We start from the raw sequence: 126757 nt of genomic DNA on the forward strand, positions 1-126757 counted from the left end.
AAACTTCCATTGACCACATTCCCAAGACTACTCCCAATCCATATCACATTCAGAAACCATTAGCACACAGACTCCTTATTCTGGAAATTGCAGCATTGTAAGCAGTGGTGGGATTCAAATTTTTTCACTACCAGTTCTGTGGGCTTGGCTTGGTTGGCATGCAGAGGAAGGATACTGTAAAATCTCCATTCCCTCCCCACTCCAGAGGAAGGTTATTGCAAAATCCCCATTTTCCCCCGATCACTTGGGGCTCGGGAGGCAGAGAATAGATGGAGGTGAGGCCAGCCAGAGGTGATATTTACTGGTTCTCCAAACTACTCAAAACTTCTGCTACAGAGTCCTCCAGAACCTGCTCAGAACCTGCTGAATACCACCCCTGGTTTGGACCATTTGCTGAGTTTGTTGAGTATTTCAAGCAAGGCTCATCATCAGTTATTGCTAGGAAAACCTACTGAGAGCCCAGAGCACAGCTGGTTAGACACAGCCTCTTTTGACTTATCTCTTAGCTTAAAGAAGAACTAGAGACTAGCATCTTTCAATGATTGGGGACTTCAGAGAATAAGTGTCCTTCTTTTCCTCTGTTATTGACAATCATGGACCGTGTTGTCTCTTTGTAAGTAACAAAGAATTCTGTTGACTGCATTTTTAATTGAGAGGAAGACTATTCCAGATCCCTAAAGAAAATACAAGCAGTTACTGTGCTCATATAAGTGGACATCAAATATATTTAATGGAGTTAGAAGCAGTTGTAAAAGAGTGCAGAGAAGAGCAACAAAGATGATTAGGGGACTGGAGGCTAAAATATATGAAGAACGGTTGCAGAAACTGGGTATGTCTAGTTTAATGAAAAGAAGGACTAGGGGAGACATGACAGCACTGTTCCAATATCTCTGGGGCCGCCACAAAGAAGAGTGAACCAAGCTATTGTCCAAAGCTCCTGAAGGCAGGACAAGAAGCAACGGGTTGAAACGAATTAAGGAGAGAAGTAACTTAGAACTGAGGAGAAATTTCCTGACAGTTACAGTAGAACAATTAATCAGTGGAATAACTTGCCTCCAGAAGTAGTGAATGCTGTAACACTGGAAGTTTTTAAGATGTTGGATAACCATTTGTCTGAAGTGGTGTAGGGTTTCCTGCCTAGACAGTGGGTTGGAGTAGAAAACCTCCAAGCTCCCTTCCAACTCTCCTATTCTATGTAAACTTGCAGGATGTAATAAAATCTTGTCAAATAAAGTGCAGTATGCGGTCCAGGATGTTCCTAAGAATTAAGGTTGATTCAAATGTACATAACAAATAAATGTTTACATAAGAGTTGGAAGAGAGCTTAGAGGTGTTCTACCCCAACCCCCTGCCTAGGCAGGAAACCCTACACCATTTCAGTCAAATGGTTATCCAACATCTTCTTTAAAACTTCCAGTGTTGGAGTGTTCTTGTTCTACCCTCAGGTGCCTTGGAGAATAGTTTGACTCCCTCTTCTTTGTGGCAACCCCTGAGATATTGGAAGACTGCTATCATGTCTCCCCTAGTCCTTCTTTTCATTAAACTAGACATACCCAGTTCCTGCAATGCTTCTTCATATGTTTTAGCCTCCAGTCCCCTAATCATCTTTGTTGCTCTTGTCTGTACTCTGTTACAACTGCTTATAACTGCATTAAATGTATTTGATGTCCATTTATATGATCACATAGTAACTACTTGGATTTTCGTTAGGGATCTGGAATAGTCTTCCTCTTAATTAAAAATGCAGTCAACAGAATTCTTTCTTACTTACAACACCATCCATGATTGTCAGTAACAGAGGGAAAGGAGGATCCTTATTCCCTAAAAAAGTCAAAAGTCCTCAATCATTGAAAGATGCTAGTCTCTAGTTCTTCTTGAGAGAGAAAAATGTGGGGGCACAAAACCTCAAGCATTACAAAGATTGATTCTCTCTTCTCTATCGTTTTGAATCAAGCCACAGAACCAAATTGTAATTCTAAAATGAGAAACTCTCAGCTGCTTATACGAACAAGCCTGATTCCACTAGGAAAATGTGTCCTTTTGTTAACTGATCTTAATGCCAGACCAACAATGAAGCCATAAACAATGTCCCAATAAAGAAATAAATATCCCTATCAGTTCTTGCCAATGCTCAGTAACTCTGAGATGCAATGTCAGTATGTCAGCATCGGTCTTAGATACAGATTTTTCACTCTTGGGGGAGAAAAAACAATTACTGCAAAGTCACAATGAGTTCTGCAATGTAACTAATCAGGGTACATTATGTTAAAAACCATGTGTTGCTTCCTTTTTATTGTATTGAAAATAGATATTTATTATATGTTTACATTGTTGGGCGTTTCTGACTAACTTCCTATTACTATTTACAGTGCACATTTAATAAACTGAAATAAAAGTTAAACTATCTTTTAATAAAATTGTCTACTTATGGGGAAATACAATGATTGATGTGACCCAACATAAACTGTTTTATTTAGCCAGCCTATATTTAGGAAGAATCTTTACTTAAGATAAGGATTATTTAACTATTGTTTTACTTTACAGCTGTTTTACATTACCTGAGTTCTGCCGAAATTTTTATCCTGCAGAGATAGGGAACAGCCCAGAAAAGAAAATGAAAATGAAAAACCCAGGGTTCTGATCTCCCATTTGGAAAAAGAATTTGCTTGTAGGGACTCATGTGAATAATTCACTTCAGAGCGTAATTTCAGTGTGATGTGTTGATACTTGCCATGTTAACATTTAACAATATCATCTAAACTTTGTTAAACAACTCAGAGATCATGGATTTATTTCAGAGGTCATCATAGAGGAATGGATTTGAAAGCCATGACTGTAAAGAAATTACTCTCTGGATCTAATCTAAAACAGTTAGCTTGGAAAGGTTAATTAAAAAAAGGTTGATAATACTCAGCCTTATAGCGTAATAGTTTAGACCACTGCAGGCCACTGTCTGTGGGGCTGCTTTTGAAAACTACACAGAAGCTTCACTTCATACAAAATGTCATGCTTGTATGGTTGGATGTTTGTAACCAGTTGAACCAGTGGAATGTCAGCCTTGGGAAAACTCCAGGCTAGCAATACCGAAGCTGAACACAGACACTATAGGGAAGCTGAACAAAATAGGTAATTTAGTACAGCCTTCAAACCCAAAGACATGGAGAAAGAGAGCAAAGACCCTCAATGAGGTTTCTTCCATAACAAAAGCATGCCTGTCTTAATTAAAATGGATGGAGCCTTACTGAAGACACAGCTCTGACCCCTGTTTTATTAGTAACACCAACAAAATCCAAACCTACTGTAACAGACCCCTTCCCATTGGGTTCACAACTCCTGGTGATCACAGAAAAGGAAGTGCAAAAGCTATTTCACAGACAAAAGCCAGGAAAAGATCCAGACCTAGACAAGATAACTCCTTCTTGCATAAAAGTCTGTGCTGACCAATTGGGCCACATCTTCACTCGAATCTTCAATAAATCGCTAGAGATTCTTGCTTCAAACACTCTACTACATCTTACAACATCCTGAATCTCCAAAGACCTATGCAAGTATCCTTTTTGTAGACTTCAGCTCCGTATTCAATACCACCATTCCAGATATTCTTCTAACCAAACTAAATCAGCTAGCTGTATCTGTTCACATTTGTAAATGGATCATAAGCTTCCTAACATTCAGAAAGCAGCACGTGAAGCTAGGCAAAATCACATCACATACCTGTACAATTAGCACAGGAGCCTCTCACGGCTGTGTGCTCTCTCCACTTGTCTTCTCTCTATACACCAATGATTGCATCTCAAAGGATCCCTCAGTTAAAATATTGAAGTTTGCAGAATATACAATGGTGATTGGTCTCATTCGAGACAATGATGAATCTGCATACAGACAACTAGCCTTGTGGTGCAACCAGAACAATCTTGAACTAAATACACTCCAAACAGTAGAAATGGTGGTAGATTTTAGGATGAACCATCCTACACTACCACCTCTTACAATATTAGAGAACATAATATCAACAGTAGAGACCTTCAGATTTCTAGGTTCTATCATATATGAAGACTTAAAATGGACACCTAACATCAAAAATGTCATGAAAAAAGCACAACAAAGAATGTTCTTTCTGCACCAACTCAGAAAGTTCAAACTTTCCAAAGAGCTGCTAATTCTGTTCTACAGAGGAATTATTGAGTCTGTCATCTGCACCTCTATAAGTGTCTGGTTTGGCTCTTCAACCAAACAAGTTAGACACAGAGTTCGATGGATAATTAGAACTGCAGAAAAAACAATTGCTACCAAGCTGCCTTCCATTGAAGACCTATATACTGCACAAGTCAAAGAGAGGGCTGTGAAAATAACTACAGACCCCTTACATCCTGGACTTAAATTGTTTCAACTTCTACCCTCAAACTGAACCCATAGGGCACTGCACACCAGAACAACTAGACACAAGGACATTTTTTTCCCCGAATGCCATCATTCTGCTAAGCAACTAATTCCCACAACACTGTCATATTACCTACTAAGACTGTATGACTGTTATTCTTATCTTCCTTCCTAGTACCTATCTCTTCTGACTTAGGACTATAACCACGTTGCTTGTATCTTTAAATTTTATAATGTTTTATTTGTTTCCTAGTATAATTTGATTGCTTATTAGAAACATGTGACTATTACTAAGTGTTGTATCTTATCATTCTTGATGAATATATTCTATTTTATTTTTCTTTATGTACACTGAGAGAATATGCACCAAAGAAAAATGCCTTGACCAATAAAGAATTCTGTTCTCTTCTGTTCTGTTCTATTCTATTCTATTCTATTCTATTCTATTCTATTCTTGTTGGAAACCATTCTTGGATCTCGTGAGTTTGGGGAAACAAGGTGCAATTCTGCTTGGTTGATTTATTGTGGATGTTTCACTACAACAAAGAGACATCTTCAGTGCTAGAAGTGAGTAGGGTTTGATTTTGTTTACATAACAGCTTTGATGGTGGGAGTGTAATTTTCTTCTTAGTGGGTTATTGACCAGGCTCTTTCTTATTGCTTAATTGTTTGTCTGAGTTGGTAGTTCCTTGATTAGGAGATGGTTTATGACTTCGTTGTTGGTCTGGTATTAATATCAGTTAACAAAAGGACACATTTTCCTAGTGGAATCAGGCTTGTGGTCATGTTGGGATAAGCAGCTGAGAGTTCCTCATTTTCAGAAGGTCAAGGGTCAGCTTTTCAGTTCCAGACCTCAGGAAAAGGCATCTTGCTTGACCTTTGATAAACTTTCAACTACCTTCAAGTAAAAGCTATGGACAGATCATTTCTGAAGAATTTCAGGGCAACACGTTCTTAAGTTATTTACATTTAGGGATTTTAGTTATATTTCAATGTATCCCAAACTGGGTTTGTGTCAACCTGTAAGCAACCAAGAACCTGATTAAGTTGCAATGTTGTACAAATCAAATCAATAAATATATAAACATAAAAATTCAGAGCCAATGAAAGGCATGGGATTGGAGGAGAGATGTTTTATGTAAGTGTTTAAAGAACAGAAAAGTAGTGATTTGGATAAGTGATGATTTGTAGGCTTTGTCTAAAATTTCTGAGGAAAACTTTTGTAGCTCATTATCCACATCTGATAAAAGCACATACATCATCAATTTTTGTTGGTTTTTAACTGGTACTGGCCCACCTATAATTTATTTCCTTTCTGTATTCTCTGAAGTGAAATGCAAGAACAAATAAACCCAAAGAAATACAAACATATTATTGTGGCCCAAAACATGGCTCAGTGAAAAAAAGGAATGACTTTGAAGATGCAACATAATTTTATTTGCAAGCAAGAAAGCAGTAATACAGAATTACAGTTTGCTTCTGTGACTTGATTCAAAATGATAGAGAAGAGATCATCAATCTTTGCAATGCTTGAGGTTTCTACCAACACATTTTTTTCTCTCCAATCTGAGCCCATTTCAAGACACACAGATGGGTGGGGGGATTACCTTGTACTACCACATTTTACACAAACATTTTACTCTTTCCTCAAGTTAATATTGGACTATAATTAACAGTCGTTGGAAATGTATAGCAAAAGCTTATTTCTAGCTGGCAAAACATGTATCAGCCATTAACAGCAGTAAAAACGCACATCATTGAGTGTTGTGTCATCACCATTGCCCTGATCTCCCTCCACCTTTGTTTGTATCCCACATATACCAGTCGAGGGGCAGCGAGGGCTCCATGGGCCAAAATCACCCCACTTCCGGCCATGGCCCGTCATGGCGTGACCATTACTGCAGGTGAACTGGATGTTGTTAGCTGCCGTATCATCACCACTTCCTTGAGGGCCTTCCACTCTCAGAGAAAAAGAAACCAGGTAGCCTGAGTTGCAGAACTGGGTGTGGGTCCAGTCTCCCCACCTGCCAATAAAAGATGGATACACATCTCTTTGGTTTGTTGATTAAGCTCTTGTCATCGGGCCTCAAGACTCAAACATTATGGCTTAAATCTGGGACTAGGAACCAGTTGAATTCTATGTCTGTGTATCAAAATTCATTATCTCTGGGACTATAATTGACTTTCAACTTAACTCGTTGGGCTGTTGTAGGGGGAAAAAACAAGGGAAGAGGATCTTGTGGCTGCTGCCATAAGCTTCTAGGGGAAAAAAAATAAAGAATACAAATTGCAGGCAGCTGGAAGGCAGCAGAAGTAGCATGCAGTACAGCACTCGAACCACTGCGCCACCAAGGGTCACTGAGTCAATAAAGGGGTGTTTGGGGCATGAATGAATGTCAGGAAAGAGCAATGAGCACGTCAAGAAAGACAAAAGGGTGGAGATACATTTGCTGTGGCGCACAAAATATTAGCAGCTGTTTTGGAACTTCTCAGGAATAAACAAGTCTCCATCCATGTCTCAGCTGCTAATTCAGAGACACCATTGCACAACAGTGCATGAAAATCAACTTTATTAATTCATTTATTTCCAGTGCATCCCCTTCTGAAATTAATAGCAGTACACTAACAATCAGTCATCTCCTCACAAGAAAATAATATAGGACAAGAAAGTCGGTTACTCACGGTCCAACTGTAGACTCAATTGTTTTGCCTTTGTCACAGTACAAACGGATTCCGTTCAGAGCTGTATGGTCACCCTTCCCTTGGTGTGCTACCTAAGAAAATAAGACGTTGATAAAGTTCCAGATCAGCCCTTGGTTTCGTTCAGCCTTCAGTTCTCGGAATTTCCAACATTTACCCATCAATATGGGAGAATCGGTGCCTCTCTTTGATTATAGAATCAAAAAAATGTTAAGCATCAACACACATCTTGTGGCCTTTCTTAAAACACAAAGTAAAAAACTGAAGAGTGAATTTCAAGGAAATAGAAAGAAGCAAAAGAGCATCTGAAAAATAAATTTTTACCTTCAGGGAGAAGCCATTTGTATAACCTCCAGGGCAAAACTCACTTGAGCCCCAGGAACCCCAGGGACCCCCATTTGGTACAGTGAGTACATATTGGTAACTTCGGGCTTCAGTATTCCCCAGGCAGCAGGAGATGGTCAGGAGAAGAGCAGTGGTGACAGAGAGATCCATGGAAGAGTAAACCAGTTGGCCTCTTGAAACAGAAATATCTTCAGAAATTGTGGCCCCCTAGAAACCAGGAGCCTTTTATAAGTATCTGCAGTACCACCCTCATGAAATCATGCTTTACCATTTATTTGTTGTGTAGATTTCAATCAGCCTTAATTCTTAGGAACTTACTGGACCGCATCCTGCACTTTCACTGGCAAAATTTCAGAAGTTGTTTGTCACTGCTTTCTTCTTCCTAGAACAGGACTAGAGTACAAACCAGTCTTAACCACTACACCGAATTGCCTGCCTCGCAGTCCTAGCAAAAACTTCACTTACTGTAAACATCAATGTCCCATGAAGTACTAAGTTTTAAAAAAGTAATCTTGCCACTTACTGACTTCAGAAATTACATCCTCTCTAATTAACACCTTAGCGGATTTCTGGGTAATACTCAGAAACCAGAAAGTCGGGTTAATGGTAAACTCAAATGCGTAAATTTCTGAATCTTGCAGAAACTTTAACTCCCATAAAATCAGTCTGAATTGCTGAGCTAATGCTGGGAAAGATATACTGAATTTTTTTTTGCATAATTTGTATAATTTATTACAAGCCAAAAATGCATTAATGGACACATTTCGATTTATCTCCCTTACTTTGCATAGAGTGGTAATTTCAGACACTAAAGGGAACAAAAACTGTGCCATTGAATGTAGTAGATTTTGATGTCAACTTTTAGATATCAACAGAATGCAACTTTAGCCCAGGCAAACAGGTGTGGTTGGGAGGGGAGGGAGCAGAGTGGGGGAGGAGAGTGATAATAGCATTCCAGTACAGGGCTCTGTTATACCAACGGTCGTGGGGAGGGGTGGGTGCGAGGACAGACTAAGAACCTGCAGCCGGTTGGGAGACCATGGTTGTTGGTTACACCCTGTCGCTTGTAACAACCCCCGCACGCTAGGTGGCCAGGATCTACAGAGCCAGGGCCTTAGGCTGATGTTATGCAATGCGAGGTCCGCTGTTAACAAGGCCCCCCTCATTAACGACCTGATTTTGGAGGGGGAGCCGGACCTCGCAGGAATAACAGAGACCTGGTTGGGCCACGAGGGAGGTGTACCCCTCGTGGACATGTGCCCACTAGGTTATCGAGCATTCCACCAGCCATGGGCCCAGGGTAGGGGCGGTGGGGTAGTGGTAATTATCCGGGAAAACTTGGAGCCGAGAGAGTTCACTGTGCCACAGACATCCGGGTGTGAATCCCTTGTTGTGAGATGGGGCCCAGGGAGACAGTTGGGCCTGCTGATTGTATACCTGGCTCCTCGCTATACATCATCGGCCCTGCCTGAGCTCCTCGAGCTGATCGCAACGATGGCAGTTGAGACCCCCAAACTTTTGGTCATGGGGGACTTCAACCTGCCATCAGTGGGAGAAGCATCTGAGGTGGTTCGGGAGTTCATGGCTTCCATGACAGCCATGGACCTGACTCAGTTAATTCAGGGTCCCACAGACGAGGGAGGCCACACACTGGATCTTGTTTTTGTCTCTGACCAGTGGACGAGTGATCTGGGAATAGGGGACATAGCTATTACTCCCCTGTCATGGTCAGACCACTCACTTCTCCGACTTGACTTCCCAGGTGCTACCCCCCACCGCAGGGAGGCGGAACCAGAATGTCCTAGATGGTTCCGCCCCAGGCGCCTGATGGAACCGGAAAGGTTCCAGACGGAGCTTGGGCCACCTCCTGTAGACCTGACCCGCCCCCGGATAGAGGACCTAGTAGCCGCCTGGAATAATGCGGCTGCCGGGGCCTTAGACCGGGTGGCGCCTTTGCGGCCTCTCCTGTGGCAACGAACCACCCTGCCCCTTGGTTTACCGAGGGTTCTTACCGGCCGCCTTGAAAGAGGCGGTTGTGAGACCCTTACTCAAGAAGCCTTCCCTGGACCCAACGGAGCTTGCCAATTACCGTCCTGTCTCCAACCTTCCTTTTTTAACGAAGGTTGTAGAGAGTGTGGTGGCCCAACAGTTCCCACATCACCTGGAGGAGAATGATTATCTAGACCCGCGCCAGTCCGGCTTCCGATCCAGGCACAGCACAGAGACGGCCTTGGTCGCGTTGGTTGATGATCTCTGGAGGGCCAGGGATAGGGGTTGTTCCTCTAACCTGATCCTATTAGATCTCTCAGTGGCTTTTGATACCATCGACCATGGTATCCTCCTGCACCGGCTGGAGGGGCTGGGGGTAAGGGGCACCGTTCTACGGTGGTTCTGCTCCTACCTCTCCGACAGGACGCAGCGTGTGTTGGCAGGGGAGCAGAGGTCGTCCCTGAGGCCTCTCATTTGTGGGGTGCCACAGGGGTCAGTCCTCTCGCCTCTCCTGTTCAACACATATATGAAACCGCTGGGTGAGGTCATCCGTGGTTTTGGGGTGGGATATCATCTGTACGCTGATGATACACAGCTGTACATCTCCACCCCAAACCACCCCAATGAGGCCGTTGAAATGATGTCCCGGTGTTTGGAAGCTGTACGGGTCTCGATGGGTGACAACCGACTCAAACTCAACCCCTCCAAGATGGAGTGGCTGTGGCTTCCGGCTCCCTGGTTCAACCAGCTAATTCCAACACTGGCCATTGGGGGCGAGCAACTAGCCCCCCTGGAATGGGCGCGCAATTTGGGCGTCCTCCTGGATGCCCGGCTGTCCATGGATGACCATGTGGCAGCCGTGGCGAGGGGGGCGTTCCACCAGGTTCGCCTGGTGCGCCAATTGCGCCCCCTATTGGACCGGGATGCCCTTCGCACAGTCACTCACGCGCTGGTGACGTCCTGCCTAGACTACTGTAATGCTCTCTACATGGGGCTTCCCTTGAGATGCACTCGAAGACTGCAGCTGGTCCAGAACGCGGCCGCGCGGGTGATTATGGGGAGTACGAGATACTCCCATATAACACCTCTCCTGCGCGAGCTGCACTGGCTCTATCGGGTGCGTTTCAAGGTATTGATTACCATCTTCAAAGCGCTCCATGGCACAGGACCTAGCTACATGCGGGATCGCATCCTGCCCCATACATCCCTACGACCAATTCGCTCTCACAGAGAGGGACTTCTCTGGGTGCCGTCCACTAAGCAGTGCCAAAGGGCGGCGCCCAGGAGTAGGGCCTTCTCTGTGATGGGCCCAGCCCTCTGGAATGACCTCCCCCCGGATATTAGGATTACCACCGACCTCCGCTCCTTCCGTTCAAAACTCAAGACCCACCTTTTTCAACTAGCAGGCCTGGCTCAACCATAGTTCCATTTTATTCCCCCTGGCAATTTTTAAACTTATAATCTCTATTGGGGTTTTAATTTAACTTATTTTAATATTTATATGTTATTATAATATTGTATTGTGTTTTATACCTCCTCTGTACAATGTGTACAATGTGTAATTTTTATAATATGTGTTTTATTTATTGTACGCCGCCCCGAGTCCCTTTGTGGAGAGGGAGCGGCTAACAAATTTAATAAAATAAATAAATAAATAAATTTAGAATGAAAGAGAAAAGCAGGTGGTCTTGAAAGAGTCCATTTACCAGTGGTGGGTTACAACCGGTACTCCCTGGTACAGGTGTACCAATGCCTGCCGGAAGCACCAGGTACCATTCCAGTATGGTGCTCCGGAGGGCCCGCCTGCCTGCTCACACTCCTTACCTGTATTTGAGCTCTTCAGCACTTCCGCTCTTCCAAGCAGCTGGAGCATCAGAGGCATTGCAGAGGCGTTGCAGAGGTGTTGCGGAGCATCACAGGAGGTAAGGATATGTGTGCACATGCTGCGCACTTTCATGTAATGGACGCCAGGCCCCGTTGCACCGTACCGGTTGCAGCGGGATCCGGAATCCACCACTGCCATTTACATATGTATTAAAACTGGAGGTTTTCCATTAGATCAGTGTTTCAAACTTGGCCATTTCAAATAGATGTACCCTGGCTGAGGAATTCTGGAAGTTGATTTCAACACAGCTTAAGGTTGCCAAGATGAAAAACATTGCATGTAGCATGTGTCATTCTACATGAGAACAAAGAAATACATCAATCCTTATCTTAAATAAGCACTTAATAGTTGAGTGGTTAAATCAACTGTTTATTCTAGTATGCCTGGTTGACTTTTCCCACAAGTAGACAAAGTGACAGTTGACTTTTCTCACAAATAGAGAATTTCCCCAATTATTTGGATATTAGAAAGAAACCAAGAGTGAGAAACCATTGATGGTAAAATCAAATTTGCTGACATTTTAGGGTTAGCTAGGTAGTGGCAGTCCAGTCAATGTGGTCAGTTGATGAGTAACTTGTGGAAAGCTAGAAAATTGAAGCTTCTAAATTGGGCCTCCTGCAGTACTTGCTGTACCCCTCTGCAGCCATGCAGTGCTCATTTCAAGTTTTGCATTCTGGGTCTTGTAGCTTCAACTTCTCCCAAGGTCCTATAAGCAATGCCCATGAGATTTTAGCCCACCCAAGGATGGTGGTTTTGTTCAAGAGAAGTTAAAAAGATTATAATCAAGTTTGACTCCCTCTTCTTTGTGACATCCCTGAGATATTGGAATACTGCTATCATGTCTCCCCTAGTCCTTCTTTTCATTAAACTAGACATACCCAGTTCCTGCAACTGTTCTTCATATGTTTTAGCCTCCAGTCCCCTAATCATCTTTGTTGCTCTTCTCTGCACTCTTTTACAACTGCTTATAACTCCATTAAATGTATTTGATGTCCATAGTAACTGCTTGGATCTTCTTTGGGGATCTGGAATAGTCTTCCTCTCAATTAACAGGCAGGCAACCAAATTCTTTCTTACTTGCAAGGAGACAACACCATCCATGATTGTTAGCAAAAGAGGGAAAGAAGGACACTTATTCCCTGAAGTCCCCAATCATTGAAAGATGCTAGTCTCTAGTTCTTCTTGAAACTAAGAAATAAGTCAAAAGAGGCTGTGTCTGACCAACTGTGCTCTGGGCTCTCAGTAAGCAATAACTGATGATGAGGCCTTGCTTGAAATACTCAAAAACTCAGCAAATGATCCAAACCAGAGGTGGTATTCAGCAGGTTCTGACCAGGTTCTGGAGAACTGGTAGTCGAAATTTTGAGTAGTTTAGAGAACCAGTAAATATCACCTCTGACTGGCCTCACCCACTGTTCCCTCTAAGGTGCGTGGCTGCGCAGCCGCACAGGTTGCAAGAAAACACCGCGCAGCAGTTTCCAACTGCCACGCAGTGCTTTCTGCTGTCACAGGTGCCGGAGGCTGGGGAGGTCCTTTGCAGACGGCTAGAACTGGCTGCCCGCAAAGGACCTCCCCTGACTTGTTTCGTTGAGCGTGGGGCAACTGACGCTAGTTCAGGAAAGCAAGCCCGGGGAAGTCCTTTGTAGGCAGCCAATCCTAGCTGCTTGCGCACGGCGCTGCAGCTAAAGTAAACTCCCAAAGCCCCTGCTGCTACCAGAATATCTGCTGCCGCCTCCTCCTACTCTAAAAGCACCACCAGATTTGCTGCCCAACGCTGCGGCAGAGATGAAGCCGCCAAAGCTCCTGCCGGCACCCCGCCCATGGTAGCGGAGCCTCCCCCTCTGTTTGGAGCACCTGAGCTGAGCCCCACGTAACCCCTGCCCCCTCCTCCTCTGCTGTGCTTTTGAGGAGCCATGAGGCCGCGGGAGCCAGTAGGAAGGCGGCAGAGGGGGTGGGAGCAGGGGAAAAAGGCCTCATGGCTTCTCAAAAGCATGGCGGAGGAGGAGAAGGCAGCAGGGGTAACGCGGTGCCCAGCTCAGGTGCTCCAAACAGAGGGGGATGCATCACCGCCGCTGCCACGGGTGGGGCACCAGCGGGAGCTTTGGTGGCTTCACTCCAAATGTGGTGGTGCTGTTGGAGGAGGAGGAGGAGGAGGAGGAGGAGGAGGAGGAGGAGGAGGAGGAGGAGGAGGAGGAGAAGGAGGCAGCTGTTATTCTGGTGGCGGCAGGGGCTCGTCGGCATCTTCAGCGCCAGCCCTGCCCCTGTGAAAAAAACCGAAGATAGAGCAGATCCACGCAGATGACGTCGCCGCAACATGACTGGAGGAGGAATTCTGGGAGTTGAAGTCCACAAGTCTTCAAGCTGTCAGGTTTGAAGACCCTGGGTTTTTTTTTCCTAAAGGGATAGGGGTGCAAGGGTCTTGTAACTTGACAGCTTTAAGACTTGCATGCTTCAATGCCAGAGTTTCTGATCCAATATTTTGGTTGCTAAGCAGGAGCGTTGTTAAGTGATACTATATAACACAATTAAGCGGGTACCTTGAATAAACATAACTTTGAGTTTCAAATAATACTGATTTTGTTGTTGTCTTAGGTGACACCTGTGAAAAAAATTTAGCTGCTGCTCAGGCATAAAAATGTGCCGCTCAAACACTATACTTTTCTGCTCACACTGAAAAAAAATTAGAGGGAACATCCCTTTGGTGTGTTGATTAAGCTCTTGGCATCAGGCCACAAGACTCAAGCATAATGGCTAAAATCTGGGACTAGGAACCAGTTGAATTCTATGTTTGAGTATCAAAATTATGTCTGGGATTATAATTGACTTTCAACTTAATTCATTGGGGTGTTTTAAGAAAAAAAATAAGGGAAGAGGATCTTGTGGCTCCTAGGGGGAAAAAAAGAATACATTTTAAAAATCCCAAATCTTCCATTGACTACATTTCCAGGATTACTCGCAGTCCATATCACATTCAGAAACCATTAGAGCACAGACTCCTTGTTCCAGAAATTGTAGTATTGTAAGTAGTGATGGGATTCAAATTTTCTTACTACCGGTTCTGTGGGCTTGGCTTGGTGGGCGTGGCATGGCTTGGTGGGCATGGCAGAGGAAGGATACTGTGAAATCTCCATTCCCTCCCCACTCCAAGGGAAGGTTATTGCAAAATCCCCATTTTGTCCTGATCAGTTGGGGCTTGGGAAGCAGAGAATAGATGGTGGTGAGGCCAGTCAGAGGTGATATTTACTGGTTCTCTGAACTACTCAAAACTTCCATTACCAGTTCTCCAGAACCTGGTCAGAACCTGCTGAATACCACCTCTGGTTTGGACCATTTGCTGAGTTTGTTGAGTATTTCAACCAAGGCCTCATCATTAGTTATTGCTAGGAAAACCTACTGAGAGCCCAGAGCACAGTTGGTCAGACACAGCCTCTTTTGACTTATTTCTTAGTTTCAAGAATAACTAGAGACTAGCATCTTTCAATGATTGGGGACTTCAGGGAATAAGTGTCCTTCTTTCCCTCTTTTGCTAACAATCATGGATGGTGTTGTCTCCTTGCAAGTAAGAAAGAATTTGGTTGCCTGCCTGTTAATTGAGAGGAAGACTATTCCAGATCCCCAAAGAAGATCCAAGCAGTTACTATGGACATCAAATACATTTAATGGAGTTATAAGCAGTTGTAAAAGAGTGCAGAGAAGAGCAACAAAGATGATTAGGGGACTGGAGGCTAAAACATATGAAGAACAGTTGCAGGAACTGGGTATGTCTAGTTTAATGAAAAGAAAGACTAGGGGAGACATGATAGCAGTATTCCAATATCTCAGGGATGTCACAAAGAAGAGGGAGTCAAACTTGATTATAATCTTTTTAACTTCTCTTGAACAAAACCACCATCCTTGGGTGGGCTAAAATCTCATGGGCATTGCTTATAGGACCTTGGGAGAAGTTGAAGCTACAAGACCCAGAATGCAAAACTTGAAATGAGCACTGCATGGCTGCAGAGGGGTACAGCAAGTACTGCAGGAGGCCCAATTTAGAAGCTTCAATTTTCTAGCTTTCCACAAGTTACTCATCAACTGACCACATTGACTGGACTGCCACTACCTAGCTAACCCTAAAATGTCAGCAAATTTGATTTTACCATCAATGGTTTCTCACTCTTGGTTTCTTTCTAATATCCAAATAATTGGGGAAATTCTCTATTTGTGAGAAAAGTCAACTGTCACTTTGTCTACTTGTGGGAAAAGTCAACCAGGCATACTAGAATAAACAGTTGATTTAACCACTCAACTATTAAGTGCTTATTTAAGATAAAGATTTTCTCAATAGTTGATGTGTTTCTTTGTTCTCATGTAGAATGATTCATGCTACATGCAATGTTTTCCATCTTGGCAACCTTAAGCTGTGTTGAAATCAACTTCCAGAATTCCTCAGCTAGGGTAAATCTATTTGAAATGGCCAAGTTTGAAACACTGATCTAATGGAAAACCTCCAGTTTTAATACATATGTAAATGGCAGTGGTGGATTCCGGATCCCGGTGCAACCGGTACGGTGCAACGGGGCCTGGCGTCCATTACATGAAAGTGCGCATCATGCGCACACATATCCTTACCTCCTGTGATGCTCTGCAACACCTCTGCGACGCCTCTGCAATGCCTCTGATGCTCCAGCTGCTTGGAGGAGCGGAAGTGCCGAAGAGCTCCAATACAGGTAAGGAGCGTGGGCAGACGGGCGGGCCCTCCGGAGCACCATATTTGAATAGTACCCAGTGCTTTTGGCAGGCATTGGTACAGCTGTACCAGGGCGTACCGGTTGTAACCACCACTGGTAAATGGACTCTTTCAAGACCACCTGCTTTTCTCTTTCATTCTAAAGTTACATTCTGTTGATATCTAAAAGTTGACATCAAAATCTACTACATTCAATGGCACAGTTTTTGTTCCCTTTAGTGTCTGAAATTACCACTCTATGCAAAGTAAGGGAGATAAATCAAAATGTGTCCATTAAAGCATTTTTGGCTTGTAATAAATTATACAAATTATGCAAAAAAAATTTCAGTATATCTTTCCCAGCATTAGCTCAGCAATTCAGACTGATTTTATGGGAGTTAAAGTTTCTGCAAGATTCATAAATTTACGCATTTGAGTTTACCATTAACCCGACTTTCTGGTTTCTGAGTATTACCCAGAAATCCGCTAAGGTGTTAATTAGAGAGGATGTAATTTCTGAAGTCAGTAAGTGGCAAGATTACTTTTTTTAAAACTTAGTATTTCATGGGACATTGATGTTTACAGTAAGTGAAGTTTTTGCTAGGACTGCGAGGCAGGCAATTCGGTGTAGTGGTTCAGACTGGTTTGTACTCTAGTCCTGTTCTAGGAAGAAGAAAGCAGTGACAAACAACTTCTGAAATTTTGCCAGTGAAAGTGCAGGATGCGGTCCAGGAAGTTCCTAAGAATTAAGGCTGATTGAAATCTACACAACAAATAAATGGTAAAGCATGATTTCATGAGGGTGGTACCGCAGATACTTATAAAAGACTCCTGGTTTCTAGGAGGCCACAAATTCTGAAGATATTTCTGTTTCAAGAGGCCAACTGGTTTACTCTTTCATGGATCTCTCTGTCACCACTGTTCTTCTCCTGACCATGTCCTGCTGCCTGGGGAATACTGAAGCCCGAAGTTACCAATATGTACTCACTGTACCAAATGGGGGTCCCTGGGGTTCCTGGGGCTCAAGTGAGTTTTGCCCTGGAGGTTATACAAATGGCTTCTCCCTGAAGGTAAAAATTTATTTTTCAGATGCTCTTTTACTTCTTTCTGTTTCCTTGAAATTCACTCTTCAGTTTTTCACTTTGTGTTTTAAGAAAGGCCACAATATGTGTGTTGATGCTTAACATTTTTTTGATTCTCTAATCAAAGAGAGGCACTGATTCTCCCATATTGATGGGTAAATGTTGGAAATTCCAAGAACTGAAGGCTGAACGAAACCAAGGGCTGATCTTGAACTTTATCAGAGTCTTATTTTCTTAGGTAGAACGACCCCAAGGGAAAGGTGACGATACAGCTCTGAATGGTATCCGTTTGTACTGTGACAAAGGCAAAACAATTGAGTCTACAGTTGGACCGTGAGTAACCGACTTTCTTGTCCTATATTATTTTCTTGTGATTGATTGTTAGTGTACTGCTGTTAATTTCAGAAGGGGATGCACTGGAAATAAATGAATCAATAAAGTTGATTCTCAGGCACTGTTGTGCAATGGTGTCTCTGAATTAGCAGCTGAGACATGGTTGGAGACTTGTTTATTCAAATGTATCTCCAACCTTTGGTCTTTCTTGACGTGCTCATTGCTCTTTCCTGACATTCATTCATGCCCCCAAAACCCCTTTATTGACTCAATGGTGGCGCAGTGGTTCGAGTGCTGTACTGTATGCTATTTCTGCTGCCTGCCAGCTGCCTGCAATTTGTATTCTTTATTTTTTTTCCCTAGGAGCTTATGGCAGCAGCCACAAGATCCTCTTCCCTTGTTTTCTTCCCCTACAACAGCCCAACGAGTTAAGCTGAAAGTCAATTATCATCCCAGAGATAATGAATTTTGATACTCAGACTGGTTCAACTGGTTCCTAGTCCCAGATTTTAGCCATAATGTTTGAGTCTTGAGGCCCGATGACAAGAGCTTAATCAACAAACCAAAGAGATGTGTATCCATCTTTTATTGGCAGGTGGGGAGACTGGACCCACACCCAGTTCTGCAACTCAGGCTACCTGGTTTCTTTTTCTCTGAGAGTGGAAGGCCCTCAAGGAGAGGGTGATGATACGGCAGCTAACAACATCCAGTTCACCTGCAGTAATGGTCAAGCCATGACGGGCCATGGCCTGAAGTGGGGTGATTTTGGCCCATGGAGCCATCGCTGCCCCTCAACTGGTATATGTGGGATACAAACAAAGGTGGAGGGAGGTCAGGGCAGGGGTGATGACACAACACTCAATGATGTGCGTTTTTACTGCTGTTAATGGCTGATACATGTTTTGTCACCTAGAAATATGCTTTTGCTTACATTTCCAAAAACTGTTAATTATAGTCCAATATTAACTTGAGGAGAGAGTATCTGCTTGTGCAAAATGTGGTAGTACAAGGTAATCCCCCCACCCCTCTGTGTGTCTTGAAATGGGCTCAGATTGGAGAGAAAAAAATGTGGGGGCAGAAACCTCATGCATTGCAAAGATTGATGATCTCCTCTCTTATTATTTTGAATCAAGTCACAGAAGCAAACTGTAATTCTGTATTACTGCTTTCTTGCTTGCAAATAAAATTATGTTGCATTTTCAAAGTCATTCCTTTTTTGGTCGACCCTAAGCCCCCTTACTTGTGGGGTGCCACAGGGGTCGGTCCTCTCGCCACTCCTGTTCAACACATACATGAAGCCGCTGGGTGAGATCATCCGTGGTTTCGGGGTGGGATATCATCTGTACGCTGATGATACTCAGCTGTACATTTCCACCCCGAACCACCCCAACGAGGCCGTCGAAGTGATGTCCCGGTGTGTGGAAGCAGTACGGGTCTGGATGGATGACAACCGACTCAGGCTCAACCCTTCCAAGACGGAGTGGCTGTGGGTTCCGGCTCCCCGGTTCAACCAGATAATTCCATCTCTGGCCATTGGGGGCATTCAACTCGCCCCCGTGGAGCGGGCGCGCAATTTGGGCGTCCTCCTGGATGCCAGGCTGTCCATGGATGATCATGTGACAGCCGTGGCCAGGGGGGCGTTCCACCAGATTCGCCTGGTGCGCCAATTGCGCCCCCTATTGGACCGGGACGCCCTACGCACAGTCACCCATGCGCTGCTGACGTCTCGCCTGGACTACTGTAACGCTCTCTACATGGGGCTTCCCTTGAAATGCACTCGGAGACTGCAGTTGGTCCAGAATGCGGCCGCGCGGGTGATTATGGGGAGTACTAAGTACTCCCATGTGACACCTCTCCTGCGCGAGCTGCACTGGCTTCCTGTGGTCTATCGAGTGCGTTTCAAGGTCTTGATTACGATCTTTAAAGCGCTCCATGGCTCAGGACCTAGTTACCTGCGGGATCGTATTCTGCCCCATACATCCCTACGACCCATCCGCTCAAACAGAGAGGGACTTCTCCAGGTGCCGTCCACCAGACAGTGCCATGGGGCGGCGCCTAGGAGCAGAGCCTTCTCTGTGGCGGGCCCAGCCCTGTGGAATGACCTCCCCCCGGATATTAGGACCACTACTGACCTCCGCTCCTTCCATGTCAAGCTCAAGACCCACCTTTTCCAAATAGCTGGCCTGGCTCAACCATAACTTCGTAACGCTCCTGATGGGTTTTTAATTTAGTAATTTTATTTAAGGGGATTTTAAATTGTGTTTTAATTGTCTTTCACCTATAAGTCAACTCTCCTCCATGCACATATGTATATGTCTCTGTTCTTTTTGTATATATGTTTGTCTTATGTGTATTTTTATCTGTTTTGATTGTATGCTGCCCCGAGTCCTTCGGGAGAGGGTTGCGGCTAATCAAATAAAATTATTATTATTAATAATTAATTATTTTCATTGAGCCATGTTTTGGGCCACGATAATACGTATGTATTTCTTTGGGTTTATTTGTTCTTGCATTTCACTATAGAGAATACAGAAATATTAAAGAAAATAAACTATAGGTGGGCCAGCACTAGTTAAAAACCAACAAAAATGGATGATGTATGTGTTTTTATCAGATGTGGATAATGAGCTACAAAAGTTTTCTTCTTAGACAAAGCCTACAAATCATCACTTATCCAAATTACTACTTTTCTGTTCTTCAAACACTTACATAAAAAGATCACTCCACCAATCCCATGCCTTTCATTGGCTCTGAATTTTTATGTTTATGTATTTATTGATTTGATTTGTACAACATTGCAACTTAATCAGGCTCTTGGTTGCTTACAAGTTGACACAAACCCAGTTTGGTATAAATTGAAATATAGCTAAAATCCTTAAACATAAATAACAAAAGAATGTGTTGCCCTGAAACTCTTCAGAAATGATCCATCCTACAGGCAGGCAAGATCCAGTGTGGGATATCAGTCTTCAATACAGCTCCCCTCTAGTTGTAGTCAATTTTCCCCAATCCAAGGAAGATCGTATAAAGACATTCCTCTAGGGTTCACCAGGGTTTTATAGTTCCAACCCAGAAGATTTTTCAAAAACAACAGTTCATTTGTAACGGCAGCAAAAATGGGGGAAAAAGCACCATTTTGGCTCAGCCCCCTCAGGGGATCGGAGAACAAGCATTCAAAAAGTTTCCATTCATAGTTTATTAGGTCAGTTCACTTTCTTTCTTTCGCAATTGTTCAAGAGAGTCATTACCCCATTGCTTGAAAGAAGTGAATATCAAAGAGTTTTTCCCCAATTCTCTCTCTCTGTGTCCCGGTGTTTGGAAGCCGTCGGGGTCTGGATATGGGACAACAGACTCAAACTCAACCCCTCCAAGACCGAGTGGCTGTGGCTACCGGCACCTCGGTTCAGCCAGCTGATTCCATCACTGGCCATAGGGGGCGAGCAATTGCCCCCTGTGGAACGGGCGCGCAATTTGGGCGTCCTCCTAGATGCCCAGCTGTCAATGGATGACCATGTGGCAGCCGTGGCAAGGGGGGCGTTCCACCAGGTTCGCCTGGTGCGCCAATTGCGCCCCCTTCTGGACCGGGATGCCCTACGCACGGTCACTTATGCACTGGTGACGTCTCGCCTGGACTACTGTAACGCTCTCTACATGGGGCTTCCCTTGGGACGCGCCCGAAGACTGAAGCTAGTCCAGAATGCAGCCGCGCGGGTAATCATGGGGAGTACCAGGTACTCCCACGTAACACCTCTCCTGCGCGAGCTGCACTGGCTGCCTGTGGTCTTTCGGGTGCGTTTCAAGGTTCTGGTTACCATCTTTAAAGCGCTCCATGGCATAGGGCCTAGCTACCTGCGGGATCGCATCCTCCCACACACATCCCTGCGACCAATTCGCTCTCACAGAGAGGGGCTTCTCCTGGTGCCGTCCACTAGGCAATGCCAACGGGCGACACCGAGGAGTAGGGCCTTCTCTGTGATGGGCCCAACCCTCTGGAATGACCTCCCCCCCGACATTAGAACCACTACTGACCTCCGCTCCTTTCGACAGAAATTGAAGACTCACCTGTTCCGACTGGCTGGTCTGGCATAATTACAACGTCTACCTCCTGGCATACACATTTTTATTGGTTTTTAGAGGGATTGTCTCTTTTAAATTTAATCTTACAAGATACTGGGATTTTAAATTTTGTATATTCTGATTTATTTACTTAGCCATACAGTTTGGCATATTTTTATCCTCCTCACATATACATATATATGTATCTATTTATTTAATAATTTTAATTTGTTGTATTTTGATACGGACTGTACACCGCCCTGAGTCCCTTTCAGGAGAGGGGGCGGTCTATAAGAGCTAATAAATAAATAAATAATAAATAAATCTCCTCCGAGAGTGAGATCGTTTAAAGCCGCTTTTCCGAGAGGGGGGGAAGAACCCCCCCTCTCCAATCTTAACACTTTGCTGAGATCAAAGAGTCTTAAGAAAGCTGCTAATCCTTGTTTACTTAATTGTTCAAAGAAGTAAGAAAAAACCTGGGGGGAATTCCCCCCTCACCACATTTCTGCTGTTGCCTTCACATGGAGCATTTTCTTCTGATCTCCTCAGGACGAAGGCGCGCATAGCAAGCGCACCCCCCAAAAGCCTCCCGGTGCCTAGGGCAAAGCTGGAAGCTCCCCTGCGGCTGCTGCCGCTCCAGGGGACTCCAGCAAGCCGCCCCCTTGGCAGGAGGCCCCTACAAGGCACCCCGTGCCCCCCGTAAGTCATGTTAACATTTTAAAATATCATCTAAACTTTGTTAAACAACTCAGAGATCATGGATTAATTTCAGAGTTTATCATGCTTAGAGGAATGGTTTTGAAACCCATGACTGTAATGAAATTACTCTCTGGATCTAATGTAAAAAGTTGATAATACTCAACCTTATAGCGTAATTGTTTAGACCACTGCAATTCAATGTATGTGGGGCTGCTTTTAAAAACCACACCAAAGCTTCACTTCATACAAAATGTCATGCTTGTATGGTTGGATGTTTGTAACCAGTTGAACCAGTGGAATGGCAGCCTTCGGAAAACTCCAGACTAGCAATACCGAAGCTGAACACAGACACCGTAGGGAAGCAGAACAAAATAGGTAACATAGTACAGCCTTCAAACCCAAAGACATGGAGAAAGACAGCAAAGACCCTCAACGAGGCTCCTTCCCTAACAAAGGCATGCCTGTCTTAACTAAAAACAATGAGATGGAGCCTTGCCGAAGACACAGCTCTGACCCATGGTTCCTTGTTGGAAACAATTCTCTGATCTCTTGAGTTTGAAGTAAGAAGCTGCAATTCTGATTGGTTGATTTCATTACCAACAAGGAGACATATTCAGTGTTACAAGGGTTTGATTCAGTGGTGGGTTTGATTCAGTGGTGGGTTTCTATTTTTTTACTACCAGTTCACTCATGCTCACACGCATGTCCGATGCTTCTACGCTTGCACAGAAGCATCTGTGTGGGTTGGCGGAGCCTCCCACCACCGGTACTACTGGTTTGCCCAAACCGGGAGCAACCCACCTCTAGTTTGATTTCTGTTTGCATACACTGCTTTGATGGTGGGAGTGTAGTTTTCTTCTTAGTGGTTTATTGACCAGGCTTTTGCTTACTGCTTGATTGTTTGTCTGAGTTGGTAGTTCCTTGATTGGGACATTGTTTATGACTTCGTTGTTGGTCTGGTATTAATATCAGTTAACAAAAGGAGACATTTTGTTAGGGTGTAACCAACAAGTTGGGTAGACAATATATTGCACAAGGCATGTTATGTATCTTTAAGAGAGTAGATCTGCTAATTAGTAGATTACAGCATTTAAATTGCAGCTGATGTTCTCTCTCTCTCTCTCTTGATTGATGTATGATAACTGCTGTCTAACTGTTACTACTGTTGCTACTACTTACTGTGTGTAAGTTATTTGCTACTTGTATCCAAGTTATCTTGGTAGTATTGGACTGTTTTTTCTGTGTATGACTTTTTGGCTGTGTTTATGGATTTTGCTATATTCTTCAAAAAGTAAAGTTTATTTTGTTACTTTACTATCCATTATTCAGTGTGGTTGCTTTATCTATCGCACGCTACGTATACTTTACAGGGTTGCTCTGTTATAACCTCGACCTGGGGTTCATTGCTAGTGCTTAATCGCACTAGTACCACTAACATTGGTTATGGGCCCAGACGCCCTGCCTTAATCATAATTTTTTTTTTATTATTTATTTTTATGCACCACTTTTTGGATAGTTTATTTTTGTGAATATGGCACAAGAACAGTCTGCTGCACTCTCCATGATTACCTGGTTTGATGGAACCAACTATGTTTCCTGGTCCTTGAAGTGTTCCCTACTTCTGCGTAGAGAAGGACTGTGGTCTGTGGTTCAGAACCCACCGGATGTTACAGGTTGGGATCCTGCTGATAATGAGGATGCGAAGAAGATTGCGCAGTTTAACAGGGACAATGAGAGAGCTCTCTGCATTATTGGACTAACACTGAATGACCAGCAACTGGTCCATATTTGTGGCGAAGAGTCTGCTGCTAGGTGTTGGAACACATTGCGGAGAATTTATGTTCGGGACAGTGTGGGTGCTCATATTCATCTCACACGGAAACTGTTTAGAGCCCGTTTGCAAAAAGGTGGTGATATGTTGGCTCATTTAGACTTCATGAAGAAAACTTTGCAGGATTTGCAAGAAAAAGAGTTAATTTTTTCTGAGCTTCAACAGGTGTATATTATTCTATCATCGCTTGATGAAAGCTACGACTCTTTTGTTTTCTCATTGGAAGTTCTTTCACGTGATGAACTGACATTATCTGAGGTTACCGGGAGATTGCTTGAAGAGTCCAGACGAAGAGAGGATAGAGTTCAGTTCAGAGACAATCAATCACAAGAAGAAACACAGTTTTCAACTGTAAATTTTGTTAAGAAATGTTATTCTTGTGGTGGTAAGGGGCATATTGCTAAGAACTGTAAAAATAGCAAGAAAAGGAGTGTTGCTAATAGTAAAAGAAAAAGCAACAATGTTACTGTAACTGTAGCTAAGGTTGATAAGGCTGTAAACCATAGTTTCTGGGTGGTTGACAGTGGCGCATCCCATTCTATAACTAAGGTTAAAGAAAGGTTTGTTACTATGAAGGCTAGCAAACAGCATATTTCCTTAGCAAATGGTTGGAAAATCAAGGCTTCAGGTGAAGGTACAGCTTATTGTCCATGTATTAATGAAAAAGTGGAAATGTTATATGTACCTAAAATGAAATTTAACCTATTATCTGTAAAAGACCTTGTGAAATGTGGGTTTACAGTAACATTTAAGAATGATAGATGTATTATTGAAAAGGAAGGTAATAGTGTTATTGCCAATTTGGAGAATAATTTATTTATTCTACATGAGAACTCTTTAAATATTGCGAGTTCTGAACCTGATTATAAGAATAAACAGCCCCATGATAACTGTATACATCTACTTCATAGACGTTTAGGCCATGTAAATTATAAAATGGTACGTCAAACTGTTATTCTATCTAATGGAATCAATTTGAAACCTTGTTCAAAATATCTTAACTGTAATGCCTGTAACCAGGCTAAAAGTAAGGTTACTCCTGCAAACCGGTTTCAAGGATTTAAGACATCTAAACCACTGGATGTAGTGTTTGCAGACCTAATTGGCCCTAAGAAACCTAGCTTAGGAGGTGCCTGCTATATACTCAGCATTATGGACCATTATTCTAGGTATGGTTTCTGTTATGTAATGAAATCAAAGGCAGAAACTTTCCAACATTTTACTAAATGGTTAAAGTTTGTTGAACGTAAGATGGATAAAAAAGTACTTTGCCTAGTCACTGATAATGGGTCTGAATTCACTAATCATAGGTTTACATCAATGTTGGAGAATGCTGGTATAGAACATAGGCGTTCTGCCCCCTACAGGCCAGAACATAATTCATTTATTGAAAGACGTGGTCAATCATTGCAGGCAATGACCAGAACTATGCTAGTTGATTCTGGTTTGTCAGAAAAGCTTTGGGGTGAGGCTATAATGTGTGCAAACCATATTCTGAACATAGTAGTTAACTCAACTACTGGTAAGATTCCTTATACTCTTTGGCATGGTAGGAAGCCTGATTTGAGTTATTTACACACATTTGGTGTCCCTGCTTGGGTGCATATTCCCTCACAGACTAGACGGAAGGATCAAAGCAGAGCTAGGAAAATGGTTTTTGTTGGGTACAATTCCAATCATAGATCGTTTAGGTTCTGGGAACCTGGAACTCGGAGAATTATGCACAGTGCTAGTGCTAAATTTTCAGAACATGTTGGTTGGGAGAAGCTAGAACAAGAGTTTCACAAGGTTTGTGATGATATAGATGTTGATCATTTGGTTAATCATGATACACCAAATGAGCAGTTAGAGAATCAGGATGGTCCATCTATTACTCTGAAAGGGGAGGAAGATGTAGATGTAGAATCTACTCGTGAGGTGGAACAGGATGATCCTGTAAGTCCTGTATTGCCTAGGAGGTCTACTAGGGACAGGCATCCACCCGACAGATACCAAGCCAGTGTAGTATTGCAAGTTAGCATAGAACCTTCTAGTTTTGCAGAGTTAAGGCTGTATCCTGAAAAGGAAAAGAAATTGTGGAAGACAGCTATGGAGAAGGAGTTGAAATCCTTACAGGAATTGAAAGTTTATGAAGAAGCTAGGCTCCCTTCAGGGGAGAGTGCAATTGGCTGTAGATGGGTGTTTAAAATTAAAAACGATGCTGCTGGCAATGCTATTTATAAGGCTCGTTTAGTTGCTCAAGGGTTTTCCCAAACTGAGAGGGATTACGATGAGGTTTTTGCTCCGAGCTTGAAAGCCTCTATGTTGAGGGCATCATTGGTGTGGGCTGCTAAATATCAGTGTAATGTTACCCATATTGATGTTGAAACAGCGTATCTGCATGCTCCATTGCAGCATACCATTTATATGAAGATGCCACCAGGTGTGGATTCTAATGGCCAGACTGGTTGTTGGAGACTTTAAAAAAGCCTTTATGGTTTAAAACAATCCGGTTTTGAGTGGAACAGATGCATAGTAAATGAATTAAAAGCTATGGGATTTATTCCAGGTTTGGCTGATCCTTGTTTGTTTAGACGGGTGAAAAATGGTTTGATCTCGTTGTTGCTTTTGTTCACGGACGATATAGCTATTATTACTAGGTCTGAACAGGAAGCTATTGACATTGTTTCACAATTAGAGAGTAAATTTAAAATCCGGAATTTGGGTGAAATTAAGCATTATCTGGGCTTAGACGTGGTTAGAACCAGTAAAGGTTTTAAGCTGTCACAGGCTAGTAAAATTAATCATTTGCTTAAGAAATATAGCATGGAGCTATGTAAGACTGCAAAGACACCAATGGCACTGGAGTTTAAACCTGAGGTAACTGAGGGTACTGGTTTTGATAAGGGAATCTATCAATCTTTGATAGGTAGCCTAATGTACCTAAGTAATTGGTCTAGACCAGATATATCATTTAGTGTGAACCAACTGGCTAGATTCAATGATAGTCCTTCAGAGAGGCATTGGCAAGCAGCAAAGCGTGTGCTGCGTTATTTGAAGAAAACTATCCATTATGCATTATATTTAGAACCGAATAGGGATTTAGTTTTGACTGTTTATGCTGATGCGAATTTTGCAGCTGCTATAGATAATAGGAAGTCAACTTCCGGTATAGCCTTTATGCTAGGTGGTGTACTGATTGGATGGAGGTTGATACGACAGAAACACATAAGCTTATCCACAATGGAAGCTGAGTTTTCATGTTTGTCGTTGACATGTACTGAGCTGATATATTATAAGCAGTTGCTTATAGATATGGGATTAAGTATCAATGAACCTTTTACTGTTTATGAAGATAATCAGGCAGCAATAAAAATGGCGACTAGTTTAGCTATTAAGACGAGATCGAAGTATACTGATTTGAGGTATCTTAATGTTCGACAAAGCATTAAGGATGGCCTGATAAAGTTGGAATATTGTTCAACTGAAGACAATTTAGCAGACAACTTCACTAAGGCACAAAGTTCAGTGAAACATACCTCATCATGTGAAGGTTATCATCTTACATTGTGAGTGGATATATTGATCTACCCAAAGGGGAGAATGTTAGGGTGTAACCAACAAGTTGGGTAGACAATATATTGCACAAGGCATGTTATGTATCTTTAAGAGAGTAGATCTGCTAATTAGTAGATTACAGCATTTAAATTGCAGCTGATGTTCTCTCTCTCTCTCTCTTGATTGATGTATGATAACTGCTGTCTAACTTTTACTACTGCTACTACTTACTGTGTGTAAGTTATTTGCTACTTGTATCCAAGTTATCTTGGTAGTATTGGACTGTTTTTTCTGTGTATGACTTTTTGGCTGTGTTTATGGATTTTGTTATATTCTTCAAAAAGTAAAGTTTATTTTGTTACTTTACTATCCATTATTCAGTGTGGTTGCTTTATCTATCGCACGCTGCGTATACTTTACAGGGTTGCTCTGTTATAACCTCGACCTGGGGTTCATTGCTAGTGCTTAATCGCACTAGTACCACTAACACATTTTCCTAGTGGAATCAGGCTTGTGGTCATGTTGGGATAAGCAGCTGAGAGTTCCTCATTTTAGAATTACAATTTGGTTCTGTGACTTGATTCAAATTGATAGAGAAGAGAGAATCAGTCTTTGCAATGCTTGAGGATTTGTGCCCCCCATATTTTTCTCTCTCCCATCTGAACCCATTTCAAGACACACATGGGGCGGTGATTACCTTGTACTACCACGTTTTACATGAACATACCGTGTCTTCTCAAGTTAATTTGGACTATAATTAACCGTCTTTGGAGATGTATAGCAAAAATGTATGTCTAGGTGACAAACCATGTACCTCATTGAGTGTTGTGTCATCAGTCTTGCCCTTGTTCTCCTCCACCTTTATATGTATTCCACATTTTAAATACGTGTGGTGGGTCTGGCATAGATTGGGGCAAGATGGTAATCATCAACGAACACATTTATTCAGTAACAGCAACATAACAGCAAAAGGAACTGATCAGAATCACAAGGCGTGAGCAGCGCAACCAATAGCAGCTACTTATATGCTCCTTATTAACCAACGAACTAACCAATTGGAATGTGTTTGAGCTTCCCGCACTTGCTGTGCGCTTTGACCTATCAGGAGAGACCATGCATGGCTAATTTCCTGAAACGCTGGACCAAACACCACATATACCAGTCAAGGGGCAGTGACTGCTCCATGGACCAAAATCACCCCTATCATGGCTTGACCATTACTGCAGGTGAACTGGATGTTGTTAGCTGCCATGTCATCACCAACCCTTTGAGGGAGTTTCACTCTCAGAGAAAAAGAAACCAGGTAACCTGAGTTGTAGAATTGGGTGGTGGTCCAGGTTCCCCACCTGCCAATAAAAGATGGATACACATCCCTTTGGTGTGTCATTAAGCTCTTGTCATCAGGCCACAAGACTCAAGCATAATGGCTAAAATCTGGGACTAGGAACCAGTTGAATTCTATGTTTGAGTATCAAAATTATGTCTGGGATTATAATTGACTTTCAACTTAATTCATTGGGCTGTTTTTTTATTTCGTCCTGTCCCTTTAAGATCGACTGGAACATTTGTTGAAACATTTCTTGAGACTGCTGTTCCCCCTTGGAGGCTTTTGGTTGTAAAAAGGTAGATAGTTGTGTTTGTTGTGGAACAGGACTTGAAACAGAAGAAGATGGAGCCGATGCTGGTTTAGGAATGGGGGCCTTTTTCGCAGGCATTGTGAAGTTCAGAGAACGTTTATAAGTCTAGACAGAAAAGATGGCTTCTACAGGAGCGCATTGTCAGGCGAGGTCTACAGGCAAGCAAGGTCCAGTGTGGGATATCAGTCTTCAATAAGGCTCCCCTCTAGTTGTAGTCAATTTTCCCCAATCCAATGAAGATTGTATAAAGAGATTCCTCTAGGGTTCACCAGAGTTTTATAATTCCAACCCAGAAGATTTTTCAAAGACAACAGTTCATTTGTAATGGCAGAAGAAACGGGGGAAGAAGCGCCCCCCAAAAGCCTCCAGGTGCCTAGGGCAAAGCTGGCAACCCCCCTGCGGCCGCCGCCGCTCCAGGGGGCTCCAGCAAGCCGCCCCCTCAGCAGGACACCCCTACAAGGCATCCTGTGCCCCCCCCATGAGTCAGGGGGGGCCCACCAGGACGGCGAGCGGCAGACGACATGTCCGTCGTCCACAGAAACCAGAAGTGGAATCCTGCTTGGTTGATTTATTGTGGATGTTTCATTACAACAAAGAGACATCTTCAGTGCTAGAAGTGAGGAGGGTTTGATTTCTGTTTACGTAACAGCTTTGATGGTGGGGGTGTAATTTTCTTCTTAGTGGTTTATTGACCAGGCTTTTGCTTACTGCTTGATTGTTTCTCTGAGTTGGAAATTCCTTGATTGGGACATTGTTTATGGCTTCATTGTTGGTCTGGTATTAATATCAGTTGAAAAAAGGACACATTTTCCCAGTGGAATTAGGCTTGTGGTCATGTTGGGATAAGCAGCTAGGAGTTCCTCATTTTCAGAAAGTCAAAGGATGGCTTTTCAGTTCCAGACCACAGGAAAAGGCATCTTGCTTGATAAACTTTCAGCTACCTTCAAGAAGAAGCTAAGGACGGATCATTTCTGAAGAGTTTCAGGGCAACACGTTCTTGAGTTATTTACTTTTAGGGATTTTAGTTATATTTCAATGTATCCCAAACTGGGTTTGTGTCAACTTGTAAGCAACCAAGAGCAAGCAAACATCTGTCCGGCCGCGCCCGGGAGCTGCGGAGGGCAGAGGCAGAAACAACATTTCTGCCTCCGCCCTCCGCAGCTCCCGGGTGCAGCCGGCGGATGTAGCCACAGCGACGCCGAGGCTGTCCAGGCGGATGAAAGAGCAAGCGAGGCAGCCTGATCTCTGGTCGCTCGCCCGCCGGACTGCCTCGGCGCCATTCTGGCTACCTCCGTCCGGGCATGCCCAGGAGCTGCGGAGGGCGGAGGCAGAAATGACGGCGCCCCCGGATGACGAAGGCACGAAAGCGCCTGGGGAACAACGAGAACCTTCCTGCCTCTGCTGGATTTCGCGCGCTCCTCGAGGAGCGTGCAAAGTCCAGCAGAGGCAGGAAGGTTCTCATCATTCCCCAGTTGCTTTCAAGGACTGTGGAGCGCGAGCCGGCAGAGCACGCTCAGGAAGGTGGGGAATGGGATCACGTGTGCTGGAGGCTGAGGCAGCCTGAGCCTCCAGCACACGTGGTCCCATTCCCCGCCTTCCTGATGACGTCACCAGCCTCACCAGCCACGAACCTCACTGCACATCACTGTGTTACAGGAATTGTTTTTTTTTCCAAAGAATGAGAAATATGTATTTAAGATTGATATAAACATACTGACATTGTGACTCAGAGTTACTGAGCATTGGCAGGAACTGATAGAGATATTTAGCAGAGGTGGGTTCCTACTGGTTCAGACCGGTTCAGAACTCAGTGAGTTCTGCAATGCAACTAACCAGGGAACATTATGTTAAAAACCATGTATTGCTTCCTTTTTATTGTATTGAACATAGATATTTATTATATGTTTACATTGTTGGGCGTATCTGACTAACTTCCTATAACTATTTACAGTGCACATTTAATAAACTGAAATAAAAGTTAAACTATCTTTTAATAAAATTGTCTACTTATGGGGAAATACAATGATTGAAGTGACCCAAAAAAATGTTTATTTAGCCAGCCTATATTTAGGAAGAATCTTTACTTAAGATAAGGATTATTTAACTATTGTTTTACTTTACAGCTGTTTACATTACCTGAGTTCTGCCGAAATTTTTATCCTGCAGAGATAAGGAACAGCCCAGAAAAGAAAATGAAAAACCCAGGGTTCTAAGGAATTTAATGTGTACCTCCCTGGGAACATTGTGTGTTCTAGCGTAGGCTGAGTTCACTCTATAGGCCAGGTCTATTTCCCACCCCATCTGTTGTTTCTCTTTCTGAATGTATTTAGCCAAAATGCTTGTCATGATGTCCCTTATGTTTTCATCATCTACCTCCATCACGTTTTGGAATCTAAGATAAAAAGACATTCTCTCAAACTCTATTTTCATCTGTTGGGTGTCAAGCTCTTTGTTTCCCTTCTGCACCCCTTCCACCCCCTCCCTCATCTCAGCCGCTCCACCCTCCAAAAGATCCAGTCTCTGTGAATTCTTATCACTTTTAGCCTGGTTCTCTTTAATTTCTTCTTTCATCTCCTTCAGTTGTTTCTTTATTTCCTCTTGTCCCTGGAGAAGTTGCTGGAACATTTGTTGGAACTCCATCTCCATTGATTTAGGTTGCATTAAAGCTGTTATCGCTGATTGTGTACTAGGACTGGAGGTTGCAGATGTCGGGGCAGAGGCAGCAAAGCCAGGCTTTCCAGGAGGTGGTTTTTTAGGTGACATTGTTTATAGGATGAAGAGTTCAGTCAGTATAGAGAATGATCAGTCAGAAAGGCAGAGCAGCCAGGAGAGTCCTGGAGACAGAAGGTCCAGGCAGAAGGGAATTTTTTCTGATCACCCTGGCAGTAGAGCAAAGTTTTTCACTCCAGGGAGTTCAAAAGAAATCAATCAACAAGAGATTTGTCTGAGTAGCACAGAGACAAAGACCGGAAGCCTGAAGTTTTGAAGGTGGAGTCAGATTTCACATTTCATAAAGACAACGGAAGTGTGCCATCTTGCCCTGCCAGCTTCGGGTTTAGAGGCAAAAAGTAAAGTTTTCAAAGTTCCCAAAGTTTCCAGATCATCATTGTATTATAGGTTTAAATCCGAAAATTCACTTAGTAGGGCGTGACATCATTGGTTGGCTCTCCCCCTCCTCCTTCCTCTGGGGCTAAGAGCAAAATTGTTTCCAGCCGCCTGTCCGAGGGGGGGGGAAATCCCCCTCCCTCCAGCTGCGCCTCTTCAAGTCAAGCCGAAGAAAAAAAAGTTTAAATAGCTGACATGTTCTTCAAATTAGTAAAGGGAATGGAGGAAGTTTATGCCTTACCGCACTGCAGCCGCTTCCTTAGGAAAAGTACAAGAGATGAAATACTGAGTGCACAAAGGGGGCAAGCTCTGACATACAAAGATAAGGAGATAACCATTCTGAAACAGATCCCCAAGAAAGTGAGAGAGAAAAGGAAAAATTATTTGCAATTAGCGAAGAAACTTTACCAGAAGGTGGTGTGGTTTAGTTGGTTGATGCCTGAAGGTATGTTAATATTCTGGGAGGATACAAGAGTTAGAATTAATACAACCATAGAGGCTCAGGCCTTTATGAAAAAAAACAAAGCACTCCTAGATAAACCAGATGATTTTACAACAGATACACAGGACACGGGAGGGGCCGGAGCTCTGTCGGCGGGGGGAGATGGGGCAATACCAGTTAGGTTCCAGTCGGAGCTTGGGCCGCTACCTGTAGCCCTGACCCGCGCTCGGTCGGAGGACCTAGTGGCCGCCTGGAATAGGGCGACGGCTGGGGCCTTGGACCAGGTTGCGCCTTTGCGACCTCTCCTACGGCAGCGACCCACCCGGGCTCCCTGGTATACCGAGGAGCTGAGGGTGATGAAGCGCCAGAGGAGACGTCTAGAGAGCAGGTGGAGGTCCTCACGCTCCGAGTCTGACCGAACACAGGTAAGAGCCTATTTACGGACTTACCTCGTGGCATTGAGAGCGGCCAAACGTAGACATTGTGCCGCTCTTATTGCGTCTGCGGATAACTGCCCTGCTGCCCTGTTTAGGGTCACCCGCTCCCTCTTGGTGCAAGAGACGCGGGGGGCACCCTTACAGGGTAGAGCAGAGAAGTTTGGAGAATATCTGCAGAACAAAGTCGCTCAGATCCGGAGCGGATGGGCCCCCTCCAGTGGTCTGGATGGGCCGTCAACAGTGAGTCTTGTGAGTCCACTCTGGGAGGAGTTTGACTCTGTTGCCCCCGAGGATTTAGACAGGTTGCGTGGAAGGCTGCGACCCACCACATGTTCATTGGACCCGTGTCCCTCCTGGCTGGTACTGGCATCCTGGGAGGTGACACGAGGCTGGCTTCTGGGCCTGGTGAATGCCTCGTTGGGTGAGGGATCCTTACCTACCGTCTTGAAAGAGGCGGTGGTGAGGCCCTTACTCAAGAGGCCTTCACTTGACCAAATGGAGCTAGCTAATTATCGTCCAGTCTCCAACCTCCCTTTTTTGGCAAAGGTTGTTGAGAATGTGGTGGCGCAGCAGTTTCCGCGTCACCTCGATGAATCCGATTACCTAGACCCACCCCAGTCCGGCTTCCGACCCGGGCACAGCACTGAGACAGTCTTGGTCGCGTTGGTTGATGATCTCTGGAGGGCCAGAGATAGAGGTTGTTCCTCTATCCTGGTCCTATTAGATCTCTCAGCGGCTTTTGATACCATCGACCATAGTATCCTTCTGCGCCGGCTGGAGGGGATGGGAGTCGGAGGCACCGTGTTATGGTGATTCGACTCTTACCTCTCCGGCCGGATGCAATATGTGTTGACAGGGGGGCAGAGATCAACCCCGAGGCCACTCTCTTGTGGGGTGCCGCAGGGGTCGGTTCTCTCGCCCCTTCTGTTCAATGCATACGTGAAGCCGCTGGGCGAGATCATCCGTGGTTTTGGGGTTGAATACCATCTGTACGCTGATGATACGCAGCTGTACATTTCAATCCCAAACCACCCCAACGAGGCTGTCGCAGTGATGTCCCGGTGTCTGGAAGCCGTCGGGGTCTGGATGGGGGACAACAGACTCAAACTCAACCCCTCCAAGACTGAGTGGCTGTGGCTTCCGGCACCTTGGTTCAGCCAGCTGACTCCATCGCTGGCCATAGGGGACGAGCTACTGCCCCCTGTGGAACGGGCGTGCAATTTGGGCGTCCTATTAGATGCCCGGCTGTCAATGGATGACCATGTGGCAGCCGTGGCAAGGGGGGCGTTCCACCAGGTTTGCCTGGTGCGCCAATTGCACCCCCTACTGGACCGGGATGCCCTACGCACAGTCACTCATGCGCTGGTGACGTCTCGCCTAGATTACTGTAATGCTCTCTACATGGGGCTTCCCTTGGGACGCGCCCGGAGACTGCAGCTAGTCCAGAACGCGGCCGTGCGGGTTATCATGGGGAGGTCTAGATACTCCCACGTAACACCGCTCCTGAGTGAGCTGCACTGGCTACCTGTGGTTTTTCGGGTGCATTTCAAGGTCCTGATTACTATCTTTAAAGCGTTCCATGGCTCAGGACCTAGTTACTTGCGGGATCGCATCCTCCCACATATATCCCTGCGGCCAATCCGCTCTCACAGAGAGGGCCTTCTCCAAGTGCCGTCCACTAGGCAATGCCAGCGGGCGCCGCCGAGGAGTAGAGCCTTCTCTGTGATGGGCCCAACCCTCTGGAATGACCTCCCCCCGACATTAGAACCACCTCGGACTTCCGCTCCTTCCGTCAAAAATTGAAGACTCACCTGTTCCGACTAGCTGGCCTGGCATGATTATAAATGTTACATCTATGAACTCCTGGTAGTATATTCTCATCTGGTTATTTTAAGGGTAATGTTTTAGTTTTAATTGTTTTTAGGGCTTTTAGCCTCATATTTATTCCTCTGTACAGGACGCTTAATTTTAACCTCCTCCACATACATACATATATTTATAGCCCTATTTATATTTGTATTTTATCTGTGATTTATTGTGGACTGTACACCGCCCCGAGTCCCTTTTTGGGAGAGGGGGCGGTTTAGAAATGTGAATAAATAATAATAATAATAAATAATAATACCGAGAAAGCTCAGATCACAAAAATGAGTAAGAAAATCCACCTGATATAAACTGATCGAAATTAATAACTGAAGTTATATGCTGACTATATGTTACTACTTAATAATGAAGTTTGTGTAAATGTATACTATGAGTATGGAGGGGGGGTGCACCTACCGCATTTCACAGCTGCCAAAATTTGTAACTTTTCCTTTACCTTTTTCCCTTGTAAAACACCAAAAAAACCAATAAAACTTTGTTTAAAAAACAAAAACAAAAAAAACCCAGGGTTCTGATCTCCCATTTGGAAAGAGAATTTGCTTGTAGGGACTCATGTGAATAATTCACTTCAGAGCGTAATTTCAGTGTGATGTGTTGATACTTGCCATGTTAACATTTAACAATATAATCTAAACTTTGTTAAGCAACTCAGAGATCATGGATTCATTTCAGAGTTCATCTTAGAGGAATGGATTTAAAAGCCATGACTGTAAAGAAATTGCTCCCTGGATCTAATCTAAAACAGTTAGCTTGGAAAGGTTAATAAAAAAAAGTTGATAATACTCAAATTTATAGCGTAATAGTTTAGACCACTGCAGTCCACTGTCTGTGGGGCTGCTTTTGAAAACTACACAGAAGCTTCACTTCATACAAAATGTCATGCTTGTATGGTTGGATGTTTGTAACCAGTTGAACCAGTGGAATGTCAGCCTTGGGAAAACTCCAGGCTAGCAATAGCCAAGCTGAACACTATAGGGAAGCTGAACAAAATAGGTAACGTAGTACAGCCTTCAAACCCAAAGACATGGAGAAAGAGAGCAAAGACCCTCAACGAGGGTTCTTCCATAACAAAAGCATGCCTGTCTTAATTAAAATGGATGGAGCCTTACTGAAGACACAGCTCTGACCCGTTTTCTTAGTAACACCAACAAAATCCAAACCCACTATAACAGACCCCATCCCATTGGGTTCACAACTCCTGGTGATCACAGAAAAGGAAGTGCAAGATCTATTTCACAGACAAAAGCCAGGAAAAGCTCCAGACCTAGACAAGATAACTCTGTCTGCATAAAAGTCTGTGCTGACCAATTGGCCCACATCTTCACCCAAATCTTCAATAAATCACTAGAGATATGCTATGCTCCTTCTTGCTTCAAACACTCTACTACATCTTACAACATCCTGAATGTCCAAGGACCTATGCAAGTATCCTTTTTGAAGACTTCAGTTCCGTATTCAATACCACCATTCCAGATATTCTTCTAACCAAACTAAAACAGCTAGCTGTATCTGTTCACATCCATGTTAAATGGATCATAAGCTTCCTAACATTCAGAAAGCAGCACGTGAAGCTAGGCAAAATCACATCACATACCTGTACAATTAGCACAGGAGCCTCTCACGGCTGTGTGCTCTCTCCACTTGTCTTCTCTCTATACACCAATGATTGCATCTCAAAGGATCCCTCTGCTAAAATATTGAAGTTTGCAGATGATACAACGGTGATTGGTCTCATTCGAGACCACGATGAATCTGCATACAGACAGGAGGTTGAACAACTAGCCTTGTGGTGCAACCAGAACAATCTTGAACTAAATACACTCAAAACAGTAGAAATGGTGGTAGATTTTAGGAGAACCTTCCTATACTATCACCTCTTACAATACTAGACAACACAGTATAAACAGTAGAGACCTTCAGGTTTCTAGGTTCTATCATATCTCAAGACTTAGAATGCACACCTAACATCAAAAATGTCATCAAAAAAGCACAACAAAGAATGTTCTTTCTGCACCAACTCAGAAAGTTCAAACTTTCCAAAGAGCTGCTCATTCTGTTCTACAGAGGAATTATTGAGTCTGTCATCTGCACCTCTGTAAGTGTCTGGTTCGGCTCTTCAACCAAACAAGACAGACACAGACTTCAATGGATAATTAGAACTGCAGAAAAAACAATTTTTTAAATTATTATTTTTTATTTATTTGATTTCTAGACCGCCCCCTCTCCCCGAAGGGACTCGGGGCGGTGTACAGGTACCGAATTAAAAAACCTTACAAATAATCATAAATATAATTAAAATTGCTACCAAGCTGCCTTCCATTGAAGACCTATATACTGCATGAGTCAAAAAGAGGGCTGTGAAAATAACTACAGACCCCTCACATCCTGGACATAAATTGTTTCAACTTCTACCCTCAAAACGAACCCATAGGGCACTGCACACCAGAACAACTAGACACAAGGACAGTTTTTTTCCCGAATGCCATCACTCTGCTAAACAACTAATTCCAACAACACTATCATATTACCTACTAAGACTATATGACTGTTATTCTTATCTTCCTTCCTAGTATCTATCTCTTCCGACTTAGGACTATAACCATCTTGCTTGTATCTTTGTAACCAACAAGGCCCCCCTCATTAATGAGTTGATCTCTGAGGGGGAGCTAGACCTTGCAGGGATAACGGAGACCTGGTTGGGCCACGAGGGTGGTTTACCCCTCGTGGAAATGTGCCCACCAGGCTTCCGTGCATTCCATCAGCCTCGGGCCCTGAGTAAGGGTGGTGGGGTGGCGGTAGTTATACGGGAAGGTCTAGAGCCGAGGGAGTTCACTGTTCCTCAGATATCCGGGTGTGAGTCCCTTGGTGTGAAATGGGGCCCAGGGAGGCAGTTGGGTTTGCTGATTGTATACTTGGCTCCTCGCTATACATCAGCAGCCCTGCCCGAGCTCCTCGAGCTGATCTCGGAGATGGCGGTTGAGATCCCCAGGCTTGTGGTTATGGGGGATTTCAACCTGCCGTCGACGGGAGCAGCGTCTGAGGTAGCTCGGGAGTTCATGGCTTCCATGACAGCCATGGGCCTGACCCAGTTAATTCAGGGCCCCACACACGAAGGAGGCCACACATTGGACCTTGTTTTTGTATCTGAGCAGTGGACGAGTGATCTGGGTAGAGGGGATTTTACTGTTACACCCCTGTAATGGTCAGATCACTCATGTCTCCGGCTTGACTTCCCTGGCGCTACCCCCCACCGCAAGGAGGCGGGACCAGACGGTCCACGCTGGTACCGCCCCAAGCACCTGATGGAGCCGGATAGGTTCCAGACGGAGCTTGGGCCATTACCTGTAGCCCTGACCCGCGCTCGGTCGGAGGACCTAGCGGCCGCCTGGAATAGGGCGGCGGCTGGGGCCTTGGACCGGGTTGCGCCTTTGCGACCTCTCCTGTGGCAGCGACCCACCCGGGCTCCTTGGTATACCGAGGAGCTGAGGGTGATGAAGCGCCACAGGAGACGTCTAGAGAGCAGGTGGAGGTCCTCACGCTCCGAATCTGATCGAACACAGGTAAGATCCTACTTGCGGACCTACCTTGTGCCATTAAGGGTGGCCAAACGTAGATATTGCGCCACCCTTATTGCATCCGCGGATAACCGCCCTGCCGCCCTGTTTAGGGTGACCCACTCCCTCTTGTCACAGAGGACACAGGGGGCACCCTTACAGGGCAGAGCAGAGGAATTTGGGGAATATCTGCAGGACAAAGTCGCTCAGATCCGGAGCGGATGGGCCCCACTCAGTGGACCAGACGGGCCGCCAACAGCGAGTCTTGTGAGACCATCCTGGGAGGAGTTTGATTCTGTTGCCCCCGAGGATTTAGATAGGTTGCGTGGACGGCTGCGACCCACCACATGTTTAATGGACCCGTGTCCCTCCTGGTTGGTACTGGCATCTTGGGAGGTGACCCGAGGCTGGCTTCTGGGCCTGGTGAATGCCTCATTGGGTGAGGGATCCTTACCAACCGCCTTGAAAGAGGCGGTGGTGAGGCCCTTGCTTAAGAGGCCTTCACTCGACCCAATGGAGCTAGCTAATTATCGTCCAGTCTCCAACCTTCCGTTTCTAGCGAAGGTTGTAGAGAATGTGGTGGCGCAGCAGTTTCCACGAAACCTTGACGAATCCGAGTATCTAGACTCATGCCAGTCCAGCTTCCGACCCGGGCACAGCACAGAGACAGCCTTGGTCGCGTTGGTTGATGATCTCTGGAGGGCCAGAGATAGAGGTTGTTCCTCTATCCTGGTCCTATTAGACCTCTCGGTGGCTTTTGATACCATCGACCATGGTATCCTATTGCGCCGGTTGGAGGGGATAGGAGTCGGAGGTACCGTTTTGCGGTGGTTTGGCTCCTACCTCTCCGACCGGAGGCAATGTGTGTTGACAGGGGGACAGAGGTCGACCCCGAGGCCACTCACTTGTGGACTGCCACAGGGGTCGTTCCTCTCGCCTCTCCTGTTCAACACATATGTGAAGCCGCTGGGTGAGATCATCCGTGGTTTTGGGGTTGAGTATCACCTCTACGCTGATGATACTCAGCTGTATATTTCAACTCGAAACCACCCCAACGAGGCTGTCGAAGTGATGTCCCGGTGTTTGGAGGCCGTCGGGGTCTGGATGGGGGACAACAGACTTAAACTCAACCCCTCCAAGACTGAGTGGCTGTGGCTACCGGCACCTCGGTTCAGCCAGCTGATCCCATCGCTGGCCATAGGGGGCGAACAATTGCCTCCTGTGGAACGGGCGCGCAATTTGGGCGTCCTCCTTGATGCCCGGCTGTCAATGGAGGACCATGTGGCAGCCGTGGCAAGGGGGGCGTTCCACCAGGTTTGCCTGGTGCGCCAATTGCGCCCCCTACTGGACCGGGATGCCCTACGCACGGTCACTCATGCGCTGGTGACGTCCCGCCTGGATTTCTGCAACGCTCTCTACATGGGGCTGCCCTTGGGACGCGCCCGGAGACTGCAGCTAGTTCAGAACGCAGCCGCGCGGGCTGTGATGGGGAGTACGAGGTACTCCCACGTAACACCTCTCCTGCGCGAGCTGCACTGGCTGCCTGTGGTTTTCCGGGTGCGTTTCAAGGTGCTGATTACCATCTTTTAAGCGCTCCATGGCACGGGACCTAGTTACCTGCGGGATCGCATCCTCCCACATACATCCCTGCGGCCAATACGCTCACACAGGGAGGGACTTCTCCTGGTGCCGTCCACTAGGCAATGCCAGCGGGCGACACCGAGGAGTAGGGCCTTCTCTGTGATGGGCCCAACCCTCTGGAATGACCTCCCCCCCGACATTAGAACCACTTCTGACCTCCGCTCCTTCCGGCAAAAACTGAAGACCCACCTGTTCCGACTGGCAGGCCTGGCATAATTCAACTGTCCCTCCTGGCAAATGTATTATATCTGGTTATTTTAGGGGTTTTTTAATTTACTGTATTTGTTTTTAGGGGTTTGAATTTATTTTATATCTGCTTTGTACAGTTCTTTTAACTACATTTTAACCTCCTCCATGTCAATTGTCAACTGTATATATTTAATTTAATTTTATTGTATCCTGTTATATTTTATATGAACTGTACACCGCCCCGAGTCCCTTGCGGGAGAGGGGGCGGTCTAGAAGCATTAAATATTATTATTATTATTATTATTATTATTATTATTATTATTATTATTATTATTATTATTATTATTATTATTATTATTATTTGTTTCCTAGTATAATTTCATTGCTTCTTGAGTAGTTTCCTAGTATTTGATTGTTTCCTGGTATAATTTGATTGCTTATTAGAAACATGTGACTATTACTAAGTTTTGTATCTTATGATTCTTGATGAATGTATTCTATTTTATTTTTCTTTATGTACACTGAGAGCATATGCACCAAAGAAAAATGCCTTGACCAATAAAGAATTCTGTTCTGTTCTGTTTTGTTCTATTCTATTCTTGTTGGAAACCATTCTCTGATCTCGAGTTTGAGGTAAGAAGCTGCAATTCTGCTTGGTTATTTTTTTGTGGATGTTTCATTACAACAAAGAGACATCTTCAGTGCTAGAAGTGAGTAGGGTTTGATTTTGTTTACCTAACAGCTTTGATGATGGGAATGTAGTTTTCTTCTTAGTTGTTTATTGACCAGGCTTCTTGAGTTATTTACATTTAGGGATTTTAGTTATATTTCAATTTATCCCAAACTGGGTTTGTGTCAACTTGTAAGCAACCAAGAGCCTGATTAAGTTGAAATGATGTACAAATCAAGTCAATAAATACATAAACATAAAAATTCAGAGCTAATGAAAGGCATGAGATTGGCGGAGAGATATTTTATGTAAGTGTTTAAAGAACAGAAAAGTAGTGATTTGATAAGTGATGATTTGTAGACTTTGTCTAAAAAGAAAACTTTTGTAGCTCATTATCCACATCTCATAAAAACACATACATCATCATTTTTTGTTGGTTTTTAACTGGTGCTGGTCCACCTATAGTTTATTTTCTTTCTGTATTCTCTGAAGTGAAATGCAAGAATAAATAAACCCAAAGAAATACATACCAGTGCCAGCGGGCGACGCCCAGGAGTAGGGCCTTCTCGGTGATGGGCCCGACCCTCTGGAATGACCTCCCCCCCGACATTAGAGTAATGACTGATCTCCGCTCCTTCCGTAAAAAATTTAAGACCCACCTGTTTAACTTAGCTGGCCTGGCCTAACTGTAGCTTTTGTGTCCCTCTAGCCTATATTTTAAATTTTAAATGCTTAGGGATAGATTTTTTAGGTTATTTTAATTGTTAACTGTAACTGTACAGCCTATCATATAATTTGTTTTAATGGGTATTTATAATTATCTAAGTTTGTATATTGTTTTATTGTGGTCTGTACACCGCCCCGAGTCCCTTTGGGGAGAGGGGGCGGTCTATAAATTTAATTAATTAATTAATTAATATGTATTATTGTAGCCCAAAACGTGGCTCAATGAAAAAAAGAAATGACTTTAAAGATGCAACTTAATTTTATTTGCAAGCGAGAAAGCAGTAATACAGAATTACAGTTTGCTTCTGTGACTTGATTCAAAATAATAAGAGAGGAGATCATCAATCTTTGCAATGCTTGAGGTTTCTGCCACCACATTTTTTTCTCTCAAACCCGAGCCCATTTCTACACCCAGAGTAGTGGGGGATTATAGAGTAGGGGGAATTACCTTGTACTACCACATTTCACACAAACATTTTAGTCTCTCCTCAAGTTAATATTGGACTATAATTAGCAGTCTTTGGAAATGTATAGCAAAAGCGTATTTCTAGGTGACAAAACATGTTTCAGCCATTAACAGCAGTAAAAACGCACGTCGTTGAGTGCTGTGTCATCACCATTGCCCAGTACTCCCTCCACCTTTGTTTGTATCCCACATATACCAGTCGAGGGGCAGCGACGGCTCCATCGGCCAAAATCACCCCAATTCTGGCCATAGCCCATCATGGCTTCACCATCACTGCAGGTGAACTGGATGTTGTTAGCTGCCGTATCATCACCAATTACTAGAGGGTCTTCCACTCTCAGAGAAAAAGAAACCAGGTAGCCTAACTTGCAGAACTGGGTCTGGGTCCAGTCTCCCCACCTGCCAATAAAAGATGGATACACATCTCTTTGGTTTGTTGATTAAGCTCTTGTCATCAGGCCTCAAGATTCAAACATTATGGCTAAAATCTGGGACTAGGAACCAGTTGAATTCTATGTCTGAGTATCAAAATTCATTATCTCTGGGACTATAATTGACTTTCAACTTAACTCGTTGGGCTGTTGTGGGGGGAAAAAACAAGGGAAGAGATCTTGTGGCTGCTGCCATAAGCTTCTAGGGAAAAAAATAAAGAATACAAATTGCAGGCAGCCGGCAGGCAGCAGAAGTAGCATACAGTGCAGCACTCGAACCACTGCGCCACCAAGGGTCACTGAGTCAATAAAGGGGTGTTTGGGGCATGAATGAATGTCAGGAAAGAGCAATGAGCACGTCAAGAAAGACCAAAGGTTGGAGATACATTTGAATAAACAAGTCTCCAACCATGTCTCAGGTGCTAATTCAGAGACCATTGCACAACAGGGCCTGAGAATCAACTTTATTAATTCATTTATTTCCAGTGCATCCCCTTCTGAAATTAATAGCAGTACACTAACAATCAATCACAAGAAAATAATATAGGACAAGAAAGTCGGTTACTCACCGTCCAACTGTAGACTCAATTGTTTTGCCTTTGTTACAGTACAAACGGATTCCATTCAGAGCTGTATCGTCACCATTCCCTTGGGGTCGTTCTACCTAAGAAAATAAGACTCTGATAAAGTTCCAGATCAGCCCTTGGTTTCGTTCAGCCTTCAGTTCTCGGAATTTCCAACATTTACCCATCAATATGGGAGAATCAGTGCCTCTCTTTGATTAGAGAATCAAAAAAATGTTAAGCATCAACACACATATTGTGGCCTTTCTTAAAACACAAAGTGAAAAACTGAAGAGTGAATTTCAAGCAAATAGAAAGAAATAGAAGACCATCTGAAAAATAAATTTTTACCTTAACGGAGAAACCATTTGCATAACCTCCAGGGCAAAACTCACTTGAGCCCCAGCCACCCCAGCGACCCCCATTTGGTGCAGTGAGTACATATTGGTAACTTCGGGCTTCAGTATTCCCCAGACAGCAGGAGATGGTCAGGAGAAGAGCAGTGGTGACAGAGAGATCCATGGAAGAGTAAACCAGTTGGCCTCTTGAAACAGAAATGTCTTCAGAAATTGCAGCATCCTAGAAACCAGGAATCTTTTATAAAGTATCTGCAGTACCGCCCTCATGAAATCATGTTTTACCATTTATTTGTTGTGTAGATTTCAATCAGCCTTAATTCTTAGGAACATCCTGGACCGCATACTGCACTTTATTTGGCAAGATTTAATTGCACCTTACACATTCATTGGCAAAATTTTAGAAGTTTACATAGAATAGGAGAGTTGGAAGGCACTTTGGAGGTCTTCTAGTCCAACCCCCTGCCTAGGCAGGAAACCCTACACTACTTCAGACAAATGGTTATCCAACATCGTCTTAAAAACTTCCAGTGTTGCACCATTCACAACTTCTGGAGGCAAGTTATTCTAATGATTGATTATTCTAACTGTCAGGAAATTTCTCCTCAGTTCTAAGTTGCTTCTCTCCTTGATAAGTTTCCACCTGTTGCTTCTTGTCCTGCCCTCAGGTGCTTTGCAGAATAGTTTGACTCCCTCTTCTTTGTGGCGGCCCCTGAGATATTGGAACACTGCTATCATGTCTCCCCTAGTCCTTCTTTTCATTAAACTAGATGTACCCAGTTCCTGCAACTGTTCCTCATATGTTTTAGCCTCCAGTCCCCTAATCATCTTTGCTGCTCTTCACTGCACTCTTTTACAACTGCTTATAACTCCATTAAATGTATTTGATGTCCATTTCTATGATCACATAGTAACTGCTTGGATCTTCTTTAGGGATCTGGAATAGTCTTCCTCCCAATTAACATGCAGGCAACCAAATTCTTTCTTACTTGCAAGGAGACAACACCATCCATGATTGTTAGCAAAAGAGGGAAAGAAGGACACTTATTCCCTGAAGTCCCCGATCATTGAAAGATGCTAGTCTCTAGTTCTTCTTGAAACTAAGAGATAAGTCAAAAGAGGATGTGTCTGACCAGCTGTGCTCTGGGCTGTCAGTAAGCAATAACTGATGATGAGGCCTTGCTTGAAATACTCAAAAACTCAGCAAATGATCCAAACCAGAGGTGGTATTCAGCAGGTTCTGACCAGGTTCTGGAGAACTGGTAGTGGAAATTTTGAGTAGTTTAGAGAACCAGTAAATATCACCTCTGACTGGCTCACCCACTGTTCCCTCTAAGGTGCGTGGCTGCGCAGCCGCACAGGTTGCAAGAAAACACCGCGCAGCAGTTTCCAACTGCCACGCAGTGCTTTCTGCTGTCACAGGTGCCGGAGGCTGGGGAGGTCCTTTGCAGACGGCTAGAACTGGCTGCCCGCAAAGGACCTCCCCTGACTTGTTTTGGTGAGCGTGGGGCAACTGACGCTAGTTCAGGAAAGCAAGCCCGGGGAGGTCCTTTGTGGGCAGCCATTCCTAGCTGCTTCCGCCCGGCGCTGCAGCTAAAGTAAACTCCCAAAGCCCCTGCCACTACCGGAATATCTGCTGCCACCTCCTCCTACTCTAAAAGCACCACCAGATTTGCTGCCCAACGCTGCGGCAGAGGTGAAGCCGCCAAAGCTCCCGCCGGCGCCCCGCCCGTGGTAGCGGCGCCTCCCCCTCTGTTCGGAGCACCTGAGCTGAGCCCCACGTTACCCCTGCCCCCTCCTCCTCTGCTGTGCTTTTGAGGAGCCATGAGGCCGCGGGAGCCAGTAGGAAGGCGGCGGAGGGGGCGGGAGCAGGGGAAAAAGTCCTCATGGCTTCTCAAAAGCACGGCGGAGGAGGAGAAGGCAGCAGGGGTAACGCGGTGCCCAGCTCAGGTGCTCCGAGTGGAGGGGGATGCGTCACTGCCGCTGCCACGGGCGGGGCGGGAGCTTTGGCGGCTTCACTCCAAATGTGGTGGTGCTGTTGGAGGAGGAGGAGGAGGAGGAGGAGGAGGAGGAGGAGGAGGAGGAGGAGGAGAAGAAGGAGGCAGCTGTTATTCTGGTGGCGGCAGGGGCTCGTCGGCATCTTCAGCGCCAGCCCTGCCCCATGTGAAAAAACCCGAAGATGGAGCAGATCCACGCAGATGACGTCGCCGCAACATGACTGGAGAAGGAATTCTGGGAGTTGAAGTCCACAAGTCTTCAAGCTGTCAGGTTTGAAGACCCTGGGTTTTTTTTTCCTAAAGGGATAGGGGTGCAAGGGTCTTGTAACTTGACAGCTTTAAGACTTGCATGCTTCAATGCCAGAGTTTCTGACCCAACATTTTGGTTGCTAAGTAGGAGCGTTGTTAAGTGATACTATATAACACAATTAAGCGGGTACCTTGAATAAACATAACTTGAGTTTCAAATAATACTGATTTTGTTTTTGTCTTAGGTGACACCTGTGAAAAAAATTTAGGTGCTGCTCAGGCACCTGCTCAAACACTATACTTTTCTGCTCACACTGAAAAAAAATTAGTGGGAACATTGGCCTCACCCCCATCTATTCTCTGCCTCCCGAGCCCCAAGTGATCAGGACAAAATGTGGATTTTGCAATAACCTTCCTCTGGAGTGGGGAGGGAATGGAGAATTTACAGTATCCTTCCTCTGCATGCCCACCAAGCCAAGCCCACAGAACTGGTAGTAAAAAAATTGAATCCCACCACTGCTTATAATACTGCAATTTCCGGAACAAGGAGTCTGTGCTCTAATGGTTTCTGAATGTGATATGAACTGCGAGTAATCTTGGATATGTAGTCAAGGGAAGATTTGGGATTTTAAAAATGTATTCTTTTTTTTCCCCTAGGAGCCACAAGATCCTCTTCCCTTATTTTTTTTTCTTACAACAGGCCAATGAATTAAGTTGAAAGTCAATTATAATCCCAGACATAATTTTGACACTCAAACATAGAATTCAACTGGTTCCTAGTTCCAGAGTTTAGCCATTATGCTTGAGTCTTGTGGCCTGATGACAAGAGCTTAATGACACACCAAAGGGATGTGTATCCATCTTTTATTGGCAGGTGGGGAACCTGGAAAACCACCCAATTCTACAACTCAGGTTACCTGGTTTCTTTTTCTCTGAGAGTGAAACTCCATCAAAGGGTTGGTGATGACATGGCAGCTAACAACAACCAGTTCACCTGCAGTAATGGTCAAGCCATGATAGGGGTGATTTTGGTCCATGGAGCAGTCACTGCCCCTTGACTGGTATATGTGGTGTTTGGTCCGGCATTTCAGGAAAGTAGCCATGCATGGTCTCTCCTGATAGGTCAAAGCGCACAGCAAGTGCGGGAAGCTCAAAAACACATTCCAATTGGTTAGTTGGTTGGTTAATAAGGAGCATATAAGTAGCTGCTATTGGTTGCGCTGCTCACGCCTTGTGATTCTGATCAGTTCCTTTTGCTGTTATGTTGCTGTTACTGAATAAATGTGTTCGTTGATGATTACCATCTCGCCCCAATCTATGCCAGACCCACCACACGTATTTAAAATGTGGAATACATATAAAGGTGGAGGAGAACAAGGGCAAGACTGATGACACAACACTCAATGAGGTACATGGTTTGTCACCTAGACATACATTTTTGCTATACATCTCCAAAGACGGTTAATTATAGTCCAAATTAACATGAGAAGAGAAGGTATGTTCATGTAAAATGTGGTAGTACAGGGTAATCACCGCCCCATGTGTGTCTTGAAATGGGTTCAGATGGGAGAGAGAAAAATGTGGGGGGCACAAAACCTCAAGCATTGCAAAGACTGATTCTCTCTTCTCTATCAATTTGAACCAAATTGATCAGAACCAAATTGATCAGAACCAAATTGTAATTCTAAAATGAGGAACTCTCAGCTGCTTATCCCAACATGACCACAAGCCTGATTCCACTAGGAAAATGTCTCCTTTTGTTAACTGATATTAATACCAGACCAACAACGAAGTCATAAACAATGTCCCAATCAAGGAACTACCAACTCAGACAAACAATCAAGCAGTAAGAAAACAATCTCCGCTCCTTCTGCCAGAAACTTAATACCCACCTATTCCAGCTAGCCAGCTTGGCATAATTCCACCTATCCCACCTCAGTTCTATTTCTAAATTTTTAAGATTGGTTTTAGGGTTTGTTTTTAATTTTTATAAATTGTACAGGGATTGTTTAATTTGATTTTTATCTATTTGTATGATTGTCTGTATGTTTTAAATTTATTCCTGTACACCGCCCCGAGTCCCTCCGGGGAGAGGGGGCGGTCTAGAAATTTAATAAATTAAATTAATTAAAAGTAAGCAAAAGCCTGGTCAATAAACCACTAAGAAGAAAACTACACTCCCACCATCAAAGCAGTGTATGTAAACAAAATCAAACCAGAGGTGGATTGCTCCCGGTTCGGCCCAGCTCTGGTGAACCGGTAGTTTATGGCAGCTGGAGACTCTGCCCACCCATCCAGACACTTCTGTGAATGCGCAGAAGGATCGCACATGCGTCCGTGCACAAGCGAACCGATAGCAAAAAAAAATGGGGACCCACCACTGAATCAAGCCCTACTCCCTTCTAGCACTGAAGCTGTCTCCTTGTTGGTAATGAAACATCTGCAATAAATCAACCAATCAGAATTGCAGCTTCTTACCTCAAACTCAAGAGATCAGAGAATTGTTTCCAACAAGGAACCATGGGTCAGAGCTGTGTCTCCAACAAGGCTCCATCCCATTGTTTTTAGTTTAGACAAGCATGCCTTTGTTAGGGAAGGAGCCTCGTTGAGGGTCTTTGCTCTCTTTCTCTGTGTGTCCTTAGGTTTGAAGGCTGTATTATATTACCTGTTTTCTCCAGCTTCCCTATGGTGTCTGTGTTCAGCTTCGGTATTGCTAGTCTGGAGTTTTCCGAAGGCTGCCATTCCACTGGTTCAACTGGTTACAAACATCCAACCATACAAGCATGACATTTTGTATGAAGTGAAGCTTTGGTGTGGTTTTTAAAAGCAGCCCACATACATTGAATTGCAGTGGTCTAAACAATTACACTATAAGGTTGAGTATTATCAACTTTTTACATTAGATCCAGAGAGTAATTTTTTTATAGTCATGGCTTTCAAAACCATTCCTCTAAGCATGATAAACTCTGAAATTAATCCATGATCTATGAATTGTTTAAGAAAGTTTATATGAGATTGTTAAATGTTAACCCAGTGCATATCGACACATCTCACTGAAATTACGCTCTGAAATAAAGCATTCACATAATTCTCTACAAGCAAATTCTTTCTCCAAAAGGAAGATCAGAACACTGTGGTTTTTTTTTTTTTTTAATTTTAATTTTCTTTTCCCGGCTGTTCTCTCTCTCTGCAGGACCAAAATTTTGGGAAAACTCAGGTAATGTAAACATCTGGAAAGTAAAAAAATAGCTAAATAATCCTTATCTTAAATAAAGATTCTTCCTAAAATTAGGCTGGCTAAATAAAACAGTTTATGTTGGGTTACATTAATCATTGGCTTTCCCCATATGTAGATGCTTCTATTAAAAGGTAATTTATGTTTTGTTTTATTTTTTAAAAATATGCACTGTTAATAGCGATAGGAAGCTAATCGGAATATCCAATAATGTGAACATATAATAAACATCCATGTTCAATACAATAAAAAGGAAATAACACATAGTATTTAACATAATACATCCTGGTTAGTTGTATTCAACAACTCATTGTGACTTTACAGGAATTGTTTTTTTCCCAAAGAATGAGAAATGTGTATTTAAGATTGATATAGACATACTGACATTGTGACTCAGAGTGAGACTGATAGAGATATTTATCAGAGGTGGGTTCCTACTGGTTCAGACCGGTTCAGAACTCAGTGAGTTCTGCAATGCAACTAACCAGGGTACATTATGTTAAAAACCATGTGTTGCTTCCTTTTTATTGTATTGAACATAGATATTTATTACATGTTTACATTATTGGGCATTTCTGGCTAACTTCTTATTACTATTCACAGTGCACATTTAATAAACTGAAATAAAAGATAAACTATCTTTTAATAAAATTGTCTACTTATGGGGAAATACAATGATTGATGTAACCCAACATAAACTGTTTTATTTAGCCAGCCTATATTTAGGAAGAATCTTTACTTAAGATAAGGATTATTTAGCTATTGTTTTACTTTCCAGTTGTTTACATTACCTGAGTTCTGCCGAAATTTTTATCCTGCAGAGACAGGGAACAGCCCAGAAAAGAAAATTAAAATTAAAATCCCACCGTGTTCTGATCTCCCATTTGGAAAAAGAATTTGCTTGTAGGGACTTTTGTGAATGCTTTATTTCAAAGTGTAATTTCAGTGTGATGTGTTGATTCTTGCCATGTTAACATTTTAAAATATCATCTAAACTTTGTTAAACAACTCAGAGATCATGAATTAATTTCAGAGTTCATCATGCTTAGAGGAGTGGATTTGAAAGCCATGACTATAAAGAAATTACTCTCTGGATCTAATGTAAAAAGTTGATAATACTCAGCCTTATAGCGTAATAGTTTAGACCACTGCAGTCCACTGTCTGTGGGGCTGCTTTTGAAAACTACACAGAAGCTTCACTTCATACAAAATGTCATGCTTGTATGGTTGGATGTTTGTAACCAGATGAACCAGTGGAATGTCAGCCTTGGGAAAACTCCAGACTAGCAATACCGAAGCTGAACACAGACACCGTAGGGAAGCTGAACAAAATAGGTAATATAGTACAGCCTTCAAACCCAAAGACATTAAGAAAGAGAGCAAAGACCCTCCACGAGGCTCCTTCCCTAACAAAGGCATGCTTGTCTTAACTAAAAACAATGGGATGGAGCCTTGTTGGAGACACAGCTCTGACCCATGGTTCCTTGTTGGAAACAATTCTCTGATCTCTTGAGTTTGAGGTAAGAAGCTGCAATTCTGATTGGTTGATTTCATTACCAACAAGGAGACATATTCACTTTTAGAAGGGAATAAGGTTTGATTCAGTGGTGGGTTTCTATTTTTTTACTACCAGTTCACTCATGCTCACACGCACGTGCGATGCTTCTATGCTTGCACAGAAGCATCTGCGTGGGTGGGCGGAGCCTCCCACCACAGCTACTACTGGTTTGCCCAAACCGGGAGCGACCCACCTCTAGTTTGATTTCTGTTTGCATACACTGCTTTGATGGTGGGAGTGTAGTTTTCTTCTTAGTGGTTTATTGACCAGGCTTTTGCTTACTGCTTGATTGTTTGTCTGAGTTGGTAGTTCCTTGATTGGGACATTGTTTGTGACTTCATTGTTAGTCTGGTATCAGTGACGTGCAGTCAGGTGAGGCAGGTGAGGCACAGCCTCACCACTCTCATCATGAAAAAAAAAGTAAAAGGAAAAAGCTGAGCTAGTTGCTGCCTCACCGTGGATGACTCTGCTTAACCTCACTGGTGCTCTCCCTCCCCAAGTGTAGTGACTTCCTCCCCAGGCCCCCATTCATTTCTCTCTCACACACACACAGTTGGATAAAACTATATAAAAATCTAGCCCAGCTTCACTGATTACAAGTTTGAAAAGGCAACGTGGCTCCAACTGCAATCAAACTACACTTGGGGAGGGAGAGCACAAGCGAGCACTGAGGAGACCACAGGAGGAGGCAGGAAGCCAGGCAAAGAGCCATGCTGTAGTACACACACTTCCCCCCAGCCTCTTTCTTTTGGAAGGCTCGGCTCAGCTCCCCTCCGGCTTCTCTGCCTCTCCTCTCACCCCAGCCTGCCAGCAGGAGGTGGTGGGTGGGCTTTATTGTGTTCCAGGCATTTCCCACCCAGACAGCAGGCTGCATTTGCAATGGTGGAGGTGTTTGGGAAAGGCAGCAGGGGAATGGGGGGGATGGCAGAGGAGCTGCTTTCAAGCCACTGGAAAAGATATCCAATCCAACTTTTGTGTGTGGGGGGGTTTGTTTGAGAGTGGGTGAGAGAGGGAAGGGGTAGGAGAGATAGTCCAATCCAACTTCTGTGTGTGTGTGTGTGTGTGTGTGTGTGTGTGTGTGTGTGTGTTTGAGAGAGGGGGAGGAAGGGAGAGAGGGAGGAAGGAGGGGAAGGAGAAGAAAAAGAAAAAGAAAGAAGGAGCAAAGGAGAAAAACAAATGCTGTCGCTTTAAATTGGAACTGAGCATGCCTGGCTGTGGAATTCTGGGAGTTGAAGTCCACAAGTCTAAAAATATTTGAAACCCAGCACTGTGTCAGTGCCTCACCAGTCATAAACCTCACCGCACGTCACTGTCTGGTATTAATGTCAGTTAACAAAAGGACACATTTTCCTAGTGGAATCAGGCTTGTTCGGATAAGCAGCTGAGAGTTTCTCATTTTAGAATTACAATTTGGTTCTGTGACTTGATTCAAAACGATAGAGAAGAGAGAATCAGTCTTTGCAATGCTTGAGGTTTTGTGCCCCCCACATTTTTCTCTCTCCAATCTGAACCCATTTCAAGACACACATGGGGGGGGGGTGATTATCTTGTACTACCACATTTTAAGTTTAAGTTTAAGTTTTATTTAATTTATAGACTACCCCCTCTCCCCGGAGGGACTCGGGGCGGTGTACAGACATCTCATTAAAAACCGTATACAAAAATAAATACCCTTAAATTCCCATAAAATTGAATTAAACAATAGGCTGTACAAAGTGATAAAAATTGAAAACAACCTAAGACCCACCCCTAAAAATTTAAAATACAGGCTTGAGGGACTAAGCTGGGATTAGGCCAGGCCGGCTAAATTGAACAGGTGGGTTTTAAGCTTCTTACGGAAGGAGCAGAGATCGGTGGTTTTTCTGATATCGGGGGGGAGGTCATTCCAGAGGGTCAGGCCCATCACAGAGAAGGCCCTGCTCCTGGGCGTCGCCCGCTGGCACTGCCTAGTGGACGGCACCCGGAGGAGTCCCTCTCTGTGCGAGCGGATCGGCCGAAGGGATGTATGGGGCAGGATGCGATCCCGCAAATATCTAGGTCCTGTTCCATGGAGCGCTTTAAAGATGATAATCAGCACCTTGAAATGCACCCGAAAAGCCACAGGTAGCCAGTGCAGCCGGCGCAGGAGAGGTGTCACGTGGGAGTACCTAGTGACTCCCACAATTGCCCGCGCGGCCGCATTCTGAAACAACTGCAGCCTTCGGGTGCATCTCAGTGGGAGCCCCATGTAGAGAGCATTACAGTAGTCCAATCGGGATGTCACAAGCGCATGGGTGACTGTGTGGAGGGCGTTCCGGTCCAATTGGGGATGCAATTGACGCACCAGGTGAACCTGGTGAAACGCCCCCCTTGCCACGGCCGTCACATGGTCATCCATTGACAGCCGGGCATCCAGGACGACGCCCATATTGCGTGCCCGATCCACGGGGGCCAGCTGTTCGCCCCCGATGGCCAGTGATGGAACCAACTGTTGAACCGGGGTGCCGGTAACCACAGCCACTCCATCTTGGACGGGTTGAGCTTGAGTCTGTTACTTCCCATCCAGATCCGTACGGCCTCCAGACACCGGGACATCACTTCGACGGCATCTCTGGGGTGGTTCGGGGTAGAGATGTACAGCTGAGTGTCATCAGCGTACAGGTGGTACTCGACCCCGAAACCATGAATGATCTCGCCCAGCGGCTTCATATATGTGTTGAACAGGAGAGGCGAGAGGACCGACCCCTGCGGCACCCCACAAGTGAGCGGCCTCAGGGTCGACCTCTGCCCCCCTGTCAACACACATTGTGCTCGGCCAGAGAGGTAGGAGGAGAACCACCGCAAAACGGTGCCCCTCACCCCCAACCCCACTAGACGATGCAGTTGGATACCATGGTCGATGGTATCAAAAGCCGCCGAGAGATCTAATAGGACCAAGATGGAGGAACAACCCCCATCTCTGGCCCTCCAGAGATCATCCACCAACGCGACCAAGGCCGTCTCCGTGCTGCGGCCGGGCCGGAAACCGGACTGGCGCTGGTCTAGATAATCAATTTCCTCCAAGTGGCGTGGGAACTGTTGTGCCACCACACTCTCTACAACCTTCGCTAGAAAGCAAAGGTTGGAGATGGGACGATAGTTGGTAACATAGCTGGGTCCAGGGAAGGCTTCTTGAGTAGGGGCCTCACCACCGCTTCTTTTAAGACGGCCGGCAAGAACCCCTCTCTCAAGGAAGCATTGACTAACTCCTGGAGCCAGCCTCGTGTGACCTCCCAGGATGCCAGTATAAGCCAGGAGGGACACGGGTCCAATAAACATGTAGTGGCTCGCAGTCGCTCACGCAACCTGTCCATATCGTCGGCAGTAACAGAGTCAAACTCCTCCCAGAATGGTGCCTCAAGATCCGACTCCGACGACCCTTCTAGGCCACTAAAGGGGACCCACTCGCTGCGAATCTGAGCAATTTTGTCCTGCAGATATTCCCCAAATTCCTCTGCTCTACCCTGCAAGGGGGTTTCCCGCGGCCTCTGTGAAAGGAGGGAGTGGGTCACCCTAAACAGGGCGGCAGGGCGGTTATCTGTGGATGCAACAAGAGCGGCACAGTATTGACGCTTGGCCACTCTTAATGCCACAAGGTAGGTCCGTAAATAGGTTCTCACCTGTGTTCGGTCAGATTCAGAGCATGACGATCTCCATCTGCTCTCTAGGCGTCTCTTGTGGTGCTTCATCACCCTCAGCTCCTCGGTAAACCAAGGGGCCTGGGTGGATCGCTGCCGCAGGAGAGGCCGCAAAGGCGCAACCCAGTCCAAGGCCCCAGCGGCCGCACTATTCCATGCTGTCACCAGGTCCTCCATCCGGGAGCGGGTCAGGGCTACAGGAAGTGGCCCAAGCTCCATCTGGAACCTATCAGGCGTCTGGGGCGAACCATCTAGGACATTCCGGTTCCGCCTCCCCGCGATGGGGAATAGCGGTTGGAAAGTCAAGCCGGAGAAGTGAGTGATCTGACCATGACAGGGGTGTAATGACTAAATCCCCTACTCCCAGATCACTCCTCCACTGGCCAGAGACAAAAATAAGGTCCAGTGTGTGACCTCCCTCGTGTGTGGGGCCCTGAATTACTTGGGTCAGGTCCATGGCTGTCATGGAAGCCATGAACTCCCGAGCTACCTCGGATGTTTCCCCTACCGATGGCAGGTTAAAGTCCCCCATGATCAATAGCCTGGGGGTCTCAACCGCCATCTCGGCGATCACCTCGAGGAGCTCGGGCAGGGCCGCTGATGCATAGCGAGGAGCCAAGTATACAATCAGCAAGCCCAACTGTCTCCCTGGGCCCCACGTCACGCATAGGGACTCACACCCGGTTATCTGTGGCACAGTGGACTATCTCGGCTCAAGGCCTTCCCTTACGATAACCGCTACCCCACCACCCCTACCCAGGGCCCGTGGCTGATGAAATGCACGGTAACCTGGCGGGCACCCCCCTCGTGGCCCAGCCAGGTCTCCGTTATCCCTGCCAGGTCCGGCTCCTACTCCGAGACCAAGTTGTTAATGAGGGGGGCCTTATTGACAACGGACCTGGCATTGCATAACATCAGTCTCAGGCCCTGGCTCTGTAGGTCCTGACCACCTAGATTGCGGGGGTTGGGACAAATGACCAGCCGTGTCCAACGACCACGGTCTCCCAACCGATTGTAGGATCTTTGTCTACCCTCGCACCTACCCCTCCCCACGACGGTTGAGATGGAAAGACCCTCTACTGGAATATCGTTACTCCTCCTCCCCTCAGTAAGTCCGCTCACTCCCTTGCCAACCCCACCTGTCGGCCTGGCCCTAGTCCCGCCCCAACCCTGACTAACCCCACCCCCCACCCTGGGACCCCCTAAAATATGAATAAAAAATTTAACTAAAAACCCCTTAAGATTTCGCTTCGTCCACCTCTCTGGATTAATAAATCCCTCATCAAGGTGGGCCCTCGAAAGGGCGGAGGGCCATACTTGCGAGAGGGGGGACTCCCGCAGTAGGATCAGGTCTGCCCTCGAGTATATGGTGGATCATGTTTCCGGCAGGGCCTCAATTCGATTTTGGGGATGCTACAGATGTTAAAGATGTTAAAATAATAAAAATTCACTAAATCCAGTAAGGGGCAGAAAGGCCAAAATCTTGGGTAAGGGTGGTGAGCTGGTCAGATAGTCAGCTGGTCAGCAGATGGCAAATGATAGTCAGATAGTCAGCAGATGGTAAATGATCAGCAGGAGGCAGGTGGTCAGCAGATGGTAGATGGTTTATATGAACATATACTTCTTCTCAAGTTAATATTGGACTACAATTAACACTCTTTGGACATGTATAGCAAAAATGTATTTCTAGGTGACAAAAGGTACGTCATTGAGTGTTGTGCCATCAGCCTTGCCCTGATTTTCCTCCACCTTTGTAAGTATCCCACATATACAGTCAAGGTGAAGCAACTGCTTCATGTGCCAAAATCACCCCCACTTGTCGGCATGGCCCATCATGGCTTGACCATCACTGCAGGGGAACTGGATGTTGTTAGCTGCCGTGTCATCACCATCTCTTTGAGAGAGTTTCACTCTCAGAGAAAAAGAAACCAAGTAGCCTGATATGCAAAACTGGGTGGTAGTCCAAGGTCCCCACCTGCCAATAAAAGATGGATGCACATCTCTTTGATGTGTTGATTAAGCTCTTGTCCTCAGGCCTCAAGACTCAAACATTATGGCTAAAATCTGGGACCAGGAACCAGTTGACCTCGATGTCTGAGTATCAAACTTCATTATCTCTGGGCCTGTAATTGACTTTCAACTTAACCTTTTGGGCTGTTATAGGGGAAAAAACAAGGAAAGAGGATCTTTTGGCTGCTGCCATAAGCTCCTAGGGAAAAAAAAGAAAGAATAAATTTTTAAAATCCCAAAACTTCCATTGACCACATTCCCAAGACTACTCCCAATCCATATCACATTCAGAAACCATTAGCACACAGACTCCTTATTCTGGAAATTGCAGCATTGTAAGCAGTGGTGGGATTCAAATTTTTTCACTACCAGTTCTGTGGGCTTGGCTTGGTGGGCATGCAGAGGAAGGATACTGTAAAATCACCATTCCCTCCCCACTCCAGAGGAAGGTTATTGCAAAATCCCCATTTTCCCCCGATCACTTGGGGCTCGGGAGGCAGAGAATAGATGGAGGTGAGGCCAGCCAGAGGTGATATTTACTGGTTCTCCAAACTACTCAAAACTTCTGCTACAGAGTCCTCCAGAACCTGCTCAGAACCTGCTGAATACCACCCCTGGTTTGGACCATTTGCTGAGTTTGTTGAGTATTTCAAGCAAGGCCTCATCATCAGTTATTGCTAGGAAAACCTACTGAGAGCCCAGAGCACAGCTGGTTAGACACAGCCTCTTTTGACTTATCTCTTAGTTTCAAGAAGAACTGGAGACTAGCATCTTTCAAGATTGGGGACTTCAGAGAATGAGTGTCCTTCATTTCCTCTGTTATTGACAATCATGGACGGTGTTGTCTCTTTGTAAGTAAGAAAGAATTCTGTTGACTGCATTTTTAATTGAGAGGAAGACTATTCCAGATCCCTAAAGAAAATACAAGCAGTTATTGTGCTCATATAAGTGGACATCAAATATATTTAATGGAGTTAGAAGCAGTTGTAAAAGAGTGCAGAGAAGAGCAACAAAGATGATTAGGGGACTGTAGGCTAAAACATATGAAGAACGGTTGCAGGAACTGGGTATGTCTAGTTTAATGAAAAGAAGGACTAGGGGAGACATGATAGCAGTCTTCCAATATCTCAGGGGCCGCCACAAAGAAGAGGGGGTCAAGCTATTGTCCAAAGCACCTGAGGTAGAACAAGAAGCAACGGGTGGAAGCGAATTAAGGAGAGAAGCAACTTAGAACTGAGGAGAAATTTCCTGACAGTTACAGTAGAACAATTAATAAGTGGAATAACTTGCCTCCAGAAGTAGTGAATGCTGCAACACTGGAAGTTTTTAAGATGTTGGATAACCATTTGTCTGAAGTGGTGTAGGGTTTCCTGCCTAGACAGGGGATTGGAGTAGAAGACCTCCAAGCTCCCTTCCAACTCTCTTATTCTATGTAAACTTCTGAAAGTTTGCCAATGAAAGTGCAGAATGCAATAATATCTTTTCAAATAAAGTGCAGGATGCGGTCAAGGATATTCCTAAGAATTAAGGCTGATTCAAATGTACATAACAAATAAACATTTACATAAGAGTTGGAAGAGAGCTTAGAGGTGTTCTAGTCCAACCCCTTGCCTAGGCAGGAAACCCTACACCATTTCAGTCAAATGGTTATCCAACATCTTCTTTAAAACTTCCAGTGTTGGAGTGTTCTTGTTCTACCCCCAGGTGCTTTGGAGAATAGTTTGACTTCCTCTTCTTTGTGGCAACCCCTGAGATATTGGAACACTGCTATCATGTCTCCCCTAGTCCTTCTTTTCATTAAACTAGACATACCCAGTTCCTGCAACCGTTCTTCATATGTTTTAGCCTCCAGTCCCCTAATCATCTTTGTTGCTCTTGTCTGTACTCTGTTACAACTGCTTCTAACTCCATTCAATGTATTTGATGTCCATTTGTATGATCACATAGTAATTACTTGGATTTTCGTTAGGGATCTGGAATAGTCTTCCTCTTAATTAAAAATCCAGTCAACAGAATTCTTTCTTACTTACAACACCGTCCATGATCATCAGTAACAGAGGGAAAGGAGGACCCTTATTCCCTAAAAAAGAACCTGCTGAATACCACCCCTGGTTTGGACCATTTGCTGAGTTTGTTGAGTATTTCAAGCAAGGCCTCATCATCAGTTATTGCTAGGAAAACCTACTGAGAGCCCAGAGCACAGCTGGTTAGACACAGCCTCTTTTGACTTATCTCTTAGTTTCAAGAAGAACTGGAGACTAGCATCTTTCAAGATTGGGGACTTCAGAGAATGAGTGTCCTTCATTTCCTCTGTTATTGACAATCATGGACGGTATTGTCTCTTTGTAAGTAAGAAAGAATTCTGTTGACTGCATTTTTAATTGAGAGGAAGACTATTCCAGATCCCTAAAGAAAATACAAGCAGTTATTGTGCTCATATAAGTGGACATCAAATATATTTAATGGAGTTATAAGCAGTTGTAAAATTCTTTCTTACTTACAACACCGTCCATGATTGTCAGTAACAGAGGGAAAGGAGGATCCTTATTCCCTAAAAAATCAAAAGTCCTCAATCATTGAAAATGCTAGTCTCTAGTTCTTCTTGAGAGAGAGAAATGTGGGGGCACAAAACCTCAAGCATTGCAAAGATTGATTCTCTCTTCTCTATCGTTTTGAATCAAGCCACAGAACCAAAATGTAATTCTAAAATGAGAAATTCTCAGCTGCTTATACGAACAAGCCTGATTCCACTAGGAAAATGTGTCCTTTTGTTAACTGATATTAATACCAGACCAACAATGAAGCCATAAACAATGTCCCAATAAAGAAATAAATATCCCTATCAGTTCTTGCCAATGCTCAGTAACTCTGAGATGCAATGTCAGTATGTCAGCATCGGTCTTAGATGCAGATTTTTCACTCTTGGGGGGAAAAAAAGAATTACTGCAAAGTCACAATGAGTTCTGCAATGTAACTAATCAGCGTACATTATGTTAAAAACCATGTGTTGCTTCCTTTTTATTGTATTGAACATAGATATTTATTATATGTTTACATTGTTGGGCATTTCTGACTAACTTCCTATTACTATTTACAGTGCACATTTAATAAACTGAAATAAAAGTTAAACTATCTTTTAATAAAATTGTCTACTTATGGGGAAATACAATGATTGATGTAACCCAACATAAACTGTTTGATTTAGCCAGCCTATATTTAGGAAGAATCTTTACTTAAGATAAGGATTCTTTAGCTATTGTTTTACTTTCCAGCTGTTTACATTACCTGAGTTCTGCCGAAATTTTTATCCTGCGGAGATAGGGAACAGCCCAGAAAAGAAAATGAAAATGAAAAACCCAGGGTTCTGATCTCCCATTTGGAAAAAGAATTTGCTTGTAGGGACTCATGTGAATACTTCACTTCAGAGCGTAATTTCAGTGTGATGTGTTGATTCTTGCCATGTTAACATTTAACAATATCATCTAAACTTTGTTAAACAATTCAGAGATCATGGATTCATTTCAGAGTTCATCTTAGAGGAATGTATTTGAAAGCCATGACTGTAAAGAAATTGCTCCCTGGATCTAATCTAAAACAGTTATCTTGGAAAGGTTAATAAAAAAAGGTTGATAATACTCAGCCTTATAACGTAATAGTTTAGACCACTGCAGTCCACTGTCTGTGGGGCTGCTTTTGAAAACTACACAGAAGCTTCACTTCATACAAAATGTCATGCTTGTATGGTTGGGTGTTTGTAACCAGTTGAACCAGTGGAATGTCAGCCTTGGGAAAACTCCAGACTAGCAATACCGAAGCTGAACACTATAGGGAAGCTGAACAAAATAGGTAACGTAGTACAGCCTTCAAACCCAAAGACATGGAGAAAGAGAGCAAAGACCCTCAACGAGGGTTCCTCCATAACAAAGGCATGCCTGTCTTAATTAAAATGGATGGAGCCTTACTGAAGACACAGCTCTGACCCGTTTTCTTAGTAACACCAACAAAATCCAAACCTACTATAACAGACCCCTTCCCATTGGGTTCACAACTCCTGGTGATCACAGAAAAGGAAGTGCAAAAGCTATTTCACAGACAAAAGCCAGGAAAAGATCCAGACCTAGACAAGATAACTCCTTCTTGCATAAAAGTCTGTGCTGACCAATTGGGCCACATCTTCACCCGAATCTTCAATAAATCACTAGAGATTCTTGCTTCAAACACTCTACTACATCTTACAACATCCTGAATCTCCAAAGACCTATGCAAGTATCCTTTTTGTAGACTTCAGCTCCGTATTCAATACCACCATTCCAGATATTCTTCTAACCAAACTAAATCAGCTAGCTGTATCTGTTCACACTTGTAAATGGATCATAAGCTTCCTAACATTCAGAAAGCAGCACGTGAAGCTAGGCAAAATCACATCACATACCTGTACTATTAGCACAGGAGCCTCTCACGGCTGTGTGCTCTCTCCACTTGTCTTCTCTCTATACACCAATGATTGCATCTCAAAGGATCCCTCTGTTAAAATATTGAGGTTTGCAGAATATACAATGGTGATTGGTCTCATTCGAGACAATGATGAATCTGCATACAGACAACTAGCCTTGTGGTGCAACCAGAACAATCTTGAACTAAATACACTCAAAACAGTAGAAATGGTGGTAGATTTTAGGATGAACCATCCTACACTACCACCTCTTACAATATTAGAGAACATAATATCAACAGTAGAGACCTTCAGGTTTCTAGGTTCTATCATATATGAAGACTTAAAATGGACACCTAACATCAAAAATGTCATCAAAAAAGCACAACAAAGAATGTTCTTTCTGCACCAACTCAGAAAGTTCAAACTTTCCAAAGAGCTGCTAATTCTGTTCTACAGAGGAATTATTGAGTCTGTCATCTGCACCTCTATAAGTGTCTGGTTTGGCTCTTCAACCAAACAAGTTAGACACAGAGTTCGATGGATAATTAGAACTGCAGAAAAAACAATTGCTACCAAGCTGCCTTCCATTGAAGACCTATATACTGCACGAGTCAAAGAGAGGGCTGTGAAAATAACTACAGACCCCTTACATCCTGGACTTAAATTGTTTCAACTTCTACCCTCAAACTGAACCCATAGGGCACTGCACACCAGAACAACTAGACACAAGGACATTTTTTTCCCGAATGCCATCACTCTGCTAAGCAAATAATTCCCACAACACTGTCATATTACCTACTAAGACTGTATGACTGTTATTCTTATCTTCCTTCCTAGTACCTATCTCTTCTGACTTAGGACTATAACCACGTTGCTTGTATCTTTAAATTTTATAATGTTTTATTTGTTTCCTAGTATAATTTGATTGCTTCTTGATTGATAGTTTCCTAGTATAATTTGATTGCTTATTAGAAACATGTGACTATTACTAAGTGTTGTATCTTATGATTCTTGATGAATATATTCTATTTTATTTTTCTTTATGTACACTGAGAGAATATGCATCAAAGAAAAATGCCTTGACCAATAAAGAATTATGTTCTCTTCTGTTCTGTTCTATTCTATTCTATTCTATTCTTGTTGGAAACCATTCTTGGATCTCGTGAGTTTGGGGAAACAAGCTGCAATTCTGCTTGGTTGATTTATTGTGGCTGTTTCATTACAACAAAGAGACATCTTCAGTGCTAGAAGTGAGTAGGGTTTGATTTTGTTTACATAACAGCTTTGATGGTGGGAGTGTAATTTTCTTCTTAGTGGGTTATTGACCAGGCTCTTGCTTATTGCTTATTTGTTTGTCTGAGTTGGTAGTTCCTTGATTGGGAGATGGTTTATGACTTCGTTGTTGGTCTGGTATTAATATCAGTTAACAAAAGGAGACATTTTCCTAGTGGAATCAGGCTTGTGGTCCTGTTGGGATAAGCAGCTGAGAGTTCCTCATTTTCAAAAGGTCAAGGGATTGCTTTTCAGTTCCAGACCTCAGGAAAAGGCATCTTGCTTGACCTTTGATAAACTTTCAGCTACCTTATTTATTTATTTATTCTTCGCATTTCTAGACCGCCCCCTCTCCCAAAAAAGGACTCGGGGCTTTTACCTTCAAGTAAAAGCTATGGACGGATCATTTCTGAAGAATTTCAGGGCAACACGTTCTTGAGTTATTTACATTTAGGGATTTTAGTTATATTTCAATGTATCCCAAACTGGGTTTGTGTCAACCTGTAAGCAACCAAGAACCTGATTAAGTTGCAATGTTGTACAAATCAAATCAATAAATATATAAACATAAAAATTCAGAGCCAATGAAAGGCATGGGAGTGGAGGAGAGATATTTTATGTCAGTGTTTAAAGAACAGAAAAGTAGTGATTTGGATAAGTGATGATTTGTAGGCTTTCTCTAAAATTTCTGAGGAAAACTTTTGTAGCTCATTATTCACATCTGATAAAAGCACATACATCATCAATTTTTGTTGGTTTTTAACTGGTGCTGGCCCACCTATAATTTATTTCCTTTCTGTATTCTCTGAAGTGAAATGCAAGAACAAATAAACCCAAAGAAATACATATGTATTATCGTTGCCCAAAACGTGGCTCAATGAAAAAAAGGAATGACTTTGAAGATGCAACATAATTTTATTTGCAAGCAAGAAAGCAGTAAGACAGAATTACAGTTTGCTTCTGTGACTTGATTCAAAATGATAGAGAAGAGATCATCAATCTTTGCAATGCTTGAGGTTTCTACCACCACATTTTTTTCTCTCCAATCTGAGCCCATTTCAAGACACACAGAGGGGTGGGGGGATTACCTTATACTACCACATTTTACACAAACATTTTAGTCTCTCCTCAAGTTAATATTGGACTATAATTAGCAGTCTTTGGAAATGTATAGCAAAAGCTTATTTCTAGCTGGCAAAACATGTATCAGCCATTAACAGCAGTAAAAACGCACATCATTATGTGTTGTGTCATCACCATTGCCCTGATCTCCCTCCACCTTTGTTTGTATCCCACATATACCAGTCGAGGGGCAGCGATGGCTCCATGGGCCAAAATCACCCCACTTCCGGCCATGGCCCGTCATGGCGTGACCATTACTGCAGGTGAACTGGATGTTGTTAGCTGCCGTATCATCACCACTTCCTTGAGGGCCTTCCACTCTCAGAGAAAAAGAAACCAGATAGCCTGAGTTGCAGAACTGGGTGTGGGTCCAGTCTCCCCACCTGCCAATAAAAGATGGATACACATCTCTTTGGTTTGTTGATTAAGCTCTTGTCATCAGGCCTCAAGACTCAAATATTATGGCTAAAATCTGGGACTAGGAACCAGTTAAACCAGTCTGAGTATCAAAATTCATTATCTCTGGGATGATAATTGACTTTCAACTTAACTCGTTGGGCTGTTGTAGGGGGAAAAAACAAGGGAAGAGGATCTTGTGGCTGCTGCCATAAGCTTCTAGGGAAAAAAATAGAGAATACAAATCGGAGGCAGCTGGCAGGCAGCAGAAGTAGCATGCAGTACAGCACTCGAACCACTGTGCCACCAAGGGTCACTGAGTCAATAAAGGGGTGTTTGCGGCATGAATAAATGTCAGGAAAGAGCAATGAGCACGTCAAGAAAGACAAAAGGGTGGAGATACATTTGCTGTGGCGCACAAAATATTAGCAGCTATTTTGGGACTTCTCCAGAAAAAACAAGTCTCCATCCATGTCTCAGCTGCTAATTCAGAGACACCATTGCACAACAGTGCATGAAAATCAACTTTATTAATTCATTTATTTCCAGTGCATCCCCTTCTGAAATTAATAGCAGTACACTAACAATCAGTCATCTCCTCAAAAGAAAATAATATTGGACAAGAAAGTTGGTTACTCACGGTCCAACTGTAGACTCAATTGTTTTGCCTTTGTCACAGTACAAACGGATTCCGTTCAGAGCTGTATGGTCACCGTTCCCTTGGTGTGCTACCTAAGAAAATAAGACGTTGATAAAGTTCCAGATCAGCCCTTGGTTTCGTTCAGCCTTCAGTTCTCGGAATTTCCAACATTTACCCATCAATATGGGAGAATCGGTGCCTCTCTTTGATTATAGAATCAAAAAAATGTTAAGCATCAACACACATCTTGTGGCCTTTCTTAAACACAAAGTAAAAAACTGAAGAGTGAATTTCAAGGAAATAGAAAGAAGTAAAAGAGCATCTGAAAAATAATTTTTTACCTTCAGGGACATTTGTATAACCTCCAGGGCAAAACTCACTTGAGCCCCAGGAACCCCAGGGACCCCCATTTGGTACAGTGAGTACATATTGGTAACTTCGGGCTTCAGTATTCCCCAGGCAACAGGAGATGGTCAGGAGAAGAACAGTGGTGACAGAGAGATCCATGAAAGAGTAAACCAGTTGGCCTCTTGAAACAGAAATGTCTTCAGAATTTGTGGCCTCCTAGAAAACTTTTATAAGTCTTTTATAAGTATCTGCAGTACCACCCTCATGAAATCATGTTTTACCATTTATTTGTTGTGTAGATTTCAATCAGCCTTAATTCTTAGGAACTTACTGGACTGCATCCTGCACTTTCACTGGCAAAATTTCAGAAGTTGTTTGTCACTGCTTTCTTCTTCCTAGAACAGGACTAGAGTACAAACCAGTCTTAACCACTACTCCGAATTGCCTGCCTCACAGTCCTAGCAAAAACTTCACTTACTGTAAACATCAATGTCCCATGAAGTACTAAGTTTTAAAAAAGTAATCTTGCCACTTACTGACTTCAGAAATTACATCCTCTCTAATTAACACCTTAGCGGATTTCTGGGTAATACTCAGAAACCAGAAAATCGGGTTAATGGTAAACTCAAATGCGTAAATTTCTGAATCTTGCAGAAACTTTAACTCCCATAAAATCAGTCTGAATTGCTGAGCTAATGCTGGGAAAGATATACTAATTTTTTTTTTTTTTGCATAATTTGTATAATTTATTACAAGCCAAAAATGCATTAATGGACACATTTCGATTTATCTCCCTTACTTTGCATAGAGTGGTAATTTCAGACACTAAAGGGAACAAAAACTGTGCCATTGAATGTAGTAGATTTTGATGTCAACTTTTAGATATCAACAGAATGCAACTTTAGCCCAGGCAAACAGGTGTGGTCGGGAGGGGAGGGAGCGGAGTGGGGGAGGAGAGTGATAATAGCATTCCAGTACAGGGCTCTGTTATACCAACGGTCGTGGGGAGGGGTGGGTGCGAGGACAGACTAAGAACCTGCAGCCGGTTGGGAGACCGTGGTTGTTGGTTACACCCGGTCACTTGTAACAACCCCTGTACGCTAGGTGGCCAGGATCTACAGAGCCAGGGCTTTAGGCTGATGTTATGCAATGCGAGGTCCGCTGTTAACAAGGCCCCCCTCATTAACGACCTGATTTTGGAAGGGGAGCCGGACCTCGCAGGAATAACAGAGACCTGGTTGGGCCACGAGGGAGGTGTACCCCTCGTGGACATGTGCCCACCAGGTTATCGAGGATTCCACCAGCCACGGGCCCAGGATAGGGGCGGTGGGGTAGCGGTAATTATCCGGGAAGACTTGGAGTCGAGAGAGTTCACTGTGCCACAGACATCCGGGTGTGAATCCCTTGTTGTGAGATGGGGCCCAGGGAGACAGTTGGGCCTGCTGATTGTATACCTGGCTCCTCGCTATACATCAGCGGCCCTGCCTGAGCTCCTCGAGCTGATCGCAACGATGGCAGTTGAGACCCCCAAACTTTTGGTCATGGGGGACTTCAACCTGCCATCGGTGGGAGAAGCATCTGAGGTGGTTCAGGAGTTCATGGCTTCCATGACAGCCATGGACCTGACTCAGTTAATTCAGGGTCCCACAGACGAGGGAGGCCACACACTGGATCTTGTTTTTGTCTCTGACCAGTGGACGAGTGATCTGGGAATAGGGGACATAGCTATTACTCCCCTGTCATGGTCAGACCACTCACTTCTCCGACTTGACTTCCCAGGTGCTACCCCCCGCCGCGGGGAGGCGGAACCAGAATGTCCTAGTTGGTTCCGCCCCAGGCGCCTGATGGAACCGGAAAGGTTCCAGACAGAGCTTGGGCCACCTCCTGTAGACCTGACCCGCCCCCAGATAGAGGACCTAGTAGCCGCCTGGAATAATGCGGCTGCCGGGGCCTTAGACCGGGTGGCGCCTTTGCGGCCTCTCCTGCGGCAACGAACCACCCTGGCCCCTTGGTTTACCGAGGGTTCTTACCGGCCACCTTGAAAGAGGCGGTTGTGAGACCCTTACTCAAGAAGCCTTCCCTGGACCCAACGGAGCTAGCCAATTACCGCCTGTCTCCAACCTTCCTTTTTTAACGAAGGTTGTAGAGAGTGTGGTGGCCCAACAGTTCCCACATCACCTGGAGGAGAATGATTATCTAGACCCGCGCCAGTCCGGCTTCCGATCCGGGCACAGCACAGAGACGGCCTTGGTCCGTCTATCTATCTATTGGTTGTTCCTCTATCCTGGTCCTATTAGATCTCTCAGTGGCTTTTGATACCATCGACCATGGTATCCTCCTGCACCGGCTGGAGGGGCTGGGGGTAAGGGGCACCGTTCTATGGTGGTTCTGCTCCTACCTCTCCGACCGGACGCAGCGTGTGTTGGCAGGGGATCAGAGGTCGTCCCTGAGGCCTCTCATTTGTGGGGTACCACAGGGGTCAGTCCTCTCGCCTCTCCTGTTCAACACATATATGAAACCGCTGGGTGAGATCATCCGTGGTTTTGGGGTGGGATATCATCTGTACGCTGATGATACACAGCTGTACATCTCCACCCCGAACCACCCCAATGAGGCCGTTGAAATGATGTCCCGGTGTTTGGAAGCTGTACGGGTCTGGATGGGTGACAACCGACTCAAACTCAACCCCTCCAAGACGGAGTGGCTGTGGCTTCCGGCTCCCCGGTTCAACCAGCTAATTCCAACACTGGCCATTGGGGGCGAGCAACTAGCCCCCATGGAACGGGCGCGCAATTTGGGCGTCCTCCTGGATGCCCGGCTGTCCATGGATGACCATGTGGCAGCCGTGGCGAGGGGGGCGTTCCACCAGGTTCGCCTGGTGCGCCAATTGCGCCCCCTATTGGACCGGGATGCCCTTCGCACAGTCACTCACGCGCTGGTGACGTCCTGCCTAGACTACTGTAATGCTCTCTACATGGGGCTTCCCTTGAGATGCACTCGAAGACTGCAGCTGGTCCAGAACGCGGCCGCGCGGGTGATTATGGGGAATACGAGATACTCCCATATAACACCTCTCCTGCGCGAGCTGCACTGGCTTCCTGTGGTCTATCAGGTGCGTTTCAAGGCATTGATTACCATCTTCAAAGCACTCCATGGCACAGGACCTAGCTACATGCGGGATTGCATCCTGCCCCATACATCCCTACGACCAATTCGCTCTCACAGAGAGGGACTTCTCCGGGTGCCGTCCACTAAGCAGTGCCAAAGGGCGGCGCCCAGGAGTAGGGCCTTCTCTGTGATGGGCCCAGCCCTCTGGAATGACCTCCCCCCGGATATTAGGATTACCACCGACCTCCGCTCCTTCCGTTCAAAACTCAAGACCCACCTTTTTCAACTAGCAGGCCTGGCTCAACCATAGTTCCATTTTATTCCCCCTGGCAATTTTTAAACTTATAATCTCTATTGGGGTTTTAATTTAACTTATTTTAATATTTATATGTTATTATAATATTGTATTATGTTTTATACCTCCTCTGTACAATGTGTACAATGTGTAATTTTTATAATATGTGTTTTATTTATTGTACGCCACCGAGAGTCCCTTTGTGGAGAGGGAGCGGCTAACAAATTTAATAAAATAAATAAATAAATAAATTTAGAATGAAAGAGAAAAGCAGGTGGTCTTGAAAGAGTCCATTTACCAGTGGTGGGTTACAACCGGTACGCCCTGGTACCGCTGTACCAATGCCTGCCAAAAGCACTGGGTACCATTCCAGTATGGTGCTCCGGAGGGCCCGCCTGCCTGCCCACGCTCCTTACCTGTATTGGAGCTCTTTGGCACTTCCGCTCCTCCAAGCAGCTGAAGCATCAGAGGCATTGCAGAGGCGTCGCAGAGGTGTTGCGGAGCATCACAGGAGGTAAGGATATGTGTGCACATGCTGCGCACTTTCATGTAATGGACGCCAGGCCCCGTTGCACAGTACCGGTTGCACCGGGATCCGGAATCCACCACTGCCATTTACATATGTATTAAAACTGGAGGTTTTCCATTAGATCAGTGTTTCAAACTTGGCCATTTCAAATAGATGTACCCTGGCTGAGGAATTCTGGAAGTTGATTTCAACACAGCTTAAGTTTGCCAAGATGAAAAACATTGCATGTAGCATGTGTCATTCTACATGAGAACAAAGAAATACATCAATCCTTATCTTAAATAAGCACTTAATAGTTGAGTGGTTAAATCAACTGTTTATTCTAGTATGCCTGGTTGACTTTTCCCACAAGTAGACAAAGTGACAGTTGACTTTTCTCACAAATAGAGAATTTCCCCAATTATTTGGATATTAGAAAGAAACCAAGAGTGAGAAACCATTGATGGTAAAATCAAATTTGCTGACATTTTAGGGTTAGCTAGGTAGTGGCAGTCCAGTCAATGTGGTCAGTTGATGAGTAACTTGTGGAAAGCTAGAAAATTGAAGCTTCTATATTGGGCTTCCTGTAGTATTTGCTGTATCCCTCTGCAGCCATGCAGTGCTCATTTCAAGTTTTGCATTCTGGGTCTTGTAGCTTCAACTTCTCCCAAGGTCCTATAAGCAATGCCCATGAGATTTTAGACCACCCAAGGATGGTGGTTTTGTTCAAGAGAAGTTAAAAAGATTATAATCAAGTTTGACTCCCTCTTCTTTGTGACATCCCTGAGATATTGGAATACTGCTATCATGTCTCCCCTAGTCCTTCTTTTCATTAAACTAGACATACCCAGTTCCTGCAACTGTTCTTCATATGTTTTAGCCTCCAGTCCCCTAATCATCTTTGTTGCTCTTCTCTGCACTCTTTTACAACTGCTTATAACTCCATTAAATGTATTTGATGTCCATAGTAACTGCTTGGATCTTCTTTGGGGATCTGGAATAGTCTTCCTCTCAATTAACAGGCAGGCAACCAAATTCTTTCTTACTTGCAAGGAAACAACACCATCCATGATTGTTAGCAAAAGAGGGAAAGAAGGACACTTATTCCCTGAAGTCCCTAATCATTGAAAGATGCTAGTCTCTAGTTCTTCTTGAAACTAAGAAATAAGTCAAAAGAGGCTGTGTCTGACCAACTGTGCTCTGGGCTCTCAGTAGGTTTTCCTAGCAATAACTAATGATGAGGCCTTGGTTGAAATACTCAACAAACTCAGCAAATGGTCCAAACCAGAGGTGGTATTCAGCAGGTTCTGACCAGGTTCTGGAGAACTGGTAATGGAAGTTTTGAGTAGTTCAGAGAACCAGTAAATATCACCTCTGACTGGCCTCACCACCATCTATTCTCTGCTTCCCAAGCCCCAACTGATCAGGACAAAATGGGGATTTTGCAATAACCTTCCCTTGGAGTGGGGAGGGAATGGAGATTTCACAGTATCCTTCCTCTGCCATGCCCACCAAGCCATGCCACGCCCACCAAGCCAAGCCCACAGAACTGGTAGTAAGAAAATTTGAATCCCATCACTACTTACAATACTACAATTTCTGGAACAAGGAGTTTGTGCTCTAATGATTTCTGAATGTGATATGGACTGCGAGTAATCCTGGAAATGTAGTCAACGGAAGATTTGGGATTTTAAAAATGTATTCTTTTTTTCCCCTAGGAGCCACAAGATCCTCTTCCCTTATTTTTTTTCTTAAAACAGCCCAATGAATTAAGTTGAAAGTCAATTATAATCCCAGACATAATTTTGATACTCAAACATAGAATTCAACTGGTTCCTAGTCCCAGATTTTAGCCATTATGCTTGAGTATTGTGGCCTGATGCCAAGAGCTTAATCAACACACCAAAGGGATGTGTATCCATCTTTTATTGGCAGGTGGGGACCTTGGACTACCACCCAATTCTACAACTCAGGTTACCTGGTTTATTTTTCTCTGAGAGTGAAACTCCCTCAAAGGGTTGGTGATGACATGGCAGCTAACCAAATCCAGTTCACCTGCAGTAATGGTCAAGCCATGATAGGGGTGATTTTGGCCCATGGAGCAGTCACTGCCCCTTGACTGGTATATGTGGTGTTTGGTCTGGCGTTTCAGGAACGTAGCCATGCATGGCCTCCCCTGTTTGGTCAAAGCGCGCAGCAAGTGCAGGAAGCTCGGCACATTCCAATTCGTCGCTTGGTTAACAGCTAGCATATAATTCGCTCTTATCGGTGGCGCTGTTCACACCTTGTGATTCTGATCAGTTCCTTTTGCTGTTATGTTGTTGTTACTGAATAAATGTGGTTGTTGATGATTACCATCTCGCCCCAGTCTATGCCAGACCCACCACACATACTTAAAATATGGAATACATATAAAGGTGGAGGAAAACAAGGGCAAGACTGATGACACAACACTCAATGAAGTACATGGTTTGTCACCTAGACATATATTTTTGCTATACATCTCCAAAGACTGTTAATTATAGTCCAATATTAACATGAGAAGAGAAGGTATGTTCATGTAAAATGTGGTAGTTCAAGGTAATCACCCTCCCCATGTGTGTCTTGAAAGGGGTTCCGATTGGAGAGAGAAAAATGTGGGGGGCACAAAACCTCAAGCATTGCAAAGACTGATTCTCTGTTCTCTATCATTTTGAATCAAGTCACAGAACCAAATTGTCAATCTAAAAGGAGGAACTCTCAGCTGCTTATCCCAACATGACCACAAGCCTAATTCCACTAGGAAAATGTGTCCTTTTGTTAACTGATATTAATACCAGACCAACAACCAAGTCATTGAAGCCAACAATGAAGCCATAAACAATGTCCCAATCAAGGAACTACCAACACAGACAAACAATCAAGCAGTAAGCAAAAGCCTGGTCAATAAACCACTAAGAAGAAAACTACACTCCCACCATCAAAGCAGTGTATGCAAACATAAATCAAACCAGAGGTGGATGGCTCCCGGTTCAGCCCAGATCTGGCGAACTGGTAGTAGTGGCAGCGGGAGGCTGTGCCCACCCACACAGACACTTCTGTATCACACATGCATGCGCGCACAAGCGAACCGGTAGTAAAAAAAATGGAGACCCACCAATGAATCAAACCCTACTCCCTTCTAGCACTGAAGATGTCTCCTTGTTGGTAATGAAACATCTGCAATAAATCAATCAATCAGACTTGCAGCTTCTTACCTCAAACTCAAGACATCAGAAAATTGTTTCCAACAAGAAAACATGGGTTAGAGCTGTGTGTTCAACAAGCCTCCATCCCATTTTTTTTAAGTTAAGACAGGCATACCTTTGTTAGGGAAAGAGCCTCGTTGAGGGTCTTTGCTCTCTTTCTTCATGTCTTTGGGTTTGAAGGCTGTACTATGTTACCTATTTTGTTCTGCTTCCCTACAGTGTCTGTGTTCAGCTTCGGTATTGCTAGTCTGGAGTTTTTCCAAGGCTGACATTCCACTGGTTCAACTGGTTTCAAACACCCAACCATACAAGTATGACATTTTATATGAAGTGAAGCTTCTGTGTGGTTTTTAAAAGTAGCCCCACAGACAATGAACTGCAGTGGTCTAAACAATTACGCTATAAGTTTGAGTATTATCAACTTTTTAGATTAGATCCAAAGAGTAATTTCATTACAGTCATGGCTTTCAAAACCATTCCTCTAAGCATGATGAACTTTGAAATTAATCCATGATATCTGAATTGTTTAAGAAAGTTTAGGTGATATTATTAAATGTTAACCCAGTGCATATCAACACATCACACTGAAATTATGCTCTGAAATAAAGCATTCAAATAAGTCTCTACAAGCAAATTCTTTTTCCAAATGGAAGATCAGAACACTGTGGGTTTTTTATTTAAATTTTAATTTTCTTTTCTGGGCTGATCTCTATCTCTGCAGGACAAAAATTTGGACAAAACTCAGGTAATGTAAACAGCTAGAACGTAAAACAGTAGATAAATAATCCTTATCTTAAATAAAGATTTTTCCCAAGTATAGACTGGTAAACTGTTGAGTCACATTAATCAGTGGCTTTCCCCACATGAAAACACTTTTATTTAAAGGTAATTTATGTTTTATTTCGGTTTTTAAATTCTATTCTATTCTTGTTGGAAAACATTCTCTGATCTCGTGAGTTTGAGATAAGAAGCTGCAATTCTGCTTGGTTGATTTTTTTTTTTATAAAAAGGTTTTATTGGTTTTTTCCAATATTTTGGGGGGAAGGATACATAAATGTGGAGAAAAATTTTGACAGCTACATCATACGGAAGGTGGTACTTCCCCAGAGTCTTACATCTCTCTCTTATTTTATACATATCAAAGTATCATTATTACATACATATTAGCAGTTTAGGTTTACTTCAAATTCTTTAACATCTTCAACCATACTTTATATCACTTCTAACCATTTCATTATATTAACAATTACACTATGTTTTTAAATCATTTCTGTGACCTAAGTCTCATTGCTGTCTCTTCTCCCCTGTCTGTTGGCTGAGCCATGGCTCCTCCCCCCTTCATGTCTTGTGCAGTGTCTCTTGTTTCATCTAGGAGGTTATTGTGTTTTTCCATGAAGGCTTCTGCCTCCACCACTGTATTAATTCTCACTCTACCCCCTCCCAGAAAATCAGCAAGCCTTCTGGAATTAACCACCAAAACCAGATATTTTTTTTCATATAATTCTTTAGTTAGAAAGAAGAATTTCTTCCTCTTATCTCTTATTCTTTTGGGTATCTGTTTCAGAATGGTTATTTCTTTGTCCTTATATCTTAAAGGTTCCCCCCTTTGAACTCCTAGAATTTCATCTCTTGTGGTCTTTCTAAAAAATTTAACATGAACTTCCCTTGGAACATTATGTGTTCTAGCATATGCTGAGTTAATTCTATATATCAGATCAATATCCCACCCTAGCTGTCGCTTATCTCTTTTAATATAATCTGCTAGCATTGTTGTCATAATCTCCCTTAAATCTTCACCCTCCATTTCAGGTATGTTTTGAAATCTAAGAAAGAGAGACATCCTTTGAAATTCCATTTTTTCCATATAATTCTCAATCCCAGTATTTTTTTTTGTAAAGCCTTCATCTCTTCTCCCACCCCCACAGCACCCTCCTCCAGAGCTTCTATTTTCTGGCTATTTTGTAAAGTCTGGTGTTTATTCTCTCTGAGTTCTTCCCTTAGGTCCGCCAGCTCTTTTTTTATTTCATCCTGTCCCTTTAAGATCGACTGGAACATTTGTTGAAACATTTCTTGAGACTGCTGTTCCCTCTCGGAGGCTTTTGGTTGTAAAAAGGTAGATAGTTGTGTATGTTGTGGAACAGGACTTGAAACAGAAGAAGATGGAGCCGATGCTGGTTTAGGAATGAGGGCCTTTTTCGCAGGCATTGTGAAGTTCAGAGAAAGTTTATAAGTCTAGACAGAAAAGATGGCATCTACAGGAGCGCGCTGTCAGGTGATGTCTACAGGCAAGCAAGGTCCAGTGTGGGATATCAGTCTTCAATAAGGCTCCCCTCCAGTTGTAGTCAATTTTCCCCAATCCAAGGAAGATTGTATAAAGAGATTCCTCTAGGGTTCACCAGGGTTTTATAGTTCCAACCCAGAAGATTTTTCAAAGACAACAGTTCATTTGTAATGGCAGCAGAAATGGAGGAAGAAGCACCATTTTGGCTCAGCCCCCTCAGGAGATCGGAGAACAATCATTCAAAACGTTTCCATTCATAGATTATTAGGTCAGTTCACTTTCTTTCTTTCGCAATTGTTCAAGAGAATTAGCCCATTGCTTGAAAGAAGTGAATATCAAAGAGTTTTTTTCCCAGTTCTCACTCTCTCCTCCGAAAGAGAGATCGTTTAAAGCCGCTTTTCCGAGAGTGGGGGGAAGAAACCCCCCCCCCTCTCCAATCTTAGCACTTTGCCGAGATCAAAGAGTCTTAAGAAAGCTGATAATCCTTGTTTACTTAGTTGTTCAAAAAAGTAAGAAAAAGACGCCGGGGGAATTCCCCCCTCACCGCATTTGCCTTCACATAGAGCATTTTCTTCCGATCTCCTCAGGATGAAGGCGCACATGGCAAGCGCAACCCTCAAAAGCCTCCCGGTGTCTAGGGCAAAGCTGGCAGCCCCCCTGTGGCTGCTGCCGCTCCAGGGGGCTCCAGCAAGCCGCCCCCTTGGCAGGATGCCCCTACAAGGCATCGTGTGCCCCCCCCCCATGAGTCAGGGGGGCCCACCAGGACAGCGAGCGGTGGAGAACATGTCTGTCGTCCACAGAAACCGGAAGTGGAATCCTGCTTGGTTGATTTATTGTGGATGTTTCATTACAACAAAGAGACATCTTCAGTGCTAGAAGTGAGGAGGGTTTGATTTCTGTTTACGTAACAGCTTTGATGGTGGGAGTATAATTTTCTTCTTAGTGGTTTATTGACCATGCTTTTGCTTACTGCTTGATTGTTTGTCTGAGTTGGTAGTTCCTTGATTGGGACATCGTTTATGGCTTCATTGTTGGTCTGGTATTAATATCAGTTGACAAAAGGACACATTTTCCTAGTGGAATTAGGCTTGTGGTCATGTTGGGATAAGCAGCTGAGAGTTCCTCATTTTCAAAAGGTCAAAGGATGGCTTTTCAGTTCCAGGCCACAGGAAAAGGCATCTTGCTTGACCTTGGATAAACTTTCAGCTACCTTCAAGAAGAAGCTAAGGACGGATCATTTCTGAAGAGTTTCAGGGCAACACGTTCTTGAGTTATTTATATTTAGGGATTTTAATTATATTTCAATGTATCCCAAACTGGGTTTGTGTCAACTTGTAAGCAACCAAGAGCCTGATTAAGTTGCAATGATGTACAAATCAAATCAATAAATACATAAACATAAAAATTCGGAGCCAATGAAAGGCATGGGAGTGGAGGAGAGATATTTTATGTCAGTGTTTAAAGAACAGAAAAGTAGTGATTTGGATATGTGATGATTTGTAGGCTTTGTCTAGGAAGAGAACTTTTATAACTCATTATCCACATATAATAAAAACACATACATCATCAAGTTTTGTTGGTTTTTAACTGGTGCTGGTCCACCTATAGTTTATTTTCTTTCTGTATTCTCTGAAGTGAAATGCAAGAATAAATAAACCCAAAGAAATACATACCAGTGCCAGCGGGCGACGCCCAGGAGTAGGGCCTTCTCGGTGATGGGCCCGACCCTCTGGAATGACCTCCCCCCCGACATTAGAGTAATGACTGATCTCCGCTCCTTCCGTAAAAAATTTAAGACCCACCTGTTTAACTTAGCTGGCCTGGCCTAACTGTAGCTTTTGTGTCCCTCTAGCCTATATTTTAAATTTTAAATGCTTAGGGATAGATTTTTTAGGTTATTTTAACTTTTAACTGTAACTGTACAGCCTATCATATAATTTGTTTTAATGGGTATTTATAATTATCTAAGTTTGTATATTGTTTTATTGTGGTCTGTACACCGCCCCGAGTCCCTTTGGGGAGAGGGGGCGGTCTATAAATTTAATTATTTAATTAATTAATTAATTAATTAATACATACGTATTATAGTGGCCCAAAAAGTGGTTCAATGAAAGAAAGAAATGACTTTGAAGATGCAACATAATTTTATTTGCAAGCAAGAAAGCAGTAAGACAGAATTACAGTTTGCTTCTGTGACTTGATTCAAAATAATAAGAGAGGAGATCATCAACCTTTGCAATGCATGACGTTTCTGCCACCACATTTTTTTCTCTCAAACCCGAGCCCATTTCTACACACAGAGTAGTGTGGGATTATAGAGTAGGGGGAATTACCTTGTACTACCACATTTCACACAAACATTTTAGTCTCTCCTCAAGTTAATATTGGACTATAATTAGCAGTCTTTGGAAATGTATAGCAAAAGCGTATTTCTAGGTGGCAAAACATGTTTCAGCCATTAACAGCAGTAAAAACGCACGTCGTTGAGTGCTGTGTCATCACCATTGCCCAGTACTCCCTCCACCTTTGTTTGTATCCCACATATACCAGTCGAGGGGCAGCGATGGCTCCATCGGCCAAAATCACCCCAATTCAGGCCATAGCCCATCATGGCTTCACCATCACTGCAGGAGAACTGGATGTTGTTAGCTGCCGTATGATCACCACTTCCTAGAGGGTCGTCCGCTCTCAGAGAAAAAGAAACCAGGTAGCCTGAGTTGCAGAACTGGGTCTGGGTCCAGTCTCCCCACCTGCCAATAAAAGATGGATACACATCTCTTTGGTTTGTTGATTAAGCTCTTGTCATCAGGCCTCAAGACTCAAACATTATGGCTTAAATCTGGGACTAGGAACCAGTTGAATTCTATGTCTGAGTATCAAAATTCATTATCTCTGGGACTATAATTGACTTTCAACTTAACTCGTTGGGCTGTTGTAGGGGGAAAAAACAAGGGAAGAGGATCTTGTGGCTGCTGCCATAAGCTTCTAGGGGAAAAAAAATAAAGAATACAAATTGCAGGCAGCTGGAAGGCAGCAGAAGTAGCATGCAGTACAGCACTTGAACCACTGCGCCACCAAGGGTCACTGAGTCAATAAAGGGGTGTTTGGGGCATGAATGAATGTCAGGAAAGAGCAATGAGCACGTCAAGAAAGACCAAAGGTTGGAGATACATTTGAATAAACAAGTCTCCAACCATGTCTCAGGTGCTAATTCAGAGACCATTGCACAACAGGGCCTGAGAATCAACTTTATTAATTCATTTATTTCCAGTGCATCCCCTTCTGAAATTAATAGCAGTACACTAACAATCAATCACAAGAAAATAATATAGGACAAGAAAGTCGGTTACTCACGGTCCAACTCTAGACTCAATTGTTTTGCCTTTGTTACAGTACAAACGGATTCCATTCAGACCTGTATCATCACCATACCCTTGGGGTCGTTCTACCTAAGAAAATAAGACTCTGATAAAGTTCCAGATCAGCCCTTGGTTTCGTACAGCCTTCAGTTCTCGAAATTTCCAACATTTACGCATCAATATGGAAGAATCAGTGCCTCTCTTTGATTATAGAATCAAAAAAATGTTAAGCATCAACACACATATTGTGGCCTTTCTTAAAACACAAAGTGAAAAACTGAAGAGTGAATTTCAAGCAAATAGAAAGAAATAGAAGACCATCTGAAAAATAAATTTTTACCTTCACGGAGAAACCTTTTGCATAACCTCCAGGGCAAAACTCACTTGAGCCCCAGTCACCCCGGTGACCCCCATTTGGTGCAGTGAGTACATATTGGTAACTTCGGGCTTCAGTATTCCCCAGACAGCAGGAGATGGTCAGGAGAAGAGCAGTGGTGACAGAGAGATCCATGGAAGAGTAAACCAGTCGGCCTCTTGAAACAGAAATGTCTTCAGAAATTGCAGCATCCTAGAAACCAGGAATCTTTTATAAAGTATCTGCAGTACCGCCCTCATGAAATCATGTTTTACCATTTATTTGTTGTGTAGATTTCAATCAGCCTTAATTCTTAGGAACATCCTGGACCGCATACTGCACTTTATTTGGCAAGATTTAATTGCACCTTACACATTCATTGGCAAAATTTTAGAAGTTTACATAGAATAGGAGAGTTGGAAGGCACTTTGGAGGTCTTCTAGTCCAACCCCCTGCCTAGGCAGGAAACCCTACACTACTTCAGACAAATGGTTATCCAACATCGTCTTAAAAACTTCCAGTGTTGCACCATTCACAACTTCTGGAGGCAAGTTATTCTAATGATTGATTATTCTAACTGTCAGGAAATTTCTCCTCAGTTCTAAGTTGCTTCTCTCCTTGATCAGTTTCCACCCATTGCTTCTTGTTCTACCCTCAGGTGCCTTGGAGAATAGTTTGACTCCCTCTTCTTTGTGGCGGCCCCTGAGATATTGGAACACTGCTATCATGTCTTCCCTAGTCCTTCTTTTCATTAAACTAGATGTACCCAGTTCCTGCAACTGTTCCTCATATGTTTTAGCCTCCAGTCCCCTAATCATCTTTGCTGCTCTTCACTGCACTCTTTTACAACTGCTTATAACTCCATTAAATGTATTTGATGTCCATTTCTATGATCACATAGTAACTGCTTGGATCTTCTTTAGGGATCTGGAATAGTCTTCCTCCCAATTAACATGCAGGCAACCAAATTCTTTCTTACTTGCAAGGAGACAACACCATCCATGATTGTTAGCAAAAGAGGGAAAGAAGGACACTTATTCCCTGAAGTCCCCAATCATTGAAAGATGCTAGCCTCTAGTTCTTCTTGAAACTAAGAGATAAGTCAAAAGAGGATGTGTCTGACCAGCTGTGCTCTGGGCTCTCAGTAAGCAATAACTGATGATGAGGCCTTGCTTGAAATACTCAAAAACTCAGCAAATGATCCAAACCAGAGGTGGTATTCAGCAGGTTCTGACCAGGTTCTGGAGAACTGGTAGTGGAAATTTTGAGTAGTTTAGAGAACCAGTAAATATCACCTCTGACTGGCTCACCCACTGTTCCCTCTAAGGTGCGTGGCTGCGCAGCCGCACAGGTTGCAAGAAAACACCGCGCAGCAGTTTCCAACTGCCACGCAGTGCTTTCTGCTGTCACAGGTGCCGGAGGCTGGGGAGGTCCTTTGCAGACGGCTAGAACTGGCTGCCCGCAAAGGACCTCCCCTGACTTGTTTTGGTGAGCGTGGGGCAACTGACGCTAGTTCAGGAAAGCAAGCCCGGGGAGGTCCTTTGTGGGCAGCCATTCCTAGCTGCTTCCGCCCGGCGCTGCAGCTAAAGTAAACTCCCAAAGCCCCTGCCACTACCGGAATATCTGCTGCCACCTCCTCCTACTCTAAAAGCACCACCAGATTTGCTGCCCAACGCTGCGGCAGAGGTGAAGCCGCCAAAGCTCCCGCCGGCGCCCCGCCCGTGGTAGCGGCGCCTCCCCCTCTGTTCGGAGCACCTGAGCTGAGCCCCACGTTACCCCTGCCCCCTCCTCCTCTGCTGTGCTTTTGAGGAGCCATGAGGCCGCGGGAGCCAGTAGGAAGGCGGCGGAGGGGGCGGGAGCAGGGGAAAAAGTCCTCATGGCTTCTCAAAAGCACGGCGGAGGAGGAGAAGGCAGCAGGGGTAACGCGGTGCCCAGCTCAGGTGCTCCGAGTGGAGGGGGATGCGTCACTGCCGCTGCCACGGGCGGGGCGGGAGCTTTGGCGGCTTCACTCCAAATGTGGTGGTGCTGTTGGAGGAGGAGGAGGAGGAGGAGGAGGAGGAGGAGGAGGAGGAGGAGGAGAAGGAGGCAGCTGTTATTCTGGTGGCGGCAGGGGCTCGTCGGCATCTTCAGCGCCAGCCCTGCCCCATGTGAAAAAACCCGAAGATGGAGCAGATCCACGCAGATGACGTCGCCGCAACATGACTGGAGAAGGAATTCTGGGAGTTGAAGTCCACAAGTCTTCAAGCTGTCAGGTTTGAAGACCCTGGGTTTTTTTTTCCTAAAGGGATAGGGGTGCAAGGGTCTTGTAACTTGACAGCTTTAAGACTTGCATGCTTCAATGCCAGAGTTTCTGACCCAACATTTTGGTTGCTAAGTAGGAGCGTTGTTAAGTGATACTATATAACACAATTAAGCGGGTACCTTGAATAAACATAACTTGAGTTTCAAATAATACTGATTTTGTTTTTGTCTTAGGTGACACCTGTGAAAAAAATTTAGGTGCTGCTCAGGCACCTGCTCAAACACTATACTTTTCTGCTCACACTGAAAAAAAATTAGTGGGAACATTGGCCTCACCCCCATCTATTCTCTGCCTCCCGAGCCCCAAGTGATCAGGACAAAATGTGGATTTTGCAATAACCTTCCTCTGGAGTGGGGAGGGAATGGAGAATTTACAGTATCCTTCCTCTGCATGCCCACCAAGCCAAGCCCACAGAACTGGTAGTAAAAAAAATTGAATCCCACCACTGCTTATAATACTGCAATTTCCGGAACAAGGAGTTTCTGAATGTGATATGAACTGCGAGTAATCTTGGATATGTAGTCAAGGGAAGATTTGGGATTTTAAAAATGTATTCTTTTTTTTCCCCTAGGAGCCACAAGATCCTCTTCCCTTATTTTTTTTTCTTACAACAGGCCAATGAATTAAGTTGAAAGTCAATTATAATCCCAGACATAATTTTGACACTCAAACATAGAATTCAACTGGTTCCTAGTTCCAGAGTTTAGCCATTATGCTTGAGTCTTGTGGCCTGATGACAAGAGCTTAATGACACACCAAAGGGATGTGTATCCATCTTTTATTGGCAGGTGGGGAACCTGGAAAACCACCCAATTCTACAACTCAGGTTACCTGGTTTCTTTTTCTCTGAGAGTGAAACTCCCTCAAAGGGTTGGTAATGACATGGCAGCTAACAACAACCAGTTCACCTGCAGTAATGGTCAAGCCATGATAGGGGTAATTTTGGTCCATGGAGCAGTCACTGCCCCTTGACTGGTATATGTGGTGTTTGGTCCGGCATTTCAGGAAAGTAGCCATGCATGGTCTCTCCTGATAGGTCAAAGTGCACAGCAAGTGCGGGAAGCTCAAAAACACATTCCAATTGGTTAGTTGGTTGGTTAATAAGGAGCATATAAGTAGCTGCTATTGGTTGCGCTGCTCACGCCTTGTGATTCTGATCAGTTCCTTTTGCTGTTATGTTGCTGTTACTGAATAAATGTGTTCGTTGATGATTACCATCTCGCCCCAATCTATGCCAGACCCACCACACGTATTTAAAATGTGGAATACATATAAAGGTGGAGGAGAACAAGGGCAAGACTGATGACACAACACTCAATGAGGTACATGGTTTGTCACCTAGACATACATTTTTGCTATACATCTCCAAAGACGGTTAATTATAGTCCAAATTAACATGAGAAGAGAAGGTATGTTCATGTAAAATGTGGTAGTACAAGGTAATCACCGCCCCATGTGTGTCTTGAAATGGGTTCAGATGGGAGAGAGAAAAATATGGGGGGCACAAAACCTCAAGCATTGCAAAGACTGATTCTCTCTTCTCTATCAATTTGAATCAAGTCACAGAACCAAATTGTAATTCTAAAATGAGGAACTCTCAGCTGCTTATCCCAACATGACCACAAGCCTGATTCCACTAGGAAAATGTCTCCTTTTGTTAACTGATATTAATACCAGACCAACAACGAAGTCATAAACAATGTCCCAATCAAGGAACTACCAACTCAGACAAACAATCAAGCAGTAAGAAAACAATCTCCGCTCCTTCCGCCAGAAACTTAAAACCCACCTATTCCAGCTAGCCAGCTTGGCATAATTCCACCTATCCCACCTCAGTTCTATTTCTAAATTTTTAAGATTGGTTTTAGGGTTTGTTTTTAATTTTTATAAATTGTACAGGGATTGTTTAATTTGATTTTTATCTATTTGTATGATTGTCTGTATGTTTTAAATTTATTCCTGTACACCGCCCCGAGTCCCTCCGGGGAGAGGGGGCGGTCTAGAAATTTAATAAATTAAATTAATTAAAAGTAAGCAAAAGCCTGGTCAATAAACCACTAAGAAGAAAACTACACTCCCACCATCAAAGCAGTGTATGTAAACAAAATCAAACCAGAGGTGGATTGCTCCCGGTTCGGCCCAGATCTGGTGAACCGGTAGTTTATGGCAGCTGGAGGCTCTGCCCACCCATCCAGACACTTCTGTGAATGCGCAGAAGTATCGCACATGCGTCCGTGCACAAGCGAACCGATAGCAAAAAAAATGGGGACCCACCACTAAATCAAGCCCTACTCCCTTCTAGCACTGAAGCTGTCTCCTTGTTGGTAATGAAACATCTGCAATAAATCAACCAATCAGAATTGCAGCTTCTTACCTCAAACTCAAGAGATCAGAGAATTGTTTCCAACAAGGAACCATGGGTCAGAGCTGTGTCTCCAACAAGGCTCCATCCCATTGTTTTTAGTTTAGACAAGCATGCCTTTGTTAGGGAAGGAGCCTCTTTGAGGGTCTTTGTTCTCTTTCTCTGTGTGTCCTTAGGTTTGAAGGCTGTATTATATTACCTGTTTTCTCCAGCTTCCCTATGGTGTCTGTGTTCAGCTTCGGTATTGCTAGTCTGGAGTTTTCCGAAGGCTGCCATTCCACTGGTTCAACTGGTTACAAACATCCAACCATACAAGCATGACATTTTGTATGAAGTGAAGCTTTGGTGTGGTTTTTAAAAGCAGCCCTACAGACAGTGGACTGCAGTGGTCTAAACAATTACACTATAAGGTTGAGTATTATCAACTTTTTACATTAGATCCAGAGAGTAGTTTTTTTATAGTCATGGCTTTCAAAACCATTCCTCTAAGCATGATGAACTCTGAAATTAATCCATGATCTATGAATTGTTTAAGAAAGTTTATATGAGATTGTTAAATGTTAACCCAGTGCATATCGACACATCTCACTGAAATTACGCTCTGAAATAAAGCATTCACATAATTCTCTACAAGCAAATTCTTTCTCCAAAAGGAAGATCAGAACACTGTGGTTTTTTTTTTTTTTAATTTTAATTTTCTTTTCCCGGCTGTTCTCTCTCTCTGCAGGACCAAAATTTTGGGAAAACTCAGGTAATGTAAACATCTGGAAAGTAAAAAAAATAGCTAAATAATCCTTATCTTAAATAAAGATTCTTCCTAAAATTAGGCTGGCTAAATAAAACAGTTTATGTTGGGTTACATTAATCATTGGCTTTCCCCATATGTAGATGCTTCTATTAAAAGGTAATTTATGTTTTATTTTATTTTTTTAAAATATGCACTGTTAATAGCGATAGGAAGCTAATCGGAATATCCAATAATGTGAACATATAATAAACATCCATGTTCAATACAATAAAAAGGAAAAAACACATAGTATTTAACATAATACATCCTGGTTAGTTGTATTCAACAACTCATTGTGACTTTACAGGAATTGTTTTTTCCCCAAAGAATGAGAAATGTGTATTTAAGATTGATATAGACATACTGACATTGTGACTCAGAGTGAGACTGATAGAGATATTTATCAGAGGTGGGTTCCTACTGGTTCAGACCGGTTCAGAACTCAGTGAGTTCTGCAATGCAACTAACCAGGGTACATTATGTTAAAAACCATGTGTTGCTTCCTTTTTATTGTATTGAACATAGATATTTATTACATGTTTACATTATTGGGCATTTCTGGCTACTTTCCTATTACTATTTACAGTGCACATTTAATAAACTGAAATAAAAGATAAACTATCTTTTAATAAAATTGTCTACTTATGGGGAAATACAATGATTGATGTAACCCAACATAAACTGTTTTATTTAGCCAGCCTATATTTAGGAAGAATCTTTACTTAAGATAAGGATTATTTAGCTATTGTTTTACTTTCCAGTTGTTTACATTACCTGAGTTCTGCCGAAATTTTTATCCTGCAGAGACAGGGAACAGCCCAGAAAAGAAAATTAAAATTAAAATCCCACCGTGTTCTGATCTCCCATTTGGAAAAAGAATTTGCTTGTAGGGACTTTTGTGAATGCTTTATTTCAAAGTGTAATTTCAGTGTGATGTGTTGATTCTTGCCATGTTAACATTTAAAAATATCATCTAAACTTTGTTAAACAACTCAGAGATCATGAATTAATTTCAGAGTTCATCATGCTTAGAGGAATGGATTTGAAAGCCATGACTGTAAAGAAATTACTCTCTGGATCTAATGTAAAAAGTTGATAATACTTAACCTTATAGCGTAATTGTTTAGACCACGGCTATTCAATGTATGTGGGGCTGCTTTTAAAAACCACACAGAAACTTCACTTAATACAAAATGTCATGCTTGTATGGTTGGATGTTTGTAACCAGTTGAACCAGTGGAACGTCAGCCTTGGGAAAACTCCAGACTAGCAATACCGAAGCTGAACACAGATACCGTAGGGAAGCTGAACAAAATAGGTAATATAATACAGCCTTCAAACCCAAAGACATTGAGAAAGAGAGCAAAGACCCTCAACAAGGCTCCTTCCCTAACAAAGGCATGCCTGTTTTAACTAAAAGCAATGGGATGGAGCCTTGTTGGAGACACAGCTCTGACCCATGGTTCCTTGTTGGAAACAATTCTCTGATCTCTTGAGTTTGAGGTAAGAAGCTGCAATTCTGATTGGTTGATTTCATTACCAACAAGGAGAGATATTCAGTTTTAGAAGGGAATCAGGTTTGATTCAGTGGTGAGTTTCTATTTTTTTACTACCATTTCACTCATGCTCACACGCATGTGCGATGCTTCTACGCTTGCACAGAAGCATCTGCGTGGGTGGGCGGAGCCTCCAGTCACAGCTAGTACTGTTTTACCCGATCCAGCCCAAACCGGGAGCAACCCACCTCTAGTTTGATTTCTGTTTGCATACACTGCTTTGATGGTGGGAGTGTAGTTTTCTTCTTAGTGGTTCATTGACCAGGCTTTTGCTTACTGCTTGATTGTTTGTCTAAGTTGGTAGTTCCCTGATTGGGACATTGTTTATGGCTTCATTGTTGATCTGGTATTAATATCAGTTAACAAAAGGACACATTTTCCTAGTGGAATCAGGCTTGTTCGGATAAGCAGCTGAGAGTTTCTCATTTTAGAATTACAATTTGGTTCTGTGACTTGATTCAAAACGATAGAGAAGAGAGAATCAGTCTTTGCAATGCTTGAGGTTTTGTGCCCCCCACATTTTTCTCTCTCCAATCTGAACCCATTTCAAGACACACATGGGGGGGGGGTGATTATCTTGTACTACCACATTTTATATGAACATGTACATCCCATTCTTCTCAAGTTAATATTGGACTATAATTAATAGTCTTTGGACATGTATAGCAAAAATGTATTTCTAGGTGACAAAAGGTACGTCATTGAGTGTTGTGCCATCAGCCTTGCCCTGATTTTCCTCCACCTTTGTAAGTACCCCACATATACAGTCAAGGTGAAGCAACTGCTTCATGTGCCAAAATCACTCCCACTTGTCGGCATGGCCCATCATGACTTGACCATCACTGCAAGGGAACTGGATGTTGTTAGCTGCCGTGTCATCACCATCTCTTTGAGAGAGTTTCACTCTCAGAGAAAAAGAAACCAAGTAGCCTGAAATGCAAAACTGGGTGGTAGTCCAAGGTCCCCACCTGCCAATAAAAGATGGATGCACATCTCCCTGATGTGTTGATTAAGCTCTTGTCCTCAGGCCTCAAGACTCAAACATTATGGCTAAAATCTGGGACCAGGAACCAGTTGACCTCTATGTCTGAGTATCAAACTTCATTATCTCTGGGCCTGTAATTGACTTTCAACTTAACCTTTTGGGCTGTTATAGGGAAAAAAAACAAGAGAAGAGGATCTTGTGGCTGCTGCCATAGGCTCCTAGGGGAAAAAAATAAAGAATACATTTTTAAAACCCGAAAACTTCCATTGACCACATTCCCAAGACTACTCCCAATCCATATCACATTCAGAAACCATTAGCACACAGACTCTTTATTCTGGAAATTGCAGCATTGTAAGCAGTGGTGGGATTCAAATTTTTTCACTACCAGTTCTGTGGGCTTCGCTTGGTGGGTAAGCAGAGGAAGGATACTGTAAAATCTCCATTCCCTCCCCACTCCAGAGGAAGGTTATTGCAAAATCCCCATTTTGTCCCGATCAGTTGGGGCTCGGGAGGCAGAGAATAGAAGCAACTTAGAACTGAGGAGAAATTTCCTGACAGTTACAGGAGAACAATTAATCAGTGGAATAACTTGCCTCCAGAAGTAGTGAATGCTGCAACACTGGAAGTTTTTAAGATGTTGGATAACCATTTGTCTGAAGTGGTGTAGGGATTCCTGCCTAGACAGGGGGTTGGAGTAGAAGACCTCCAAACTCCCTTCCAACTCTACTATTCTATGTAAACTTCTGAAAGTTTGCCAATGAAAGTGCAGGATGCAATAAAATCTTGTCAAATAAAGTGCAGCATGCGGTCCAGGATGTTCCAAAGAATTAAGGCTGATTCAAATGTACATAACAAATAAACGTTTACATAAGAGTTGGAAGGGACCTTAGAGGTGTTCTAGTCCAACCCCCTCCCTAGGCAGGAAACCCTACACCATTTCAGTCAAATGGTTATCCAACATCTTCGTTAAAACTTCCAGTTTTGGGGTGTTCTTGTTCTACCCCCAGGTGCTTTGGAGAATAGTTTGACTCCCTCTTCTTTGTGGCAACCCCTGAGATATTGGAACACTGCTATCGTGTCTTAGATACAGATTTTTCACTCCTGGGGGAAAAAGAACAATTACTGCAAAGCCACAATGAGTTCTGCAATGTAACTAATCAGGGTACATTATGTTAAAAACCACATGTTGCTTCCTTTTTATTGTATTGAACATAGATATTTATTATATGTTTACATTATTGGGCATTTCTGGCTAACTTCCTATTACTATTTACAGTGCACATTTAATAAACTGAAATAAAAGTTAAACTATCTTTTAATAAAATTGTCTACTTATGGGGAAATACAATGATTGATGTGACCCAACATAAACTGTTTGATTTAGCCAGCCTATATTTAGGAAGAATCTTTACTTAAGATAAGGATTATTTAGCTATTGTTTTACTTTCCAGTTGTTTACATTACCTGAGTTCTGCCGAAATTTTTATCCTGCAGAGATAGGGAACAGTCCAGAAAAGAAAATGAAAATGAAAAACCCAGGGTTCTGATCTCCCATTTAGAAAAAGAATTTGCTTGTAGTGACTTTTGTGAATGCTTTATTTCAAAGTGTAATTTCAGTGTGATGTGTTGATTCTTGCCATGTTAACATTTAACAATATAATCTAAACTTTGTTAAACAATTCAGAGATCATGGATTCATTTCAGAGTTCATCTTAGAGGAATGGATTTGAAAGCCATGACTGTAAAGAAATTGCTCCCTGGATCTAATCTAAAACAGTTATCTTGGAAAGGTTAATAAAAAAAGGTTGATAATACTCAGCCTTATAGCGTAATAGTTTAGACCACTGCAGTCCACTGTCTGTGGGGCTGCTTTTGAAAACTACACAGAAGCTTCACTTCATACAAAATGTCATGCTTGTATGGTTGGATGTTTGTAACCAGTTGAACCAGTGGAATGTCAGCCTTGGGAAAACTCCAGACTAGCAATACCGAAGCTGAACACTATAGGGAAGCTGAACAAAATAGGTAACGTAGTACAGCCTTCAAACCCAAAGACATGGAGAAAGAGAGCAAAGACCCTCAACAAGGGTTCCTCCATAACAAAGGCATGCCTGTCTTAATTAAAATGGATGGAGCCTTACTGAAGACACAGCTCTGACCCCTATTTTCTTAGTAACACCAACAAAATCCAAACCTACTATAACAGACCCCTTCCCATTGGGTTCACAACTCCTGGTGATCACAGAAAAGGAAGTGCAAGATCTATTTCACAGACAAAAGCCAGGAAAAGCTCCAGACCCAAACAAGATAACGCCTTCTTGCATAAAAGTCTGTGCTGACCAATTGGGCCACATCTTCACCCGAATCTTCAATAAATCACTAGAGATATGCTATGTTCCTTCTTGCTTCAAACACTCTACTACATCTTACAACATCCTGAATCTCCAAAGACCTATGCAAGTATCCTTTTTGTAGACTTCAGCTCCGTATTCAATACCACCATTCCAGATATTTTTGCGAGGAGGGCCAGATTTGGTGAGGTGAAAATGTGTGGGGCCGATCATTCAGCCTGACATTCTTTGAACCCTTAACATTAAATGCGAATTAACTACCGTATTTTTCGGAGTATAAGACGTACCAAGATTTTGAAGAGGCAAATTAAAAAAAAAAGTTTTTGCACTCTCCCACGAAAATGGGCCTTTTTTTTAAAGGGCATGAATAGACTTTAAGAGGCTTCTAGAGTGCTCCTAGGGGCTAGGGGGGGCAAAGTTGAGCAAAAAATGGCCCGTTTTTTGCTCATTTATGCCCTCCACAGCCCCCAGGAGCACTCTGAAAACCTCCTAAAGGCTATGCACAGCGATTTTGGTGAAGGGGGCAGAGTTTTGGGAAGCAAAAAATGCTATATTCAGTGTATAAGATGCACCCAGATTTTTAGCCTCTTTTTTGAGGGGAAAAAGATGCATCTTTAAATTTTGAAAAATACGGTATTTTATGAAAGGCTAAACAAATGACTCCAATGGGGAGAAGAGGCTGCGGGCCACTTGAAATTTGAAAAGGGGCCACATTTGGCCCCCGGGCCGCACTTTGGACATGCCTGTTCTAACCAAACTAAATCAGCTAGCTGTATCTGTTCACACTTGTAAATGGATCATAAGCTTCCTAACATTCAGAAAGCAGCACGTGAAGCTAGGCAAAATCACATCACATACCTGTACAATTAGCACAGGAGCCCCTCAAGGCTGTGTGCTCTCTCCACTTGTCTTCTCTCTTTACACCAATGATTGCATCTCAAAGGATCCCTCTGTTAAAATATTGAAGTTTGCCGATGATACAACGGTGATTGATCTCATTCGAGACAATGATGAATCTGCATACAGACAGGAGGTTGAAAAACTACCTTGTGGTGCAACCAGAACAATCTTGAACTAAATACACTCAAAACAGTAGAAATGGTGGTAGATTTTAGGATGAACCCTCCTATGCTACCACCTCTTACAATATTAGAGAACATAATATCAACAGTAGAGACCTTCAGGTTTCTAGGTTCTATCATATATAAAGACTTAAAATGGACACCTAACATTAAAAATGTCATCAAAAAAGCACAACAAAGAATGTTCTTTCTGCACCAACTCAGAAAGTTCAAACTTTCCAAAGAGCTGCTCATTCTGTTCTACAGAGGAATTATTGAGTCTGTCATCTGCACCTCTATAAGTGTCTGGTTTGGCTCTTCAACCAAACAAGTTAGACACAGAGTTCGATGGATAATTAGAACTGCAGAAAAAACAATTGCTACCAAGCTGCCTTCCATTGAAGACCTATATACTGCACGAGTCAAAAAGAGGGCTGTGAAAATAACTACAGACCCCTCACATCCTGGACTTAAATTGTTTCAACTTCTACCCTCAAACCGAACCCATAGGGCACTGCACACCAGAACAACTAGATACAAGCATAGTTTTTTTCCCGAATGCCATCACTCTGCTAAGCAAGTAATTCCCATAACACTGTCATATTACCTACTAAGACTGTATGACTGTTATTCTTATCTTCCTTCCTAGTACCTATCTCTTCTGACTTAGGACTATAACCACGTTGCTTGTATCTTTAAATTTTATAATGTTTTATTTGTTTCCTAGTATAATTTGATTGCTTCTTGACTGATTGTTTCCTAGTATAATTTGATTGTTTATTAGAAACATGTGACTATTACTAAGTGTTGCATCTTATGATTCTTGATGAATGTATTCTATTTTATTGTTTTTTATGTACACTGAGAGCATATGCACCAAAGAAAAATGCCTTGACCAATAAAGAATTATGTTCTGTTCTGTTCTGTTCTGCTCTATTCTATTCTATTCTTGTTGGAAACCATTCCTTGATCTTGTGAGTTTGAGGTAAGAAGCTGCAATTTTGCTTGGTTGATTTATTGTTGATGTTTCATTACAACAAAGAGACATCTTCAGTGCTAGAAGTGAGTAGGGTTTGATTTTGTTTACATAACAGCTTTGATGGTGGGAGTGTAGTTTTCTTCTTAGTGGTTTATTGACCAGGCTCTTGCTTATTGCTTATTTGTTTGTCTGAGTTGGTAGTTCCTTGATTGGGAGATGGTTTATGACTTCGTTGTTGGTCTGGTATTAATATCAGTTAACAAAAGGACACATTTTCCTAGTGGAATCAGGCTTGTGGTCATGTTGGGATAAGCAGCTGAGAGTTCCTCATTTTCAGAAGGTCAAGGGATGGCTTTTCAGTTCCAGATCACAGGAGAAGGCATCTTGCTTGACCTTTGATAAACTTTCAGCTACCTTCAAGAAGAAGCTAAGGACGAATCATTTCTGAAGAGTTTCAGGGCAACACATTCTTGAGTTCTTTACATTTAGAGATTTTAGTTATATTTCAATTTATCCCAAACTGGGTTTGTGTCAACTTGTAAGCAACCAAGAGCCTGATTAAATTGCAATGATGTACAAATCAAATGAATAAATACATAAACATAAAAATTCGGAGCCAATGAAAGGCATGGGAGTGGAGGAGAGATATTTTATGTCAGTGTTTAAAGAACAGAAAAGTAGTGATTTGGATATGTGATGATTTGTAGGCTTTGTCTAAGAAGAGAACTTTTATAACTCATTATCCACATATAATAAAAACACATACATCATCAATTTTTGTTGGTTTTTAACTGGCGCTGGTCCACCTATAGTTTATTTTCTTTCTGTATTCTCTGAAGTGAAATGCAAGAATAAATAAACCCAAAGCAAACATACGTATTATAGTGGCCCAAAAAGTGGTTCAATGAAAGAAAGAAATGACTTTGAAGATGCAACATAATTTTAGCAAGAAAGCAGTAAGACAGCATTACAATTTGCTTCTGTGACTTGACTCAAAATAATAAGAGAGGAGATCATCAACCTTTGCAATGCATGACGTTTCTGCCACCACATTTTTTTCTCTCAAACCCGAGCCCATTTCTACACCCAGAGTAATGGGGGATTATAGAGTAGGGGGAATTACCTTGTACTACCACATTTCACACAAACATTTTAGTCTCTCCTCAAGTTGATATTAGACTATAATTAAGAGTCTTTGGAAATGTATAGCAAAAGCGTATTTCTAGGTGGCAAAACATGTTTCAGCCATTAACAGCAGTAAAAACGCACGTCGTTGAGTGCTGTGTCATCACCCCTGCCCTGTAGTCCCTCCATCTTTGTTTGTATCCCACATATACCAGTCGAGGGGCAGCGATGGCTCCATTGGCCAAAATCACCCCAATTCAGGCCATAGCCCATCATGCCTTGACCATTACTGCAGGTGAACTGGATGTTGTCAGCTGCCGTATCATCACCCCTTCCTTGAGGGACTTCCACTCTCAGAGAAAAAGAAACCAGGTAGCCTGAGTTGCAGAACTGGGTGTGGGTCCAGTCTCCCCACCTGCCAATAAAAGATGGATACACATCGCTTTGGTTTGTTGATTAAGCTCTTGTCATGAAGCCTCAAGACTCAAGCATAATGGCTAAAATCTGGGACTAGGAGCCAGTTGACCTCTATGTCTGAGTATCAAGATTCATTATCTCTTGGCCTATGATTGACTTTCAACTTAACTCATGGGGCTGTTGTAGGGGGAAAGAAAACAAGGGAAGAGGATCTTGTGGCTGCTGCCATAAGCTTCTAGGGGGAAAAAAATAAAGAATACAAATTGCAGGCAGCTGGAAGGCAGCAGAGGTAGCATGCAGTACAGCACTCGAACCACTGCACCACCAAGGGTCACTGAGTCAATAAAGGGGTGTTTGGGGCATGAATGAATGTCAGGAAAGAGCAATGAGCACGTCAAGAAAGACCAAAGGTTGGAGATACATTTGAATAAACAAGTCTCCAACCATGTTTCAGGTGCTAATTCAGAGACCATTGCACAACAGGGCCTGAGAATCAACTTTATTAATTCATTTATTTCCAGTGCATCCCCTTCTGAAATTAATAGCAGTACACTAACAATCAATCACAAGAAAATAATATAGGACAAGAAAGTCGGTTACTGACCGTCCAACTGTAGACTCAATTGTTTTGCCTTTGTCACAGTACAAACGGATACCATTCAGAGCTGTATCGTCACCATTCCCTTGGGGTCGTTCTACCTAAGAAAATAAGACTCTGATAAAGTTCAAGATCAGCCCTTGGTTTCATTCAGCCTTCAGTTCTCGGAATTTCCAACATTTACCCATCAATATGGAAGAATCAGTGCCTCTCTTTGATTATAGAATCAAAAAAATGTTAAGCATCAACACACATATTGTGGTCTTTCTTAAAACACAAAGTGAAAAACTGAAGAGTGAATTTCAAGGAAATAGAAAGAAATAGAAGACCATCTGAAAAATAAATTTTTACCTTCAGGGAGAAACCATTTGCATAACCTCCAGGGCAAAACTCACTTGAGCCCCAGTCACCCCAGGGACCCCCATTTGGTGCAGTGAGTACATATTGGTAACTTCGGGCTTCAGTATTCCCCAGACAGCAGGAGATGGTCAGGAGAAGAGCAGTGGTGACAGAGAGATCCATGGAAGAGTAAACCAGTTGGCCTCTTGAAACAGAAATGTCTTCAGAAATTGTGCCCCCCTAGAAACCAGGAGCCTTTTATAAGTATCTGCAGTACCACCCTCATGAAATCATGTTTTACCATTTATTTGTTCTTTTCATTTGAATCGGTCTTAATTCTTAGGAACTTACTGGACCGCATCCTGCACTTTCTTTGGCAAAATTTCAGAAGTTGTTTGTCACTGCTTTCTTCTTCCTAGAACAGGACTAGAGTACAAACAAGTCTTAACCACTACACCGAATTAATAATAATAATAATAATAATAATAATAATAATAATAATAATAATAATAATAATAATAATAATAATAATAATAATAATAAAAATTTTATTTGTTAGCCGCACCCTCTCCCGAAGGACTCGGGGCGGCGTACAATAAAAACACATAAAATACAAATGAACAATACATATACAGATAAAAATAAACACATACACGTACGTACACATATACATATACATGGAGGAGGTATCAAATATATAAAATAGAATTTAAAATTGACAATTTAAAACACCCTCAATTAAATTGCAAAATTTAAAAAACCCGTCAGGAGCGATAAGGTAAAACTATGGTTGAGCCAGGCCAGCTAATTGGAAGAGGTGGGTCTTGAGCTTTGCACGAAAGGAGCGGAGGTAGTCCTGATATCAGGGGGGAGGTCATTCCACAGGGCTGGGCCCGTCACAAAGAAGGCTCTGCTCCTAGGCGTTGCCCCCCGACACTGTTTGGTAGACGGCACCTGGAGAAGTCCCTCTCTGTGCGAGCGAATTGGTCGTAGAATTGCCTGCCTCGCAGTCCTAGCAAAAACTTCACTTACTGTAAACATCAATGTCCCATGAAAAAAGTAATCTTGCCACTTACTGACTTCAGAAATTACATCCTCTGTAATTAACAGCTTAGAGGATTTCTGGGTGATACTCAGAAACCAGAAAGTCGGGTTAATGGTAAACTCAAATTTCTGAATCTTGCAGAAACTTTAACTCCCATAAAATCAGTCTGAGTTGCTGAGCTAATGCTGGGAAAGATACACTGAATTTTTTTTTGCATAATTTGTATAATTTATTACAAGCCAAAAATGCATTAATGGACACATTTCAATTTATCTACCTTACTTTGCATAGAGTGGTAATTTCAGACACTAAAGGGAACAAAAACTGTGCCATTGAATGTAGTAGATTTTGATGTCAACTTTTAGATATCAACAGAATGCAACTTTAGAATGAAAGAGAAAAGCAGGTGGTCTTGAAAGAGTCCATTTACCAGTGATGGGTTACAACCGGTACGCCCTGGTACAGGTGTACCAATGCCTGCCGGAAGCATCAGGTACCATTCCAGTATGGTGCTCCGGAGGGCCCGCCTGCCTGCCCACACTCCTTACCTGTATTTGAGCTCTTCAGCACTTCCGCTCCTCCAAGCAGCTGGAGCATCAGAGGCATTGCAGAGGCGTTGCAGAGGTGTTGCGGAGCATCACAGGAGGTAAGGATATGTGTGCGCATGATGCACACTTTCATGTAATGGACGCCAGGCCCCGTTGCACAGTACCGGTTGCACCGGGATCCGGAATCCACCACTGCCATTTACATATGTATTAAAACTGGAGGTTTTCCATTAGATCAGTGTTTCAAACTTGGCCATTTCAAATAGATGTACCCTGGCTGAGGAATTCTGGAAGTTGATTTCAACACAGCTTAAGGATGCCAAGATGAAAAACATTGCATGTAGCATGTGTCATTCTACACGAGAACAAAGAAATACATCAACTATTGAGAAAATCCTTATCTTAAATAAGCACTTAATAGTTGAGTGGTTAAATCAACTGTTTATTCTAGTATGCCTTGTTGACATTTCCTACAAGTAGACAAAGTGACAGTTGACTTTTCTCACAAATGGAGAATTTCCCCAATTATTTGGATATTAGAAAGAAACCAAGAGTGAGAAACCATTGATGGTAAAATCAAATTTGCTGACATTTTATGGTTAGCTAGGCAGTGGCAGTCCAGTCAATGTGGTTAGTTGATGAGTAACTTGTGGAAAGCTAGAAAATTGAAGCTTCTAAATTGGGCCTCCTGCAGTACTTGCTGTATCCCTCTGCAGCCATGCAGTGCTCATTTCAAGTTTTGCATTCTGGGTCTTGTAGCTTCAACTTCTCCCAAGGTCCTATAAGCAATGCCCATGAGATTTTAGCCCACCCAAGGATGGTGGTTTTGTTCAAGAGAAGTTAAAAAGATTATAATCATGGGCTTCCATGCCTTTCAATGAGGTAAATAGGTACATTAATTGCTGTACCAGATGGAGAGGCAAAAAGAGAATTCTCTGCATTCAGATCCTTTTAAAATGTCCATGGTGACTGAAAGAATCTGACTTTAAGCAAATCCTTACTTATTAGCTGTCAACATATGGGATGAATCAATGGTGGGATTTAAATGTTTTGGCTACCGGTTCTGTGGGTGTGGCTTGTTAGGCGTGACTTGGTGGGTGTGGCAGGGGAAGGATACTGTAAAATCTCCATTCCCTCCCCAGTCCTGGGTAAGGTTACTGCAAAATCCCCATTTCTTCCTGTTAGATATCCACACAAGCTGCTATGGTTTCCACTCCAGTCCTCTGTTTAGGTGGGAACAGATGTTAAATCTGATTGGTTGAGAGTCTGACAGCTCCCTATAAAAGGAGAGCTGTCAGACCTAACAGTTGCTGGATTGTACATACTTGACGGTTTAATAAAGAGCTGTTGTTGCGTTAAACCTGAGTCTGCCTTCTCATTGCCCTATCTAACACTGGCGACGAAGGTGGGATTGAGAGGCAGATAAGGCGAAGAATGAGCAACGATTCAATCCAGCAAGTGAATCCAGCCCGGAGCATCGGCACGACATCGAGTAGCCATTTTAAGTCAATTCAAATCGTGCTAAGACAAAATGGCCATGCACGCCCCGCCAACTCCGTACAACCCAGTGGCCAAACAGTGGGAATCCTACGTGCTGAGATTCGAATGCTTCCTCGAGGCAAATGACCTCATGGGGGTTCCAGACTCCCGAAAGAAAAACCTTCTCCTGGGCTACTGTGGCCAAGAGGTCTTCGAGACGGCTAAAGACCTATCAGAGCCAACTCCGATTCAGGCAGTAACGTGGACGGCCTTACAGCAGGCCCTATGAACGCACTATGTGCCCAAGCCTTCAAGACATGTCCGCCGCCACGAATTCAACATGAGGAACCAAAAAGAAGGCGAATCCATCAACCAATACATTGCAGCTTTGCAAAAGGCAGCAACGTACAGCGACTTCCGTGACCTGGACGACCAAATTTTAGATCGTCTGATCTGCGGAGTGCGGGACATTCATCTGCAGAAATGCCTGCTGGCAAAATCCAACATGTCTCTGCAGATCCCATTCGACGAGGCCAGAGCATCAGAGTCAGCCGACAGGTCTACGGAAGCCCTGCAGCGCGAGCACACCGCGCCTCAATCCACTCTGAAGCAGGTGCGCATCCACCACAAGGCCGCAGACCAGGAAACCGATGACAGCGAATGCGATGACAGCTACCACATGCGCAGTAGTCGCACGAAGCTGGCATGAAGATTTGACTCCCATTTGTCACCCTGTGCAAGCTGCGGAGGGAACCATGCCCGGTCTACCTGCAGATTCCGGGATGCAACCTGCCAGCGTTGCGATAAAAAAGGGCACATCGCAAAAGTGTGCCGGAGCGAAGTCCCTGCTACCACTTAGCAGCCAAACGCATACCGCCAACAGAGGCCCAACCCAGGGGCCTGGTGAAAAAACCAAGGGCGCCCAGAGAGAGAACCCAGGGAGAGAGCCCAGAGAGAGTACACACAGAGAGAGTATACACAGAGAGAACCGTTGATAACCTATCAAACCATGATAGGGCAAGTCCGCACAAAGCGGCCAAAAAGCTGAAAGTCACGGTCCTCATTGAGGACGCTCCCTGTGAGCTTGAAGTCAACATTCGATTGTCACTCATGATCATATCTGGGTCGACCCTGAAACAGGCTATCCCAAGCCTTAAAAAGCGGCAGCTTCGAACGCCCGACATCATGCTGCGCAACTACCAAGGGAACCAAGTCCCCATCGTGGGCCAAGAAACCTTCTGAGTCCAGTTCAAGGGCATCACCACCAACCTCCCTGTGACTGTGGCCAGCGCACCGCTGCAAAGCCTCCTGGGGCCAGACTGGTTCGAAGCCCTGGGCTTCGAAGTCACCGGCATCAACGCCATTGCGAACGGCGGCGCCGAGATGATATTTAAGGAGTTCGAGGACGTCTTCAGCTCCGGCCTCGGTAAGTATGTGGGGATGCTAATTTCATTTAATTTGGACCCCAACGTCACGCCTATCAGGCATAAGCCCAGGAGAGTGCCTTTTGCCCTCCGCCCTAAAATTGATAGGGAAATTGACAAACTGGTGAGCCAGGGGATCCTAGAACCAGTCGACCATGCTCGCTGGGAGACCCCTATAGTGACCCCGGTCAAGCCGGATGGGTCAGTCCGCATCTGCGCGGACTATAAATGTATAATTAATAACGCGCTGCAACAAAGCGCCTACCCTGTGCCCATTGTACAGCACCTACTACATTCGCTGGGCCAGGAATTTTTTTTGCAAAATTAGATATGGCGCAGGCATACCAGCAGTTGCCTGTAGATGGCACCACAGCGGAGGCCCAAACCATTGTGACGCACAGGGGTGCATTCAAATGCCACCGCCTACAATTTGGAGTTAGTATCACCCCTGGACTGTTCCAAAGCATCATGGAACGGCTTTTGCAGGGGATACCAGGAGTCGTCCCCTATTTTGATGACATCTTGGTATCGGCTGCAAATGAGGCGCAACATTTAAAATGTGTTAGGGCTGTTTTGACCAGAATTCGCGAAAAAGGCCTCCGCCTCAAAAAAGAAAAATGCAAAATTAATGTGCCCAGGGTAGAATTCCTAGGGTACATGATTGATGGTTCTGGGAACCACCCAACACCCCAAAAAGTTAAAGCAATCCAGGATACCCCTACACCTCGCAATCAGACTGAGTTGCAAGCTTTCCTCAGTCTCCTTAACTTCTACAGCATCTTTCTCAGACAGGAAGCAACTGTCACTGAGCCATTGCATCGCCTACTGGCCAAAAACGCCAAATGGACCTGGGGCCGAGACGAGGCCACCACATTCACCGGAGTGAAGCGCCTGCTCACAGCCGACTCCCTGCTGATCCAGTACAGCCAAACCCTGCTGCTGGTTTTGACGTGTGACGCTTCCCCTTTTGGCGTCGGCGCTGTCCTCAGCCACCGCATGCCCAATGGTGCTGAAGCCCCCATCACCTTCTACTCAAGAACCTTGTCTCCCACTGAATGGAACTATAGCCAACTGGACAGAGAAGCTTTGGCTGCTGTAGCGGGAGTCAAGAGCTTCCACGAGTACCTCTACGGCCATGATTTCGAACTTGTGACAGACCACAAACCGTTGCTAGGGCTGCTGGCTGGGGACTGACCCACCCCAGTGTCCCTGTCTCCGCACATGACCAGGTGGACTGTTTTACTGGCTGCCTAAACATACAAGCTTGTCCACCGCCCAGGCTCCACATTGGGACACGCCAACGCCTTGAGCTGCTGTCCCCTACCTGAACTGTTGGCCGACCCCACTCCTGAGACACCAGTCCTATCGATTGACTGTTTGGAGTCTGGACCTGTCTCTTCTACTCACATTGCCTACTTTTCCATGAAGGACAATGGGATTAAGCAGGTGCTTAACTGGGTATGGAGGGGGTGGCCCAAGGGGCATGTTGGGGCTGAATTTAAAATATTTTATGCAAAACGTGACGAGCTGTTGGTTCTTAAGGGCTGTTTACTGTGGTTGTTCCAAACAAACTGTGAAAAGAAGTATTAGATGCATTACATGTGGGGCATCCTGGCATCATTAGGATGAAGGCATTGGCTAGGAGCTACATCTGGTGGCCTAACATGGACAGGGAGATAGAAGAGTGGGTGGCCACTTGCGCTCCATGTCAGGAATCCAGACCAGCTCCCCCAGAGGCACCCGCTAAGGAGTGGGAGCGCCCTCAGGCACCCTGGTCTAGGATGCACATAGATTTTGCAGGCCCCGTTCATGGCCAAACATTCCTAATAGTTGTGGACGCACATTCGAAATGGTTAGAGATAACCCTGATAGCACGGCAGAGGCGGTCATCAAGGTGCTATGGAGACTTTTCTCCATGCACGGCCTGCCTGACGTCTTGGTCTCTGACAACGGGCCCCAATTTACGGCCATGCAATTCGAGACCTAGCTAACCAGCCAGGGAATTCAGCATGCCCTAGTCGTGCTATTCCACCTGGCTTCCAATGGTCAGGCAGAGAGAATGGTGCAATCTGCAAAAGAGGCCCTCACCAGAATGGGCCCGTGTGATTGGCAAACACGGGTTGATCACTATTTGCTAATCCAACATATTACTCCAAGCGCCACCACCGAGAGAAACCCATCTGAGCTTCTCATGGGTCGCTGTCTAAGGTCCCACCTAGACCGGCTTCACCCAAACTTCTCTGCCACATCGCCCCCAGACTCCACTAGCAAGATTCGGAACTTTAGCATAGAGGATTCAGTATACGCCCACAACTATGCAGGGGGGACTCTGTGGATTCCTGCTAGGGTAATAGGCATCACTGGGCCTCACTCTTACTTACTAGAGCTGGAGGATGGTAGAAATTGGAGGAGGCACATTGACCAACTCCGTGGTCACCTCTCCCACTCCAATCTTAGAGTACCAGACAAAACTCTAACACCAAATGGCCAAGTCCCTGCCCAAAAGGAGCAAACATTCACTCCTTCCACAGAATTCTCAACCCTGAGTTATCCGGCAGAAGTACCTGAGTTTGTTGCAAGCCCACAGTAAGCCCCGAGTGAACAAACTCAAAGGACTCCAGCCGCGGCCTGGGGTAAGTTCCAGCAGCTTCCACAAAGCGGGGGCTGAAGAGCACACAGATCCATCCGACCTGCCCGAAGTGCCAGTTCCAAATGAGCTGCGCAGGTCTGCCAGGGTAAAGCAAAGACCCGCCTACCTAAAAGACTACGTCATTAATTGGAACACTCCAACTAAGAGGGGAGGGGTGTTAGATATCCACACAAGATGCTGTGGTTTCCACTCCAGTCCTCTGTTTAGGCGGGAACAGAGGTTAAATCTGATTGATTGAGAGGTCTGACAGCTCCCTATAAAAGGAGAGCTGTCAGACCTAACAGTTGCTGGATTGTACATAATTGACGGTTGAATAAAGAGCTGTTGTTGCGTTAAACCTGAGTCTGCCTTCTCATTGCCCTATCTAACACTTCCCAATCAGGTGGGACTCAGAGGAGGCAGAGAATAGATTGGGGCGGGGCCAGCCAGAGGTGGCATTTACCGGTTCTCCGAACTATTCAAAATATCCCTTACCAGGTCTCCAAAACTGGTCAGAATTTGCTGAATACCACCTCTGGGATAAATCAAAGAAGATTTTACCTGATTGTTAACATGAGAATATCTTTGTTGTGTCCCTACAGAGCTGGGGACATTTAATAAAATAATTCTTAAATTACTATAATAAAGGAACCTTACAGAGATTGGAATTTGGGATCTCAGAAAAATGGCCAATTTTGAAAAAGGGAACCTGATACAGAAGTCATACAAACTGGGCTTCCGGTTCCGGCTGCTGATCGCGACGGGCAGGTTCTGCTCGCCCCCGTGCTTTCCTGGTGGGCCCCTCACTCCTTGGGGGGCACAGGACGCCCTGTAGAGGCTCCTGCCGAGGGGGCGGCACCGCGGGGGATCCCCTGAGTCGGTGGCGGCCGGGGGGCCCGCATTGCCCTAAGCACCGGGAAGCATGATGGGGAGGCGCTCCAGCGCCTTCGTGAGGAGGCAGCTGGAAGAACGAGCAATCTGAAGGACGCGGTTGCTGTGCGGTGAGGTGGAAACTTCCCTCCATTCCTTTTGCTTGCTTATAAAGAAACTGTCAGCTATATTTAGAACTGCTTTCAACTAGCTTCGAGAAGCGCGGTTGGAGGGAGGGGGATTCCCCCCCCCTCGGACAGGCGGCTGTAAACTGTTTTTGCTCTCAGCCCTAGAGGTGGAGGAAGGGAGAGAGCCTTATAATGATTCCACGCTCATAGCAAAGGCGAATTTTGGACTATAACCTTACAAATGAAGTGATGACCTGAAAACCTTGGAAACTTTGAAAAACTTTCTGTTTTGTCTCTTAACTCCGAAGTTGGCAGGGCAAGATGGCACACTTCCGTTGTCTTTATAAACATTGAAAACTGACTCCACCTATAGAACTTCAGGCTTCCTGTCTTTGTCTCCGTGACACTCAGACAAATCTCTTGTTGATTTGGATTCCCTGGAATAAAGGATTCATCACTCTATTGCCAGAGATTGTAACTAGAAAAAAAATCTCCTTCTGCCTGGACCTTTAATCTCCTGAACTCCCTTGGCGGTTTTACCTCTCTGACTGATTTCTCTCTGTATTGACTTTGAACTCTTTATTACTCAACACAATGCCACCTAAAAGACCACCCCCCGGGAAGCCGGGTTTTGCTGTCTCCGCCCTGACATCCACAGCATCTAGTCCTAGTCAACAAACGATAACATCTTTGATGCAGCCCAAACCTACTGAGACGGACTTTCAACAAATGTTTCAACAAATTTTAAATGGACAGGAGGACATAAAAAGTCAACTAAAGGAGATGAAAGAAGAGCTTAAAGAGAACAAAGACCAGACAAATAAAAATTCACAGAGACTGGATCTTTTGGAGGGAGGGACGGCTGAGATGAGGGGGGAGATGGAAGGGGTTCAGAAGGGGAACAAAGAACTTGAGATCCACCAGATGAAAACAGAATTTGAAAGAATGTCCTTTTTTCTTAGATTTCAAAATGTGGTTGAGGCAGATGATGAAGATTTAAGGGACATCATGACGAACATATTGGCTGAATACATTCAGAAAGAGAAGCAACAGATGGGGTGGGAACTAGATCTGGTTTATAGAGTAAATTCAGTATATGCTAGAACACACAATGTACCCAGGGAGGTACACATTAAATTTCTCAGAAAGTCCACAAGAGATGAAATTCTGAGTGCACAAAGGGGGCAAGTTTTGAAATACTTAGATAGAGAGATAACCATTCTGAAACAGATCCCCAAGAAAGTGAGAGAGAAAAGGAAAAATTATTCGCAATTAGCGAAGAAACTTTACCAGAAGGTGGTGTGGTTTAGTTGGTTGATGCCTGAAGGTATGTTAATATTCTGGGAGGATACAAGAGTTAGAATTAATACAACCATAGAGGCTCAGGCCTTTATGGAAAAAAAACAAAGCACTCCTAGATAAACCAGATGATTTTACAACAGATACACAGGACACGGGAGGGGCCGGAGCTCTGCTGGCGGGGGGAGAAGGGGCAACACCAAGAAGGCTCAGATCACAAAAATGAGTAGAAAATTTGCTTGATATAAACTGATTGAAATTATCACTTGAATTTACATGCTGACTAAATATTGCTATTTTGCATTGAATTTTGTTTAAATGTATACCATGAGTATGGGGGGAGGGGACACCTGCCACATATTGCAACTGCCAAAATTTGTAACCCTTTCCATCACCCCTTTCCTTTTTATTTCCTAAAAACCAATAAAACTTTGTTTTTTAAAAAAAGAAGTCATACAAACTTTTGCTTTGACTTTTGCTTTTCTAATTTCTGGAAGAAAATACAGAATACTGCTTTTTCTTCCCATTTCAGAGCACTTTTTAAGCATTGGTCTGATCTGCTGAGTATTTCAAGCAAGGCCTCATCATCAGTTATTGTTAGGAAAACTCACCAGTGACAGCACTGAAAGCTGGAGCAGAACTATATGGACACGGCCTCTTTTGGCTGATATCTTAGTTTCAAGAAGAACTAGAGACTAGCATTTCTCAATGGCCATTGGGAATAGGGAAACTTTGGATTTTCCAGGAATAAATGACTCTCTTTCCATCCCTTTACTGACAGTCATGGACTGTGGTGTTTTTGAAGATTACAAATGAATTCTGCACATTTAATTGAAGGGAAGACAAATTTTAGATGCCTAAAGAGGATCCAAGCTATGCACTGGTGGCATTTACAGTTATTACATGGTCCTATCAGTGGACATCAAATATATCTAATGGTGTTTGAAGCTGTAAGCAGTTATAACAGAGTCTGTTTCTCTTTTATGTGACTTATAAGGCAGATCCTAGAAGTGGATTGCTAACTAGACCAAGGGCTTTTTTTCCTTTTTACCCAGTTAAATGAAGCTAGGCAAATTTCTTTTTATTTTTCTAGTTTGACCATTTGATTGTTATGAGAGATCTCTTCAAAATGTACATAAATAATATTTTAGAATGACTATATCACTTAGGAACATTAACATTAACTTTTAATGAGAATGCATTTAATCACACTTTTCCAACACACTACATGAATTCAACAGGCCACACCCACCCTATCACCTGCCTTGCCTTTCTTGGTTCACAGCGGCAGCAACCCCTTCCAGCAGGAGTCATGCCACCCCTCAGGCCTCCACAAGTACATGCAGAGAACTGAAAAACAAGATGGCTGGGGAACTGGCAGGCCTGAGTCACTGCCGGTTCCAGCGACCCAGGCCAGCAAACCACTACCAGTTTGTCCAAACTGGTCTGAACCGGTAGGAACCCACCACTCTCCCAGGCCACTGCCCCAATAGGAACCCACCCAGGGCACCGGGCAGCCTATGCTGCCACCCAGGGACCCCCTGCATGGCCCATGAGGGTTGGCGAGGCTCCTCCATTAAGCAGGCCCAGGTGCCCGCTCTGGTCCCATCCCACTGATGCGAGCAATGTTGCGATGTGAGCAGGCCATGCCCACCCCTGCAACATCCACCCAGTCTGCCGTGACCACCCAGCCATGTCCCCCACCCACCAAGGGCAATAACAATCCTGATGCAGCCCTCAATGAAATTGAGTTTTACACTTCTGATGTATTAGATCTGTGGACCAACAAAAATGCCTTCCTTAATCTTTGCATGTTCTTTTTGGAAACATCCGTCTCAAATAACATAAACCTTTAATTCAACCAGGAAAGTAGTTTTTATACTTTATCTATGTTACAACTCACACACTTAATGCAATTCTATACTACTGGAAACATTTCTGTTTACCTCTCTTACACTCCCTATAATGCAAATATCAGATATTGAAAGAAAACCAAAACTATAATTAAACAGGACCCAATAATATGTATGATTTCAATGCCAAAATCAAACCAAGAGGCAGAAATTAAATCTGTCCAATTTTGAAAAAGTGGAGACCATTAACTGTTTTTTTTAAAGTATTCTTAGTTACTAGAGATTTTGCATTGGTATAATCAGAGTCCAACTTTAAATTTGTAGCACCCTGGTTATAGTATTTGGATTAAAAATATTGTATCAATCACATAAACACCAATAAGTAAAACCACAAAGTAGTTATACAATTGCAACAGTGGTGGGATTTAAAAAAAATATTACTGGTTCTGTGGGCGTGGCTTGGTGGACATGGCTTGGTGGACATGGCAGGGAAGGTTACTGCAAATACTACTCGCCCCTACAGCAGGGGTGAAATTCAGCAGGTTCTGACAGGTTCTGGAGAACTGGTAGCAGAAATTTTGAGTAGTTCAGAAAACCAGAAAATACCACCTCTGGGTTGCCCCAGAGTGGGGTGGGAATGGAGATTTTGCAATATTCTTCCCCCAAGAATGGAGAGGAAATGTGGATTTTGTACTATCCTTCCCCTGCCATGCCCACCAAGCCACGCCCACAGAACCGGTAGTAAAAAAAATGAATTTCACCATTGCCCTAGAGCAACCAATAGATTACCTGTCCTTGCCACAGGAACAGGAAGCTCAAGTTGAAAGCCCAAGAGAGGGTATAAATAACAGTCACTCATCACTCCGTGTATTCAGCTGCACTAGGACTATGTGCTTAATGGTTGTGCTCTGTTAAACCAGCTTTCCAAGCAGCCTCCGTGTTTCCAGTGTCTTTCTCCCCACTTGGAACTGAACCCAAATGGACATTTCTTCCTACATTGGGTAATGCCCCTTGACCCCTTCTAGGGTCTTCCTTTTAGATAGCATAAAAGAGAGGTGGGATATTTTCTGCTGTAACTGCTTACAATTCCTGTTGTGGCCCAGCCGCGGCCGGCTGAGCTGTTGGTGGACTCTGACAGCGATGACCATTATGGGAGTGGCCTGGAGGATGAGGAAGACTCTGGAGGGTGTTTGGAGTCAGAGCAGGAACTAGAGAGGCCTGTTGGCCACCAGGTGGCATCTGAGTCAGGGAGCAGTGAGGAGGAACAGAGGGAGGTTGTCCCTGATGCGCGTGTGCGTAGAGCTGAGAGGAGAAGGGACCAGCTGTGGAGAAGACGTCATAGAAGGAAATAGGGACAGCTGGCTACGGTTGTGACCCCTCCCAAAGAGTTTATAGGTGGAGCGACGGGAGGGGAATCTTTGCAGGAAACAACAGTCCATTTTACTAGCCATTGAGAAAGCATCCCGTAAGTTTAATCTTGGTTTTTTGAAGATAGCGTTCTAGGCTTCTAGCCAAGGGTTTTATCTCTGTAATTAGTCTTGGCAGACAGCCAAGCTGGTGTCTGCATATTCATTAGAATCACGGGACAGAACAATTCCAAACAACATATCTCTGCTGTTTACTTATACAGTTTTCTTCTCAATGAAATGTATGGGCAACAGAATTTCTTCTTATTCTGCAAGGAGATACCACCGTATCTCTGCTTGATTGTCTGTAAAGAAAGCAAAGGATGCTTATTCTATAAAAAGCCAACATTTCCCAAATCAAAATGATCATTGAAAGATGCTAGTCTCTAGTTCTTCTACAAACTAAGATGTCAGTCAAAAGAAGCTGTGTCTATTGAGCCCTGCCAGCTTTTCAGTGCTGTTAACCAATTAGTGAATTTTCCTAGCAATAACTGATGACAAGGCCTTGCTTGAAATATACCGGGCTAATGCTGGGCTATTATAAATTGCTTTGAAATGGGAAGGAAAAAATCATATTTTCTTCCAAAGGCAAGATACTATGTGAATTGGCATGACTTCTAAATCAAAACTTCTTTTTCAAAAATAACTATTTTTCTGAGTTCTTACATTCCAATCTCTTTAATTTTCCTCTTTTAATGCAAGCAAAATCTATCACTGTTTCAGACAGAGGCAGGCTGTAAGGCAGTGATGGCTAACCTTTTTGCCATCGCGTGCCAAAAGCGGGGAGGTCGTGCACGTGTGTGCCCACACCATAATTCTATGTGCCCTCCCCCTGCGCATAAAGGTGACCCATGCCATGCATGTGCTTGCAGCCCCGCCTCCCCCCGCTTTTGGCACACGGTGGTGTGGTGGAGACATTTTTCACCCTCCCCTTTCTAGGAGCCTGGGGAGGGCAAAAACGGCCTCCCCCCGCTCCCTGGATGCCCACCAGAGGCCGGAAACAGCCCGTTTTCTGACTTCCGGTTTGCATGTTGGACTGTTTTTCTCCCTCCGGAGACTTCAGGAAAGCTTCCCGAAGCCTCCATAGGAGGAAAAACCGCCCAACACACAAACTGAAAGTTCGGGAAAAGACTTCCAGTTTGCGCATTGGGGTGTTTTTTGCCCTCTGGAGGCTTCAGGGAATCCTCCTGAAGCCTTTGGTGGGCAAAAACAGCCTTATGGACAACCCAGACATCCGGAGGCTTCAGGAAAACCTCCTGCAGGCAAAAAAAACAGCCGAAAATGAAGGTAGAAATCAGCTGGCCAGCATGCACATGCGCGCTGGAGCTAACAGGGTAATGCCTGGGGTGCCCTAAGAAATGGCCCTGCATGCCACCTGTGGCACGCATGCCACAATTTTGCCATCACTGGTGTAAGGTAAAGGCAAAGGTTCTCCCGCACATGTGTGTTAATTGTTTCTGGCTCTAGAGGTGGTGCTCATCTCCATTTCTAAGCCGAAAACCAGCACTGTCTGAAGACCATGGTTATGTGGTTGGCATGACTAAATGGCAAAGGCGCACGGAGCACTGTTACCTTCCCACCCAAGTGGTTCCTATTTTTCCACTTGCAGTTTTACATGCTTTCGGACTGCTAGGTTGGCAGAAGCTGGAGCTCACTCCATTACGCAGTGCTAGGGATTCAAACTGCTGAACTACCGACCTCCTGATCGACAAGCTCAACATCCTAGCCACTGAGCCACTGCGTCCTTCTAAGCACAAGTGTACAAGATGCCAAATGTGTTTCATTTGCCCAGAACATCATTTTCCCAGAACAGTTTTCCTGGTCAGGATTAAGCTCATCGGTATCTCTGCCTGCTACGATAAGACCCTTTTCAGCTAGAAAAACATCACAAGTGCGTGTCCTATGCTTCTTTGCACAGGACCTGAATTTTCTGGTACCCGAAAGCAAATTGCCAGCGTGATAATTTAGTGTCATAGCAAAGGAAAGGTTTGAACAAGAGACAGAGGTGGATAGTTTATTTCCCTTTTTCAATACGAGCTCAATTTTCACTTCCAAAATTGATACACAAACTTTTGTTTTTATTTTATGTGCCCTTCTCTGAATGAATGGCATGATTCTCTGATAGCAAAAAGCTTGTGGTATAACTGTTCGTAAATCATATTTTGTAGGCGAAACTGCCTGCAAGAAATGCATACATCCCAAACGTTGCCCACCCTGAAATGAACAAACACGTGTGTCCTCAAATTGCATTTCAATTTCCAGGAGGGCACAGGTAGTCCTGAACTTGTGACCATTTTTCACACTGATGACCACGGCAGCATCCCCATAGTCACGTGATTTACATTTGGAAGCTTGACAAATGACTCATGTTTATGACAGTTGCAGTGTCCCTGAGGTGTGTCATCCCCTTTTGTGTCCTCCCAACAAACAAAGTCAACAAGGAAAAGAGATTCACTTAACAACAACCATGTTACTAATTTAACAACTGCAGTAACTCACTTAACAAATGTGGCCAGAAAAGTCGTAGTATGGAGCAAACTCCTTTAACACATTTCTCACATGACAATATAAATGTTGGGCTCAGTTGGGTTCGTATGTTGAGGACTACCCGTATTTTATCAGGTGCCAATTTGCCTTAAGAGATAGCAGATCAGTTTCTTATGTATGTGTTCCAATATCTAAGGGGCTACCACGAAGAAGAGGGAGCCCACCTATTCTCCAGAACATCTGAAGGCAGACCAAGAAACAATGGCTAGAAATTAATCAAGGAGGGAAGCAACCTAAGGAGAACTTTCCTGACAGTGAGAACAATTAATCGGTAGAACAGCTTGCCTCCAGAAGTTGTGAAAGCCCCAATGCTGGAAGTCTTTAAGAAGAGATTGGACAGCCATTTGTCTGAAATGGTAGAGGGTTTCCTGCCTGAACAGGGGGCTGGCCTAGAAGACCTTCAAGGCCCCTTCCAATTCTGTTATTCTGAATAAGTTTACAATGTATCTGAACAGTGGACGAGTGATCTGGGAATAGGGGACTTAGTCATCACGCCCCTGTCATGGTCAGATCACTCATCCCTCCGGCTGGACTTCCCTGGCGCTATCCCCCACCGCGAGGAGGCGGAACCAGACTCTACAAGCTGGTACCACCCCAGGCACCTGATGGAATCGGACAGATTCCAGACGGAGCTTGGGCCAATACCTGTAGCCCTGTCCCGCTCCCGCTCCGAGGACCTAGTGACTGCCTGGAATAGGGCGACGACTGGGGCCTTGGACCGGGTTGCGCCTTTGCGACCTCTCCTGCGGCATCGACCCACCCGGGCTCCTTGGTTCACTGAGGAGCTAAGGGTGATGAAGCGCCACAGGAGACGTCTAGAGAGCAGGTGGAGGTCCTCACGCTCCGAATCTGACCGAACACAGGTAAGAGCCTATTTGCGGACTTACCTTGTGGCAATAAGAGCGGCCAAGCGTAGATATTGTGCCGCCCTTATTGCGTCCGCGGATAACCGCCCTGCCGCCCTGTTTCGGGTGACCCGCTCCCTTTTATCGCAGGGGACGCGGGAGACACCCTTACAGGGAAGAGCAGAGGAGTTTGGGGAATATCTCCAGGACAAAATTGATCAGATCCGGAGCGGATGGACCTCCGTCAGTGGACCAGACGAGCCGTCAACAGCGAGTCTTGAGAGACCATTCTGGGAGGAGTTTGACTCTGTTGCCCCCGAGGATTTGGACAGGTTGCGTGGACGGCTGCGGCCCACCACATGTTCAATGGACCCGTGCCCCTCCTGGTTGGTACTGGCAGCCTGGGAGGTGACACGAGGCTGGCTTCTGGGCCTGGTGAACGCCTCATTGGGTGAGGGATACTTACCAACCGCCTTGAAAGAGGCGGTGGTGAGACCCTTGCTCAAGAGACCTTCACTCGACCCAATGGAGCTAGCTAATTACCGTCCAGTCTCCAACCTCCCCTTTTTGGTGAAGGTTGTTGAGAATGTGGTGGCGCAGCAGTTCCCACGACACCTGGACGAATCCGACTATCTAGACCCACGCCAGTCCGGCTTCCGACCCGGGCACAGCACAGAGACAGCCTTGGTCGCGTTGGTTGATGATCTCTGGAGGGCCAGAGATAGGGGTTGTTCCTCTATCCTGGTCCTATTAGACCTCTCGGCGGCTTTTGATACCATCGACCATGGTATCCTATTGCACCGGTTGGAGGGGATGGGAGTCGGAGGCACCGTTTTGCGGTGGTTCGGCTCCTACCTCTCCGACCGGAAGCAATGTGTGTTGACAGGGGGGCAGAGGTCGTCCCTGAGGCCACTCACTTGTGGAGTGCCACAGGGGTCGGTCCTCTCGCCTCTCCTGTTCAACGCATATGTGAAGCCGCTGGGTGAGATCATCCGTGGTTTTGGGGTTGAGTACCACCTGTACGCTGATGATACTCAGCTGTACATTTCAACCCCAAACCACCCCAACGAGGCTGTCGAAGTGATGTCCCGGTGTTTGGAAGCCGTCGGGGTCTGGATGGGGGACAACAGACTCAAACTCAACCCCTCCAAGACCGAGTGGCTGTGGGTACTGGCACCTCGGTTCAGCCAGCTGACACCATCGCTGGCCATAGGGGGCGAACAACTGTCCCCTGTGGAGCGGGCGCTCAATTTGGGCGTCCTCCTTGATGCCCGGCTGTCAATGGAGGACCATGTGGCAGCCGTGGCAAGGGGGGCGTTCCACCAGGTTCGCCTGGTGCGCCAATTGCGCCCCCTACTGGACCGGAGTGCCCTGCGCACGGTCACTCATGCGCTGGTGACGTCTCGCCTGGACTACTGCAATGCCCTCTACATGGGGCTTCCCTTGGGACGCATCCGGAGACTGCAGCTAGTTCAGAACGCAGCCGCGCGGGTTATTATGGGAAGTACACATTACTCCCACGTAACACCTCTCCTGCGCGAGCTGCACTGGCTACCTGTGGCCTTTCGGGTGCGTTTCAAGGTATTGATTACCATCTTTAAAGCGCTCCATGGCATAGGACCTAGTTATCTGCAGGATCGCATCCTACCACACACGTCCCTGTGACCTATCCGCTCACACAGGGAGGGATTCCTTCTGGTGCCGTCCGCTAGGCAATGCCAGCGGGCGACACCTAGGAGTAGGTCCTTCTCTGTGATGGGCCCAACCCTCTGGAATGACCTCCCCCCTGATATTCGAACTACCACCGACCTCCGTTCCTTCCGTCAAAAATTAAAGACTCACCTATTTCAATCAGCTGGCCTGGCACTCTCTTAGTTTTACCTCCCGGGGATATATCTTAATTGGGTTTGGGTATTTTAATTGGGGATGTTTTTAGGGTTTTTATAGTATATTTATTTCTTGTACAGCCTTATCTCCTCCATCCAAATGTATTTAACTGTTTTATATTATTGTATTTTTATCTGCATTTGACTGTACACCGCCCCGAGTCCCTTTTTGGGAGAGGGGGCGGTTTAGAAATCCAAGAAATAAATAAAATAAAATAAATGCTTTTAGACACTATCCTGCCTCCTGTTTCTTGTGTCTGACAGCCAGATGAGAAGGCTGCAAATGGCAATCAAGCAACTAGGACCCTACAACCATTTTGAATGCCTACCAATTTTCAAGTGCCCAAACTTTGATCATGGGGATGCTGCAACAGTCATAATTTTGAGTACCAGCCCTGACTCACTTTTCTCAGTCCTTTAATAACTTTGAACAGTCACTAAATGAAACAGTCACATACCGGTTGGAACGGGCCCAATGGTGTCCACAGGGATGCACGCAGCATGCGTGCACACACACACACACACACAGTGTGCGCATGCATCTTAGCACCTCTGCGAGCCTCCGCAACGCTCCAGCTGCTCAGCGGAGCGTCGCACACGGCTATACACGCCGTGAGCGTGCGTGGAGGGACTGAAGACTTAAAAGACCTGTAAGGAGCTTGGACGCATGGGTGGGCCCTCCGGAGCACCGTACCAGAACAGTATCCAGTGCTCCGGGCAGGATCCGGTACGCCCATACTGGGGCATACTGCCTGCAACCCACCACTGATACATACATATATACATACATACATGCATACATACATGCATACATACATATATACATATTTATTTAAAATAAGGGATAGTTACAATCTACATTCTATTACATACAGGGGTGGGTTCCAGCTTCTGCTACTGGCTTCGCGTGCGTGCACAGTACTAAAAAATGCTTCTGCGTATGCGCAGAAGCAAAAAAACAAGATGGCAGCGCCAAGGAGAGAATCGGTTTGGGGGCATGGCAGGCTGAGTTGCTACCTACTCAGACGAACTGGTCCAAACCGGTAGGAACCCACCTCTGATTACACACTAATCATATCTTCTCACATTTCTCAGGCATCATTAAAATAATGCGTAGCCCAGGGCTTCCTGGATCTACAGTTACTGTGCATAAGAAATGTAGCCCACACTGCCCCCTGCTGCCTGACCCATCAGCTAGCAAGAACATTGAAAAGCCACCTCTACGCATGTCCTAGCACAAATTATAAAACTGACAGCAAATGAAATCAGCATTACAATTAAATGTCATATCCAACATTCATTCTGCTGCACCATTTTGCTAAATGGTAATGACATTAGCAATCCATGTATCATATTAAAACACCAGCTGCCAGCTATTTGCTAACACCTGCTCTCTTCTCTCTTCTCTGATGTCAAGGAACCAGAAAATCTTATCTTCCGTTCAAAAACATCCAGCAAAATAAAACCTGAAGCCCTTCCACTACTTTTGAGAGTAATTTATATGCTCGTTAGGGACAGTGGGTTATTTGCAAAAATCCAGATAAACACCGGAGAGAAGCAAAAGAGATTCAAAACTCACTCTTTACTTCTAGTGGGCCGCCAGGTATTTGCAGCCCAGGTATAACAACTGTCCTTTTCTTTGATCCATTTGTTAAATGGAGATGGTCTTCTGGATTTCAGCATATATGGCATTGTGGGTGGGTATGTTGCAGAAGAGAAAGGCAATAATTATAGTTCAAAAGTCTCAGAGTTGTTGCATAAATTCAGATCCAGAAGCACACACAGATAACTGATGCACCAGGATTCATGAACTTCTTTATATACATAAGAGTAGATGAATCAATGTACAGTACCAACAGGTGGTTCTTCCAAGTAAGCACAAGGCAGGAGAGTTACAGGCAAACACAAGCAGTTAGTTTCATTTCAGCAGACAAGCCCAGAAAGATTGCTAGCATACTTCTCAGAGCAGCACAGTCTCCTGGCTTCTAGTCTTGCACCTTAACCACTACTGGCTCTCTATGGTGTTGAATGATAGTTTCAGGGAACTGATATGATACTAACTCTCATTCAATTGACTTTTTATTTGGCTGAGGGAAGACATTTTTCACAATTACAAACACTACTTTCTTTATTTACAGTAGAATAGTTGCATTTTATTTTATTTTTTTACACATTTTGACCCACCCATCTCCCTCAGAGAGGGATTCTAAGCGATGTACATTCAAATGTTAAGATATAAAAATGGCATATAGAAATTAAAAAAAAAATAGAAAATTTAAATTTAGGAGGCAAGGATGATTAACCCCTCTTAAAAAATAATTTAAAAGGTGAAGGGAGAGGACTTCCGGTTCCGGCGGCTACGGCGACGGGCAAGTCTTTGCCCGCTCCCGTTCTCCCGGTGGGCTTCCCCCGCTTCTGGGGGGGCACAGGACGCCCCGGAGAGGCGTCCTGCCAAGGGAGCGGCTCGCAGAGGGCCCTGGCATCGGCGGCGGCTGGTGGGGGCTTCTCCGCTTCGCTCTAGGCACCGGGGAGCAGTATCGGAGGGCGCGTGGGCGTCTCGCTCCATGCCGATCGGACAACATACTTTTGAAGGAAGCAGCGGCGGTATGGTGAGAGGCTTCCTTTCTTCACTCCCTTTCTTTTTGAATTGATGGACTTTTCAGCGTTTTTAAAAGTTAAACTTTCGGATTCTTGCTGGAGGTGCGGCTAGAGTGAGGGGGATCTTCCCCCCCCCTTGGACAAGCGGCTTGAGAAGATTTTGCTTTCGCCCCCAGGGGAAGGAGGAAGGGGGAGAGCCAACTAATGATGCCTCACCCCTGTAAAAGTGACTTTCATTGGATTTAGTTCCAGAACTTATGGGTGAACTGAGAATTTTCTGAACTTTTAAAACCTTGTTATGCCTCTGAGCCCAAAGCTGGCAGGGCAAGATGGCACACTTCCGTTGTCTTCATGAACTGTGAAACCTGACTCCACCTTTAAAATTCAGGCTTCCGGTCTTTGTCTCCGTGTCACCCAGAAGAATCTCTTGTGGATTGCTATTTTCTGAACCCTCTGGAGAGAAAAATTTTCTCTATTGCTAGACTGACTAAAGAATTTCCCAGCTGCTTGGATCTTCTGCCTCCTGAACTCATCTGCCTGCTCTACCTTTTCAGCTGTCCAGTCTCTACACTGACTGATTTCTCTGCTTTATAAACTATGTCTCCAAAAAGACCACCACCTGGAAAACCTGGCTTTGCTACCTCTGCACCGACATCTGCAACATCCAGTCCTGCCACACAGTCAAAGATTACAGAACTGATGCAACCTAAGAGTACAGAGATGGATTTGCAACAAATGCTTCAGCAACTCATACAGGGCCAGGAAGAAATTAAGAAACAATTAAAGGAAATGAAGGAAGAAATTAAAGAGAATCAAGTTCAAATTTATAAGAACTCACAGAGACTGGACCTTGTGGAGGGTGGGGTGGCGGAGGCGAGGGGGGGGGGTAGAAGCTCTGCAGAAGGGTAACAAAGAACTTGATACCCAACAAATGAAAACAGAATTTGAGAGAATGTCCTTTTATCTTAGATTTCAAAATGTTATAGAAGCAGATGGGGAAAACATAAGGGACATCATGACTAATATCTTAGCTGAATATATACATAAAGATAAACAACAGATGGAATGGGAGATAGACCTGGTCTATAGAGTGAACTCAGCATATGCCAGAACACATAATGTACCCAGGGAGGTCCATATCAAATTCCTTAGGAAAAGCACAAGAGACATAATTCTGGGTATACAAAGGGGGCAAGCATTGACATATCACAACAGGGAGATAACCATCTTGAAGCAGATCCCAAAAAAAATTAGGGAGAAAAGGAAAAATTATTCGCAATTGGTGAATAAATTATACCAGAAAGGGGTGTGGTTTAGATGGTTGATGCCTGAAGGGATGCTGATATTCTGGGAGGAGACAAGAATCAGAATCAATACACCCATAGAGGCTCAGGCCTTTATGGAAAAAAACAAAGCGAACCTAGAAAAAACAGAAGACTCTGCAACGGTCACACAGGACACGGGAGGGGCCGGAGCTCTGCCAGCAGGGGGAGAAGGGGCAACACTAAGAAAGCTCAGATCACAAAAATGAATAAGAAAATCACATTGTTATAAACAGACCGAAAGTAATAATGAAATTATATCTAGACTATACATTATAATATATAAGCTGATTGAAAAAATTTTATAGAACTAATATGCTGATTTTATACGATTTTGTATTAATGTTTTATACATAGATGTATCTTATGAGTTTGGAGGGAGGGGGCGTCTGCCATACTTGCAACTGCCAAAATTTGTATACCATTCCACCTACCCTTTTCCTTATAAATGTTTTAAAAAACCAATAAAATTTTCTGGGGAAAAAAAAGGTGAAGGGAGAGAGCACCAACCAGCCCCCCACCACCACCTCAGCTCCCTGGTCCTGTGGGCTCACAAGGCCACAGGGCCATGTCTTTTCAGAAAGAGTGAATAATAACTGTATATTGATGAATAATAACTGTATACTGAATATTCTTTCTGTGCCAATTCAGGAAGCTCAAACTGCCCAAGAAGCTGCTGATACAGTTCTACAGAGAAATTATTGAGTCTGTCATCTACACCTCTATAACTGTCTGGCTTGGTTCTGCAACCCAACAAGACAGACACAGACTTCAGAGGATAATCAGAACTGCACAAAAAACAATTATTGCCAAACTGCCTTCCATTGAGGACCTGTACACTGCACGAGTCAAAAAGAGGGCTATGAAAATATCTATAGACCCCTCGCATCCTGGACATAAATTGTTTTAACTCCTACCCTCAAAACAACACTATAGAGCACTGCACACCAAGACAACTAGACACAAGAACAGTTTTTTTTCCCCGAATGCCATCACTCTGCTAAACAAATAATTAAGGCTGCATTACTATTACTATTAGTCTTCTCATCATTCCTATCACCCATCTCCTCCCTCTTATGACTGCAGGACTGTAACTTTGTTGCTTGCATCCTTATGATTTATAGTGATATTGATTGTTTCCTGATTGCTTATTTGTACCGTATGACTATCATTAAGTATTGTACCTTATGATTCTGGATGAAAGTGTCTTGTCTTTTTATGTACACTGAGAGCATATGCACCACAGACAAATTCCTTGTGTGCCCAATCACACTTAGCCAATAAAGAATTCTATTCTATTCTATCGCTATTCATTAAATACGTATGCTACTGGGTCTATTAAATTTATGGCTGTCATACAGTCCAAAATACAATACTATAACCATTGAGCCTTTATTATAATAAATTATAATAAACATTTGATAAGCAACAGTGAAATAACAATGAATTAAACAGTAGTCAACACTAATTAATTTGTTTAAAGCTAATTATTAATGTCTTCCTTAAGCCCTGGGACTATTCCTCTGTGGCTTGAGGAGCAGAATGTCTGGAAGGAAGGAAGGCAGAGGAGAGCAATAAATAAATATTAGAAGAAAAAGTATGCTGACAGGACCAGCACATTGTATAAACCATGTCCTTTTTCTGGATCCTGACATCTTGATAGGTGTACTGTGTCCTGCCCATAAGCCATTCTTTTTCCATCATAAAAAAGCTTCATCCTGGCATCCCTGCTTTGCTCACTCTGTTTCTTCAAGAAGAGATGTCATAAAACAACTGTCTATATATTTGATTTCCTAGCTTTTCTAATATTGCTTGTCTGTTTTATAGAGATTTGCCAAAATGCTACTCTGTCATTTGTGATAGCATAATAGGCGTTAAAATCATTTCTGTGTCATCCCGTTGATTCTACACAGACAGATTCAATCCTTTACCTAAACTGATGCCATGAATAATGTTCTCTCTGTTTGAGACTGTGTCTTGTTGCTATTGGTTTCCCAAACTATTTACAAGGTAGTTCCTGAGATACCTGGTGGTGAGATGTGCTTAGAAGGAGACATAAACAATTCTGATATTTTCAACTTCTGAAATATTCTAGAAACCGTTTCAGAAGCAGCTTGAGACCATGAACAAAAAAAAACGTAATAAAACTGCATGAAGATTAGAACTGTACTGTACTGACAATGTTCTTTCTTTGTTTTCTTTCCTTCCTTCCTTCCTTCCTTCTCTCATTCCCTCTTTCATTCGTTCGTTCGTTCCTTCTTTCTTACTTTCCTCTTTCCTTCTTTCCTTCCTCCCTCTCTTCCTTTCTTGTTCTGACCTAGGCTTCCCAAGAGCATGAAGCAAACTCCTTGTCCCGACAAAAACCTCTTTTATTAATCTACTGTGAATTCTGCTCATTCATATCCAGCAAAGTCTTTCAAGGGAGGATTTACAATCACAAACCTTACCTGGCTTGGAGAGCTGCCAGGCCGATATCTGCAAAACCAATTAAGCGAACTAATTAACTCCCAAAAACTCCACTTCCCTTTTGATCCTCTTTTATTTCTTCTGGGAGGGGCCATTCATCACCCACCTGTGGCCTTACTCCCAAGTCGATCCCGCTTCTTTACTGTTCCCTTCATCTGGCAACCCTGTGCATGTGCACACTGGGAACATGCTCCAGCTGTTCGTCTGCCTCACTGATATCTGACTCTGAAGGCAGCTGATAACTGGCATATGGCTTTGGTCCCTCTCTGCCTCCAACACAGAGCCCTTATCTGAGCCTTCCCCAGACTCCAGATTTCCACTGGCCATGTTCCTCTCCAACTTTCTCACTGTCTGAATCTGCTCCCAGCTCCGCTGGCTGCTGGTGGGCTACAATACTTCTCTCTCTCTTCTTTCTTTCTTTCTTTCTTTCTTTCTTTCTTTCTTTCTTTCTTTCTTTCTCTCTCTCTCTCTCCCTCCCTCTCCCTCCCTCCATCCCTCTCTTCCTCCTTTTCTTTCTTTCAGAATCCATGATTCAAGAAATATTGTTTTATGTTTTGAAAATTAATCTTTGTTGGGAAAGATAGCAATGGATGCATATGTAATCATTTATTTATAAATATACAGGTAAAGCCAGCACTGTGGGACTTCGCTGCTTGATGATTTCAAACGTCAACCCTCTTTAGCTTCCATTCTCCATTATCTTCTGTTCTACATCTCATTTCTTATTTAGGAACACTTTTTTATCTTAAAATATAAAAGAGAGGAGGATCACACAGGGAAGCAAAGAGGGTTTGGCATCTCAGCCTGTCAAAGCAGGCTCTACGAGGGAAGCCTGGTGTTAGCACATCCTTATCAGCCTTGCAACTTTTTATTTCCACATGGCTGTTTCTTTTCAGAGAGTGTGAAGAGATAATATGCTGAAGCTTGAAACAAGAAGTTTGCTTAGATGGAAAAAATTTGTATAATAAACAATAAAAAAAGAAAGAAAACCTTCCAGAGAGCTAGGAGGGAATAAAGATTTTTTTAGCAGCATATAGTATAGAGTAGACAATTTCTAACAAAAATAATTGTCAGACAGCAGACAAGCGTGAGGAGAAATGAAAAGAACTGCCTAGCAAAGCAGGAACATTTCAACAATGAATCTTGCCATCTTAGACAAGGCAATATGATGTTGGCCATATTGTTCCTGCAGCTATTTCTTGATGTTCCATCAACAGGAACATCAAGACCACAATTCTTTCCATCTCTGTGTCCCAATGTCAAATCTACTCGCCACTTTCTATAGTTCCCTGGAGCAATGTTCTGTCAGGAACATTGAGGAAATCAACCACCAGAGAAACTCTCAGACAGAAGCTCTCAGAAAGGTCACTCAGCTCCCCTCAGATCAGAGGTGGGTTCCTACCGGTTTGGACCGGTTTGGCCAAATCAGAAGTGATTTGGCGGCCTGGGTCGCTGGAACCAGGCCTGCCACACCCCTGAACCGATTGTCCTATGTGGCCGCCATCTTGATTTTTAGTTCTGCACATGTGCAAAACAGTTGTAATTGTACAAATGTAATTCTTTTCCTTTTTTTAACGTTTTGCACATGCGCAGACCTATTTTTGTGCAAACGTGCATGCATGCACATTTTTGCGCACACCAAACCGGGAGCAACCCACTCCTGCCTCAGACCTAGAGCCAATCCTTCTGGACATTGAAAAACACACATGCATGCTTCTCTATCATTTTTGTGCACACCAAACCGGCAAAAATGCCTGAAGCAACCCACCCCTGCCTCGAACTTAGAGCCAATCCTTCTGGACATTGAAAAACACACATGCATGCTTCCAAATCCATTGTACACATTTTTAGAAAAATGTTGAGTGGATGCTGGTGTAATATTAATCTTTTTCAAGCCCAAAACAATCAAATCCAAAGACCCTGATTTGGGGGTTTTAGATAAATGATTATAACTCTTAATAGTTGTACACACTATTAGAAGAAATTTCCCCAGTTCGTTCCTAGCTAGGACACACCACAGAAAAAATGGATGCGGAATCCAGCTGCCAGAAAGTGGAATTCTTTTAATATAGGAAGGCAAGAAGCTAAAAGTGATTCTGCTCAAGCATTCCTGGCTTGCAAGCAACTTGGGGGTGTGAATCTGAGCCTTTAATCTTGAGTTAATCTCATCCCGAGACCTTTGTCTTTTCTGTCCTGGGGGTTAATCTTGTCAGGGGGCAGGAAAAAGGGAGTTTTGGTTTGTTGGAGAGTTTATTTTTAGCCGGATTATTTTCAGGATGTGCTTTGTTATTTCTAGTAATATCTTTTGGCAGTCTGCCCAGACTTGCAATCATCTCCTGAGTACTTGCCTCCGGGGTTTTTGACTCTACTAAGAGAAAGGCTGTTTTTATGTCCTGCAGTTTCAGGGATTCCTGGCAGTGTCTTCTTTGGGGTGCAGTTCCCACAACATTTTTAGAGACTAGAATAAAGATTGCATTCATTAGGGCTCCAATAAGTGTTGATTTTATGAGATGGTCCTTCAACTGCTGTGGGGAAAAACATCAGGTATTAAACAGGATCTATACAAAATATAAAACAGAGGGATGTATTAAGGCAATCCCTCTCAATTTATTTTGAATTTATTGAAGCTCAATTTATTTGGATGAGTTTTATAGAATCAGTTCTGATGGGCTCCTGTTCAATTTTGTATGCTTCGGTTATTTTGTACTGTCTTCTTAATTCACTGCTCTGTGCTCCAATCCTTCAGGATGAATTGTGTTTATTGTTTAAAATAGTTATTTTTAAGTCAGGGGATATATAGTTCTGGAGTTTTCCTTCATTCAGGCTGAAGACCCTGTTGTGATGCTGCAGAATCGGTGACTGCTGTGTTCAATTACTATGCTTTGAGGACTTATTTTGGCCCTACCTGGGAAGCAGTGAAGTTCAAAATAGAATTACTTCAGGTTTTCAGATCTGCAGCTTCAAAAGTCTCCATCATGTGGGTAGAGAACAATGTAAGAGATTACCCATCCACAACTATAATTCTCAGAGTGGTATTTGTACATTCACACATCTATTTTAAAGTTTGGGATAACCTACAACTGAAAGAAGAGCCAGAGAGATGGCCTAGATTCTAGGCCCTAGAATACCTGTAAGCATCTGAGGTAAAAGGAATATAAGGTGAATTTAACTCCCACATCACTTTCAATGAACCTGTAGGAGACTGAATCCTTTCCTTTATCAAGGGCATCTGATGGCATTTCTTTTGTACCAGGGGTGAAATGATACCGATTTGCCTGAACTGGTAGTTAAAAAATTATTTTAAAAGTTTTTTTTTTAAATTCTGACAACCAGCTGTGCAACAATCAGCTGTGCCGCGCAATCATTGGAACTTTAAAAAAACTTTTTAACGCATTTTTTTAAACTACCGGTTCTCGCTAAAAAAGTTTTTTAAAAGTTCAGATGATTGTCGGAACCTTTTTTTTTACTTTTTAAAGCATTTTTAAGTACGCAAAGCAAACTGGTAGCAGACTTCAGAGCACTTTCCCCCCTGTTTTGTACTCATTATGAACATATTTTGGGAAAGTAGGCTTCCTTTCCCACACATTCAAGCTTATCCTTGGATATTTATTTCAATTGAGATTTTCCCCGTAGCAATTGCATTCACGCAGCGCAATCTTGGTTTATATTACTTTTGTGCTTTAAAGTGCTATGGAAACCCAGTCTTTTTCTGGTGCAGTGTATTCTATAAACCCCAAAAAGCAATTCATTCAGTAATGAATTTAAGATCTTGTGTGAACATAGTCCTGGACTAATTGAAGTATTGGCTTTATTCTCACATCTGCTCTTATGAGGTGGGTCATATGGGAGAGAAGACAAAGCAGATTCAAAGTCCTGAAGTCTGTCCAGTATTCTATTCCAAACTAGTCAATTAGATGCATCTGGGACATCCATAAACAGGACATGAATGTATTATCGCTCTCATTTGAATTTACCAGCTGCTGCATTCCCACATTTATCTTGATTCCTGAATTAACATATTTTCCAACTTTGTTCAGAGCGTTGACCTCTGGACTAACCTATGCAAGCTAGCACAACTAAGTATTTAATTAAAATGTCTCAGGAAGGTGTGTGAAAACGCCAGTTTAATGTGGTGGTGGAAGCACCAGATTTGAACCTGGGAATAGCATGAAAAATTGCATGCGATTCACTTCACAACTGTAACAGTAAAGGTCATAAAATGGGGCAAAAATAACTTAACAACTATCTTACTTAGCAACGTACATCTTGGGCTCAATTGTGGCCGTTAAGTCGAGGACTAGCAAACTAGACTTGTAAAATGTTCCCACAACTCCCTTTGTTATTCAATTTTACTTTGAGCATTTTTTTTTCTTAATGAAGAAAGAGAACATGTGCTTTTCACACACAATTCAGCCTCCAGGATCAAGAGCCGTTTATTCCTACAGGTGTTAAATGAACACAATAAAGATCCATTATTTTAATTCACTACAAGATAATGCTCTCCTGAGAAATAAATGATTCAAATAGCAGAAAATACTTTCAAATAGCAATCAAGAAAATGAGAAAGTTGCTTGAGAGAGAAAAAAAGCAATTCTCTGGTGGCAGGCATACTCCAAAATCAATCTATCTATCTATCTATCTATCTATCTATCTATCTATCTATCTATCTATCTATCTATCTATCTATCATCTATCTATCTATCTATCTATCTATCATCTATCTATCATCTTTCTTTCTTTCTTCTTTCTTTCTTTCTTTCTTTCTTTCTTTCTTTCTTTCTTTCTTCTTTTTTTCTTTCTTTCTTTCTTTCTTTCCTTCTTCCTCTCCCCCAAGGCCCATTTTCAGTCTAAATTGGGATTTGCCTTTTTTTGAAATATAGGAGGTATCCCTCATTTAATTTAATTTAATTTAATTTAATTTAATTTATAGACCGCCCCCTCTCCCCAAGGGACTCAGGGCGGTGTACAGACCACAATAAAACAATATACAAACTTAAATAATTATAAATACCCATTAAAACAAATTATATGATAGGCTGTACATTATAGTTAAAAATTAAAACAACCTATAAAATCTATCCCTAAACATTTAAAATTTAAAATACAGGCTAGAGGGACACAAAAGCTACAGTTAGGCCAGGCCAGCTAAATTAAACAGGTGGGTCTTTAGTTTGTTACGGAAGGAGCAGAGATCGGTCGTTATTCTAATGTCGGGGGGAGGTCATTCCAGAGGGTTGGGCCCATCACAGAGAAGGCCCTACTCCTGGGCATCGCCCGCTGGCACTGCCTAGTGGACGGCACCCGGAGGAGTCCCTCCCTGTGAGAGCGAATCGGCCGCAGGGATGTATGGGGCAGGATGCGATCCCGCAGGTAGCTAGGTCCTGAGCCATGGAGCGCTTTAAAGATGATAGTCAATACCTTGAAACGCACCCGAAAAGCCACAGGTAGCCAGTGCAGCCAGCGCAGGAGAGGTGTTACATGGGAGTATCTGGTACCTCCCATAATTGCCCGCGCGGCCGCGTTCTGGACCAACTGCAGCCTTCGGGTGCATCTCAAGGGAAGCCACATGTAGAGAGCATTGCAATAGTCCAGTCGGGACGTCACCAGTGCATGGGTGACTGTGCGCAGGGCCACCTAATTTGGATCTCATGCATGGATAGGATTATTTTGACTACTCAAAGAGTGATGCAGGGAGAACTGAGATCCACAATTAAAACCTCCTCCATTTAAAAGCACCTTCATGTGTTCTGGTTAAGGCATATCATTTACTCAGCCAAGAGCATATTACTCCTAAAGAGAGAATATCTAACTGGCCCATAATATTGCATCCTGAACTAGATTACCATCAGAATAACAAAAGTTTCTATGCAAGGTCCCACGTGTGATATTATGTGATAGGTCTCATAATAGATGAACATCTGCCCATGGAACAAGCCAACTTCCAACAAAACTGGAGCTGTGTTGATCAGGTGCTAAGCCTAACAGGCTATAGTAAAACAGGATTCCAACAAGACCTATAAACTACGGCTGTGTTCATAGACCTAACTTTGGTACACAGCATAATTTGGAAGGATGTGTTGTTATATAAACTGTGCTGCAAAAATCTTTGTTGATTAATTAACAACATGCTGGGCGATAGATTCAGATAATAATGGCAGACAACATAAGTAAGGTAAGAAGATTAAACAACGGCTTCCCACAAGGCTCTGTAATAGTACTTACACTATTCAACTTATACTTATCAGATACGCCAGCAATAAGAGGGTGTAAATTTGGATATGCTGATGATCTGGCCATAGCAGTACAAGAAAACCACATGGAGGTGGCAGACAGCCTCTTCTCCAAAGATCTTAAGATCTTGAGAAAATTCTTCACTGACCAGAGGTTCACTCCTAGTGCTAGCAAAATGATAACTATGTGCTTTCAACAAACTAGCATAACCCCCATCCATAGTACCTTGGAGTAACATTGGACCTGACTCTCTCTTAAAAGATACATCTACAGAATATGGTGGCAAAAATCAATATTAGGAACAAGATACTCGAGAAATTGTGCAGACCTAAATGGGGAGCTTCAGCTGCTATCCTCAGGTCAAGAGCCGAGGTGGTGCAGTGGTTAGAATGCAGCACTGCAGGCTACTTCTGCTGACTGCCAGCAATTCGGCAGTTCGAATCACACCAGGCTCAAAGTTGGCTCAGCCTTTCATCCTTCCGAGAATGGTAAAATGAGGACCCAGATTGTTGGGGGCAATATGCTGACTCTTGTAAACTGCTTAGAGAGGGCTATAAAGCACTGTGAAGCGGTATATAAGTCTTAAGTGCTATTAGTATTGCTATCCGCACTGCTGATCTACTCCGCAACAGAATTCTGTGCCCCTGCTTGGTGGCCATTCTAGTGAGACTCGATGACACCATGGGGATTAGAAGTAGATGTATTAAAACCATTCCAATTTGCTGGCTTCCTGTTCTGAGTCATATAGTACCGTCAGCTTTACAAAGGCAAGATGCACCAGCGAGAGACTATAGAAAAACTAGGAACGACTATCTCCTACTAGTGAATGCTGACTTCATTTATCCACCAGAAGGCTCAAATCCAGGAAGCCGCCATGGCACTTGCACAACATCTGCTTAACAACTTTAACATTGATTCCTAATGGAAAGCCAATGTAGTTGCTCAACATCCATAGGACATACAGTATGTCCCCACTTTGAAGTATCCCACCAGCAATGGACATTCAATAGAATTCACACCTCAGTTGGCATCTCCTCAATGTGACTATGGGATCCATGTCAATCTATAGATCACATTGTGACCATCTGAAAGCTAAGGGCATTTACTGCAGCTGAAATAAACGATGCTGTGCTTCAATGAATAGATGGTGTAGACATTGGTAATTGAATATAGATCTTTTTTACATTTATATTTTATTATTTTTTAAAATCTAGATAAAATGTTAATATATATTGCAAGTCCATGTATAATATGCCATACGCTAAGTAAAAAAAAATTCTGTGCAAGAAATCAGCCTGCTATTCTCCAAAAACATTATAAATCTTATACCATACATAATCAAAGACAATTATCTCTCAGGCATCTAAAATCTTCTAGGACATTTGGAAATGTGATGAATAAAGTTGTTTTTTTGGACACCTTTAGACCCCAAATATGAGAGCTCAATTTACATTGTTATATGTTGAGATCAAATCAGAGTATATATCCCACTGAAAAGCTTGTAGTATGTCTGGGTGCATATATATAAAACAGTGAAACGTGGAAGTTTATCAATCAAAAACTGGATGGTATAGCAGAGACACAATATGTAAAAGTCACTGGATCCCAAGCCCAAAAATCTTCAACAGAAACCTAAGAATGATCTATCTCTAAGTTCCTGGAGAAATATTGTTGGTACATATTGAACGGTTAATGTGACTCACTCTTGTTCAGTGAAACTCAAAATGTAAATTGATATCATCATTAAAGGCAGCCAGGATGTAACCTTAAAAACAAATAGGAATGAGAAGGAACTAAAGTTTTTCCATTTCACTTTTTGGAGCAGGTCCTATTAATATCTACTGTAGTAACAATCTTGGATTTTATAACCAGTTGCATGCAGGAGGAACAGATATGTTAAAGGGAGACATGATAACAGTGTTCCAATATCTCCGGGGTTGCCACAAAGAAGAGGGAGTCAAACTATTCTCCAAGGCACCTGAGGGTAGAACAAGAAGCAATGGGTGGAAACTAATCAAGGAGAGAAGCAACTTAGAACTGAGGGGAAATTTCCTGACAGTTAGAACAATTAATCAGTGGAACAGCTTGCCTCCAGAAGTTGTGAATGCCCCAATACTGGAAGTCTTTAAGAAGATGTTGTCTGAAACGGTATAGGGTTTCCTGCCTAGGTAAGGGGTTGGACTAGAAGACCTCCAAGGTCCCTTCCAACTCTGCTATTGTATTGTATTGTATTAAAGTCAAATGGCCATTAAACCTGAATGTAGGTAAAATGTATCCACACTGTCCACATTTATTAAGTCAAACAATGAGGTTTATCCATTGTTTGGAGTCACATTCCAGTTTTTGTCTGTTTCAGCCAAAATCCACTGACTGTGTGTGTTTGTGTAAAATTGAGATTCTAGTGTATATTTCCTTAGCGTTAACTGCTTATTCACCTGGTAGACTTTGGTTAGTGACTTCCTCGGGCAATGACTGTTCACTTACATGATGAAAAAAATAACTTTCCATTTTTGAATTGCAGTCCTGATTGTCCTAGTACAGAGACATGAATTTCATATGGATTACTGCAACGCTCTCTACATGGGGCTGCCCTTGGGACGCGCCCGGAGACTGCAGTTAGTTCAGAACGCAGCCGCGCGGGCTGTGATGGGGAGTACGAGGTACTCCCACGTAACACCTCTCCTGCGCGAGCTGCACTGGCTGCCTGTGGTTTTTCGGGTGCGTTTCAAGGTGCTGATTACCATCTTTAAAGCGCTCCATGGCACGGGACCTAGTTACTTGCGGGATCACATCCTCCCACATACATCCCTGCGGCCAATTCGCTCACACAGAGAGGGACTTCTCCTGGTGCCGTCCACTAGGCAATGCCAACGGGCGACACCAAGGAGTAGGGCCTTCTCTGTGATGGGCCCAACCCTCTGGAATGACCTCCCCCCCGACATTAGAACCACTACTGACCTCCGCTCCTTCCAGCAAAAATTGAAGACTCACCTGTTCCGATTAGCAGGCCTGGCATAATTACAACTGTCCCTCCTGGCAAATGTATTAACTGGTTATTTTAGGGGTATTGTTTTTAACTTATTGGGTGTGTTTTAGGGGTTCAAAATCCTATATTTATATATATTGCTTTGTACAGTTCTTTTAATTCCATTTTTAACCTCCTCCATTCCAACTGTACATATTCAATTTTTATTGTATTTTGATATATTTGGCATGGACTGTACACCGCCCCGAGTCCCTTTTTGGGAGAGGGGGCGGTCTAGAAGCATGAATAATAAATAAATAAATAAATAAATAAATATGATTTTTTTTTTTAAAGGAGAAAAATCAGTCATCAGGCCAGAGTTTGATGACTTGCATCATTCGCAGGTATAGGGCAAATTTAATATAAATGGAGACACAATATATTTGAGCTAAGATCATCATTTAATGCAGACTTTACAACAGAACATAGAATCATAGAGCTGGAGTGTGATGGGCTGGATCACTAGAAAGTAAATCAGGACAACTGCAATTGTGGGGGTCTGTCTGGAAAGAACAAAGAATGCTTATGCACGTGTAAAGTTTGTAGTAATTATGGGTAGACAACTTGCAGACTTCAGCTAAACGTTAGGGATGG

At 43.7% G+C, this 126757-nt stretch overlaps 4 protein-coding genes and 1 long non-coding RNA gene across 6 annotated transcripts; 1 reads left to right on the forward strand and 4 right to left on the reverse strand.

The window, feature by feature from the left end:
- Positions 1 to 5794: 5794 nt before the first annotated feature.
- LOC309391505 (vitelline membrane outer layer protein 1-like) lies at positions 5795 to 7640 on the reverse strand. Its single transcript, XM_081952024.1, has 3 exons — positions 7405 to 7640; positions 7063 to 7154; positions 5795 to 6404 (listed from the first exon to the last, which is right to left on the reverse strand). Exons 1-3 carry the CDS (start codon positions 7573 to 7575, stop codon positions 6113 to 6115), a joined length of 555 nt encoding a protein of 184 aa, XP_081808150.1. The 5' UTR covers positions 7576 to 7640; the 3' UTR covers positions 5795 to 6112.
- A 9200-nt stretch (positions 7641 to 16840) lies between these two features.
- LOC309391501 (vitelline membrane outer layer protein 1-like) lies at positions 16841 to 18411 on the forward strand. The gene is made up of 3 exons (XM_081952019.1): positions 16841 to 17077; positions 17328 to 17422; positions 18018 to 18411. Exons 1-3 carry the CDS (start codon positions 16907 to 16909, stop codon positions 18307 to 18309), a joined length of 558 nt encoding a protein of 185 aa, XP_081808145.1. The 5' UTR covers positions 16841 to 16906; the 3' UTR covers positions 18310 to 18411.
- Positions 18412 to 42242: 23831 nt separating this feature from the next.
- LOC309391502 (vitelline membrane outer layer protein 1-like) lies at positions 42243 to 92789 on the reverse strand. Of its 2 annotated transcripts, none has more exons than XM_081952021.1 (3): positions 92575 to 92789; positions 43297 to 43391; positions 42243 to 42695 (listed from the first exon to the last, which is right to left on the reverse strand). In XM_081952021.1, the coding sequence occupies exons 1-3, from the start codon at positions 92743 to 92745 to the stop codon at positions 42404 to 42406; spliced, it is 558 nt and encodes a 185-aa protein (XP_081808147.1). In that variant the 5' UTR covers positions 92746 to 92789; the 3' UTR covers positions 42243 to 42403. The 2 variants fall into 2 exon arrangements, with proteins under 2 accessions (XP_081808147.1, XP_081808146.1); XM_081952020.1 differs by lacking the exons at positions 42243 to 42695; positions 43297 to 43391 and adding exons at positions 91202 to 91623; positions 92230 to 92324.
- Positions 62954 to 64304, reverse strand: LOC309391507. The gene is made up of 2 exons (XR_014175304.1): positions 64217 to 64304; positions 62954 to 63563 (listed from the first exon to the last, which is right to left on the reverse strand). It is a non-coding gene; the product is annotated as an uncharacterized lncRNA (long non-coding RNA).
- On the reverse strand, positions 76312 to 77911 carry LOC309391504 (vitelline membrane outer layer protein 1-like). Its single transcript, XM_081952023.1, has 3 exons — positions 77683 to 77911; positions 77338 to 77432; positions 76312 to 76733 (listed from the first exon to the last, which is right to left on the reverse strand). The coding sequence occupies exons 1-3, from the start codon at positions 77851 to 77853 to the stop codon at positions 76442 to 76444; spliced, it is 558 nt and encodes a 185-aa protein (XP_081808149.1). The 5' UTR covers positions 77854 to 77911; the 3' UTR covers positions 76312 to 76441.
- Positions 92790 to 126757: the final 33968 nt, after the last annotated feature.

The sequence above is a fragment of the Natrix helvetica genome (genome assembly GCF_964273705.1).
Source record: "Natrix helvetica genome assembly, chromosome: 4".
Taxonomy (NCBI): Eukaryota; Metazoa; Chordata; class Lepidosauria; order Squamata; family Natricidae; genus Natrix; species Natrix helvetica.

What these genes read in the sequence shown, in the direction of transcription:
- LOC309391505 (XM_081952024.1), bottom strand. Translation starts at nt 7,575, where the DNA reads ATGGATCTCTCTGTCACCACTGCTCTTCTCCTGACCATCTCCTGCTGC. An exon ending in CAAATGGCTTCTCCCTGAAG is followed by an intron (nt 7,155 to 7,404) that starts GTAAAAATTTAT and finishes TTATTTTCTTAG; the next exon opens with GTAGCACACCAAGGGAAGGG. An exon ending in ATTGAGTCTACAGTTGGACC is followed by an intron (nt 6,405 to 7,062) that starts GTGAGTAACCGA and finishes TTTTATTGGCAG; the next exon opens with GTGGGGAGACTGGACCCACA.
- LOC309391501 (XM_081952019.1), top strand. Translation starts at nt 16,907, where the DNA reads ATGGATCTCTCTGTCACCACTGTTCTTCTCCTGACCATGTCCTGCTGC. An exon ending in CAAATGGCTTCTCCCTGAAG is followed by an intron (nt 17,078 to 17,327) that starts GTAAAAATTTAT and finishes TTATTTTCTTAG; the next exon opens with GTAGAACGACCCCAAGGGAA. An exon ending in ATTGAGTCTACAGTTGGACC is followed by an intron (nt 17,423 to 18,017) that starts GTGAGTAACCGA and finishes TTTTATTGGCAG; the next exon opens with GTGGGGAGACTGGACCCACA.
- LOC309391504 (XM_081952023.1), bottom strand. Translation starts at nt 77,853, where the DNA reads ATGGATCTCTCTGTCACCACTGCTCTTCTCCTGACCATCTCCTGCTGT. An exon ending in CAAAAGGTTTCTCCGTGAAG is followed by an intron (nt 77,433 to 77,682) that starts GTAAAAATTTAT and finishes TTATTTTCTTAG; the next exon opens with GTAGAACGACCCCAAGGGTA. An exon ending in ATTGAGTCTAGAGTTGGACC is followed by an intron (nt 76,734 to 77,337) that starts GTGAGTAACCGA and finishes TTTTATTGGCAG; the next exon opens with GTGGGGAGACTGGACCCAGA.
- LOC309391502 (XM_081952021.1), bottom strand. Translation starts at nt 92,745, where the DNA reads ATGGATCTCTCTGTCACCACTGCTCTTCTCCTGACCATCTCCTGCTGT. An exon ending in CAAATGGTTTCTCCCTGAAG is followed by an intron (nt 43,392 to 92,574) that starts GTAAAAATTTAT and finishes TTATTTTCTTAG; the next exon opens with GTAGAACGACCCCAAGGGAA. An exon ending in ATTGAGTCTACAGTTGGACG is followed by an intron (nt 42,696 to 43,296) that starts GTGAGTAACCGA and finishes TTTTATTGGCAG; the next exon opens with GTGGGGAGACTGGACCCAGA.